The sequence below is a fragment of the Drosophila teissieri genome, chromosome X (assembly GCF_016746235.2).
Source record: "Drosophila teissieri strain GT53w chromosome X, Prin_Dtei_1.1, whole genome shotgun sequence".
NCBI classification, from domain to species: Eukaryota; Metazoa; Arthropoda; class Insecta; order Diptera; family Drosophilidae; genus Drosophila; species Drosophila teissieri.
The window spans coordinates 5,424,229-5,568,407 of NC_053034.1; the positions used below are offsets into that span (position 1 = coordinate 5,424,229).

At 43.0% G+C, this 144,179-nt stretch overlaps 6 protein-coding genes across 7 annotated transcripts; 3 read left to right on the forward strand and 3 right to left on the reverse strand.

The window, feature by feature from the left end:
• Positions 1–3,580: 3,580 nt before the first annotated feature.
• Positions 3,581–4,793, reverse strand: LOC122624190 (thioredoxin domain-containing protein 17). Its single transcript, XM_043803662.1, has 2 exons — positions 4,163–4,793; positions 3,581–3,861 (listed from the first exon to the last, which is right to left on the reverse strand). The coding sequence occupies exons 1-2, from the start codon at positions 4,305–4,307 to the stop codon at positions 3,599–3,601; spliced, it is 408 nt and encodes a 135-aa protein (XP_043659597.1). The 5' UTR covers positions 4,308–4,793; the 3' UTR covers positions 3,581–3,598.
• A 714-nt stretch (positions 4,794–5,507) lies between these two features.
• Positions 5,508–6,546, forward strand: LOC122624188 (follicle cell protein 3C-1). Its single transcript, XM_043803660.1, has 3 exons — positions 5,508–5,577; positions 5,651–6,258; positions 6,324–6,546. The coding sequence occupies exons 1-3, from the start codon at positions 5,574–5,576 to the stop codon at positions 6,507–6,509; spliced, it is 798 nt and encodes a 265-aa protein (XP_043659595.1). The 5' UTR covers positions 5,508–5,573; the 3' UTR covers positions 6,510–6,546.
• Positions 6,547–6,720: 174 nt separating this feature from the next.
• On the forward strand, positions 6,721–7,478 carry LOC122625099 (UPF0729 protein GD16342). 2 transcript variants are annotated; one of them, XM_043804996.1, is made up of 2 exons: positions 6,721–6,858; positions 6,940–7,478. In XM_043804996.1, exon 2 carries the CDS (start codon positions 6,944–6,946, stop codon positions 7,259–7,261), a length of 318 nt encoding a protein of 105 aa, XP_043660931.1. In that variant the 5' UTR covers positions 6,721–6,858; positions 6,940–6,943; the 3' UTR covers positions 7,262–7,478. The 2 variants fall into 2 exon arrangements, with proteins under 2 accessions (XP_043660931.1, XP_043660933.1); XM_043804998.1 differs by having other exon boundaries at positions 6,739–6,838.
• A 210-nt stretch (positions 7,479–7,688) lies between these two features.
• LOC122625098 (neurogenic locus Notch protein) lies at positions 7,689–45,927 on the reverse strand. Its single transcript, XM_043804995.1, has 9 exons — positions 45,019–45,927; positions 32,328–32,409; positions 23,854–24,116; positions 23,568–23,772; positions 20,730–20,860; positions 10,330–16,496; positions 9,924–10,233; positions 9,409–9,837; positions 7,689–9,294 (listed from the first exon to the last, which is right to left on the reverse strand). Exons 1-9 carry the CDS (start codon positions 45,176–45,178, stop codon positions 8,948–8,950), a joined length of 8,094 nt encoding a protein of 2,697 aa, XP_043660930.1. The 5' UTR covers positions 45,179–45,927; the 3' UTR covers positions 7,689–8,947.
• A 2,474-nt stretch (positions 45,928–48,401) lies between these two features.
• LOC122624309 (irregular chiasm C-roughest protein) lies at positions 48,402–81,794 on the reverse strand. The gene is made up of 6 exons (XM_043803804.1): positions 81,707–81,794; positions 50,512–51,580; positions 50,344–50,446; positions 50,146–50,273; positions 48,983–50,084; positions 48,402–48,892 (listed from the first exon to the last, which is right to left on the reverse strand). Exons 2-6 carry the CDS (start codon positions 51,553–51,555, stop codon positions 48,402–48,404), a joined length of 2,868 nt encoding a protein of 955 aa, XP_043659739.1. The 5' UTR covers positions 51,556–51,580; positions 81,707–81,794.
• Positions 81,795–107,733: 25,939 nt separating this feature from the next.
• LOC122624848 (putative uncharacterized protein DDB_G0277255) lies at positions 107,734–108,528 on the forward strand. The gene has a single exon (XM_043804580.1). The coding sequence runs from the start codon at positions 107,734–107,736 to the stop codon at positions 108,526–108,528; it is 795 nt and encodes a 264-aa protein (XP_043660515.1).
• The last annotated feature ends 35,651 nt before the right edge of the window (positions 108,529–144,179 follow it).

A 144,179-nucleotide genomic window follows, 5' to 3' on the forward strand; every position in this document is an offset into this window, starting at 1 on the left:
CAAAGGAATTCATGAATTGTTTTAAAAATTTGTTAAAAATATCTGTATGTAATCTGAATTACCGAGTGCCTTTTTTATAGATATGAAATAAATAAATTATTCTTTATATCTTATCAATTTTCTAAACATATCATTCTAAGTACCAGCTATCAGACTGCTATTAGGTGGAATTAACCGAAATGCTATAAAGTGATGAGCAAATAAATTAAAGTTATTATTTTCGCACTTGTTTGTTTAGTTTCTACATAACTATTGGAAATACGTTGGATATGGGAGCACTAGAAATAAGTTTTAAATAAAATGCACTAAATGAATGCATGGAAAACCTTAAGACTGCTGTCTTATTTTTTGCCAAGTGCAGTCTGAGAAAATTTGCTGCACTTTTGTTGCCATTGACGTTGTTAACGATTTTCAAATAGCGCGCGGCAGTTGACACCCCTTGCCCCTTTGGCCCCTCCCCCCTTCTCGAACGCCCTTTTTTTCAGTGTCGTCATTAGCAACGTTGCCGGCAAAAAATTGTTATTTCTGTTGTTTGTTTGACTTTCGCCTCGTTCGGTCTCGTTTTAGGTTTTGTTTGCCCGAACGCTCTATCAGTTGGAACTTCTGCACATTCTGATAAGAATACCAGACCGCCCACCTCCCCCCGCTACACACTCCCCCCGCTCAGGTAGTACACGTTAATTTATCGCAATCATTTGGGGAAATCGGTCAGTAAATGCTTGGGGGCTGACCACCACATGGCTCATTACCAAATTGGGGCAAGTGCTGCCGAAAAGCCAAGGCAGCGGGGGAACTACAGGGTTAAATGCGGTGGGATAGGGTTTTCCTTTTCTAGGTCACACGATCGGAATTCAGAAACTCAGAAGGGTCAGTGGAAAAATCTATATATTAATTATATATATTAATATAAATGGAATATCTTTCTTCAAAGTTGTTCATACTATTACATTGAATTATCCACTTTTCGGATTACTTGGTTCCTACCTCTATTTGTTCGGTATATATAATAGATATATTTTTTGTTTCGCAATCGTTTCACCCTTTTCCCCCACCTTTCAAAAAAACACTCTATCCACTTCAGATTCAACCGAGTGCGACATTTGATTGGATTTTTGCGTATTTATATCATTTTTTTCCTGTTATTTTTGATTTCGATTCGCCTATAAAAATTCAATATGTATATACATATAGGCAGATAAATATATGTATGCACATATGTATATATTGTATATATATGTAAATATGTATGTATATGCAGAGCTCTGCGCAGCAAATATAAAATATGTGCACACTGCCACATGTATCAGCTATATCATCATTATAGATATAATTTTCACATATCGTTCCTATATGCACTACACGTTTGTTTTTGCTGTTCCTATGGACTAAATGCGTCAATTAAATATAAAGAGCAATAATAAATGAAGTATACAAAGCGGCGTGAGCGATGCAGATCCTAAGATTCTCGTCTCGTATATAGAGATTATAAATAAAATATGATTTTCAATGACACTATAAATCGAAACACCTGCAGGTGCATACGGATGGCAAAGCAAAATAAATACAAGTACCCGTTGCGTTAAAAGATTTAGAGCCCAAGGAAAACTCAATGCCCAGAAAAGAATTTGTAGATTTCCAATCCGCCGATTCGCATAGACGTTATGTACTATATAATATCGATATATGCCATTCGGTTTCGCATTCTGCGTATGCTTAATTTATTTGCAATTTGGATTTCGGATTTTTACGAGCTTCTTTAATGACATTTCGCTGAATTTGGATCGTCAGGGGTACGGTCTTTATAGAGGGGGTGCGAACGATCAGCTGTCTAGCTTGTTACGTGCCTCATTAAGAATTTTTCTGGTTTTAATTGACAGAACAACAAAGTCCGCACAGAAATAAGACATAGAAATCAGAATTTGATTTCGTTTATTATAAATTTCCAATGTTTTTCTGACCGCTCATTAAATTTAATTTTTCGCCACAATAAATATGCCAAGGTCAAGTCATGGCGAAATGTATTTTTCTCAATTTTTCTATGGAGGAAATTTCGGCCAAGACTTTGGGACTTTTAGATCGGAAAACATAATTTTCATTTGCTATAATATCTAAACCAACTAAACTAGTAACTCGCTTTATGTAAATGGAAAAAAATAACCGCATATTTTTGGGCTGAACCAATAAAAACCATAAAATATCCATGTGAATTAAAAAGAGAACAAATGTACATACATACATATAATATGTCATATTTTTTAAAGTGCCGATAAATAATAAAAAACGAATGGTGTGTGGCAAAGCAAATTTGTAGCGCCTGAGAAACGATAAAATAATATATTTGCAACCTTCAGCATTTTCCTCGCTGCCTCCCTGTTCGATCGCTGCCAATTTAATTTAATTTATTTGTTTTTTACTTTCTCATTTACCCATTCGCCGCGACTCGTTCGAACAATTTTGTTGTCATCTTCGCGTTTTTAATAATTTAGCACCATGCCGCCAAGTGGATCACGGTGCATGTTGCTGTCACTGGCTGCCTCTGGCTTCTGATTTATTTATTCATTGATTTGTCAATGATTTAACGTAAAAGTTAGCTAACAAAGCGCCCTAGAAGCAACAGTCTTGCCGCACAATTAATATGCAACGCTGCTTCGGGCGAAGCAACAGGGTTTTTGCCTAAGAAGTTATGGTAATTGGGTTTCCCTGGTTTTACATTTGCTACATATTGAACTTAATGGTTTACCTGACTTTGTTGCATACTTTTCAAAGATTTATTCACTTAATTTTTAGTTTCGTTTTAAATCGAACACCTAAGGAGTTGGTTTTATTAGGTATCATTATCTGTACTTTTTATATTCAATTATATTTCATATATACTTTCGTTACGAACAGTTAGGGGAAAACGCAACATGGTATACCGTTACAAGTCCATTCTGACATCCACTTTTAGGCAGGATCTATCATGTCTTGCTTTATTGCTTATGTGCTTATGCTTAGTAAGTTTACAGTTATTCACCTTTGCAAAACTGTGCGGTCGTGTGCTTCAAATTCGACGTTAATTTGTGTAATCTGTTGTTTGGCTATCTTTCTTTAAGTTTACCTATTTTTTAAGAACTGTTTCGGGTTTGTGTTTTGTTGGTTATTTGTTGTTGGAACACTTGCAAAAAATAAAACAAAACTTCAAAACTTAAATCGCGGCATTAGCGCGTGCGAGCGAGATGGCGCGTTTGCACGCGTGTTTACCGTTGGACGCGTGTGCCGCTATTACCGTTACAGCCCCGTTTCCGATTCCTTTTTTTCAGCCGCGCTCTGCCAAACGATTCGTCCTGGTCGACGACATGCGTGCAAATAAACGAGCAAATGCCGAGCAATGCGCTACCATCCGCCAGAAATGCTCGACTCATTCGGTTCTCCCCGTTTCTCCATTCCCCCCATTTTCTCGCCCTCGCCCCCGCCCTCCTACGGCAATTCCACTCGTTCTTTCCTACGAGTGGAGCGCACAGGAAAGAGAGCCGGAGAGCTCACGGCGTGAGAGCGCGCGCGAGAGAGAGCGCGTGAGAGAGAGAGTGAAAGTGAGAGCGAGTTTAAGCCAAATCGCATTTTATTGAGCGACAAAAGTGGACTTCCTCGGATCGGTCTCCTCGAAAAAGAGCTCCAGCAGACTCATCTTGAGCAGCTGATCCCCGTCCAGGCGCTCCACGCCCTTCCAGCGTATGAGTGTCGGTATGCCCTCCACCGAGTATGGCGGCTTTCGGAACGCGTTGTCCTTGGCCATCCAGAACTCCCGGTTGCCCACGTCGACCACCAGGATCATGCACTCCGCCGGCGCGTGGGTGCGGAAGGCACTCATGATAGTGTCCTCGGCTGCAAAATATCAGCGATAATGGGGTTTACTTAAGGGGGGTGCTACAATCAACGAAGCTGTTGACGCCACAACTATGCGATGAAATGCATGGAAATTATAAATGTGAACCTAAAACTCAAAACAAAATCAACTGAAGCTATGGAGCTACTTAATAGATTAATGCCTAAATAGAAACTAACCTAAAACTACAAATGAATGAATGAGAAGCGTGATAAGCAAGAAAGTACCGTGCCCAACTGGTGGACTAGTAACAAAATGCGGTCGCGTGCCACGGTGGGCGATGGGGAATTCGTCACCTACCCGCCACGCAGTCCGGACACCAGCTGCGTCCGGCCTTGTCCTTCTCGCCGTAGAAGTAGATGTAGATGGGGTTGCGCTGGTTCTCGTACAGCTTGATCAGGTTCTCCATCTCCTTGAAGCCCCGTGCCGGTACGTAGTCGGGCATGTTGCCGTTGTAGAGGAGTGTGTGCGTCGGTGGTGTGGTGTGTGTATGGATTTCTTGACTTGTGGCGTCTTGAACGGCGCTGCGGCTGGAGTACAAAAGAATTCCGTTTGCGGCGGTTTCGATGCGGATTCCAAAAAGCCCAAATTCAATTCCAATCTTATCTGGATCTTATCGCTGGGTGTTACGGGTCACTTAGTCGCTGCTTATCGGCCATCGGTAAGGTTTATCGGGTAAATTAATGGCGTTTAATTTCGTAGTTTGCAGTGTTTTTCAATCTGTTTTGTTTTCTATTTTGCGGCAAGCTCCAGCAACTGGGATATCCACCACACTGCCGCTCCAGCGAACCCACCACAGCCGGCGGTGCGTGCTGTTAGGCGCGCTGTGGTGAGTACGGCACTGTTAAGCGTTTATCGAAAGTCGGCTCGGGAGCTTTTACTTAAAACCTTTGGAACAACGAAAATTTTGACATTTTTATGGCATTAATCTATTGGATTGTTGCGTTTACATTTTACAACTTTGCTCATGTTACATATCGATGAGCTGTGAATATTTTCAAATATTGGGCTTCTGTTGTTTTCTGTTCTGTTGGTATTTCTGTTAAGTTCCGCAAACAGCACAAAATACCAACTAACAGAAAACAAATCAAATAAGAAAAGTATTTAAAATAAAAATTGAGGTAAAATAAAAAATATTGCATTGTTGATTTTAAAACATTACTAATGCTGTAGTTACTTGTATCACTTGTACATGTTGTATAATAATTATTACTGTTTGTTTGGTCGTATTTATATTAGCCAATTCTTAACCAATGTTAACCAATTATTCTGTAATTTGGCGGGATTTTAAAAACGATTTTGGAAGGAAGTTTCAAATCAGTAAGCAGTTTCAGCACATTAAATCCTGGATAGTTTTTAAATTTGATACAAAAAAGAAATCTCTGATCAATTGGAAATATTTACGAAGCAAAAACACAAATTTTAGGTAACCATCTGCAAAAAATATGAATATGCCGCATAAATTTCGGAAGTTATGTTCTTATATTATATTTTCTGCTCACTTTCCTCCAAGTGAATGAAGTGCATAAATTCTGCTTAATCAGGCATAACCCTGACACAATTTGTCGGTTCTCACAACTTGAACTTCGTTGGGGGTCACTTAAATGGAAGACTGAAAATCTCTGAAAAAAAAACTGCAAGCCCAGTAAGAAATGGCTTATAAAATGGTTGGCGCAACGGCAGAAGTATTCAGTGTCTCACAGTTACCACGATGGGTAAGCATTTAAGAGGCGAATTGTCCCAAAGATCATCATCAACTCATCATCAACTCATCAACTCACATTTCAGCTGCGTTCAAGAGTTCCCTGCTGCTGCTGACGCTTCTGCTGGCCATCCACCTGGAGGCCTCCAAGATCGTCTACAAGAAGCCGCTCTACGGGATGGGCAATCTCATCAAGGACAAGCGCGTGAAGACGAAACCTGTCAAGCTGGAAACCAGCAGCACCAGCAGCACCACCACGAGGAGCACCACCGCCGCAGAGGATTGGCCAACGGCCGTTGAGTTTGTGATCATGACGACGCCCGCCAGCGAGCTGGAAGCCAGCTCGGAATCCGTTGGTGCCACCAATGGCACCACAGAATCGCCTGTTGGTGAGGCGCCCCACCTAGGATCGTCGGAGGGATCCACCAGAACCATCCAGGCGGAACCATCCACCAGCTCACCGCTGAGCACAACGCCATCGAGCAGCAGTCCGGTGAGCAGCATTCCCTCGCCACCGACACCGGGAGTGCTCGTCCAGGATAATCAGCCAGTTCCCTGCACCTGCGGCGTCTTCCTCTCCTCGCAAATACCCAATGGCTTGCCCACGAAGCCACTTATACACCAGGAATTGGATCACATGTTCCCCTGCAATGCCATCGGTCGCAAGCAGTGTCAAACCAAATGCCTGGAAACGGTGAGTACTGTACAGTGGACACTGGGAGGAGCGTTCGATTAACTCACCGCTGTCTTTGTTTGTAGATCGTACAGCACCTGCCGAATTCCGCAAATATAGTGTGCTCGGCGCTGGGTCACGATTGCCACAAGGAACGGGCGTATTTGTTCATCAAGAACTGCCACAACCAATGGGTTAATACGAATCTGCAGGCGGGCAGGGAGTACTGTTGTCGCTCTGGCGTTCCCTACCGCTGCCCTTTGATGGGTTAACACGCTGCAAATGAAATAAATGCCTGATATGAAACAATGTTTAACTGTATTATAAACGGTGTTATGGGGTTAAAAGAGCCAGTGTGTATATTAAGGGTTAATACTTTAAACCAGCTAACAGTGGTTCGAGTCCGTGCTGTATTAGTCCCAGCGGTTGCGGTCTCTGCTAGCGTGTGCGTATTTTCTCAAGATAACAGTATATTCGTGGTGTATTTAGGCCTTAACGCAAAAACAAAACAACTGGTTACACTGCAATTTTTGGCAATAAATAAAGAGTAAGTAAGTTAAGCAAAACAAAGCGCCCTCTGGCAATAACTTCCCCCAAACCAGTAAGTTAGTCTCCAACTAGGTAAGTGTTCCACAACCGTTTTAATCACTGATTTTTAAACACCAATAACTCATCACTTTTGCACCCGTTTTCATGCTCCAGAACAATGGTGTGCGTGCCCTGTTTCATCATTCCACTGCTGCTGTACATTTGGCACAAGTTCGTCCAGCCGATCCTGCTGCGCTACTGGAATCCCTGGGCGAAGAAGGACGCCGAGGGCAATGTGATCAATAAGGCGCCCGACTTCCCCTTCGAGTGCAAGGGCGGCGTTTGCCCCTTCGTGCCGGGGGCCAAGAAAACCCCGACGAGCGCCAGTGATGGGGATGCCACGGATGCTAAGGAACCCAAAGAGTCCACCGCATCCGAAAATCCTCACGTGACGGAGGCGGCGGCGGTGGCGGCGGAAGCCAAGAAGGATATCTAGTCGAAATGTTCCAAATACTATAACTATAACTTTTTTTTTGACCTTGTTCATAAGCCTAGAAAAATGACGCACACTACACACAAAGAAAAACAACACCAATGCAACATGCGATGTGTGGTGGACGGCGGTCGGTTGTGGGCGTGGCCGCTGGGGAGCACCAAGAATGCCCATCGAGTAATTAACTTTAATTAAATGTACACCTTGACCACGCGAAAAAGCTACTCTTTTCCTGCGGGTTCCTCCGGGGTTAAAGGTTAACTTCGCACAGTTCCATTAGCCACAATATAAGTTTATGTAAATGTTACACTTTATTCCAGGTGCATACTGTTGAAAACTGCTAAAGAATTCGCGTTTCTAACAGTTCGTCATTGAATGAAATGAATAAAATGAAATGAAATAAACACACGGCTTTTAAAATAATTATTTAATATTTATTATTTATGTCAAAAAGGTTGCAGTTTTGTTTTGCTGTCTGGCTGTTTAAGTTAGGAAAACAAGTAATTTTACAATTTACACATTAAAAACTTACACAAATTATAGACGAAAGAAATTCGAGCATATCGAACGAGAAAATCGTGTCTGCGTTTCTCTAAGTGTGTGCTTTTCTGTTGCATATTTTTTGAAAATATCTATTCATCAACTTAGATCATAAAGGCGCCTTATATATATAGTAAACTTGGCTGGTTACTGTCTTTTTCATAGTTTTTTTCGTTTCGTTTTCTTTTTGTTTTGTTTTAATTAGACTTATACGTTTCCGTTGGTGATTTGTGATTTTGTGTAATTTTTGCAAATCCTTTTGTATTTGTATTTGTATGTGTCAACTTAAATCAAACAGTTATGAGAATCTTTTTACAGTTTAGCTTAGTCAATATGTAATAATACATAATAGTCATAATAATAATAATAAAAAAAAACTTGGTGTAAAAAAAAAGGTTTGATGCGGTGTACGTCTAACAATTTTGTTTATATAAGCACTTCAGTTTCAAAACCTACAGAACTATGAAATTTATTTATATATATATCTATATATATATATGTATATATTTATATAGCCTGTGGGCCATAGTTAAATGTAGAATTCGATAAAAACTTAGCGTAGTCTTATGGCCTAGTGATATAATGGTCACTTACAACTACAAATGCCCCACAAACGTTTAATCGATCAATCAGAATTTGCGCTAAGTGTAGTTTCTCCTCTTTCTCTGCCTGCTAATGTTGCTTTTCTGTTTGTTGGTTTTTCTTTTTACTGGAAGCTACGATGACGTTACGTTAAGATAAAATGCGCCACAAAACGAGCTCTTAACTGGAATATCTATGAGTAGATATATATATCTATATAAATATATATATATATATATATATATGCGATCGGCGCGCACTGTACAACAAGCATAAAAATAATTTAAGTTACTACAATTTATGACGCTTCTTCCGCTAGAATTGCGTATTTTCAACTAACATCTAAAACTTATGGACACCAAAAAAAAAAAAAGAGTCGCGTGAAAAAATACATAATCGTTAGAGATTAGAGAATTACAATATATAGCATTTTTAGATAGAACGTAGCCGCGGACTCTTTAAGAGTCCCTCTGCTGTTATCCTTGGCAAACCATCCTCCAATTATCCTCATTCGATCTCATTCAGATTACCCAGATCATCCAGATCATGTAGAACACCGGCTTATGGTCAAATGTAGATGGCCTCGGAACCCTTGTTGGCCTGATGGCCACCGGAAATGTAGAGATTATTGGCCGCCGGCGACTGGACGCCCTCGCTCCAATCGGAATTCGATCGCGGCGATGAGGAGGACCAGTGGCCAGGTGACTCCGGCGAGGGCGTTGGGTAGCTGTCCAGCGTTTGCACCAAATGCTGCGGCGTATGGCCGCCGGAATGCTGGCTCGGTGGCGTTAGGTACTGGTAGAAGGCCTGCTGGTTGTGCTGCGACGACGGCGACAGCATGTTGGTCGACGGCGACGAGCCGGACATCGAACTTTGTATCGAGGGCGGATTCATTTGACCCGAGTGAAATGAGTCTGCAAGTGGGGATGGTAAGGCTATTAGTCAGCTTGCATAGAAAGACACACGTGGCACGTAGCAAGATGGCAAGACCCTGCAGACCAATGCATCCAAAATGATTGGTAACCTACCCGGAGATCCACAAAATCCATTCAGGTCCAAGCCCGCTGAACCGAACTCCAGGCCTCCGAGCTGCTGCTGCTGTTGCTGCTGCTGATGTTGCTGCTGTTGCTGCTGCTGTTGCTGCTGCTGCTGCTGTTGCTGGGGGGATATCGTTTGCATTATTGCACTGCTCTTGGAGGATTGCGGCGGGGCGAGCATAATGCCCATATCGCTGCCCGTCGGCGAGATGATACCCAAGCTCACGGGCGAATTCTGCGGCCCCTGGCCACCAGCGCCACCACCTCCGCCGCCGACCACACCACCGCCATTGGCGCCGCCCAGCAGGCTGTTCAGATTGCTGCCACCGAACTGCTTCTGCTGGGTGGCATGCCGCATCGCCTGGATGTGGGTGGGCGAGGTGGGCAGACTGGGTCGAGACTTGGCCGGCGATGGTGAACCTATAGCGTGTAAATTGAAATGATTAGTACACACACATGAACTAACTAACAGATAGCAGATAGCTAACTTGCAACTTGTAACTCACCCAAGTAGGCGTGGGGCGAAAGCGCCAGGCTGCTCTGCACCGAATGCGGTGGCGACTGGTTCGAGTACGGCGGACTGAGTCCCTGCTCGTGGCTATTGCCGTTTCCGGCACCAGTCAGACCGCCCATGCCGCAGAGGCCGCCGGGCAGAATGCCGGCGCCGACACCGTTCCGCTGGCCATTCCCATTCATGCCGAGTCCTTGGCCGTTGAGCAGCTCCTGCTGAAATGGCGAGCCCATCGAGTAGCCGTAGTTGTCCAGCTTGATCATGTCCAGCCCGTTGCCCTGCAGCGACTGCATCGACTGTGCATTCTGCAATTGTAATGTGAAGATGAGTGCGTTAGTAAACCAACCGCTTCTATCACTGATCCGCTGATCCTTCAGCACAACTCCACCACCACCACTTACCTTGATGCAATCCTCATAGCTCGGTGGCTGTTTGGCGCCCGTGTTCAGATTCCCGTTTGCCAGCGGTGCGGCCATCGCGTTCGAGTACATGGAGCTGGTGTCGTACGGACTGGGCAGATTCCCGCCCATGCCCACGCCCACCGGCGATCCCTCCAGTTCGTGTGACATGGCCGCCACGGCTGCCGCTGCCGCTGCTGCTGCAGCTGCTTGTGCCGCCGAATTCGAGGGCGGTACACCCGGCACGCCCGGCACTCCCGACACTCCGCCCCCCGTCAGCTGGCCCGGATTCAGGCCATTCAAGTTGGCGGCCTTTTTTGAGGCCGCACTTGTCTTTTTTGAACTGGCCTTGCGTCGCAAACTGCCCGTGGCATCCAGTCCATTGTCGGGACTGCCCTCGATCAGCTTGGCCTTCTTGGCCGCCTTCTGTTTGGCCGTCTGGCTGCTCTGCTTGCCGCTGGCGTTGCCGTTGCCATTGTTGCCGCCATTGCCGGCGGATATGACCGTCGGCTGGGTGATCAGCTGCGGCTGCTGCTGGCCAGGCGGCGGTGAACCGATCATCGCCTGCGGTGTCATGCTCAGCATTTGCGGAGATCGCGGCACATGCTCGTCCAGCAGCCGGACGATATCGTGATGCAGTCGCTCGCTGGCCACGTCGCGTGGCAGTCGGTCCATGTGATCGGTAATCTCGCGATTGGCAAAGTTATCCAGCAGCGCCTTGCACGCCTCATAGCTGCCCTCGCGTGCGGCCAGGAACAGCGGTGTCTCGTCCTTATCATCCTGGGCGTCCCGATTGGCGTGATGCATTAGCAGAATGTTCACCGCTTCGGTGTTGTTCACCGCCGCCGCCCAGTGGAGAGCGGTCTTGCCGGAGTTATCCGCCGCATTGATGTCCGCATCGGCGGTGATCAGATCCTCCACCATACCCTCGATAGCCAGGCGAGCGGCCAGTATCAGTGGCGTTGTGCCGTCGTGCATCCGGGCGTTTAGATTGGTGGCCCGGTTCCGCAGCAGTATCTGGAATACACCCATGGCATCGGCGGCGACAGCAGCGTGCAGTGGTGTCCGGCCCGTGTTATCCTGGCAATTGGCATCCGCACCGGCGTCCAGTAATCTCTTGGCGGCATCGGCACGCGCAAAGCGAGCCGCCAAATGCAGTGATGTCTCGCCGGTTTTGTCCATGGTGGCATTCAGTTCGGCTCCCTGGGCCAGTAGATCGGATATCACCTGGGCGGTGCTGTCCTCGTTGTTCTCGATGTCCTCGCCGGTGTCGAGACCGCCGCCGCGAACGGCTGCAATCATCAGGGGAGTCAGTCCGCAAGGGCCGCGTGCATCCACATCATGCTTGCCGCCATCCTGGTGCGCCGGCGGTGTCATTATGGCCCGCACATCGACCACATCCAGGTGGGCCTGCGACCAGACCCTCTGGTCCGCCTCCTCGTACTCGCTGACCATTGTGTGATCACTGGCATAGCCACCGTTGTTGCCCAGACCCACGCCGGAAACGGGATCACTGCGCTGCCTCTTGGGCAGCGGCATATCCGACTCATCGTCGGACCAATGGGCGCCCGGCTGGCCGACTCCCTGCGACTGCAGGGCCACCTGTTTGTTGAGGTTACGCATCTCCTGGCCGTGGGGATCTCGGCGACGCCGCGACATAACCGCTGCCGGTGCGCGGAATCCCTCCGGGAACCAGGTGACGCCATGCGCCCGCTTGCGTTGCGTGCTCAGGACCATGCCAAAGAAGGCCAGTGCCAGGATGACCAGTATGATGCCCGTGATCACGTACTTTACGTTCGCCGGCGGCTCGCCATTGTCCTCGTCGCCGGGATTCTTGATGCCGCGCACGCTGTGTATCTGGAAGTCGTTCCGCAGCTGATGTTTGGCCGCCGTGGCAGCCAGGAATTCGGCCGCCTCCACGGCGTGGGTGAAGCATTCGGTGCACTTGCGATTGTCAATCTCCAGATAGATTTGTATGCCCGTCTGGTGGACCTGTTGCGTGTAGAGTATCTTGTTTTTCCTCGCAAATTCTGTGTCCTCGATCTCCGGCACGCGCACATTGTCCTTCCAGTTGATGATGATGTCGTGGCCCAGGGCGTCCTTCTTCAGCCGCACCGTTGTCCGCAGCATGTGGCTCATATTCCTGAGGAACTGCGCCTGGATCTGGCGGAATGCCTCCACATTCATCAGCATCACCACGGACATGGCACCCTCGGCCAGAACCGGCGACTGTGTCTTGTTCTCGCAGTCGAGACCGTCCCAGCTGCACTCCGCATTGTTGCATCCGTAGTCGCAGAAGCCATCGCCGTAGTGCTTCTGGCAGTAGGCATCGAACAGGCTGTCGCAGCTCTTCAGCTTCTGCTCGCAGTCGTGGCCATCGTAGTGGCAGGCGGCATTGTTGCACTCCTCGTTGCATTTGCCATTCTTGAACTTGTTCCAGCACTCGTTGGCCGTGCAATTGGCCCACGGATTGATGCCCAGCGAGCAATCGTTGCCATCAAAGTTGCAGGCGTACGTATTGCAATTCTTATCGCAGATGCCGTCGCCCTGCTTCTCGGTGCAGCCCGCCTTGTCGCACATGGCCCGCTGCTGCTCGAGATCCGCTGCATAGCGGACACTTCCCGATCCGGAGCCGCCATTCCAGCCCGGGTAGTTGGCATCATAGATGTCGCAGCGTTTGCCCTTCCATTTGCTCGGGCAGAGGCACTCGTAGTCGCCCAGGAGATCCTCGCAGGCGGCGCCCTGGTCGCAGGGATTGGGCGAGCATTCGTCCAGGGTGTCGATCTCGCAGTGCTCACCCAGTGTGCCCCTCGGACACTCGCAGCGATAGCCGAATCCCTCGTCGGCGACCACACAGTTGCCCACCCGGCAGGGATTCGAATCACAGTCCTGGCCACTCTGCTCACAGTTCTTGCCGTAGTAACCATTATTGCAGATGCAGTGGTGGCCACTCTGTCGGATATTGCAGTTGCCGCCATTCAGGCACGGGCTCTGCGCACAAAAGTCCACCTTGTGCTCGCAGTGTCGACCCATGTGTCCGGGTCGGCAGTTGCAGTGGTAGTTATTCACCAGCTGAACGCAGTCCAGGGTGCCGGCATTCGAGCAGGGATTGCTCAGGCACTCGTTGATGTCACCCTCGCAGCGGGCACCCACGAAACCAGGCTGGCAGACGCACTCGAAGCCGCCGACGCGATCGATGCAGCTGCCATTGTTGTGGCACGCACCCGGTTTGCAGTCATCCTTGTTGATCTCGCATATGATGCCCATCGTGCCCGGCGGACAGCTGCAGCTAAAGTTCATCACGCGGTCGTGGCAGGTGCCGCCATTCTGGCAGGGATTCGGCGCACAGTCGTCGATGTTCAGTTCGCAGTTCTGGCCCTGGAAACCCTGGCGACACTGGCACTCGTAGGCGCCAATGAGATCGCGACAGGTGCCACCATTCTGGCACGGTTGCGACTGGCACTCGTCGATCTCCTTTTGGCAGTAGCTACCCGCGTATCCCTGGGAGCAGTAGCAGACATGACTGTTTCCGTAATCCTTGCACGTGCCATTGTTGCACAACTGGCGCAGGCTCAGTCCCTTCCGGTCGGCCGCATCCTGGCAGGATATGGTCTGGACATCGCACAGCTTACCCGTCCAACCCGCCGAGCACTTGCAGCTGAACTGATGCTTCATCTGGCTACAGGTCGCCCCATTCTCGCACGGCGACTGACCACACCAGTCCACATACTCGGAGCACTGTTTGCCCGTAAAGCCGCTGGGACAATGGCATGTGTACTCGTTGTTTTGCTCATGACAGGTGGCTCCATTGAGGCAGGGATTCGAATCGCACTTGTTCAGCTTGTACTGGCAATTGGCACCGGAGAACCCGGCCAGACAGCTGCAGTTGTAGCCATTGATGCCGTCGATGCAGCTGCCACCGTTCAAGCACGAGCTCTCCGTGCAGTCCTCGTCATTCGTCTGGCAATTGATGCCGGAGAAGCCAAGTGGACAGGTGCACGTGTAGCTGTTCACGTACTGGCTACAGGTGGCGCCATTCTGGCACGGCTGACTCAGGCACTCGTTGATGTCCGTCTCGCAGTGCTTGCCATCGAAGCCATCCACGCACAGGCAGCTGTAGTCACCGATCCCGTCCAGACACGTGCCACCGTTCTGGCACGGAAACGAGGCGCAATCGTCCGTATTGATGGCGCATTCCCTGCCCTCATAGCCCTTGGTGCACAGGCACCTGAACGAGCCGGGCACATTCACGCAGCTAGCCCCATTCCGGCAGGGTGAGCTCAGCGAGCACTCGTCGATGTCCTCGTCGCAGTAGCGACCCGTATAGCCCAGTTTGCAGGTGCAGGAGAAGTCGAGGAAGTTGGAGCTGGGCGTGCACTTGGCCTCGTTCTTGCAGCGATTGCTGGCGCAGGGATCCATCTTGCTCTCGCAGTCCCTGCCCGTGAATGGCACCTTGCAGACGCACTTGTATCCGTTGACCTTGTCGATGCAGGTGCCACCGTTGCCGCACGGATTCGTCACACAATCGTCGATATTCGTTTCGCACTTCTGGCCCGTATAGCCCGGCATGCACTGGCAGCTGAAGGCGTTGAGCTTGTCGTAGCAGGTGCCGCCATGCTGGCAGGGATTGCTGCTGCACTCGTCGATGTCCAGCTCACACCGCTTGCCCGTGTATCCCGGCGGGCAGTGGCAGATGAACTCGTTGATCCCGTCCTCGCAGCGACCCTCGTTCACGCACGGATTCGAGGCGCACTCGTCCACATCGCTGAGGCAGTGGGCGTCGTAGAATCCACGCGGACACTCGCACTTGTAGCCATTCACCTGGTCAATGCAGACGCCATTGTTAGCACACGGACTGCTGATGCACTCGTCCACATTCTTCTCGCAGTGCTGACCGGTGAAACCAGGCACACACTGGCACTTGTAGGAGTTGATGCCATCGATGCAGGTGGCACCGTTGTTGCACGGATTGCTGTGGCACTCATTCACGTTGACCTCGCAGTTCTTGCCACTGGTACCAGCCTGGCACTGGCAGTAGTAGCTGCCCACACGATCCTGGCAATGGCCATCAAACTGGCAGGGATTCGATTCGCACTCGTTGATCTGCTTCTGGCAGATGTAGCCCGTGTAGCCGGGATCGCAGAGGCACTTGAAGCTGTTCACGTCGTCGATGCACTTGCCCCGATGGCAGGGATTCGAGTCGCAATCGTTGATGTTGATCTCGCAACTGGTGCCCGTGTAGCCCGGCGGACACTCGCAGCTGTAGCCCGCTATCGAGTCGTGGCAGATGCCACGATTCCTGCACGGCTGCGACTGACAGTCGTCTATGTTGATCTGACATCGTGCGCCCATGAAGCCCAGCGCACAACTGCACTTAAAGCCATTGATCTTGTCGTGGCAGGTGCCGTCGTTCAGGCAGGGATTCGATTGGCATTCGTCGATGTCGATCTCGCACTGGGTGCCAGTGAATCCTGGCATGCAGACGCAGCGGAAGGTGCCCGGATCATCCAGGCAAGAGCCCTCGTTCTGGCACGGATGCGATTCGCACTCATTGATGTTCGTCTCGCAGCGCGGACCGGTGAATCCCTGCGAGCAATTGCATCTGTAGCTGCCCGGTGTGTTCACGCAAATGCCGTTGTGTTCGCACGGTGATCCCTGGTCGCATTCGTCAATGTCCTCGGAGCAATCGACGCCCTTGTAGCCGGTGGCACAGGAGCAGGCGTAGGAGCCGTTTATCGGGCTTGTGTCGCAAATGGCGTCCGCGTGGCAGGGATTCGAGGTGCAGGCGTCGTCCAGGTGGCAGAGCAGACCCGTCTTACCCTTGGTGCACTGGCAGTAGAAGCTGCCAACGCCATCGATGCACGTGGCGCCATAGAAGCAGGCCGCCTGCTTGCAGTCGTCCGTGTTGTTGCTGCAATCCAGTCCCGCCCACCCATTCACACAGATGCAGCTGTACGAGCCGTGGGTGTTGGTGCAGGTGGCACCGTTCTGGCACACCGGATGATCCCGCTGGGCGCACTCGTCCACGTCGTCCTGGCAGAACTTGCCCGTGAAGTTTGGCGGACAGCGGCAGGTGTAGTCCGAGATGCCGTCGATGCAGGTGCCTCCGTTCTGGCACAGATGTCCCAGGCAGTCGTCGTAGTTCAGTTCGCAGTTCTTGCCCTCGAAACCTTGGGTACAAATTACAATGTCACCATTAGTACGGAAGATCTTTCGTTTTAATACTATACTATCCACTCTCAGTAGTTAGGACTACCACTTTCAAATTTTTAACGGACGGCCGAACGTTCAAGAAAATCCATATACAAGTTTCCATTTCAATTGTCTAATGATCTCAAACGGCATGCGATTTGTGATCAATATTTTCATATTTAAGATGGGTTTTTTTCAATAAAATTAATCATTTTGGATATCAAATTACATTTTGTTTCGAAAATAATTGTCTTCTAGGCAGAACGGTCACACTGAAGTGCATCTGTTCTATTTCCACCCCCCGCACCCCTCGCCGACTAACCCCATCTCGCTCGCACCAGCGCAGTGCAATGAAGTGCATAAACAGATTTATGGCAACATCATAAAAATACTTCAATAATAAACGTTTAAAGCAACAACAAGCAACAAAAAGTGGTTGAGAGACCAGCAATAATAACAACAATACAAACAAGGGGAAGAGCGGGCAAGCGAAGGAATCAAACAAAAGGAACGGGCCGCTTAAAGCTGTAGTTGCTCTGCAGCTGTGCTGCACATGTTGGTTTCTCAGAGCGCTCTCTCTCTCTCTCTCTCTCTTTTCCGTTGCGCCTGCGCTTCGCATTTAAGCGGCTGCCCATCAGCGTTGCCCCTTTGGCTTTTTTCCCGCCAACGCTAACCACAATGTTGAGCCCTATATTTAGCTACGTTTTTCTTTGCCTCGCATTGGCTACTTTTCAAACCTTTCGCTGGCAGCACTGCTGCGCATGCGGAGCGAATGGGCAAATAAAGTGTAACGTGAAAACAGACAAGGCAAGGCAAAAAGCGCGCAGACGCACACACACACATACACAGTCATCAGCATTCGAGCAAACAAACACACACGCACACCTGAGGGCAGCGCAAAAGAAAGTTTGCAGTTCTATTAAGTTTTAGAAATGAAAATGGTGTTATGAAGAACTTAAGGGACATATTTTGCATATATATATATATATAAGATAATAGATATTCATTGTAAATATTGCAGAGATTTGCTTGTGAGAGCACTACTTTTGTGCCCGCTGCTGTGGCAGCATATATGCGGCCACTCACAAATACACAGCAACGTCATGTCTTTCGTTGTTCTTTCCCACGGTCTCATATCTTGCCCCAAGCCTCTGCCTCTGCCGCAGTCGACGCTGGCATCGCTGTCGCGGTCAAACTATCTCGAATGCGCGCCAAGCCATCTGCCCTCTCGCTCGCACAACAATGGAAAAATGCCGTTTATGCTTCAGTTTTTCTTCGCTCTCTTCTCGCTCTCTCGATCGAGTTTTTGGACTTCGTTCATTGCGCTTTATTTTTCTTGGTGTATCTGTGTGTTGGAGGAATTAAATCGCATTTTATGTGCCTGCAATGGTATTTTTTGTTGTTGTTGTCGTATTTTTTAGAAAGATCGCTCTCTCGCTCTCGCCCACGAGATTTGTTTCTTTTAATGGATTTTCTTGCTTGGTCGGTTTTTTTTGTGTCCATGCCACAAAAGAAGGGCCACAAATAGATGAGCACCCACACACACACAGGCATATGCATGCGTGTGCGGCATTTATTATTATTATTTTTATTATTTGCAATTGCAACTTGTTGCTGGATCTTAGGGGGAAAGGAAAACAGGAAAAAACCAAAACCAAAAAAAAAACCAAGTGACGAAAGTGACATTTTAAGTGTACCCCACGACATTAACCATTTTTTCCTACATTTAAAAATATACCCAGCAGAGAGGGATGGAGCACAACATGACACCATAACAACAACATCTGTTTCATATTCGCTGCGATTTTTTTCCAAGTCACCCAGTCACTTAGTGACCGCACTTTGAACTCTAATCCTTAGAAAAAACTGTATCCCAAACGAATTAACCATACTTCCGCTTTCGTAAAATGTTCGATTACTTAAATATCTTGGGAAGTTATAAGCATCCCTTGAAGGTTTCGGTTTTCACCCCGACTTTGACTTTTATAATCTTGGATTTTAAACTTAAAACCGTTGACCTTTTTTAATTTATATCTTAGATCCTCGAGGCCCCATGTCCATGATGTATCCCTACTTTTTCTACATCAGCTCAGCTCTTTAACCTTCTGTCGCCAATTGTCGCCCATTCAGTGTTTTTCTTATTGTAATTTCGTATTCATCATGTAAATTGCTCGCATTGCATTTAAGCACACATGTGCATGTGTGAGTGTGTGTTTGTATGCTTGTGTGTGTGCCAGTGTGTTTTGTGTGCAATTTTCAATTAATTCATTTCAATTGATGCGAATTGCACACGACAATTTACAAGCTGCACAAACTGCAGCGAGGGGAGCTAAAACAATTTGATAAGCTTCGCTCTGTATCTTCGTCTGGCCTTTTAATTGCGTCCAATCAAAAATTCTAATGAGCCAGAAAGCGCGAATGAAAAGTGCAAAATAGTTCGGATCAGCCGGGGATCGTGTGACAAAATAGGAATCTAAACAGGAATTGGCAATATTTATTGCGGAAAATGCAATCGTATTCATTTCGGTTTCTGTGGGAATGTTTCGCACTACAAAAAAAAAACAATTTGTATATATAATCCCTATAAGCCTAGAAATAAACCTTTTGAACTCTGAACAATTACATATAGTAACTGCATAGAAGCTTGCTTTTCATTTGAGGCATGATTGTAACGATCGTGTGAAAGTGTGACCAAAGTTGGAATTTGCAATATTTATTGCTCTGGGAAATGTTATAACGCCTTTTTCGCATTCAGCTTTTTTGTTTTTTAAACTTGGGTTGTTGGCTAATGTTGGGCAATTCCAACCGAATTACAACAGCCAGCGAACAACCAAACAACGAAACCGACACGACACGAATCGCCCTGTGGACATCACGTTGCAATAAGAGTGCAAAAAACCTAATGGGAGGGGGAGGGGCAGGTCGGAGTTGCACTCATTATGCAAAATAAAGAAAAATTCAAAGCACAGCAGCGGGCGGCAACTCACAAAAAAAAAAAATTGCTGGCTGGGAAAACAAGTTGAGGGCAACAAAAAAGTAACAAGGAAAACCTTAAATATAATCTAGCACAAACAAGAGGAAAACTATTGAAGCGGCGCTTAAAGGCAAAAAATAAATCAAAATATGAATATAAACAATTAGTGTAACTTAAAGGAAACGTGTGACTAAGCTGAACCAAATGAGCCGTCTCAAAACGATCCCATTCCGTGGGTAACCTATCGTAACTTCGATTGTATAGAGGGTTCCGCTGCTATTTTTGGTACGCAGCATGCTTCGTCCATTCAGTTTTGAATAGTCAGATAGTCATGTCCAGGCGGTTAAACATCAGAAAAGCCATTCAAGTGAGCAAATCTCGGCGAAAATTGCGCCAATTCCAGAGGCTATCATTTCCCCGTCTTCTTGGGCCATCCACTCGCATCACCGACCAATACTTTTACCCATGATCTGCGGGGCGGATTGGATGCTTAAGCACAGTTACGCCCTAAGGAGGTCATGCAACACTAGCGACCAAGCCAAGGAAGCTGAAGAAGCTGAAGAAACCCAAACCGTCAGAAGAGAGGAAGCTGCAGAAGCTGCAGAAGAAACAGAAGAAAGACGCGGTGTGATGGGGCCACGATCTTTAAATTTGTAATGCGCCCGGAACGGTGGAATGGAATGAAATGCACTGGGAATGGGCTGCAATGTAAAAGTTGCAGTCAACAAAAAAAACTGATGAATGATGCTGGGCCGGTCGAAAAAAAAAAAAAAACAGGAGTAGGCAAAGGGGTTTTCAGCTGACAAACGAGTTTGCCCCTTGTGGCAGCTACTTCAGATACTTCGGCGTGGGCGACTATTTCTTTACTGCCGTCCCCTCCCCACTTGGCTCGTGGCCAGTCATGAGTCATGACTCACCATCATCGATAACTGGTTATCGATAGGCGCTGAGAACGTTCTCCTGATTGCTGAGAACTCAAAGCCTCAGGTGAAAAACCCATCGTAACTTTGCTGTGAGTCGGATTAGGAATATGAAATCTGGTATCTGGGTAGTCAGCAAAACGAAGTTATACTATATTACAATTTGGTGTCCAATAATTTTGATTTAAGGTGGATTGAGGGGAAGGAAACTAACGTAACTTGGATTGTATTGATGGTTCGTGCATTGCTTTTGGTAACGTTGTAGACGAATTTATTTTACATATTCTCAATAACCTGGCTTAATAACTAGCACTCACCTTTGGGGCACTTGCACTCGTAGGACAGACCGTTCGATCGGCAGACTCCGCCATTCTGGCACGGCGATGGCGAGCAGGGCTTGTACTTGGTGTCGCAGTCCTTGCCCGTGTAGCCCGTGGGACACACGCACCTAGAACAGCACAGAAGCGAGAAGAGCAATTAAACGCGGGTTAACACCAATTAAACTCGACCAGGCTACCAGATTGCCAGGCTACTGCCAGGCCAGGGAAACCATAAAATCTGTCCCTGGCCTCAACTTCCGTTTTGCAGTTCGAATTCAGATTCGGGATCTGGATTTGTATCTCAATCCGAGAGGGGGCTTAATTCGAGCGGGAGTGTGTGTGTGTGTGTGTGTGTGCTTGTATTGCTTAGAGGAGTTTCGACCGGTTTTTCGGTTACCACAAAACCAAAAGAAAAAAAACCAATGATATATTATAAAAAACTTCAGTGGAGTATCTCGCCCTCTCTCTCACTGAGACTCTCTTTTATGGCCGGGTTTTTGTTCACTTTGATTTCGTACTGCCGCTTCTTCTTTCATTCTTATACTGTTCGTATATTTTTTTTTCTGTTTTTTGTTTTTTTTTTAATGTGATTTAAACTTAATTTGCTTGTGAGCCTTGTAAGCCGTACCGAAACTCCAACTGCACTGGGATTCTTGAGAAATGATGTTTTTCAGCCATTAAAACGAGTTTGGTTTGGTTTTGTGTTTTGTGCTTTGGCCGCCTATGGGAGCACCTTAAAAGGCCAATGGACAAGACCACGCCCCTCCCAGCGCTAATTAAGACCATTAAAGAGCATTTAATTAAATTAAACAATTAAAAGGCACCAACGAGCAGCTCTTGAAATAGCCAGCAGCATGGCCAAAACAGAACTCTTTGGGGATCTCAATTCTTCGAAGAAACAGCGCGCGATTTCCACCCATTCTCTTGCTATGTTTCCCATCTCCCCAAAGAGGTTTTTGAGTAAATTACATTGGATTGAAAATTGCCGGTGCCTGCCTAAACAAAGAAGACAAAACAGAAACACATTCCGAAAAAAATTGATTTTTGATTGACATGTGAAATTCAGCAGGCCAATAGCCCAAGGGCCACTCTTTATTTTTCGTATCTTTCGAATAAAGTTCGGATTTCGGGATCTTTTTGTTTCGTTGTTGTTGTTGTTGTTGTGGTTGGGTGTGGGGCTCTTAATGAGCCAGTGAAATCTGCGCAGATTTCAATTATTTATGTTACACGTTATGAATCACGATTCCCTTTTTTCTATTAACTAAAAAGCTGCTTGAGTTGGAGATATTTAAGAAGCAAAGAAATGATTAGCATGCAGTGCGCTTGAAAAAAATTCAGTTCACCTTTGAAAATTATTCATGCATTAAACCGCTCAATATTCAATGGAAATGGGTCCATTCCAATTGCCATGAATAACGAATCACGAATACCTATTACCTATACCTATTCACTTAATTATTTGCTTGTGTTCGACAGTTTGTTTCCATTAATAAATTCCCACCAACTGACAGTTGACAAATAAAATCGCTGTCTTTGCCAAAATAAAACGAAACACAAAACCTAAAACCTCATAAACTAAAGCATGACTAAGCTTTGGCCGCCGCGTTTAGCATAGAAACATCATAAAGTCCCCAAATCAAATATGAAATTTATGCAAATTGCCCTGCCAGCCATTCAACAGTGGCAGAAGATCATTTAGGCCCCCCATTCACTTGCCAATCGCAACGATTTATCTTGGATTTGTTTCATTTTAAAGCCACACACCAAAGCCAAAGGACCAAAATGCGGCGTATCTCAATGTAATCCTAATCCTAATCCTAATCGCAATCCCACCCAATGTTTCAAAATTGCGTTTGGAGCTAATTATTTCAAGTGTATGCTAATTGCTTTGAAAACATCCGCAGTCAAACTAAACTAAAACAAACAGCAAACACATGTTCACATCGCACTTTTCAGCCCAAATGGTTTTTAGTAAAGATATATTTAAATGCCCCCCTCCCTACACACCCCTCCCCCTTCCGCGCACCCTTTTGGATAATTTGTGTGTTTCAAATTAAGAATGCAAATGATTTCAAGCTGACACAAAACCCAAAATAAAAAGCCAAAAATGAAACGTAAACGAAGTAATTTAATTTACGTGCCTGAACCAGTTCCCAAAAAAAAACAAAAAAGAGTAAAACGCTGTGTGTTTAGTCTCTAGACAAAAGATCGCCGGAAATTTGAGATCTTTTGTTCGACGACTCATTTTCTATAGGTCGCGATCGCGTTTTGTGTGTTTTAATTAGAGTGGAAATGTTGTTGGGGCCAATTGGGCAATTTGTTGTTGGCCTAAACGAAATTCAATAAGCTATGCAAATCGCCACAAAATCGAAATAAAATGAGATTTTTCTAAATTATTACTCTTAAATTGCCATTAATTAAAGGAAGTCAGCCAAAGCGGCCAAGCTTTAGATAAATATGCTAATCATTTCGCAAACGATGATTTGTTATCGATTTCGGGGATTTGTGGTTTTTTTTTCGGCGGGGGCACAAAGAATCAGACGTGTTCGATCTTTTGTCGAACAGAGAAAACAATTTGCACTTGTCAGCGGCAAGTTGAGTTATCACATCCGCTGACAATTCGATTTATTGACAATCGGCGATTCGATTTGATAAACCACACACAACAACACAAGGCGGCATTTCGATGTCGACCGATTTGTTTCGTTTGAAGGGAACGATGTTTTCAATGTGTAATCGATGGGTTAAACAGCAATATCTAGATTTTGTGTGTGTCCATAAATATTTCAAAGATGTTCAATGGTAATTGGATGTAGAGGGGCTGGCTGTACTCACTGGTAAGATCCGTGGGTGTTGAGGCATGTGCCGCCGTACTTGCAGGGATTCGACTGGCACTCCTCGATGTCGTAGGAACAGGTGTCGCCCGTGAAGCCCGGCGGACAGGAGCATGTGAAGCTGCTGCTTCCGGCCAAGGCGGTGCAGGTGGCTCCATTCCGGCAGGGAGAACTGGCGCACAGATTCTTCGTCTCGCAACGTTCGCCTGTTGAATATAGAGAGTGGTGAATGGTAAGATTTCATTTTGGAGAGGGAACATTTTCCCGGTTGACACCGGTTGACTCACCTGTGTAGCCATTGGCGCACGCACACGTGTACTGCTCCAGGGTCTTCAGCTGACAGGTGCCGCCGTTGAGGCAGGTCACATGGTCGCAGGCGTTCGGCACCGCAATCTCGCACAGGGACTCGTCGAAGCCCAAAGGACACTTGCAGGAGATGCCCGGGCGGCCGTTGCGAAAGGTCACCTGACAGGTGCCGCCATTCTGGCAATGCATCGAGTTGCACGGATTGCGGTGTTCACAGTAGTCGCCGACATAGTGTGAATCGCATCTGGAATAGATAGAGATAGATACAGATGGATGCGGATTAGCGGGTTTGCCATTCAAATGGGTTGCAGGTGGCGATTTGAATGGGAGCAATGTGACGGCAGCCGACACATATTATTTGCACTCAAAGAAAAAAGCAGAGTGGCGGCCGTGCAGGAAGTACACAGTGCATCAGCAACATTCCCACTGGTTTATGATTTTTCCCGCAGTGATTTCACCACATATCGTTCGCCAGTTGCCAGTTGCCAGTTTATCGACTTGTCGGCTTAGTTGGCCAAAGTCAGGAGCCAGATCTGCGCCGCCTGATAAATCCCACAGTTCGACTCCCAAACGATGGACTCCAAAGTGTTAAAGCTGACAAAGTAGCCTCATTTCCGCCCGAGCTCTTGCAGCTCCTTTGGACCACTTTCACATGGCTGGACGTGGACAAGTTGGAGCGACAGATGGGCCATCGCAACGAAGGTGATCTCTTAAACTTATCGCGCTGAACGCATTTGTATTTAATCCCTGTTCTGTGTATATACATACATAGTCTCCTGACTGACTGATGAAAACATTGTAGGCAACGCGGTCATAGACAAATCGCTCCAATGAGTTTCCCATAAGCAATATTTTCTGGTGTAAGCATCGAAAAAAAATAATACAAATTGGTTGAGTAATGACAATGATGGAACAATATCTGCTCTTCCCATTGGAAACTCTCTTTTCGCCGATTCTCCACTCCCTGCAACGACGTGGTTGTTGTTGCTGCTGCTCGACGACAACATTATGCCTGCTTGTTGTTACTTTTCCCTTGAGAAAACAATTTTTATGTACGGTAATTTGTGCGCGATCTTGATTGCATATTAAATTTTTTTGCCGTCGCTGCTGCTGCTGCTTCTTCATCGGCTGCAATGAGAAAATTACACGCATTGCTGCTGCTGCTGCTGCTAAAGTTGCTGCTGCAGTTGCAGTGGCAGTGGCAGTGGCAACAGCAACATCAGGCAGCACGGCAGCAACATACCGAACAACCAGCAACAAGCAATGAATAATCATTAAGGCGGCTGCTGACCAAGCTGAAAGCCGATGGAGATGATGCTGCCGATGGTCCAGCCGGCAGGCGTCGTTGCTACCGATGCTGCTGCTGCTGCTGCTGCTGCTGCTACTTCCCGTTACAAGTGTGTGAAAATGCTTTAGATTTAGCATTAATTTGTGGCGATCCCCTTTGCAGGCCCTGCCCAACCTCAAAGTCTGTCGATCGCAATCGAAGAAGACAGCTTGCAAATTTTCAAGCCAGAATTTAGAGAATGGCCAACGAAAAGCGGTGAAAAGCGTTGGCACACTGGAAGAAATTACTTAAAAGGGCTTTAAAAATAACTTATTTTCATTATTGAACAATCTCAATACAACTATTAATCGAATGCATTGAGATGAACTGAGTTTGAGTTTTCAGTCTTTTGCAGTGACTTTTTCGCCTGCGCAAAGTGGTCGTATAGGTATTTAGTCGATATTGGCCCACTGATAAAAACCTGGCCAAAAATGAGAAACAAAATCGACGATGGTTAGGAAAAGGCGAAGAAGTGGCCGAGGGGTGAAGGGGAAGGCCCATTCAAATGTGGTGTCAGCCTTTTTTGCTGCTGCCCAAGGAGAGGGAAAAATGTTGGATGGAAAAATTAATGTAATATAAATTATACACAGGCCAAGCCGAGTTTTCAGTTCGAGCTCCAAGTGCTCGCTTGCTAACTTGTTTTGAGGGGGAGCAAGAGACGGCTGGCAGAAAACGTGACTCGCATTGGCAAATAAACCAAGGCAGCCACTGGGTGTGTTGTGTGTAAGTGTGTGTTGTTGTGTGTGTGTGTGTGTGTGTGTGGTGTGTTGTGTTGCTGGCTTTATCTCCTGTTCCCCAGCTCAACGCCCCTCTATGCCCCCTTGATCTGTTTTAAGCCTCCTTTATGCAGTTGGCCGAAAAGGGAATGAGTCACCCACTGTCACGTGAAGGAAGCGAACTGGAATCAAATCGAATTTTAAATGGGCAAGAAATGGATGGCGAAAATGCTTTATTCGATTCTAAAATTCTATTCTATTTTATGAGCAAACAATTGCTGGTGAGAAGAGAGCATTAGCTGTGTAAATCTACTATCTACGATTGGATCAGATCATTGTATCTGCATCTTTGCATCTCTGCATCCGTATCTCCGCTTCCAACTCAATTTGCGGTCGGCGATCGGGACAGAAATTGTTCACAATCATAACTACTGCATGGAGTGAATATGAAATATGCATAGATATGCATCTATATACATAGATATTTATATTCGCTTCTCACGATCGCTCGACTGAATGGGTAACCACAGCAGCTCGTATCGAATGGATTATGGATTATGGATTTCTGGGCTACATGAGGGGCGGCGGTATGGGCCATAGACTCATGGCTTGTAGGCAAATGATTTAATGTCATCGCCCGATGATCATTCATCGGTTTTCGACCACTCTATGGCTATATATGGCTTCCACAGAGATCGAAAGACAACTCCTCTCGACTCTGCGTTTATCTCTCGAGTGTTTAATTTCCCTAGTGCAATTTACACGCCTTGTGCACTGCTATAAAAACCCTTTCAGCACTCAAAATATTACCTATAAAAAACTGATTCGAAAATTCACTAGCATTACACAATTAATGCAAACTAACGTTTATATCTAGGTCGGTGAATAAACGGTAGTTTCCAAACTTGATTCATCGATTTCAAATGTTGTTTGTATGTACAGTGCGCAGGCGCAAACAAAGCCACATTCACGAATAATAATGTATTCATACATGCACTTTCAGCTGCTTGTGCTTTCTGCTGATCTTAGCACATTATTACAGGATCGGCGGTGGAGTAAGTGGAGTGCGGGGATTGCCTGACAACAAATAAACTGCTTATCACCGCACAAACACTACCGAGACCCACTCTACAAAGATTCCAAAGTCGTCTCATTTGTTTAATTAGCTGATAAGACTGCACCAATTAGTTCGACTTGATCAATTTGTCTGAATGGGATTTGGTTTTTTGCTATTGATGCAAATTACATGAAAGGCTTACTTTGTAACTGTTCTTATCAAAAAACTGAACTTTTCCCTACTTAGCTTTGATCTCATTAAATCGATTTGGTTTTGGGCTGGGATTCCCATGATGGATTCCCAACTCTACAATATTCGTTCCTAGGGTCTTTAAAAGGCGACTTGTGCTTTCCAATCTGATTTCAATTTCATGGTAGCTTTTGTTTACTGCACCTGCAAACGAAAACTCGGCGAAAAGTATGATGTGAATGAAACCATAAGGAGGATCAGTAGCGAGAACAGGGGAACGTATTAGAGCAGCACACTTCTCACATTACATGGACTCGGGTTTTTGGTTCTTGGTTTTTCGGCTTTTGCTGAGCCGTGGTTTTCACGTGAAAATGTGCTCGCTTTTCCCTGCGCAGGTGCAACACGTCCATGTATTTCCATTTCAATTCTCGATTCCCGATTCTCCCTATCCCGGCACCTTTATCTATTGCTTCCTTTCACCCAGGCATTTGTGGTGGTATTTGCTTAGCTGTTCGAGAACAATGGGAAAAGGGAGGACAGAGTGGAAAACGAACTGAAGTGAAATGCGTGACCCCGGCGGCCACACCAACAAATTTTACACCCAAACAAATTTCCTTTCCGTTCTGTTTCCATCCATGTACGATACGATACCATTCCATACATCTAACTACATAACCATCCATCCATTTCCAGCTGTTGTTTGGTTTTGTGGAGAGAAGATTCGAGGTATGCTTCGGATCGGTTTTTGTTTGATTTCCCATTGTCCGCCAGCCGAGCAGGTAAAAAAAATGCATTTTCTGACACTAGTCCGTCAAACGCTTTCCACACAGGTTCCAGTTTCCAGGTAACGAAATATACCTATATACCTGACCAAATTCCATTGCACAACGTGGTGATATCTCTTTAAGGAAATTCGAAAATCTCGTATACAGAACGGTGATTTTATTGAGCTTTTATTGGTTTAATAAAGCGGAGAACATCTTATCGATATGAAGCATAAAAACGGTTTTATGATGGCGTGTCTCGCTTTGTCAACTTGTTTGTTTTATGCAAATAGAGGTCTATCTAAACTATCGACAATAAAAACGATTTTCATGCACTCAATTTAGTATTTTTGAATTTAACTATTTGATGATAGCATAAAAACACCCAAAAAGTCCATCCAGACTCACTGAAGCTCGCGTTTTGTCTTTTAGCATTGAATATAAACGTTGTTTCTTAGAAAGGGTTCCCGACAGAAAACCAATCTTTTTCCCATCAAAAACCATCATATAGCTGATAGAGCCATGTTATATTTGTGATGTGACTTCTCTGAATCAAAAGTTGATATACAAGTATAGAAATCAACATGCGATGTGCTGTAGAAAAGTTACCTAAAACCAAATTTTGATATGTGATTGGTCGACTTGCGGATGAGGTGTGTTGAAACGATTTGTCGCTGGCAGTAGAAGAAAAGCCAAAGGTATTTTTCCATATGTGCATAATTAAGAGATGCAAGCCTGGGAAAATCTTTCATTTGAGTTATGAGAAGACAAAGCTCAGATTTATGTAATGCATCATTCCACATTCGAATAATTAACATTATGCCTTCTTCTACGCTTCTTCTCTTCACCATCAAGCAACCAACCAAACAACCAACCAACCCAACAATCCATCCATCCATCCATCCAACCATCATCATCAACTTGGTCTACCATCTTCAGCGTTTCGTGAGAATGCGCAACTTAATTGAGTTTCAATAAAACGTTTTAATTTGACCAAAGAGAGAGGCAACGAGACCTGGCTAAAGGAATTTTGTACGCCAACGCCTTGGCTGCAAAAAAACAAAAATTAAATAAAAAAAATACGAGAAAAACAGAGCACATATACATCTACATATAGATATGTGCACATATACAAAGAAAAAAAAAGGGAGCAAAGGGTCTCCTCGTGAAGAATGTAAAATGCAAGCGGAATGCACAATAAATATTCGCTACGCTTTTCGGGCAGTCAAGATCTCATGGGATGGGCCCAAAAGCTCCTCGGCCTCCGCATCTCGAGACCCTTGTTTCTTTCGAGCTTGTGTAACACAGAAAAGCAATCAGAGCAGGTTGCAAACAAGTTTTTAGCCGAACATCCGAAGGATGTACACATATACATCATATATACATATACATATATATATTTATATATATACAAAGAGATATATAATAAAAATGGCTGCCCTGCTGCCGCAAGTTAAATGTGTCATCCCAGCACAGATGAAATGTTGGCTTTTCCATTGTCATTTCCAGCACACATTTCCAGCGCATAGAGCATAGAGCATCGAGCATCGAGCATTGAGCATCGAGCCCCATGGCCAATGTGCTTAATGATCAGTTAATTAAAGTAATTGCAGCCTGGAAATGCTTTTTCCCCTTTTTTCACTTTTCGAGAAGAAAAGAAAAGAAATGAAAAGACAAGACATCAAAAAGCAAAGAAAGAGAACATGAACAAGAACAAGAACGAGAAAGAGCAAAAGGTAGAAAGCAAAGAACATTTTCAAGTGCAAAGCGTGTGAGCCAAGAGTTCAAATAAAAACGTAAATTATTCCCCTGCGGCGAACGTTCGTGTGTGTGTGTGGGCATTTAGAAACACGCACACATGCCACGTCTGGAAAACAAAAGACTTAGGCAACGAACTTTTCTCACTCGACGGTTAATTCACTTTCTGAAGATTAAATACGTCTGAGCATGAATGTTTTATTGCGATTCAATTCAAGTTGCCAGAAATTGTTACGTGATTTGATTAGATACCCTATTAAATTGGGTTTGGTTTTCCATTTCTGCGAAATGTTCACATTTTGAGTGTTAATTTAGGCGCTCTTGACTTCCTCATTAAATTTACTTCCACAATCGATTGAAGCTGATCTTGTTTGAGTTCTAAAACAGCACAGCCGCAGTTTCAATGGCCGATCAGTTTGCCTTTTTCGATCGGCAAGATCTTGGCGTTCGTTGTAAACAGAGTTTTTCTAGCTTTTCCCCGACGGCCAGGCCAACTCACTTCTCTGCCCACAGAGACTACACATGTCAACCGATCCTGGCTTGCTCTTTCTTTCTTTAACTATCTTTGGGCAATTACATAAAAGCGCTTGGCTCTTAGCCTAAAACTGCGAGATGCCAGTTTAGTTTTTTTCTTTCCTTGTTTCGTTTATATATACATACATATATTGTTGTGCAGCAGACTCTTGGATCTCGCGGGATTCGTGGGTTATTTTACTTTGCTTAGCTCTTTCTTTTAGTTGCCTTGCCTTGCCTTGGTTTTGGTTTTGGTTTTGCGATGATCATCAAAGGCACGATCAAGCCAATGGCCATGTGTATGTGTATGTGCTGGCCTCTCTTTCTTGAAGCCATTTTTTGGTTTGTTTTTTGATTTGGCGATAAGATCGCTTTGAACTTTTGTCTTGAGCTTGAGCTATTAGAGCTGATTTTTTCGGTCTTGTGGCCACAACAACTGATCCTCGGATCGTTTACGACTGATCCGTTGCTGATCCATTTACCACATTTTCTTGATTTGGAATTGCTCTGGTTGGCAGAGCGCAAAAGTCTGTGTCCACAAAACCTTAGCTTTTATACGGCTCTTGCGATCGCTTTTCCGCCTGCCAGCTTGTTTGTTTAATTGACTTGATTGCCAACACAGTTTGGTTTTCGTTTTGAGTGGACCGACCCGACCGACCGACCACGACACAACTATTTTTGCCTTTTGCTCATGTCAAATGTCATGTAGTCGGGGGTCTCAATTTTGTCTCTGCCATCTCAGAACAATGAGTTTGATTTATATGGCTAAGGAGCCACAAAGGCGAAGAAAAAATCGTTTTCTCGCTTGCGGTTTATAACATGTTAATGAGCAGCATCTCTTTTGGCCGGGCCACGCCCCCTCAGCGCCCCCCTTTACGGCGGGAATTTCTTTTGATGTATGAAACTGTTTTTTCATGTTTTTTATATTTTTTTCGTTTTGTGATGAGTCAGTTGAGCCGAACATTAAATAAAAGACAAAAAATAATGGCAAATAAAAATTAGTGTACGCGCGAAACACAAGAGCCAGTTTAGAAATCCATCGATCCGAACAAAAAAGCTGTACAAAAAAAATGTATTTTTAAAACCACAAAAGCCAACTTTCGGATATTATCATTTGCCATAGCTTCCGTTTTATCCCTTTGCTGACTTAACAGATGTGGGATAAAAAGAAATAAAGCTCAAATAAAACTGAGTCGCTGGAAATAGTCGAAGCATGAGTCTTCGCCGCGAACTGGTTGGAATGCAATTCGATCTAAGCCTTTTTTGTGTGTTCTTGCAATGGGTTTTTTTAATTATGCCATGTAGGTTTCGGCCCGCTTCACAGACTCGTAAAAATCGTTGACGACAGTCTGTCAAAATATATGGATATTGCGATCGTTCCAACGGCTCGACTCGACTCTCCGCCGAACGGACTCAAACTCTCTATTTATAATAACTCAAACGGAGTTATGCGTTGCGTACGTGCCGTTTGTTTTGGCCGCATTTGATTTATTGCAGAGACAACAGAAACAACAGAGAGAAATAGACAAAAAACAGAAAGAGAAAAAAAATAATAATAAAAATAAGACAAAATGCTGAAATAAATAACAGACAACACACGGAGGAAACAAAATACGAAAATCGAAATACGAAATACGAGGCGAGTGAAAATCATGCGAACCGGGCTAAAGGCACGAACCAGAGACTCCCAGACTCTCGTTTAGGTTCAAACCGATTTGCCAGGAATGTCGCTCGACAACGAGCCCGATTTGATTCGATTCGCAGCTGAGAAGACTGCAGACCGAAGACTGCAGACTGCAGACTGGAGGCTGGAGACCGCAGACTTCGCAGGCTGGAAGACAGAAGATTGTGCGGGCGCTTTTGTCTGGCCGAACAACAACTTCCCACCTATTGTCTAGACGAATTTCGAGTTAAATTAAAAGGAGTACGCACACCAAAATCCCTTGTCCTTGAAAAACTCTTGATTGACATATGCAAATGCCACTGAGAATTGCGCAACGAACATACTCCACTCGTCTGGTTTTGCCACATAGATCGTTGTGATCTATATCATCACTATAAGTTGCAGCACTAACTATTTAAACTGCTTGTCCATGAACAGATTATCCTAATAACATGTAACTTTACTTACGCGCAGTAGGTTTTGCCATTCAGTTGTGTGACGCAGGTGCCGTCATTCTGGCAGCCAACAGTTGTGCAGGAAGCCGCGATATCTGCAAGGATAAATGGTAAAAGTTTATTGTCAATTCTAGTTGATATAAGTTACACACTGGGTGTTGCAGGTACTAACATTCCCAATTGAGCTTATTTCTGAGTTCTTAGTTAATGTTCTATAAATTAACGTAGGCATTGTCCCAACTGACCCGCCCCACCCCCAAAAGCTAACCGCCATATCTGTAAGATCATGCTAACTTGTCGCCCATTTGTGTCTACTTAACATGCCACATCGTTGCAAAAGAAGTCAAGAAGAACGAACAACGAAGAACGAAAGAAGAAGAGACATGCCACAGGGAAAAGGGGGGAGAATCAAAAACATTCTTGTTCTGTTTGCAGAAGAGAAGATCGAGAGATCGTATATGTATCGTATATGTAGTGTCTGCCTTTTAAGGGCAAACGGGCGGCATGTCAAAGTCACCGTCTCTTCATCATTATTATCATCATTGTGGCCAATCACAGACAAAAAGTTCACTGCACTTGAACTGGCCAGCGCTGCAGAAAAATAGTTGGATAAGAAAACTGAAACGTTTGCAATCAAATCAAATTATTATTATGCATACACACACACACACACTGGCAGACACACACAGAAGAAAAAAGCAAAGGAGCACACAAAAATTATGCTTATTCCATTGAAAAAAATATGTGGCACACAAAATTAAACAAACGAAGCCGCAAACAAGCAGCAAGCCCCCCAATTTCACTTCACCTCCTCAGGTTCAGTCGTACGAAAAAGTACGAGTGTATATCAGTTGTGAACAGATTGGCTCAGAATAGTAGGCCATTTTAAATTGTTACATATTGCTGAAATAATATTATTTGCATTTCTTCTACGCAATTTACCATAGCTTGTATAAATGAAATTGTTTGCGAGATCTTTTGCATTTTTAATGGGTTTAAGCGGCACTTATAACGCTTTTCACACCTTCGCTGCTATTCTCTTGCGCCCAACTGTGCTATATATGTGTTTGCTAATTGGGCGTGTGGCGATTTCCTGCGCTGGAAAAAGCTCAGAAAAAATACAAATTATAAAATCGGGAAGGGGGAGGGGGGGTTCCTAACTCAGCAGAACACAGAGTTCTGACATGCGGTTTGGTTTATTTCGGTTCGAATCGCGGCGACGACAATAAGTTTTGATTGCCCCCGACAGGCGGAGATAAATAAATCGCTTTGTCTGCCCAAAGGGGCTGTGGGCGGCGGGGCGTGGCAAGAGGTGACAGTGGGGCGATGGTAGATGTGTGCCTAAACACACACAATGAGTGGCCACTGTACCGCCTTGCATACACGAGCAGCAGATCAAATCAAATGCAAAAAGGCTTAAGCCAAAGCGAAAGCTAAAGCACCAATTGAGTGCACAAATTGAACATTTCCAAGAATTAATGGAACTTATATTGACAGTTTTGTAAAGTGGCCAAATATTTGTTAATCGGCACGACCAAAAAAATATGATTTTGTAAGCATTTTATACACACATTTTCGCTCACTGTCTGCGTCTCCTTTAAACATTGATGATCGATGGCTTGTGGACAAGACGTGGCATAAATCCCAAAGATATACATATATATACAATATGCCTGATTAACTGGCTAATGACAATGCATAAATAAAGCGGCGAGGAAGCAAAAAAGAAAGAGATAACTTTAAATTGAGTCACAAGCAGTGTGTGTGTGCACAATGTTGCAGAAATTTATGCAAAAGGAAAAATATTGCAGCATGCTCAGTTGCTCAGATACTCAGATGTTGCTCTGCATTTGATTGTCTTCGTTGGCCGCGTTTGTTTGTAAACTAATTGACCTCAATTAGTGTAAAAAAACAACAACAAAATACAGATGCAAAAACAGACAAGTGCCACAAATCCAGCAGCAAAACAGATATGAAAATAGTGCAGAGTCAGTGTGTTGTGGGTGCAGCATGCATATCTCATTAGATTTACCAAAGCTGGAACATTTGATGTGATCCCATTGATTTGTCAGTTGGCAAGCAACTTTTGATAGGTCTGCCGATCTTATTAAAACTGAAATATATTAGCGCTAACTAACTAACTATCTGATGAGCGACAAATGTGCGACAAAAGTGCCCAAGTGGAATGGGCAAATAGGTCCGAAATTGAATTATACACATTCCAGGTAAAGATCACTCGATGGGCACCGAGCTTAAATGGGGTTTTTTTTTTTTTTGTATTTTTCGTGAGGTGTGGCTTGGGCTTATGGCTCTGTTTAATTAATTTGCCGGCAGGGAAGGCGAGAAAGACAGGGACAGAGAAACCACATATGGGCACTCAACGCTTCATCGACAGAGCGTGAAAAGATTTTCAGTTTTTCAGCTAGCTTTTTTGGTATACACTACGAGTATCGGAGCGTTTTTATTGCGTGTGATTTACCACACATGTAAAATCAACGTGGAATCGCTTTTGGCCGGCATTTATGCGCCGTTTAGGCAGATGCTTTTCCGCTTTTTCGCTTTTCCGCTTTTCCACCTCCGACAAATGAGCTGTTAATTGCTTGAGTTGGCTCTCAAACCGCGTTTAAGACCTAATTAAACTTGCTCAACGATATGTGTAATAGAGATTGTCGGCGTTTAGTTTGCTTAGCTCTGGCGTATAGTTAAAGTAAGCCAAATCCAGGGGGGGATCTCTCAAAGTCACGACATTTCACAATCACCGATGAAAGCAGGCGTGACTGTGACTTGCAAATATCTGTGATATTGATCGATGAAAATGACACGGAGACGACAGAAAATGTTGCACGTTACAAGAGCGAGATATATCATTTTTTTTAATAATTAATCAAGTTGTGGATTTGGCTCTCGCATACACATACATAAAAGGTTAAAAAGTGTCCCTTACCATCTGAAAAAAAGGAATAAACCAACTATCGGCACCATGAAGGGATCAATGAACCACTTGTAATTAGCCCAAAAAATAAAATGAAACCATTTACATACATCAAACAATTATAAACGAGCAAAAAGGAAGCCAAGACAATAATGAAATATCTCCGCTGGTTTTTTCTTTACAAAATGGTGCTTATCGAATTTAAATTTTTCGCATTACCACACATACGAATAGAAAAAACAACAATGAAAAAGTAGCAAACGCTATCAGCATAATAAGCAACAACAGCTGCGACAACTAAAACAAAAAGCAACCACACCAAACTAAAAAAAAAACAAGAAAAACACCAACAAACACAAAAAAGCCAAACCACGGCCAAAAATTTCTCACGCTTTTCTCTAAGCGCAAAAAAAAACAGAAAAAATAATAAAAAACAAAAACATATCAACAAGAATGTCAGCAAGTGGAGATATATAATAAAACGGAAAACCAGCGAAAAGTAAATTAAGCTTAAATAAATCCTAGATTTTCCTACATTTCGGAATGAAAAGCTAACCATGCCACTTGACCATGCCGCATGTAGCAAGAAGGATTAGCAATGTATCTGTGCACTTGCAAATGAAGTCGGAAACTATAAGACCAAAAGCTTTTTCGGCCTTATCGCCCCCATAATACACTATGCCATGTCGCTGGGCCCACTTCCTTATCTAAATTCAGTTTGTTCTCAGGCTGCCTTCATGTTTATTCATGATTTTTATTCGGCGACAATTTCGCCACGATTTGTAATTGGATATGGGATATGAAAAAGTCCGGATGTGCAACAAGTCATCAGTCGCATAGATTTATGTGTAGGTGATTAAAACAAATAGAAATTTTATTGGTCAAAACTTAGATTCCTAACCGATCTTAGTGGTGTTTTGTACAAACAATAGATGTGTGCAATTAACTCGAACTTCGTTGGAAATACATAATTACATTCTGCGGATCGCAAGATACTGTTCTAACCGTTTCTTGAAAGGCACCTTTTGTTATCTGCCGAAAATAAATGTACTTTAATTGCTTATTGATCGTTTAACCCCCACAACTTCTATTTGGCTTCCAATTTGGCATGCTCAAGTATTTCCATTTGCCATTGATCGCCAAGCTTACGCTGTCCATTTATGCACATTTATTATATTTGAAGTGTATATGGCGAGATGATAAAAGAAATTTTCATACACAATTTGCGTCGCAAAAACTGCAACTCTGATAAGCTTGCCAAAGAAAACGAAGCGATCATCGAGCGATCATTATTTTTATGGGAACTGTCCGGCGCGCGAATGATCACAAATTGCTGCGGGGGCCCAGCAATAAATAAATACTTTGCCTACCCAAATGTGTAATGGCGATTAGAAAATTGGTCACAAAGAACTATGCTACAGTGGCGGGAAAAGTACAAACTACTGGTATATAGTAACTTAAAAAAGTTCGATCGAAATAATTGAAAAATGTAAGCAACTGCTCTTTAGTTGCAAGTTTTAAGTGTAGTATAAACCAACGAGTTCATCGACCCATAATCCACAATATTTGTTAATAGAAAAGCACACATATTATCTTGGACTTGGCTGTAAGCGTAGAGAGATCGGAAAATGAGCGGCCTGCAGAGGCGTTGTAACAACAGCAGCAGGCAACAAAATGCGGAAAGATTGTAAAGTGTTAATGAAAAAGTAGCCGCGATCGGTGGAGAATCGAAGTGGCAAAACGGGGGAAAAGGGGGAGTGGCAGTGGGGCGTGGAGCGGGAGGGGGAGGAGGCAAGTCGTAAAACGAATAAACGAGTGTGGGAACCGCGACGTCAACCAAACACAACGTCTCGCTCTTTCTTTCTTTGCGTCTTTTTGGGTTATGTGGCATGGAATTTTGCCTTGGCTCGCTCGCTCCACCTCTCTCTTTCTAACCCACTCTAACCCCGTCTCCGTCGCTCCATTTGCCACCATCTCTTTCGGCCCTCTATCTCTATCTCTGCTAACCCCTTTTGTTTGGTCCGAAGCGTCTGAAGCTTCTGATAGATTAATAGGCCACTGTCGTCGGCGATAGCAAAATGAAAAAAAAAAATAGAAAAAAACGAGGAAAAATCGTACAAAAATATAGAAAATACAACTCCCCTGCTCCTCCCTCCCTCTAGCCCGCAAGTGTTTAACCCATTCATACGTATAATTTTGGAGCAACATGGGGGAGGAAGTTTGTGGTTTTTGCGGTCTACGATATTGTTATTGCCACATATGTTGAAATAGATTTCGGATTAGACGATCTTTTGAAAAGGGGAAGTGCCTGTGAATGTGGTTTATGGGTACCCTGATTGATGTCTTCATGAGAGTGGGCTGAGCCACTCTTGTATGTAATATATAATAAATATTATGTGAATGGAAAGAAACAGGAAACTTATTACTGCAGTAGCTGTTAAATTTAAATCGAATTTTGTTAGCAGCATTGCAAGTAGAACGCTGCGTTTCGAAGTGCAAGTACTATGAACTTCATAGCTAATAGGGAAATTGTCTTTGAAAATGAAACTAAGTATGGTAAGTAAGTAAGCAACCCATTTGCAAGACGCAAAACTTTTCACAGTTGAGCGCTGTTCATTCCACTTGATGATCATCGCTCGTTTTTCCCCCCCGTTTTCCACGCCACTTTTTCCACTCGCACTTTATTTTCCCACAGCGAGAAGCTCGGATGATTAGCATAATGCTTAGCCAAATGAAAGATAATATTATGGGAATAATTGACCTACCCGACGATGTAATTGAGTGCACGATAAGAGGGGGTGGAAAACGTTTTTTTTTTGTTTTTTTGGGCGGGAGGATGAGTGATAAACAGCCCTCCGGAAAGGACACACAGCTGCAGTTGTAAGTAATCTATATGCATGTACATAACTATGTATATAAAGGTTTTTTTTTTTGGTAATTGAAGTGCACTTGAAAACATATGCGACACTTTGACAAAATCCGCCCTCGCCGGGGAAAAGCATATAAAATGCATGCAGAGAGGGAGAGAGCGAGAGGGCAAGAGCTGGGGTTCAAGAGGTCGAGGCTGAAGGAAATGCGCGCCAAACTGAAAAAAGGCCGCGCAGGCGCACAAACAAAAAGGGTTGTTGCTCGGAAATCCATAAAAATAATGGCATATGAGTGATATTGTATGGAGTCTCGACTCGTCTCCCCGTCTCTCCCTCTCTATCTCTCTTACTCCTCTTTGTGTGTATGTACTTTAAATAAACTGAAGCATTTAACACTTCCGGCAGACAACAAACCAGCGTGTGAATGTTTAGTTAAAGTTCGGAAAACGACAAAAATGAAATGGATGAAAGAAAAAAAAAAGGCAGACTCTTCAATTCATATTTACTTTGCAGCTCTGCTAATTTGTCACCGAAGAAACGCCAGTTCTTCTGGCGCCCAACGAAATGGACCTTATGCAAATGTCGCGCAGGTTGCCAGTATTAAAAAAAAAACTCAAAGAGAAAGAGTCTGCAGATTCAGAAGATGCATCTGCAAGATATGGCTCCTAATCAATGCTAAGTGATCGTTCAGATGAAGTGGAACCCAGTTGCTAATGATCTATGCATCTTTGCACAAAAGATGCAGCCCTAAAAAATGACTTTAAATTCCAGATATGTATACTAAAATAATGTTGTTTGATAAAGCATCTACTCGTTTGTTTGCGAACGCCAAGCCAAAACAGAGTACGTCCTTCTTACATGTTTCCTGCAGATTCTCAACTGAAGTACTTTAGAGCCAGCGAGTGTCAGACGCTTGAAATTTGAGATACATTTTCAAGTGGCAGCTTGAAGCATGTGTTTATCGCAGTGTTTGTGTATCCTGCCGTTTCAAAGGTGTCTTTTATTTCTTTTAAGGATCTATCACGGTTTCTAGTTACTTTACAATGTATCCACTTCTAGATGTAAGTGAGCAATAGCTTTCTCAATATCAGTTTTTCATAACCATATAGTATCCAAGTTTGCAGTTAAGCATGCGTTTTCTTGTATCTTTTGGTGAATTTAACGATGCACAATTCCTTGCTAATGTTTTGTGTGAGGGTATCTGCGATGGTTCTGAGGCACCCTAGACCACCATGAAATGTATCATTCGGCCATATCATCCCGTATCGTTCGGCATGGCTTCTTCCTTCGACCACCGATCATTATTATTATTATCATGATTATTATTATGCAAGCCAAAGTATCTATGCATCTCTTGAAGTCAACCACTCACTTGAGCTTGGACCGATCTCTATTCTCCCTCTGCGGATGATTCTCAAACACGCATGTGAAGAGAGAGATGGAGATGGAGACGGATGAGAACAAGGAGAAGAAGGAAGAGAAGACAAAGTCGGAGCAATTTCAGTTTCAACTTGAGAAGACGACGAGCACACGATCGGCGACTGTCGTCGATCCGCTCAAGTGTATATAATGATGATTGTCATTTTTCATTGCCTCCTCCAAAACAGGATAGAAGACGGGAAAGAGACGGCTATACAACGAGCCAAAGAGCGAGAAAGGGAGAAGCCAGAGTCTTGGCCCGGCCAAGAACAAGAAGTTTCTATGCCAACTGATTGCGTTGCGTTTGCCAAGGAAATCGTAAATTTCCCTAATGACAAGACCCGAGCATCGTAAAGACATTTCTCTCGACTTAGCATTAAACAGCAATTTTCTAATTATTTTTGGATTTCTTATAACATTTATGCACTGACATATTTTCGTGTTTTATATTCAAAGAAAAATTGAATAATAGTCGTCGTATAAATGAGTAAGTTATTTCCTTAGAATATTTTTTGATTGCTGCGTTGTAGAAACTATAAGTTACTACCGTTAAGATCGAGATTTTCTACCACTTTTCCACTTTTCGAAGACCCCAAATGAGAGATCTGTCTGTATAAGAGTATCGGAGTAAATCGCACGGCAACATAGGGGGATTTCTAGGGGGCGTGGCAGGGGCGCAGCCTAAAAGCCCAAAAGCCTGGAAGACAAGACGACAAGAAGAGACCGGGCCAAAAGCGAAGGAAAGAAAACAGAACCGTACCAAACCAAACCAAACCAAACAAGACACTTTGGGTAATATCTATAAAAATTGCTGTTGGTGTGTGTTTCCTAGAGGCGGGGAGGCGAGGGGCGGGGCTGGGTCGAAAGGAGGGGTTCTTCTGAGGTTGTCAGCCTTTTTTTTTTGTTTTGTTGTACCTCGCAGATACTTCAAGAACAAGCCACACAAAGGAGAGAAGACCAAAGAGACCAGCCAAGAAAACCCAAGAAAACAGAAAGAAACAACAGAAAAAAAACTAAAAACTTGTTCGGTCAGTGCGTTCGTTGTCTCTGTTTGTGTGTGTATCTTGTATCTTGGCTCGAATAGTATCTGTGTGTGTGTGTGTGAGTACCTGTACCTGTATCTACAGACTCGAAATGTACATGTGTTGGCCATAAAGAAAACTCATTAAACTGGCCATGGCAGAAAGAGTAAGTCAGGGCGCACTAATTCGCCTGGCCATCATTAAAAGTCAATAAAAGCCGAGAAGAGAAGCGTAGAGTAGAGTATAGACTTGAGAGCCAAGTCCAGTAAAGTGAAGTCAAGTCAAGTCGAGCTGAGATTTAGAATCCATACAATCCATGGATTTTTCTAAGCGGATTTAATTGCAGCCGACACATGTGAGGACTGTTTTCATAATTAGTTTGGCCAGCAAAGAAGTACATATCTGTATATATATGTATATGTAGAGAGAAGAAAACCTCAATTCATTCGTTGGCCATTTGAGGCATTTTCCCAAGACAAAACTTGGAAAGTAGTTGTCAACATATACACTGCAGAGAGAGATGGGCTAGGAAAATGATTTTCATGTTTATGCAATGACTCTATGGGAACAAATAACAAATATCGGCAAAGACAGCGCAGTGCGCAAAAACATTGTGGATTTCCGTTGAGCCGTTGAGATACTGAGAAGATGAGATGACTGCACATTGGCAAACGAAATTCTACCTGAAGAGCCTTGCCAATTCTGGTTTCAAAGGTGTGGTGTGTCCCGAAAAACAGGATCGAGATCGAGATCGAGCATCGAGCATTGGAGCATCTGAGCATCGGGATCGTCTGGAACGGAACTGCTCTGCCGTATATCCAATGCCATATCAAGTGACCAGGCAACAAGATTCCTCAACTCCTCTGCTTTATTTTGTTTTCCTTTTTTGTTTTTTTGTTTCTTTTTTCTTTTTTACTGAAGTTTACTTTATCACTTACAGGTTTTTTGATTTTGGCCAGGCCTGGCGAAAGGCAAGGAGTAACAGCAGATTTAACACTTGAGAAATTAGCCGATTTCATATACCGCTTTTTTAATTAAGTCTTCTTAAGTTACTGATGGGAAAGTTATATTTTCAAGTGATACTCCTGTTTTTTTTGTTTTTTTTTTGCCAACGTCGGCGGCGTCGATTAATTAATAAATGCGACAGTAAATGGTCGATAAGTGGTTGTCTCAAATTAATTGAGACGCCCAAAATAAGAGAGACTTTCACAATAATCTGCGTTTTTAAGTGCCGCGTCCTTGCAAAAGGGTTTGCATTCGTGGGAATTGGCCTGGTTTTAACCTCAGGTGTTATAAATGCATCTCAGACATGTTTTAAATTTATATACATATATTGATTAAATTGAGGCATTGAAACCTTGCATTCAAGTATTATTTGAGCTGATTTGATTGACTGCATTGCTTACTCACGTACGGATGTATCGACATTCTTACTCATAGCTTCTTTGTTGTTGTGATCGGTTAATGTATTATTTATTCAAATTTACTAATGATGGCTAGTTATACAGTTTCATCTACTCCACATTTTTAGCAAGATAGTCTGTGTGAGCGTATAGCAGCTATAAATCTAGGTAGTACTACCCTCATCTCTGCTTGATCCTTCAATTTAAGTGCCCTTCTGCCCCTCTTAATTTGACTTCCATTAAATTTGGTTGCAACTTTATGTGGATGATGCATTCCGACCATAAAGTGCACACTTTACGACCCATAACCATAGGCATGTTGGTTATGCATCGCCATACATGCCGACCTCATGCGCCAGGCGTACAGGGTACACATACAAATATAGTACTTTATATAGTATATGGTATGTGGTATGTTGCATATTGACTGAAGTCTAGGCGAGGGCTAATTAGGGAACCGCCGTGTGCGTGACTTACGAAAGTCAAGAAATGTGTTTTGGGTTTTTCCTTCTTCAGTTTTTGGGGTGCACACAGGATATACAGGAAATAGCCGGGAGCGGAGCGTGGAGATACAAAAGTATCTGAAGCGATACTCTACTATATGCCCGCTTCTCTCCCTCTCCCTCTCTCTCGCTCACGCACACCATGCCATGCTATGCCATACCATATCGTAATTTGATCTTTGAGCAAACAGCAAAAAGGACGCGCATGTGCAATATGCCAGGACACAGGGGTTGCTCCTGCTTCTCCTGCTACTCCTGCTGCTTCACTTTTGGCTCCAGGAGCCCAGCTGTCGTTTATTCCTATACTACACTCAACATTCTATTTGCGGTGCGATGCGGTATATGGTATATATGCCTGGATGTTTTTGTATGATGAAATCGAATGCGGTGGTTGGTTCTCGAAACCGTTACGTGCCACATTAAACCTGCAAAAAAATAATACCCCAAATTGGTGGCTAAATGCAGGCGTTCGATCGCACAAAGTTGAACAAACTTGGATTGGAGCTAATGGGGCGTAAATTTGTGAGAACTTAATCGCTACAAAAAGGGTATAGAATGAAGCTCTAAGCGTTTTTTTGTTTTTGTTTCTGGCCTTTTCCATCTGCAAACACTTTTTTCTTAGAGAACTAGAAGTGAAATTGAATCGAATGTAAAAGGAGGATATTTAGGAATATTTCTGGCTTCAATTTACACATTTAATATTACTACTTTAAGCATTTCTTCTCCCCGGTACACAGTTCGCTATGTGAACAATTATTTGATGTCTTTTTTATATATCCCGTTTATTTATTTACCTTTACTACAACTTCCTCTGGCTAATTTCTTGCAGCTGAAAAATGCAAATGTGTCGCTCGCAAAGATCACACGTTCGCCCATGGCTAATAAACCCAGAAAAATAAAAAAAAGAGTTTAGGAGGCGGAAACCCGAGCTCAGGAAATGCCCAGGTAAAAGTTATAAAAATAATAGTTCAACGATCTTCGCTTGCAGCTGTTAAAAAATCGTAGAGTTCATATAGAGTGTGTTATAATGAAATTGCCCGATGCTCGGGGATCAAAGTTCTAGTAATGATCATTTAACATGATTGATGGATTTCAATACTTTTGAGTAATGAAACATGAAACATCAGACATTTTCAATAAAAAGAAGGAAACATTTAAACATTCTCAGACATTTTCAGTGGAGAACTATGAAATTTGTGGGAAAAAACTGTAATATATCTTTTTTGAGCTGCATTTCTCATACTTTCTCAAGAATTTCGCCCAGGAGATTTCGAGTTCCGTGGAAAGCTGCGCTTTTACTGAGGCAATCCACTCCAAGTACCCTAAATACACCTACAACCGATCCAAAGCGATCCGATACGATACGATTCGGTATTTACTCAGTGATTAGACAACGGCCGCTCCATATGCAAATACGCAAATACCCAGTACCCAGTACACAGTACCCGATACCCAGTAAAACCCCATGTGCATGCGCATGCGGCACACATCGTGTGGAGGAGTTCGCTTCCAAAGCTGGAAAGTTGGAAGGAAGTTGGCCACTCCAGAGCAAATAGCGCAGTAAAAACATAAAAAAAAAGTTAAGTAAAAACACAAAGGAAAGAGTCGCCTTTTGCCGACGGTAAAAACGGTCTTTCTTGTTTCGAAAAGGTGAGTTTTCAAATCTGAGAGAGCATGCGCAGTCCGCGGAGAGCGAGACAGCCAGCGAGCGAGTGAGAGGCGACAGTGGAGCGAGAAAACAAGGAGAGAAAGATAGACGGAGAGAGAGAAACGACCACCTGTCCGAAAAGCGACAACAAAGCGAAGCGAAGGAAGACGGCGCAAAGGAAGCGCGGTGAACACAAGCCACGCAAAGCAAGGCGAAGAAGTAGGAGCTGCCCAAAAGGGAGACGGACGGAAGAGGGTCGAAAAGGGAGTGGACGAAATACACACAGAGAGAGAACGCATTTGGAGCTGTTTTCATTGGGATTGCGACGATTCTTTAAGCTAGGACTTTCTACTATCTGTGGGTTTACCTATCTAAAAATCTAAGAACGGCTACTATCCAGCTACCAGATTAAGTAGCGCACTATTCGTACCTCTTCTTTTTGTATAAAAGCTGCATGGGCTGCTTAGTCACTTATCCGTTGCAAATGCATCCGATTTAATGGACCAACATTTTCTAGGTGTGCAATATAGTTGGATATATCCAACTGGTTTAAGCGGAACTAGTCCAGTTCACGAGTATATTTTGTAAGCGCAGTCTAGCTTGATTCGAACTTTTGGAAAAGTTACGCCAAAAGCCAACGTTAAATGGAATATTAGTATGCTCTGAATAAGAAAACTGCATCTAAGTATACAGTTAGTAAGATTAGTTAGGAACCACAGCTTTCAGCGCTACAAGACCATCTAATTTCACAGTTTAGTTTGGGTTCTATAAGAGCCCTAAAACATCTAATTTCATAGTTTAGTTTTTAAGCGAGACCATGGATCGGTTTTCGAGCCCTGGAATTCCTGTTTCTCTGCACCCACCCTATATTTTGTACCCTCGTTCTGATCGGCGTCTCCGCTTTACTCACCAGTTCCGCGTACGGTGTTTGGCAAATTCGCAAACGCCAGCGTCAGCAGCAGCAGAGGCAGCGACGCCGGCAGCGACGCAACGACGTGCATTTTGTTAATCCAAAAACAAATCCAAGTGTTTGGTGCGCGACTGCGACGTCGGCTGCGCTGCGATTGCATTGTAATCCAGTTTTCCAGTTAAACACTTTTCCAGTTTTTCACCTCTTCTTCTCTTCTTCGGTTTCTTTAGCGCTCCTCTTTGGTCTCTCTCTTTGAGGATATTTCTTACTGCGCGTATTTTGTATGGTTAAGTCTTTATTTAAGCAATTTGTTTTGTTTTAGCGCGTTTTTATTTCGTTGCTTTTTGTTGTTGTTGTATAGTTTTGTTAAAACTGCAGACTTTAAAGCTTTATTTGATAAACTAAGAGGAGGCACTCTCCCGACGACGGCGACATTTTCCGTTTGCAAACATAAAAAAAAAATGGCAAAAAAAAGAAGGCTTTTTTGCTTTTCTTGCTTTTTTGCTTTTTTCCGCGAGGATCGAGCACAAATTCAAATTCAAACCGACGCCGCACGCTTGCGTATTGCTCTCTTGCTCTGGCTCTTCCTCTTCTGGCACTCGGCTTCCGTCTCACTCACGCACACGCGACTCGAGGTAGATACACTTTGTCGAAAATCCTTGTTTCTCTCTCTCTCTTTCCTATCCCTTCGACAGGCACTCCTTGCTGAACGGCTTTCTCGCTCTGGCCATCCTTTTCATTTCATTTCATATTCGAGTTGATTCAATTCAATGCAATTGAATTCGATGCGATTTGTTTGTATATCCTGTATGCTACGCGGGTTTCACTTCCAAAAAAAAAATTCAAGTTGAGAACTGTGCTCTGCGCTTTCCAGGTTCGTCTGCCTTACGCTCGTCCGCTTTCACAACCGTTTCGTCCACTGCAAAAAAGCGATCTGTTTCCAAGGCGGCAGTGTGACCGCCTCGCTGAGAGGGAAACATACCGTTTGCGTGCAGCCATCTTGCGTTTCGAGAATCGGTGGGTGAACAAGATCGAGATCGGTGGGTGAACAAATAAGTCTAGCCGAGTTCCGAACCACTGTTAAGCGCAGTTTCGCACTTCGCCCGAATGGCGCTTTGGTGCAGTCATAGCGAGATGTAGACATAGCTACATGTAAAATGCATGTAATTCGACAAAGTAGGATGGGAAGGCACTGTAAAAAAAAATTAATACCAATTGAAAGACGTGCTTGTAGCATTTTGAAGTATTTTTATTTTCCTTTTTTTCTCGTATCTTTATTTCAACTAATTTGAGTTGTTCTCGACTTAAGTTAGGTTTTCGTACTTTTCCCTTTTCCCTTTTCCACGCAACACGTTCTTAGTTTTCATCTTGCGAACCATTTGCTCATTTTCGCTGCATTCACTGCACTCGCAAACTCGCTGCCTGCATTTATCATACTTTTACTTGGCTTAATAGGATTTCATTTGAAATTACTTTCGTTTCGTGTAACGTCTATATAATTGAACTCTTAATTGAATCGTTTGACAATTATCCAAAAAATGCAACACCATTCTTAACCCCGATTTTCGGTACGTTATCCCAGTGAAAAAGCTCTGCGCGATTAGCCCACGGAAAGAATAGAATTAGATTCGAGTGAATAAATCAGTGTAAACGAAGAACATTTAAAGCATTTTCTCAATTACTCTAGATACAATATGTATATTTGTGTATATAATGTTCCCAAAAAAAAAACAAAAACAATTATCGAAACAATGAGTTAAATAATTACAGTACTGGCTAGTGAATTAAGAACCCAACGAGGAATCATAAGGCAGCATTTCGTGTTAAAAATTTTACGCTTTACACTTACTTGCGTTTTTTCGTTTTTTTTTTTTGGTAGATCGCTCAAATGTTTTACAAATTGTTTCTAAGCTTTTTAAGTTTTTTTACCATTAAAATTGTTTACATATACTTTGCTTTTACGTCTATAAATAGGCTTAAAACACTAGGCAGACAAAAAAAAATATTACAAACATTCTCTCTAATTCTTAGCTAGTCATTTAATTTAAGCGTTGACATACACATTTATGCTCTATATATATATATATATACGATATACAATAATTCATTTGCTTCTTTACATAATTGATTTAAGTTCAAATATCATTTACTCGCTTACGGCTAGACAAAAAAATATTCAAGTTTTCACATGGATGTCGTCCTGTTCCTGAAAACCCGATCAAGTTGAAAAGTGGGAACTGAGTTGGTGGTTCTAGTTTTATTTTATCCACTGCGATCACCAATATTTGGACATATTTTTCAGCTAGTTGCGGCTTGGGGATTTTGTTTTCAGAATTGTCATAATACTGTAGCATGCCCTTAAAAATATAGATTTAATTTACGGTTCAATGTGAGTGTTGGTGCAAAGTAATGGAGGATTTTTGTTTTTTTGATATTTAGCTTTTGGCTCTTCTTGACCGGGTCACAGGTCAAACGCAGCACTCTTACTCTAAACGTTTCTCTCACTGCATTCATTTTGTTTCGTTTTGTTTTGTGTATACGTAAACGTAATTAAGTCTAAAAATTTGATAAATTTTGGCTTAGAAAATTGTTTTTTGCTTGCTGCTTTTGCATTTACTTTTCTCTTTTCTCATTTCTCATTTTTATGTTAGCTTTTCATCTTTTACTTCAAACTAACTACAGGCTTTTTCTTTTTTATAATGTATATAATTGAATTGATTTTCGGTTTTCTTTAAAATTGTATGCAACTCGCTGTTTTTTAAAATGAACTTTTGAAGTTTTGTAGTTGGTTTATGTTTATGTATATGTATATTCATATGCTTCTGTTTTTGTTTTTTGTCTCATTTCTGTTCGATACGTTTCGTGTTTAATTGATATACGATTTTTTTACTCGATAAGTAGCTTAAGATTTGCACTAGTTGATATAATTTGCCATTTGCCGAAACTCATCGAGTCTCAGCCATAAAATAATTAACGCTATAAATCACAATACGGTTTTTGTTTTCTTCTTGTTTTCTGTTTTTTTTCTGTTTTTTTTTTTTACACATATTTGCATGGTTAAGTTTTTTACTCAAGGGTGTTGAACTCTTTCTTCTTTTTGGGGTCTGTACGATACAAAAGTTTACAAACGAATGAAGTTACATTTCAGCCAAGACATTAATATATATATCCAAGTTAGTTGATGCCTCACAAGACCTTTGCGAAAAGTGCTCCACACCACTCGAACCGGAACCGGAATTACGCTAATATCGATGGACAAAAAAAAGTTTACACACTAGAAGTTCTGCTGTTCAATACATTTACGAGTTATGCTAGTGCCTTCCACATATATATATCTCTATATATATGTATCTGTATATATATATCCTTCTCCCTGTGCGAGCTTAGACGTGAGTGGCCAGAGGTCCTTTCTGCGTGTGTCCTTTGCCATTGTTGGACAGTATGAACTGGCCGGACGGACTCTGGGCGCACTGGCCGCCGTTGCCGCCGCCCGCGAGGGGCGTGGCCGCCAGTGTGTTGCTGCTGGCGGTCAAGTTCGAACTGCTGCCGCTGACGCTGCCCCCGCCCGCTGCCACGCCCCCAACGCCGCTGGGCGTCGAGCCACCGCCCAGGCCGCCGCCGCCATTGCCGTTCACATTGGCAACGGGACTCGTGGTGATCACGGCGCCGCCCACAAAATGCTTGAGTCCGCCATTGGCGTGGTGGGCGTGGCCGTGGCGGGCGGCATGATAGGGGGGCGGGGCGGGCGTGGCCGCCGGATTGGCGGGGCTCGGCGGCGGCAGCGGGGGGAGCAGCGAGGAGTTCGTCCTTAGGTAGGGATTACCGTAGATGGCGCTGAAGCGGCTGTCGATGCCGTTCTGCAGCAGCGGTTGTCCTGCAAAAGTTATCGAGATATCACATTAGTTGCAGGGCAAATGAGGCGATTGCAATTAGGAGTATGCAATAAATGGTTAAAAGAACTCACCGAGAAATCCGTTTGCCTGCTGCGACTGTTGAATGTCGTGTCGCTGGTTGCGCGGCAGACTGGCCCCGCCCCCATTGCCAGCACCGCCCCCATTCACGGTGGCCGCCGAGTGCGGCAGCGTGGCCGAGTTCATGCCACCGTTCTTGACCTTGCCACCGCCGCTCACAACCACGCCAGCGCCCTCGCCCGGCGGACTGTAGTCCAGGGCGTACTCGAAGTAGTGGGCATAGCCATTGGCATTGGTCTGTGGACTGCCCTTGTAGGCGGTTGGCTCCTGCTGGTTCTTCAGATTCTTGATGTGGCACTGGCGATTGTAGCGATCGCCGCCAAAGTCGCCCGCAAAGCGCTCATCGAATTTCACCGGGCCCGCGAGTGGGACTCCCAGTGTGGCGCCCTTCATTTGGACATCGGGCATCGGGGACTGGGTGAGATTGATGGCCAGGCCATCGCCGCCCGCCTCCGAGTACTCCACGTCGTAGGCCTTCGCGCGCAGCTCGCTCTTCAGCTCGTTCAGCTTATCACCGCCGCGCGACGCCTCCGGTATGACGTCCGCTGGCATTGGCTTCTTGCGGCTGCGCCGCTTGCGGTACACGATGATGATCATCACGATCATCAGGATGATGGCCACGCAGAACATGGAGCCCATGACGACCAGGAGCACGGGTATGTTGCCCGGCTCGCGCAGCAGTGTTATGACCAGCGAATCGCCGCCATACGAATTCATCACCGTGCAGTTGTACTTCCCAAAGTGCGTGGCCTTGCTATCGCGTATGATCAGCGCGGCTCGCACGCCCTCCGGCAAATGGTGCTCCTCGAAGATGTAGATATCCGGATCGGCGCTGCTCATGTTGATGATCTTGCCCTCGAACGACCACAGTATGTGCTCCGCCTTCGGTATGCTGAAGGCCAGACAGTCGATCTTCACGCGACCGCCAACGCCGCCAAACTGCACCTTGTGCGAGGTGATGATCGGTGCCCGCTTCACGTACAGCGTTGCCTCGGCGCCGATTTCCGGAAAGCCATTGACCACCGCCTTGCAGAAGTAGCGCCCCGCCGTCTCGCTGCTCACCTTCAGCTTCAGTTCCGCCGCCACGCCAACCACCTGCAATAGATGATAGTCTTAGATACCACAATAAAGTCAGCTCATCAAGAGTGTAACGCACCTGGTCGGAGTTCTCGCTGATCCACTCGATCTCGGGCTCCGGATTGCCGGCCACATCGCAGCGCATGCTCACAGTGGCGCCCAGGTCGGCCTCCACGCTCACGGGACGCTGGCGGAAAACTGGGCCAACTGGGCGGGCGGAAAAGCGTTTGATTAGTGTGCACTAATGGTTGGGAAATGGGAAGTAGGAAGTACTTACAGCTTATGTCCAGTTTCTTGCTCTGCTCGCTCTTGCCCACCGCGTTGACCACCTCGCACTTGACACTGGCGTCGTGGTACTGCCGCGACACATTGTGAATGATCTGGGGAAGAGGCAACACGATACTTAGAGCCTTCACTTGGCGAGCATGGAGGTTGGTGTGCTTACCATCTTGGTGGTAAAGTCGCCGGTCATGAGCTCGTCGTTGATGAACCACCGATAGCTGAGTTCATGCGGATTGGCGTCCGCCTGGCAGCTGAGGATCACCTCGGCGCCCTCGGGAATCTTGCCACCCGCCAGTGCACCGCCCACCACCGAAACGGTGACCTTGGGCGCGTACTTGACCTCGAGCAGCAGTTTCGCCGATCTGTAGGTGCGATCGGCGGTGTTTTGCGCCTGGCACGTGAACGTTGTGTTGTGATGCTCCTTCTTGGGCGCCAGTTTCAGTATGGATCTGGCCGTGATGCGACGCGAATCGGCGAGTGGTTCCTTCACGTACTCGATGCCCTTGGTGAGCACATTGCCCAGGCCGTCGATCCAGGTGATCTCGGCGGCGGGCTTGCCACCCTGCGACACGCACTCCAGCTCGATCTCGCGATCCTCGGTGGTCACCAGGTAGTCGCCTTGCGTGATTTTCGGCGCCTCCGGCGGCACGAGCACTGTTAGCTTGGCGAATCGCGAACGTATGCCCTGCTCGCCCTGCGGACCGGGACCCACTTGGCACTGATACTTGGCGTCGTCGTCCAGCATCAGGGGATAGATGTCCAGCGAGAAGTCGCCCTCCTCGTCGCTGCCCACCATCGAGTAGCGCTCGAAGCCACTCAGATTGCGATGCTGGCCCAGTCCGAAGTCGTCCTTCGTCCACTGCAGCGCACCCACCTTCTCCATCACCCTGCAGGGCAGCGTCACGCGGGAGCCGACGACGGCCGTCTGGTCCTGCGGCTCCATGGCAAAGTGCTGACCCCCACTGTCGCCGCCCTTCGATTTGCTCTCATCCGCCGCCGCCGATGCGGAGGCACTCGACGAGGAGGAGGATGAGGATGATGAGGAGGAGGAGGAGGATGAGGAGGAGGAGTCACCGTGGTGCGAGCTCTGGCTGGACTTGTTCTTCTTCGACTTGGCGTGGACGGCAATCGGTTGGAGGAGCAGCGTCAGGATCAGCACCAGGATCAGTGGCAGCACCAGGAGGCGACTGCTGCGCATTCTCTTCATTTTCAGCGCCAAATTGTTAACTCAGCTGCAAGAACATAAAAACCGAAAGAAAAGTTAGTTATAGTTATAATCGTAGAATGAGCAAAAAGCTCTTAAATTTATGTAAAATTCTACCCCCGCTTATCAAGTTTTTGGTCGCTATTTATGGTTTTTCCCCTTAATTGAATTACAGCTTTCATTTTCGCACTGAATGCAATCGCATTGCAAGCTGATGCCATAAAAAATAATTACAAGCCAGGCTGTCAAGCTTGCAAAGGAGATGCGACTGTTTAAAATCCCCACTCCCTCTTTTTTTCGTCGCCACCTTTGCACCTTTCACTTCTCGCATGGCAAACGAATGCAATAAAATTCGTTTTGTGGGTCAAGTTTAAACCAAATGAAAGGGCAGAGTGTTGTGCATGATGGCAAAAAAAAGAAAGAAAGAACTCTGGTATTACGCTGCGGAATATTTGTGGGCCTTGTCAGTTGTCTGGATTTGTGCCATCAACTGCAGCAGACTGCGAGTGCAACGGCAACTGCAACTGCAGCTGCAACTGCTGCTAAGCTGCAAATGCAACTGCATTTGTGCACCGAGAGAAACAAACAAATGAGCCTAGAAAACACAAATATGACACTACAAAAGTAGACCTTTTAAGTTTGCTACATTTCTTGCTATAAATTTATAGGAGATTCCACTGTTCCTTGAGCTGAAATCCGAAATTCGTTGCGAACTTTGCACGCATTTTCGCCTTGTGGCGTTTTTTCCCAGCGATTTTGTAACGCGTTTTTTCACACATTTTCGTCGTCGATTTCGTATTTTTTCGTACTTTCCGCTGGGTTTGTGTACATTTCCTCGACTCTGAATGCGGCCCCCATAAACAAACATGAGGCCGCCAAACATATGTATGACATATGGAATAGGACCTCCCCCTAGTTTTCCCTTTCATTCCCTTGTCAGTGGCTGTTTGGCCTTGGCATTTGCGGCTTTTGTTTGCTGTTCGTATTTTTCTTCGATTCATTTTCCTTTTCGTGGCGTAAAAAAAAATCGGTACTAGCCACAGAATATTTAAAGTAGAAGTACACATTTGGTTGAGTTGAATTAAAAGTTTCTCACTGATGAAAATAAATAAGTTAAATTGGTTTGTGTATATGCGAAATGCGTTTCTCGCTGGCAAAACATTTTTAACTCCTTATCGAGTGCGAGCTTGTTTTGGTTTTGCCTTATCCTTGAAGTCGTGGAAAAGCGCCCAGTTTTTCCCCGCATTTTCTCCTCGTCGACATCTAAAACCGTGGGTAATGCTAACGATTTCATCAAATTGGCACCACCTTCGCAGGGCCAAAAAAACAAAAAACAAGCACGTGAAAAGTGAAACAATGAAACGGAAAACGAAAAACGAAAAAGCGCGAAAAAAAGAGAAAAACGGAGAAAAACGGAGCTCAAAACGCGTTTGAAACGCTAACGAAACGCGCCGAAAGACAGCATACATCCGCACATATATGTACATACATATATCCGAACAATCCGTATCACTATCGCTTTAGCTGCGGCTATAGCTATACGGCTATCCTTTTGCTGTTTTCTGCGCTTTTCTTTCTGTTGCTACCCTCTGAATGGCTGGGTATTTTAGGCTATAGTAGTATATAGTTTATCTACCATTTATATATCAAACTTTAAGCATTTTTTGATTATAGTTAAAGGGTTAACTAGCGAAAAGTGCCTAAAAGTTGGACTAGTGCACTGAATCAGAGTTTTCCAGGGTATGCGCAGGTGCCATTACACCTTCTCGACCGTTTTCGCCATGTTTTCTGTGTGGTGTTCAGCTGCCTCTGTTGCTTGTTTACCAGCGCCATGATTTACGGCATTTGCACTTTGACTGCGACTACTGTGCTCCACTGTCCGTAGCCGTGTCCGTCCGTATTTTGTCCGCTCCCCAGAAGAGTCGGGAGAGAGAGTTGGGGCATATATAGAGCCGGAAATGCCCGGCGTGCGTATGTGCCAGGTGATAAAAGGCAAGGAGGGTGAGGGAAGGGGGGCTTGGACAAAAGGCAAAGGAAAACTGTGGAAAAACTTTGGATAGCTACTGGTTCGCTTCGCTGGCAGCAATATGCTTGCCTAAATTATTAAAAATTATAATAAAATTTTTATGACCATAAAAGGCCAGCGAACGAAAGCCGCTTGGCTTGAGTGGAGTGGTGGAGTGGCGGAGTGGCGGGGGGAGGGGTTGTAGGCCCCCCAAAATTCCCCTGCACCACTGTGTGGCAGGACCCCATGGGTCCTTTGGCCAAAGTTGTACAGGAAATGACTGGACATGATTTTTCGTGCACACATAACTTTTGTTTTTAGTTGCGGTAGATTCTCGTTGGATAGTAAAAACCACTTCCCCGATAGTCTCTAGCCCCCAAGACCCGCTCCCCCCACCAAACCCCTCACCATTTTCCCCCATTTTCTTTTGCGTGCTTGGGACCCGGCGTATTGGAACTTTCTTCTTCCTGTGCCCCGCGACTGGCCGACTCCGGCTTTTATGTACTTCCAGGCGAGACATTAAAATTACTTTCGGTCTGCCATCGCTGTGTCACTTGCTTTTTATTGTCCCCAAGATCATGAATTACTATAATCACTGCGATTGTCCACAGCTACATGTGAAGTGGATCGGAGCGGAGCAAATATCAAGGTTTATTAACCTCTAGCTGGAATCAAAATGGTTTTAGTTTGAGTAGAATGTGTTCCCATTTTATTTGCATTGCATAATTTCGCCTTTTTTAGTTGTGCCGCTCAGTGTTGATAACTCGTTTGACTAACCAATAAGTTCAGTGTTGGAGAATGGCATTTAATGCGCATAGTTCGCGGCAATTACCTGCTGACTGTACTTTTTCGAAATATAACAACCATAATCAGGGCAGTGTACCTTTTTCGTGGCCCCACCTTGTTGTTTCCCATTTCCTTTCCTTTCTGTTTCTGTGTCTTTTTCTCACACCCCCCTCCCACCTTCTTCCCTTCTCCGCACACCTCTCCGCTTTTCTCCATTTTCCAGAATTCGCTGCGTTTTGTTTTGTTTATTGTAATTGCTGACTGTCGGCGTGCTTGTTCTTGTTGTTGCCTTTGTTGTCATTGTAGTTACTTGAGTTTGGTTTAGTTTAGGTACTAATCTTGTTGTTGCTATTGTCGCGAACGCACGTGCTGAAAATGTGAAAATGCCAGCAGAAAAGGAAAAGCGACAGAGGCAGATATACGCGCACAGAAAGGGGCAGGTTCAGGAAAAACTAGCAAAGTAGTTTTGGAATTCTGCGAAAAATTAAACCGCTTTCCCTAACAATGACACGAAACATTCAATAACTGATGGAGAAAAAAAATGAAACCATTTAAAATTAGTCTCACATGTGTATTGCAACTAATATGATTGATGTGTATCGTGGATATCATAAATATTGTTTGTATTTAGCGCACAGTTTTTCGTTTAGTGTAATACGGCAACTTAAACCGGCGACAGGAAAAGCGGAAAAACACATGCCACGAAAACGCTAATGACACACACAAGTAAATACACAGGCACACCTACACCCACACGAATGCAGTGTCATAGAGACGGTTGGAAAAAAGACAAAAAAAAAAAAACACAGGAGCGGGGGAGGGGAAGGATGAGAGGGAGGGGTTGGTGTTCCCAACATTATGTTAATTAGATCCCTCACGAAGGAATTTTCGCTGGAAATATCTTTCATTCCCAGCATTAGCATTGGGTAAACAAAAGTTTTTCCTCCTCTTTGGAAAACTACGCCACACACACACACACACCAGCACATTGAAGCAAATTAACACACACACACACGCACACACACGCGCTCTTGCTGGATTGTCATGTGTTTATTATCCTTTTTTATTTGAGTTGGCGGAAGTTTACTTCTCGCAAAGCGACTAACTTAAAGATGTATTGTAAAAATATTTCAACAAAATGCACTGCAAACATATTCCCAGCTATTTATAGTTTAAAACTGGTCCCAATTTTGCGCCAAGCAGGAACTGTGAACAGTTAAGGACACGTGACTGTTCCCACTGCCTGGGGAACAGAGCAACAAGAAAACTAACGAGAAAATAAGGAAAAATCGTAATCAAATTTATGTTGTTCAGCTGGTGCCACTTGCTCTTCTGCTTCTTCTTCTCCATCTTCTGCTGGCCGCTCATCAGTAGCAGCTATAAATTAGTCGGCGGAGGAGTGGCGAGGAGGCGGCTGGAGGTGGGTGGGCGTGGCTTGGCCAATAAATTCATCAATTTTTTTTGGGAGGCAAAATGTTCTCCCCAACAGGAAAATAAAACGTGAGAGGAAAAAGCAGCGGGGAGCTAAGCAAAACTTTTCGCGCCGCCTTCGCACTTGCCAACGGCCACGCCCACGGAATCCAACGCCCCCGCCCCCGCCCACTGCCCCGTTTTAGACCAGCACTCCGGCTGAAACTGAAGCTGAAGCCTTTTAATTGAATATTAATAACAAAATCCTGCATATTAAGCGGAGGACGGCAACAAAGCAACTTTGCCATCAGAAACACAGAAACACAGGCGGTTGCCGAAAGGACGAAAGGACCTTTTGTTAATGTATGCACACATCTGTGTGTCGCCGCGCACTGAAAACAAATGTGCGCGCCCTCGAGAGTGGCTGCATGACTCTTAAATGCGACGGCACCACATGTCGCCACCCATTTCGCGCAGTGTCGCAGCGTATGTTGGGCCCCCTTTGTAGTTCGGCACGTCTGCAGCATTGTGACCGAAAGTCCTGTGCTCCTGACGATGTCAAATGTTAATGCAATCACATTGGAACCTCATTCAGTTGCCAATGCGAATGAGACCAAGCGGTACACTAAATTCAATTATGCATGTAGTGTGGCAAGTGCCAGGGGCGGGGTGTTAAGGGGGCGGGGCATCTCTGGAGCGGATTAAACTCCCCCGCTGAAACAAGTCCTTCTTTAATGCGCCTGGGCAGCTAGATTTGCAGCATTTCGGGACTTAAAGTGGTTGTAAACCGAGTGACTGCTGTTTCATCAGTATATCTTTACAATCTATATATAATATATATTTATTTAAATTATATTTTTTATTTATTAATGGCCCTTATTAATTGAATGACTGGCTTTCAAATTGGCGCAATCATTCATTTGCGTCTTTGGAATCTTTGCGTGTCGCGTTCGCTTGCCTTTCCATCCGCCGTGGCCACATTATCCACCTGGCAGTTGTTGTTGTTGTTTTGGATACCTCATGCATATATGCTTAACCCCTGGTGGCCATCTTAACCCCCCTCCACCGGCCGACGCGTCGGCGAGCGGGCGCAATTAAATCGATATTACGCGAGCCTGAGCCTGAAACCTGCCTAATTGCGGATGACACGAAATTGTTTGCGCTATAACAATAAAGCAAAGCGCACCGCCCCCGCCACCCACCGTCGCCCCCGCTCTACCCTCCCTTTTGGCACCTCTAATATGCCATAGATCAGTGGCGCACATGCGATATTGAGGGGGGCTGCGGTGCACAGGTGGTTTTCGAAGGGGGTTCAGCCTTGAACATTCCCAATATTTTTGCCAGTGTACCAACTGAAAGTAATCCCCTTTAAGGCGGGTTCTACGCCCCTTTGTCCGTTCGACGCGAGCAAAGTTCAAATGTTGTGCCCTCTTGACCCGCGGCGCAAGTGCTTCGCCATATTTACACTAGATGGCGCTGTGCTGGCAAAGTGATTGAGCAGCACTGTGAAATTCTAATTGCAAATTGATTCAATTGGAATGCAGCAAATTCCGAAATGGCGAATGAACGCGTTAACTGTGGTAATTAACTGCAGGCGAAATATTTCACTGCTGGCCATCAGCTGTTTGTTGGCTTAAATGTTTACGCGAAGTGCGTTAATTAATACGACCTTTTGCAACAATCCTTTTTTTACAATTATGAAACATTTGTTAAACATTTTATTGCTTAAAAATATAAGTAATACAGGTAAATGAGTGACTTGGGCTGCATAAACATATCCTTTTCGCCGCTGCTCCTTCAGTGTATTCCCTTAATGGGAATTCGGGAAAAGGACGAGGTCCTGGGCGATTTACGAAAGGCTCACAAAATGAGTTTAAATTCCCCAAATGCGCTTAGCTACAAATTTTCTTTGCCCCAAAACAACAACGCCCCAAAAAAAAGGGAAAAACGGAAAATGGAAAACAATTTAAAGCGTTTAAGCAAAGTACTGAAAAATAAGCAAAAAAAGAGAATAAGAATGAGAGGGCAAGGGGAGCGGTGGTAATTGCACGTGTGTGCGTGTCTATTCATGTGCAACAAGGCGCCTGTTGTCCTGGGACTTCCAAGGGGCAAGGGGGGAGGGGTGGGAGGGTGCTAAGACAAGGCGCCCAAGCGGACATGTGTTTCTCGTTGTTGCTGCGCTCCTTTTGTAGTTTTTGTGTTATTATTGTTGCAAGGAGGCGACTGCGCCGCTGCCTTCCGCCGTCTGCTGTATAATAAACAATCTCTTTTTTAAACACACACACACACTCACACACACACGCGGCACACAGATGCACCGCACACTCACACGGACACGGACACAAGTTTTACATGGGAATAGCTGCAACTGCAGCGACTATCGAATGAATCATTCACGCAGTAATGAATACGAGCACACTGCAACAAATTTGGCTAACGCATGAATCTGAAATTTCAGCATGAAGCATAAAGAAGCGCAAAGCTTAAATCATAAAGCATGAAGCATAAAGGAATAAACCAAATAAATGTGCCAGAATTGCAAAAGGTACGAAAATGTGTAGCACTGCTATTTCAATTTGTTGCGATGCTTTGGCGTTTTTTGCCTTTTTTTGCACAGTGTCAACGTGTGGAAGGGGCACAGCTAAAAGGTGCACGATCCAAGGAAAATAAAAACATATTAAAGAAATTGCGAAGCTTATGCTGAGTGCACACTGTGCATTGAAAAGTGCAAAAAGTCGCTGCATTTTCAGGGCGAGCTTAAGTGAATGAAAACGATTGCCGAATTAATGTAATATTTTCACTAGACACATACCAAATATACATACATATATGCAAAGCATTAATGCATTAATTTTGCCTTACTATTTTTTATTTTTTAAGTACACAACACCATAGGCGTCCTTAAAGAGAAAGGCCAACCAGCTCGCCCTTTGAGGCATTTGATGTTTTCCTATCTCTCGCACAGTCTATTTGCTCGTATTATTATTATGAATATTAAGTTGTTGCTCCTGCGGTTGTTTGCTCCTTCGGCTTCATCCCTTTTTGTGCGGGGTGGCAGCACAAAATGGCATTAAATTAAATAAAGACCCGTATTAGGCATTCCCATGGGTGGAGGGGACCAGGAGGGGGCGACCAGGGGGGCTGGGGGGCTGGGGGTCGAGAGTTGAGCGAGGTTACGCCCCTCAGTTAAGGTGGAAGGAATAGTCTCTCCTACATGCAGTGGATCAATAATGGGCACAAAGTTCCCCAACCAGCAGGACGAAATAAAAAAGGGTTAGACCAAGGAGCGATTTTCTAATGCCTTCGTGCACACGAAAAAAAAATGTATCCCCCCCGCTCTCTGTATGACTAAAAATATCATCATCAAGTTTGCAGTGTGACCTTGCTGGATGGTCAACGCCAGCAATGTGACCATGCACAACTAATAAGCATTCAATGGCCTTAAAGGTCCATTGAATTTGCTGCCTGCTCTTTTTTTGTTCCAGTGTAGGCCAGGGCTGGCTGAGGGGTCGGGGGGTGGCTATTATTGCTGTTGCAGTACAGTTAAGTCAATTTTACAGCGGCAATAACAACAATAAATGGCAACAATGTGCACTAAATTGTGCAAAACTTCGTTGCGTTTTCTGTTCTCTATTTTCTATTTTCTGCTTTTTTTTCTTTCTCCTTCGGTTTCGGTTTTAGCCTTTGTTTTGCTTAGTTTCGATTTAGCCCATTCTCCCCCCTTTGTTGTTATTGGCTCCACTACTTCGCCCATTTCTTTGCTTTTCCCCATGTTTGCCCTGTCATCAATTAGGACATGCATTTGGTTTCCCTAGTTTTTTTTTGTGTGCCCTGCTTGCCATTTTTTCCGAAATAATTTGGTGCAGTTGAATAACAGAAAGTGTAGCATACATTCCTGCGCCCTGCGGTTGCCACCGAAAACGAGAGAGCGGCGAAAAATTATGGACACAATGTGAAATATGCTAAATGTGGCAGAAAATTTCATATTCCGCACTAACATCGCATAGTTAAGTGTATCTTTCGGTGTTTTTGCTTCATTTTATATGGTTTATATGCATATTTCATGTGGAATTTAACAGAATAGTGCTAAATTGTTGGCGGATCTTCATTTTGGCATAGCATTACAATAATGTATTGATTAGTTATCTAGCCGAAGCGCGCCTTCAATCAATTGGGAAAGCATTTTGTCCTTGCGCATGAGTGGACCTCCAGCTGCGGGGCCAGGGAGTTGCGGGGGGTACAGATGGGTGGTAGTGGGTGGTGTGGGTGTTGGTGCAAGTGCATCGACGACGATATTGGAAATGCAGTAAATAATAAAGTGCAATGGGTGCTGGATGTGTTATATAAGCCATATAAGCAACGTGCACGCTGCAAAAAGCTAGCCATAAATCATTGAATATGGCCATAATATATATGTTTATCTATATATATTTATATGCATATTTCATTCACAAGACAGATCACTTGAAAGACTTCCATTCCTCTTGAAAAATGAAATCCACCACTGCTACAAGTCGCAACTCCGCCGCGTTTTGCGATCAAACGAGCGACTTTTCATTTTCCAGTGCACACTCCACATGGATCAGCGGGGCGGGGCGCGGGGGGCAGGGGGCGTGGCTCTATGCGGGCTTATGCAAATGTCGCGCAACGATATCCAGCAACAAAAACAAAAAACGCGAAGAAAACAAAAGGAATCGAGAACAGAGAGGAGACGTGTGTGTATGTGTGTGTGTGTGTGGCAAAAGAAATGAAAGAGAATTGTGCACTTGAAAAGCGGCCAAATCGATGTCACCAGCAGAAATGCAAATCAAAGCAGAGAGAGGGGGAGAGAAAAAAGAGGGGAAAGAGGAAAAGATGAACGGAAAATCTGCTGGATAAAGGCGTAAAATAAAGGGCGGAAAATCGCGCTCCTTGGCAGTTTGTGAATGGCTGGCAGCAACTAAAATGGGAGCAGCTCAGCTCGGGGATATGGCGAGCAGCAGGGATTGATGAAGTGGCCGGACGCACAAGGATCTTTGTCCTTCCTGGACATCCTGCGCTGGAAATACAGCGGGAAATACGGCGGCCAAATCCGGGCAAACGAAAGTTATACGAGGTCAGCGAAAGGATCCCAGGATCTCTAAGACTTCGAAAGGCAGTGGCCACTGCTTTGCTGCTGCTCCCTTCAATTTAAAGCACTACATATTGCATTTGGGCAACAGAAAAAGAAATGCATAAAGTATTTCCGGTTTGGTTCTGGCAATGGAACAGAATTCAGAATGGGCGGTGGTGCGGTGGTGCGGTGGTGCGTTGTTGCCAAACGTTAATTGCGGCAATTAAGGACTCGCCCCCCTTGAATGTCCTTGCCAGCGTATTGTTCCCTCCCCGCGTCCCTGGTCCTTCCATTTCATTCCGTTTGTTCTATAAATGTTTTAAACATTTTAATTAGTTTTAATAAACGGCCTCGGGAGGTCGTGGGGTCGTGGGGAATCGTGGGGAATCGTGGGGGAAAAACTGTTTGAAGTGGCCCGACTTCGTCAACAGTTTCGTGTCAGGTGCAGGTCCACTCATTCTGCCTCTCATTCGCACCCGCGCATTTCCCCGCCCTGTCCCCGCATTTTCCCTCATTTTCCTCGGCACACACGGCTTGACAATGAATTTTCGTGAAAAGGTCGTCGCCCACTTTTTTCTTTATTTCCTTCCGCTTTGTTTGCTTCTTTTGTGAGAGCTTTTCCAGCTGCCGCCGCTGGTCCGCCGAATGGTCAGACTTCCATACACTCGCGTCCAAGACATCACTACTCATTCTAGCTGTCTACGAAAAAAAACTTAATATGCCTGTGTCCATGTGCTGTAATAAATGTACTCATGAGGTATATTTTTATTCAGTGGCGCGGCTAAAGACCCATTAAATAATTTCTATATCTTTACATTTATTATGCATTTAAATGCTTATGAAAACTAGTATTTCCACAGTTCTTTTTAAATGCTATTATGCGTGCCACGGCTGTGGGTCAAGTGTGTGTTGGCGCGCAGACAACGAGGCGTATGCGTAATGTTTAGTTGGCAGCCGCTCTTAACCCCCTAACGCCCCCTAACAGCCGCCGTTAACCCCACGCCGGCTTCTCGATGTTGGTGTTGGTTTTGCTTTTGGGTTTTCGGTTCTGTTTTCTGGTCGCTGCGGTCGCTGCGAAATTTCCGCCTCTGAACTTTAGTTCACTTTTTGGATTGCGTGTTGCCAGTGCATTGTTTTCCCCTGCCATATAACCTATGTATATCTCTCTCTCTCTCTCTCGCTCGCACATATATCACATGTATGTATGTATGTCTCGTACCGCTGTAGCTAATATGCCCCAACTTGTTGGTGTGTTTGTGATTGGGTCTTGCGGCCGAGCACTAAATAAGTTGACAAGACTGCGGTGCCCGGACATTTTGGCGGGTTTAAAGGGTTAAGGGGTTATTTGCGGGGGTTATTTGCGGGGTTGAAAGGTCGCAAAACCTCAGAACGCTTGAATTTCGCAAATTTACCAATTTGGAAAAGGTCGCCCCGCTTTCCTTTTGGGTTCAATCGCGTCCTCTGCCAGTGGGCGTTGCGGCTTAAATCAAAGTCGAGTACTTTTTGGGGGGCATCCGAATATTTCCCATTACTCTCAAGGTGAATGGCTTTATTTAAATCAGTTTTATCCCCAACTCGACTCCCCATCTCCCGCATTCTACGGGGGCCACTAAAGTTGCTTCTAAATACTAGGAGTAAACTGCCCAAAACTGTTGCTTAAAGTGCGACTTTAGTGGCAGCTTTCGAGTGGCAATGGAAAGCCGAAAAACTTGCAGATAAGAATGTTTCGCGATGAAACTTGGTGCAGGCATAAATATAACGAAAATGTACAAGCAATGCTAAATAAATAAATAAATAATGAAAAATAACGATAAAAAATATGCCAACAAACACAAACACAAAAAAAATAAAAAAAGGAAAAAGGCGCTGAAAAAAGCGGAATAAAAAAGGAAAAACCATTTGCTGTCAACGCGGCGGTCGCGACAGGAAGACGATTTGCAGCCATTTGTCATGTTGAGGGCCATCGAGAGGGGGCGTGGGGGGAGGTGGGAGGTAGGGGGTGTTGGCTGACTGCCACGGAAGTGCTGCCGAAAAATAAAATATATATTGAAGCCCGCTCCAATACCGCCGTTTGCTGCTGTAATTCTCGGTTTCATTTCTCGCATTGGGCGTGGGACTTCGATGGGCGGAAGGAGGGGGTAGGAAAGAAGGGGGGGAGTTCAGGGTCGAGAGGGAGGGAAGCGATATGCAGGGGAAGCTGTGCCAGTTTTTTGTGAGGGACTCTTTTTGGGCACGGGGAGTGTTAAAATATATAAGCAGTAAATAAGCTTAAAAGCCGCGTGGGCGGCTACAGCTTCTGCTTTATGGGCCCACAGTGAACGCCCGCTAAAGGCAAAGTTTCACTTGCTCAGCGCCACGGAACGTATACATGTTATCCCCCCCATATATAAATCAATCTGATTGTAATTCATTTTCATTGATTTTTCGCTTGCTTGTCGATCAGATGCAAGTCACACTGTACTTATTGTTTGGCCGCTTGATTCTGCACACATGCAAAAACATCACTTTACATTTCAAACTGTTGGCAATTGCAGTGCCCACGCAAATGGGGAAAAATCAAAGGGAAAAAAGGGAGAAGCTGTAAACTTCATTTTAAAGTCGCAGCGCGAAAAGTTCGGTGAAAAGTCGGGGTGAAGAAAATCACTGCCCCCATTTGGAAAACCCGCTGCCCCGCAGGATTTTCCCCCCCATCTCATCCTCGATTTGTATCCTTCTGTTTGAGTTTTGTTCGAGTGTAGGCTTTTTTATTTACATTTGTGGCACGCGTGTGTGTGTGGGAGTTCTTTTGTTCCACCGGCACTCTAAGTGCACCCACTAAACACCGGGTGTCTCAGCACCCGGCTGTTTGTTGACACTCTATTTGCGGCATTATTAAACAATATTTATACTTAACACTATTCTATATCTATTGTTCTAGCTGGCATTCAAAGTGAAATTATAAAATTATAAGTAAGATAGCTGAAAGTATTACGTTACATTAAAAGGAAATAATGAAAAATACCAAATACTAAATAATACTAAGTACAAAATACTAAATTATACTAAGTAGTAAATACTAAATAATACTAAATACCAAATAATACTAAATACTAAATAATACTAAATACTTAATACTAAATAATACCAAAATATAGGTGCCCTCCTCTGCGCTTCTCAAAAGTCCTACGTAAGCAAACAACTTTTTCGATGTTTTTTTTTAAATACTCATTGTGAGTGAGTGGTGCAGTGATATGTGATATGTGGCAGCAGGGGATATCAATAGTGTAATTTCGACATACTGGAGGAAGTGCCTGGCTAGCTATTTTCGAGGAGCTACAAACTGCTGTCAGCTCCGACGTGGAAAGAGCTTGAGGAAAGGGGTGAGTACCTGGTGGGGGAAATGGAGAGGGAGTGTCTACCAGACACCCGGGTGTTTACGAGACATAAATGAGTGTTTTTGCCACTCTTGCAGTTCTCTGGTGCACACATGCTTGAGTTTTGTTTCAACAATTTATTCAAATTGAGTTGCGCAGACTGCTGGCCATAACTCAAAGCCAAGTTTCTCAGCCAGCGAAATAAATATTTCTCGCTTTGGTCCTTTCACTTTCGCTACCCCAGAGTTTCCGAATTTCCCTCTGAGTTTCCCACCGAGTTTTCCCCTCTAAGCAGGTGTTGATGGCTCCATTTTGATGGAGCAGCAGCTAAGCGGAAGCCGCAAAAGTGCGTGAGTCATAAAAATAAATTCTACGGCCAAGTTCGCAAAAGCCGAAAAAATCAAGGCAAAAAAGCCGAAAAAAAAAAAGAAAAGCGAGTCGAGGAAAATAAACAAGAGGGCATAAAAGCAGAGAAATGGCAGGAACAAAAGGGAAAGTTTGTCAGGAACTTTGAATTATTCGCTTTTGGCAGTCAATCAGTGATGGGAAATTTTCCTATTGGTAGAGGGGGTGGTTTTTTGGCTTAAAGTCGCTTAAACAGAATTTATTCTGGCTATATTGGTTAAAAATACTGCTGCAAGTAGATGTACAAATTACATTCAACTTAATTCCTGTGTCTATTTAAGTTGAAAGGCACTTGAGTGTATGAAAATATGAAAACCTAAGTTGTGAATGGACGAACGTGAATTGCTTGCTCTCTGATCAAATATTGATGCCACAATGTTGTAATGCATTTCCATGGCATTCTACTGCTTTTATTTATTTTACTACTTTTACTCCTTTTACTGCTTTTATTGCATTTACCCCCCTGCACCCCCGCTTCTGCTGCACTGCAAACTGCAAACTGCTTTTTATCTACAACATTTCTCTCTTTCCGCACTCTTGAATCCTGGCTGCTGGCTCATTTGTCACATGAACTCACATGCAACCAGAGTTCCGGATATAACCATAACCCCTGGCCAACTTCCGCCCCCCTCCCCGCCACCCAAAGTTCAGACTTATCATTAGGACTGCACTGCAAGAAACAGCGTTCGATGAAATTACTTCCTTATTTTAAATCAAATATTTTTAGCTAGAGCAAACGAGCTTCTTTTGTTAGCATCATTATTTGTATTAACTTAAACCAGTGACATGCAGCTTCATGTTTTCCATTAGCTTGTTGTCTTCTTTTTTTCTCAGTGTCACTGGGCAGACTGAGATGTGCATTGGAGTTGCAGTTGGGAGTTGGAAGTTGGGTTAGGAGGAAGGACACGTTCTGGGCTCAGCTGGGATAGCGATTCTTTCACATCACGTGCAGGTTAAGCAGACCAGGGCGGTGCTCTCGTGGGTTAAGAGGGGGCGTGGCCATAAAACGTGGCCAAGTCTGCCGGCGAACAAAAGCAGAAGCTCCTCTGAAACACCGTTTTTAGATGCTTCCTTTTTTTCTACCCGTATCAATGCGATTTATGCAGGAATTCCAAGCCCTCCAAACACTTTTCCCCTCCCCCCTGGAAAAAACTCTCGCAGAAGCAGCAAAATGTCGCGATAAAAACGGAAAGAAACCGGGCCAGAGAAAAGAAATGCCAAAGAACCACACAACGAATAGAAAATAAGAGAACTCCAATGCTCTATGTTGAGTTTGTAATCCATTGGTAGAGTTTTGTTTAATGAAAGTAAAAAACAAACAGAGATTTAATTAGCCAAAATATTACGTTCTATGTTCTATGTTCTAACAATTTTCAGAAAAGGGTATACAAATAGCTGGTGGAAAAGCGATGGCCAATATCTCCCGGGAAAATGCAAAATAAATTGGTAGCTACCTTTGGCATGCCCAGGCATCTGCCCAACCCCGGGTTTTCCCCACTTTTCCCCACCTTTCCCACTTTCCGCATTTTTCCTGCTTTTCCGCCGCTTTGCTGTTGCATCTTTGGATGCCTCAGGGCAGGGAAAATGGGAAACATCCAGAAGAAGGAGAAAAATCTGCGACAATTTTGTCTCATTGTCGCTTGTCTCTGGCTGGGCCACAAAAATTCTTGGCAACATTTTTGTTGGCCCTATTTCTGTTTTCCATTTTCCCGGCTCCTTCTTTCTGCTTTCTTCGCCTCGAACTACAAACAAAAAATTCCTGTCAATTGCCGGCGAGCCATTAATCAAAGAGGCGTGATTAAAGGCAAGTACGTTGCTGGAATCGCCGCTCGGAAAAGCGATGAAAAAAGTGAGCCTAACTGTATTCAAATGGGGCAGAAAACGATTTTGAATAATTATGACAATTCGAAAAGTTTTCGATTTCTGTTGACTTAGCGGCCAGAGTAAAGTTGCCCCGCAATTAATTTGTTAATTAATCGAATAAACGCAAACAGAAGTGTTGGCCAAACTAATTCAGCCCAAGGGTGAAGTGGCAATAAAAACCGACGATAAACAACTAGATGAAATTAATAAATTGTTAAATGTTAATGTTCCATCGCAATAAACAAAGCATAGAACAAACTTTCTTTTGGGTCATGAAGGTGCTGTGTAAAATGCGGAAAAAGAAACTGAACTGATTAAAGGATTAACTGATTAACTGATTATAATTCCTGACTAGTGCTACCTGCGGCTGATTGACATAATAAATTACGAGATTCCGTTTTATTTGCGTAATTTGGATTTCTATTTGCCAGTTAATGGAATTATTTGGAGCCTTGGGGCCTGCGATTATTTGCCATTTGACTGTTAGCAAATTAATGAGAGAGAGAGCGAGAGCAAAATTGCAATAAATTATTTATGGCCAGAGGAAGAGCTGCTGTGCAAAATGGCCGACAAGGTCACGCGTACTCTGACCTACACCCTTTATGTATTTATTTATCTGCTTGTGTTATTCGGCCCTCAATTTGGCAATCAATTTGGATTTGGATTTGGATTTCCATTTCGATATTCGTTGCGTTTGTCGTTCGCTTTCGGTAGCCGTCGATTATAATCAATTGCCACGCCCGCTTAATTAAATGGCCCCACGCCTCGCAGGCACTCGCCAATTGGAATGGGTTAAGCGTCTGCCTGAGGGGCCGTTAGCGGGTTAAGGTGTGTGTGTCAGTCTGTGTGTCAGTGGGTGCTGACCTGGCCTGATTGAGAACTCGATTGCAATGCACTTGCCAGCAGATAAGCTGCTTAGCCTACAGCCAAGGTCAGTGCATCAGTGCCACTTGGCTGCCCAGAGAAGAGTGATGAAAAAATGATTTCTTTTCAATTATGGAGAAAAATAGTAGGGAGAATTAAATACACACTTCTAATATGGAAAAAAGTAGCAAAGAAAATGGTATACACATTTCTGTAAATTGTGATATATAGTTAGATACTAAAATGTATATATATACACATATTTTATATATCTTTATATATTATATATTATATAGTTTATATATTATAAGAAAGACCTTTTCCCGTAGTTCCTTTCATAATATCCCTGGTTTTATCTTTTCTGATGGGCTTTCCTTTCTTTCTCCGTTCTTTAGTTGCTGTCGGATTTTTTAGTCAATAGCTCGACAGTCCGCCGCTTTTTCACCCGTTTTCCACCCATTTTCCACTCCTCTCGTTGCGGCCTTTGTTCGCAGCAGCCGCTTTTCCTACTCCTTCTTGTTATTATTTGCGGTTTGCTGGGCAAAAACTTTTTGCCGTCTCTTTCACCTGTAATTTTTGCAACTTTCAATTAGGAAGGCATTAAGCCAGAAAGTGCTTCATTGGGATGCTGGGAAATGGAAGTGGAAATGGAAATGGAAAGGGGTTTTCCACGGCCAAATGAAAAGCTGTCGCAGGAAAAAGTATATAAAAATATAGAAGAAAGCTGGGCGCAAAAAAATGCACACAACTAAAATTTTTCTACACGAAGTGAATTTGACTGAAGATGGCAAAAAACAAGAAAAAACCAAAATGAAACAAGGGGCCTGTGGTTTTCGCTATACATATATATATAAACTATATATTTGTGTATAAACTATATAGTGGTGTATATTCTATCCCTAGTTGTGATGCCTCGCAATATTTTTTTGCGTGCTTTACTTTTTTGCGGTGGGCGTGGCTTGTTTTTAATTAAAAATGAATTCACCTCTTGCCGCATCTGTCTTTCTGTCTTCGCAACAAACTGCAAAAAATTATTTGAGCGGGTTGAAATGAAATTGGAAAATAGATGGAAACCTGCGGCAAAACTGAATAAATTTATTGGCGAAGAATGGAGTTTTTTCTGGTTCGTCTTAGATTTAAGCATCCTTTCAGTGAGTTACTCCCTTTCAAAATAAACGAGGGTTGGGTGCTTGGGTTCTTATTTGTTTAACCTTCCCAGTAAAAAATAAAAATAACTTAATTACCAAAGTACACTCACTTATCAAGTTTACACAGCCCATCGAAAGCACTCGAAATCTCTGTTTGCCAAACTCACCTGAAAATAGCGAAAATAGAGAAGATGGAAATTAATATAAAAACCAGGTAAACGTAAACAGGTTGAAAATCAATGTGCATAACGATTTTGTCAGCAATATTTTTCTTTAGTTTATGTCAACTTTCGTATATTTCTGTTGCCATTGTGTGGCATACATTTTATTTGCTTAACTGAAAACAGCCGGAAAATAGAATAACGAATCGTGAGGCAACAACAACAACAGCAAGATCAACAGCAACAACTGCAACAACTTCAAAGCAATTGACAAGCTCCAATTACAAAAACAAAATTGATTTAATTTGAATTTCTCGCCAAATTGCAGGCACACTCACCGAACAAAAGAACATTTATCGGCTAAACTAAACTATAAAACGTTCCAAAAAAAATGTAAGAAAAACAAATAAACACAAAGGGGGGAAATATCTGAAAAATGCGGCATGAGAATGAATGCTAAATAGAGTAAATAAAGTGGACAAAAGTGTATTGCAAGGGGATTGGTGGCTGATTTTTCGCATAGCCCAATTATCCAATTCCAATGCTCTCTGTGGCTCTATGAGTGGATTTTCCAGGGGCGTCGCAAAGGCGGAGGCTACAGTGGGAGGCAGTGGGCGGCAGTGGGCGTGTCGTGCCTGATTTGACCTCGTTGTGTGCGGCGAAGTTAGCGGCAATAAGCGAAAAACTGATTACACTGCCAGCGGCGGTAAACGCAATTGAAATTGATAGAGGCCCCAGTCATGGGCGTAGTTAAAGGGGGAGGGGAGGTGGGTGCGGCTGCATATCTTTGCTGGGTGGGGGTGGGTGGTGGACAAGGCCACAAAATGCTGGCAAGCTGTTCAATTTTGGAAGCACATCCTTTTTTTCCATTTTGCCACAACAAATCGTTCACATAAAAATCTCGTTAGGCATATTTAAAGCGTATTCGTTCTAAGTGCGAAATAATTTCATTTCATTGTTTTATGGTTATACGGTGGCGTATACGTAATTTGAACATACTAACTTTGTTTTGATAATTAAATAATGTAAATGTTCTAAAATGTTGTAAATGTTGTTAAATGTAAATGCAAGTTTGCAACACGATACACTGCCGAAGGTTTAGATGTTTCTCGTGTTGTTAAAGGATATTTCGCTTTTGTGCTTTAATTGCCACATGATACATACGCACACACTAACCCTCACTAATGCCCAACACATTAACAACTCACCCACACACACACACACATGTGCAAGGCATATGGATGAGCTGTGAATTATTACACGACACCGGGCGCATCTAATTAATAACAAAATTTTAATCGCCCAACGATAGCCGGGCATTAGCTGCCACTCCCCCTGCGCTACCGCCCACAACCCCCTTCACCTCACCCCCCGCTCCGAAATAAAATACTCTGTAATGTCGCTGATTATTATTGTTATTGTTATTAGCGCTGGGGAATTTATGTGCGCAAATTTATTTGCTGCGTCGCCACTCAAATTGAGCATAATTTTTCATTTAAGTGGAAATTAATATTTTTACGCCCTAATGCCATGGGCCACGCCCCAACGCTCCAACGCCCCCACGCATACGCCCCCTTCTCTTGCTAATTATGTCACGTCGTTTCCAAAGGACGATGGAAAAAACAATATTCGGCGGAGGAAGGAGCGCGAAAGGAAGCGATTTTGATAAATATATTAATGTGCCAGGCAAATCGCCCTCTTCTTCTTCTTCTCTCTCCTCCTTCTTGGCTGTGCAATATTAATTTTGATAGATATATATATATTTATACCTATATACTTGGATATTTTGATGGGGCAAAGGAGCGGCCGGAATTTGTAGCACATTTTTCGGGCTGATTAGAGGATATTGAACAGGAAATTGAATGGGAATTTAACGGCACTCGTCGTTGTTGGTCAGGTAAATGAATTTAAATAAGATTTTGCAAAGTTTCTAATGGGATTTTTTGTAGATTTAAGATGGCTAGCAACCAAAAAGTTGAGTACCTCAGCTGTTAACGCAGGTTGACTACAGCTAAACCCACAGCATTTTTGGCCACGACTTCGGAGTTCTGGACACCAAAATTCTACTGCAACCAATCGTCCATTGTGTCTCTCGATTTGCCACCTCCTTGGCCCGCATTTCCATGGCGATTTTCCCCGAAACACATTGCTCATTGCCAGGGAGGGGCATAAATTTCCCTAAAAGTGTGGCTGCTACCCCTCCGATGCCCCCTGCCCTGCCCTGCCCTTCCACCAGCCATGTTGCTCTATTTGTCAGCTCGTGAAACAATCATAACACCCCTCCACCTTGGATGCACCCCCTTTTGTGGCGGCTCTGCTCTTGGGTTGCAATGTTTTTTGGCTTGGCATGTAACAAGCGATCTCCCTTTTCGTCCTTCTGGAGCCTCGCTCCTGCCGAGTTGCATACATTTGTCATGCTATTTGGCCAGGACATCGTCACACTGAGAACAAATATCACAGCTTCCGCCACTCATTTGCAGTTTCTCCTGCATTAATGGATGGATTTTTGTTTCGAATTTCATGCTTCATTTTCACTCTGTAACTAACTACCATTTATTATCTATCTATATAAGTATGAAGAAAGGCAAGTGCTTTCTTTCAGTGTATCTCCCCCTTTTCGGCAACACCCCCGTTGTGCTGTGCGTCTGTGTGAAAAATTCATTGAATCATATGACAAGACAGAAAACGCATTGCCTTTCTTGTGGGCCAAAATATGGGCAATGCGGGGGAGGGAGGGGACGTGGGTAATGATAACCAGGCCTAAAACAGATAGCAGCGCAAACATTTCAGCTCACCACCCACCGCCCACCGCCCGCCTCCCCCGCCCGTCGCTGCTGCATTACGTCGCAGGGGGCAGCACTGAAATATTGCGTATACGCACTGGGGTACGCCGGGTAGTGGTAGTGGTGTGTAGCATGCGGCTGGGCGACAAGCGGTGGCAGGGGTACGGTGAACTAACGACGCCCCAGCCACGACTTTAAACATCCTTATCAGCTGCAGCTGCAGGGAAACTAGCTGGGAAAATCGAGGAAATATGGAAAGGGGTCGGACGGAGATAGTTTTGAATTTCATAGGTCCTTCGGGAGGAGGCGGCCATGCACTAATGGCTCCAGTCTGCTCTACTTTTTGGCCCAACTGCAATTATTAATGAGCACTCAGATACGTGGGGGCATCGCAATGTTCTTACGTTTTACACGAGAAATTTGGAAAACAAGCCAAGCCGAATAATGCAATTTTCAAAGACTTACGCCCCAGTGGTAATAATTGCAATGCAACAAAATCAAGGAATGCGTTTGACGCCCACGTCAACTTATGAGTGTCAACTTAGTAAATAGGTGTTAAATCATAGATGAGTATCACGCTCGTTAGATAAACGAGGAAAATCAGGGAAACAGTTTAGCTCCGCAGCAGTTACAAAATGCTTTGATTTGAATAATCGAAAAATGCCACAATAGCCTGCTATCCCACGCATGTCAAAATCAAAAGTTGAACTTTTCCAGCTTGGCAGCTTTTGAAGTGAATTCAGACGCAGACAAAGACGCCCACGCAGAAAACACACAAATAATCTTTCGATTAGCCAAGTTAAGATGAGGGCCACCGCATCAAAAACCGTCGATGGAAACAACAGATAGACAGGAAAAACAGCAAGCCACAATTCCTCTAAGTGTAACGAATTTCGTTGATTAACAAAATGAAATATAAAAGCGATATGATTATTACTACTATGCCCATCATGTTGGGCTTTCATTTCTCTTTAATTTTATTCTTCATTAATTGCAACTTGAACTTGCACAAGAATACTGCGCATGCATTTAAATTCTGTGATACCCTGTAACTTGTACAGCGGCAACAGCAACGCACACAGAAGCAACAAAGAAGCGTCAATAATACGCACTTTGCCACCCACTTTTTGTTGCCTACTTTTAGAAGGCCGAGCCAAATAAAAAGAAAGCCGGCAATAAACACACTGCGCGAAATAAGTGCCAGCAAGGGGGAACTTGGTAAAATAATGTAATCGAAGTAATAGTTAAAGGCAAACAAGTTTTGCAGCCACAGCCCATAATACACCATATGTTTTATAAACTGTGCTAAGCTAAGCATATTTTCTCTGTGTGTAGTGAACAAAAAAATCAACATTTCGCGACATGGTACGCTGATAAAAACGACAATTGATGGGCGTACGTGGGCTCATTGTTGCATGGGCAATTGCTGAGTTATGTTTTATGACAAATGGGCTGCCGGGGCGTGGTCCACCGCCCAATACGCCCACTAATTGCCGCAGTTTCGGCGATTCTGCGACGGCAGCAGCCAGATGATGGCGGAAAAGTAGCTTTAACTTTAACTAAGGTGGCTGGACACGAGGCAAGTCGCAGTAAATGAATTGAAGAGCAATGGTAATTGATTGAACTGCCGCCTGTGAGGAATACAAAGTTGAAAGGCAGGATTATGCCAGCCAGTTGAAACCTGCTCATTGCAGGATTTGCTAATAGCTTGTGTATGCTGCTGCCTAAACTCGCAGAATCTCGGTCAAAAGGGAAATGCGCCCAATCAGCGTTTTCCGCCTCGTGGAAACACTTCGCCTGCCGCACCATTTTCTTGGCAGCTTTTTTTTTGCAGCCCTAAAATTTTTTGATTTGCTTACGTTTTTATTTGCCCATTTTTCTGTTGTCTTTTTTCGCGCACTTTGTATGCCGCTTGTCATTCATATTCGAGTGCTTCTCTTTTACGCCGCTTGTTGTTGTCACTTTTGCTGTGGTAAGCGTTACGTGTCCTGCTTAACTAATCAGCTGTGCATATGTATGCGTGTTTGTTTATATACATCTATATTTATATATACATTCGCACGCACGAAGCTCGAAAAAGGAAGAGCCCCGTGAAATGGAATGAAATGAGTGTGCAAGGATAAACTGGCACTGAATTCAGCCAGCCAATTGCTAATTTTTCCCAATACTTTCCAGACCAAATATTCCCAAGGAATGCTAGTTATTTGAAGTCACTTCAGAGGCGTCACAAAGTATGCAACACATGCACTGCCTAAAGACGCCTTTTGTTGAAGATTTATTGTTATTTACTTGTAGAAGATGAATCACCGAGAATAACATGCCATTTGAGGTAGCTTTTCTGCGAGTGCATCTGCGCTCAATTGTGCGGATTGTCAATCGTATGCAATTTAAATAAATTGAGTGTTTTATTGGGTTTTCAATTTGATGCCCACCGCTTTCCGCGCAGAGTTTCGCCGCTCCTCCCCTTTGTTCGCATTAATCATCGCAAATTGTGCGTGGCGGTGGTTTGTCCAACGATCGAAGTCGAAATCGCAATCGCAATCGAAATCTCAATCGCCAAATCGCCGAATTTCCCAATTTCCAAATTGCCAAATCGCAATAAACCCAAGTTAGAATATTTTTCGCTGCGCAAATATAATCAGCACGTCGATGTGCACATTATGGCTGGCTTGCAATTAATATACGCCCATTAAAGTGAAAGTTTTTTTTTTGTTAATTAATTGTTGTTTCGGCATTCGCAACAAATTGCAGGGAATGCAATTTGGGGGAAAAAGGTGTTGAGGGATTGCTAATCGATTCAATTGTGGTCAATTCCAGTCGGCATGCAAATCAATTGATTTTCGCTGGTAATAAAAGTGATGTTACTATGTTGGCCTTTTACTCGCTTTCAATGCATTGAATGCACGAAATTTGTGTATTTGGCGCCTTTGTAGTGCTTAAAGTAGAATAAACAAATAATTTGTTGCAGAGCGCGTTTTTTATTACGCAAAATAATGGTAATTTTCTTAAAACGCAACCTGTTTGTGCAACTAACTCGTTTCTCTGCCACGCCCACACTCATTATCATTTGCCGTTTTTCTGGCTGCTGTCTTTTTGTTACCATTTTTTGTAGCATTTTGCGTTCCATTTTTGCTCCCTTTTTTTGCCATTATTTTGTGGCAGTGAAATGTGTTTAACATATAAATATACAAATTCATTAAAACGAAACAGCGCAGCGAATTAAAGGAAAAAGACAGCGAGTGTGTTGACACAGTGCGACTGTAAAAGTTGCATTTGTATTTAATTTGGCGCAAAAAAATAGTGCTCGCGTTTTTGTTGCACATAATACGGAGTGAATAAATGTTTTCACAAATTTGTTAGTGCGCGCTGCCTTAATATTTTACACGAGTGCCCAGACGGCCATAAAAAGTTCGCAGTATCATTATAAATTTTTAACAATTGTGACAATTGTTGTTGCCAGGACAACGCACACACTCGCACACCCACACACACACACACACACCATTGTGTCCTGCATCCTGTTTCGCGTCCCAACACAGCTGCAATTTTCACACGCTTGTTTGGGTTTAACAAAAGTAGCGGTGCCAGGAAAAATAATAATAATCATCATCCTCACTGCCGTGCTGCCGCAGCGGAAAAATCATCATTTTAAATCTGTTAAACACCAGAATTAAAGTTGCCATTTGCTGTGCGCTGTTGCCAAGGATCACATCATCTACCTCAAGATAGTTTCTAACCTTCTTCCCACTTTTTTTCAGGGTTAAAGGAATTAAAGATTGGATTTATACACCCGCCTTTGGCTGCATAATTTTCCAGTTGTGGGATCTTTGAATCTCTGAATCTCTAGTCAACGACCCATTGAACTTTTAGTTTTGCTTGCCAATGCGATGGAATTCTGCAAGTGTAGACACAATTGGGCAAAAATAAATAAAATTCGAGTTATAAACAAGGGCACAAATAAAAGGGAACAGTATGCGAATGTAGGAATACGAATGCGAATGCAAAGAATTGATGCAGAATTCGAATAATTTTATGGCATATTTAAGTGTCTGCATAATTTGCTACCCATCTCTTTCTTCCGCTGGCCAGCCATCTCTTTCTAGAGATGAGCACGTGATAAGCTTACGAAGTGCGAAATCGAGCGACTTTCCCGCTGAATATCCTAGTCCACCAGTTGCATAACAATCAGCAATCTTGTAGCATACCCCTCAATCGGGAGTTTCAGCTTCTCAGCTTCTGTGGGTATTATCTTTATCGAATAAATACTGTACAAATGCTTTTATTATTAGCTAGCAAGAAATTCCTCTCCTAAGCGTTATTCTTCTTCAAGCCATCTCTAGTTTTGCGGTCGACTTTGCTGTGCAGTTTGGTAGACCCCGTTCACTTTTCCATCTACACCTCCCCCAACCCCAACCCCATTTCCCTTTTCATTTTTACGTTTCTATGCCTGTGGGTTTTCCTGTTTGCGGGTGTGCGGGTGTGTGTGTGTGTGTCGGTGTGCACATGACATGAAGCACAAAAGGTTCAACTGACTGTAAAACGCTTAAATTGATTTAAATGCAAAGTCGACCCGAGAGTCCGAGTTTGAGTTTGAGTTTGAGTCCGAAATGAATGAACGAGCGGATGAATGAATGAGTGGAGTAAGTGATTGGATAGTCAACGGGTGCTGGGCCACCACCATTTTCCATTTTCCTGACCATTTTCCAGCTTTTGACTACTGGCCCTCGAGGCTATTTTCCTTTTCGACCCTTAACCTTACATGCTTTTAAATCATGAGCACGAAAGAAGCGTCAAATTTCCCGCACCGCTTATTTTCGCCAAGTGTATTTACTGGATATGGTGATCGCTGATTGCTGATTAGTTGCAATTACTTCATTCAGCGGCAGTGTTGTAAGCAGTTTGCAGTTTTCTTTTCAACCATTTTCAACACTGAGCAGCTGCATCTTCTTTTGAATCTGAGTTCATTCTAGATAAGATGCAATGAAATACTTATACCTTACATTTTTACCTAATACAAAGAACACCTTTTCGGACTCTTCCAGTTGCCTGCCACGGATTCTGTATTTTCGCGGCAAACTATCAATGAAACTTTGGCCACTAAACATGGCTAAAGTAGCGCCAGGCGAAATATGAGGGGAAAAGTTTGCTGGTTTGCTGGCTCTGCGTGAAGCTCAATGAGCTCAAAAATCTCTTTTTAATACTTGGGCATAACTAAATTAACAAAGCATAAGTACACACTGAGCTGGGTGGTGTGTGTGTGCGTGTGTGTGTGCCTGTCTGCGCCTGAAGTTTGGCTTCATTTAACAATTTTAGGCAAATTAAATTTTGGCCAGCCTGCAAGCCAAAGCAATTTCCCAGCTACAAATGAGCAAGAATTTTCCGGGAGTGGAAGGCAGGAGGGGGGCGTTTTCCACCACCCCAAGTTTGTCTGGCACACAAACATGTACATACTACATAAGTCAGCCTAAAAAATATGAGTGGAGAGCTCTGCGGAATTTGCCAGCAAAATAAAAGAAACATTTCGGAATACGTTGAAATATTCATATATAACGAGTTTCTAACACATTTAGGCAATGTTGCGTATTTATTCAAAAGTCGTTGGTTATTTTACTTACTTCAAATGCCTGGTCATTTCTCAATCAGGATGTTTTGTTTGGATACGAGTATCTGATATTAGATATTCCGCAGTAGGCTTACGATCGAGGAGTTTGGTTTTTGAAAAGGATTTCAGGCTGCACATGTTTTCCAACTTTTTGGCCACTCTTTCGCCGTATTGGTTGGCGTGTCCTTGCGCTGCCAGCTTGCCATAAGATGGACAGGAACATGGACGGGGATGTTGGGATGTCGGCAAATAAACGCTTGTAGGTTGTATAAAAATTGTATATGCAAATGAAGGCAAACAGCAACAGAAACAGAAACAGCAACAGACAGCGACGAGCGGCAGCAAAATAAAATAAAAATAAAATCATTTTTGTTTCCCCCCCTCCAATTTTGTTTGCCTCTAATGTGGAGGTGAAATGGACAAGGGCAGGACACCCGGCTTCCTGGACGGTGTCACTCCGTTTAAGGATGCCAGGACCCTTCAGGGATAACGAAGGATGAGTGGCCAACTTCTTTCAGTGCCGGCCTTTTACTTTTGTTTCCTCGTCTTTTTTCTGTTTTCTTTTTTTCTGTTTTATGCACGAGAGATATGTACATATGTACATACATATATATGTATGTATGTATATAAGTATGTATACGAGTATGCTGGCTCTTTCGCCTTGTTTTGTATGCCGTGACTCCTTCTCGTGACTGGGCCTATGAATTGAATTATTAAGCATGCTCTCTCGCTGCCAGGTCATTCAAATGCAGAAAGCGCCGGCAGCAAGCGACGCGATTTTCTGCTCAAATGGAGGCACAAACTTCAGGCCAAAAAACACAAGCAGAGAAGAACATAAAAACATAAAAAACATACCAAAAATCAGGAAAGTAAAGCCTGGCGGAGAGGAAAACACAAAAAACAGTGGAACATTTGCACAACGGCAAAGTGAAATGAAAATTTCGCCCCTGCAAATAAACGAAAATTAACCAAATAACCAAAGTGAGACGGGCTCAACTCAATCGCAGCTCAATTGCAGTCCTTTATTGCCAGGATATGCGGCTTTAATAATAATCAAGTTGGCTAAGTAAGGATATTCCTTGTGGGTGGTAGAAAAATTGGACATTCCTTGGATTCCATTCCATTCAGTTTAAAAATGTTATTAATAACATTAAATACCTTCTAGTGTGTTGTACTATTTGAACAAACTTAAATTGTGGCAAAAATCAAGTGAATTAAATTTAAATTCAATGGCAATCGATCGATCTCGGAAAATATTCCGAAAGCGGGGAAAAAGGCGAAGAAAATGAAATACTGCAGTTTTGTCCACTTTAAAAACTCGAGAGCCGACCGAAAACTTTGCCCTTTTCACAGCTCGGCCTGCATAGGCGTAGAAAAACAGGAAAAGAGCAACCTAAATGTATACATAAAATAAAAATAAATAAATACATAAAATAAAAATAAAAATGAAAATAAAAATTACAAACAAGGACGCAAACTTTTCTAATCTAAAAAAGCACAAAGGCAAACACCAGGCGTTCCAGGCCGGTGGGCGATGGGTGGTGGGGGGTGGGTGGTGTTTGGTGGGCGTGGAGTGTAGGCCAAGTGCAAAATAAAATTATGGTATTAAATTTTCATGTCAATTACAAACGGCGACAGCCAGCAACAGCAAAAAAGTGTGAGAAAGAGGGAGAGTAAGAAAGAGAGAGAGAGAGAAATGGGCGTGTGGAGTGGGTTTCGGAAAAGCCAAGAAGCTGGCCATAATAAATGACCTCCCCCTCCCCCCCTGCTGGCATTTCCACACCCCTGGAAAGCCACCCAATGAAAAGCAGGTGTCAAAAGCAAGTGGCGCACTTGCAATTACAACAAAAAGTATTCAGGAGCCGCAAAAAGGCACGCAAATTTAAATGAAATTTCAAGAAAATGCTGAAATTATGGCGCACTTTTTTGGGCTGCCAGTTTAAAACCAGTTGTTTGCTCATTCTTGGCTGTGGCATTTTACCACTTTTACGGAAGAGAAAACCCTTTAATTCTACTTATATTTCCAATTAGTTGTGTTACTTAGTTGTCCCACTTAAGTGTACCTTTTTAATGGACAGATCCTTGGCTTTTTGCATAAATACTCATCGATACTAGAGATCTGAATTTTTAAAGTGTGATTTCGAGCAATCGCGCTTTTGGACTAGTTTCCTGCTTATGTATGTGTATTATGTATTTATATACATAAGTACCGATGCTCGTGAGTATTTTTCACTTTTTTGTTGGCCAAGCTTCTTGCCGCTTTTCAAAGTAGGTAAAAAACTTTTCCGTTTCCTTCTCCATTTTGGCCACCTACTTTTGGCCAAAAAAAAAACAAGGGCTTCCAGCATTTTTTCGCATTGCCGTTTATTTCCCTTTTATTTTGTTGGCCAATTTCCGGTAATTCAGTTTTATGCAGTAAACTTTTCTATTTTTTCCCGCTTCGCTTTTCGCAGCGTATTTATAAATAAATATGTTTTTTTCTTCTTTTTCTTTTTTTCTTTTTTTGACGGTGGGTGGGTGCTGTTCTGTTTGGGGCGCTTTTCGTGGTACCCAGTACCCAAGGTCATTGAGATGTGTAAACTTTTGCCCATTTGCAGTTGGGCGAAGCAACAAATGATGATGAACATTTTTATGGGGCAGCACAGTGCGTTTCACGTCGTTAAATCACTGGCAAGGGATCAGAGTTGAGAAGTCTGTGAAGTTGTGTGCACTTTTAAGGATTCCATTTGCCATCGCGCTGGATTTATTGTTCTACATTCCACTTGCGTATATTCTTTTATTGTCGATTATTAAAGTTAAATTGTATGTTTTGGCGACTCTAATCTAAGCATATATATGTAGTTATTATACTTTGTATAAACTTTGTAACTTATTATAAAATAAATGCTTTCATAACTAGACTAGAAGTTGATGAGCTGCACTGTACCCTAAATATCTCGCTCGACTTTAAATTGACTTGGATAATTTTCACTTTCACAGCATCACACTGCCACGCCCACGCCGACCACGCCCGCCTCCCACATTTGCCTTACTCTTAATTTGATTAGAAAAGTTTCGACTTGAAAAAATCTGAAATTTTATGACTCAAAGAACGCAGAAAAAATGTGAAACACCAAAAAAAAAAACAAAAAAACAGACAGGAGAAGAGAGAAATATTTTTGGTCTGGTTTGTTGAGGTTTTCCACCCACAATTTTCCGAATACTCCCCGCCTCCCCCTCCCCCTTTTTTTTTGTTGTTGTCGCTATTACCCGTTCTTCCTCGCCAGTTGCTTTGTTGTGGTCTTCACTTGAAAAATTTGATTGGCAAACAAGGTTTTTTCTGCGTTGCTGTTGTCTTTTGTCATTTTTGGCAATTGGCTAAAAGTTAATGGAGTGGGAAACTCGGAGGGGGGTTTTCCACCGACTTTCAAGCGAATCGCTCGCAAACTACAATTAAATTGCACGAGCATCTAAACCAAATCAAATGCCATCTGTCAGAGTTGAAGCCACAAAGAGTTTATCTCCGCAAATGCGAGGAGCTCGGTGGTGTACCTTTTTTTACTATCCAGCTGGCAACTTTTTAGTTCCTTAAAAATAACTATGGAAAATAGTAAATAGTCGTAAATATTTCAAGGAGTTATAATTTTAAGAATAACTTCATTAACTCAATTTAAAGTGTAAGTAAAAGCAGCAGTGCTTCTAAAATATGTACATTGTTTTAAAAGTAAGAGAGCTTAGCAGATAAATTATCCAGAGAAATTATTTAAGAGATGTCAAACTATTTAATTAGTTTGCGCAGAGCCAGCGTTAAATGCAAAAAAGGGCCACAAAATAATTATGCATACTAAATCAACATGAATAGCCGTTGTAAGCCAGCGCACCCAAGTGAATTTGCTCAGTGGTGGAAGCCTGGCAGTTGTGGTCATTCCATTAGCGCCGTCCGGAAGCGGAATTCGACCTCTGACCCCCTGGGAAAAGCGTCCGACCACCTCACCTAACCAACCCACCCACCTCCACCTCCTCCTCCACCTCTACCTCCACCCACCTTTCATTTCTTTTTAACACACTTATGACGTGGGCGGGCGCCTTTCCTAATTGACTTGAAACATTTTCGCCATGTACCACGGCCACATGACATAAAAAAACAAAAGTTCCCAGTCATTTTGCATTGATTGATTGATTGATGGATGGATGGATGGATGGTTGGATGGCTGGATGGATCGACTGACGATTGGCCGGTCTTGGATTTCACTTGCACTCAAGCAACAGCGCCCCTTAAATGCAAGATAAACAAAAGGAAAAGCTCGCAGGGAAAATGGGGGGAAAATAAAGCATAGCATACTTAGCTGCATCAAATATGAAGGAGAAACATTTTTCGGTTAGCTTGAGTAAAAGTCCTCGAGCCGGGCTCAGACCTCTTAACCCTTGCCAGACCCTCTGGGCTTTTTTAAGTTTACCCACTCGCACAGAAAGCAAACATTGTGTGCTCCTTAAAGGAATTGGAGAATACGTTGAAACTAAAAATGTTTGAAGTAAGTCACGGGTTCTCACACATACCACGTGTGTGTGCTTTAAAATTAAAGTTTAAATAATATAATCATTTCGTTCAAGAAAAGCGTTCTACTTGGCTTCTTTAGCATGTTTCGTATGCCATAATAGCTGAAGACTTGGCATATCACTTAAGTGCCTTAAACGCGACTTACCATAAAGGAAAATGCCCAGGAAAAATGTGGAAAGTTGCTCGCTGCTGTGTTTTTTTCTCAGCCTTTTTTTGTTTTTCGCGGTCCTGCGATGTGTTTTTTGTAGTTTTTTTGTGTTGTGACCAAGTGGATATCGTGTTTGGCCTTGGAGGCGCTGCTGTTTCCCCCACTCAAGAAACGGGTTTATGTCGCCAACTTCTACGTCTAGAAAACGAGAAGCGTTTTTTACTTTTTTTTTACTTTTTACTTTTTTTTAGTTGTGTTGCGTATTTTTGTTGTTGTATTTTTTTGTTGCAGGTGCAACTTGCGTCGGATGCTGAATGAATGGGCTGGATATTTCTCTTTCGCAGACCGGTTGCACAGGAAGTTGGCCAACACGCACACCATATAACAACACAGGCACACACAATAACAAAAAAAAGTAATTAATTTTTTTTGTTACTTTCAGATTTATTGCGGATTTTTAGTGATTTTTTTCGAAATTATTTTCGATATTTTAAGGATTTTATTTTGCGATTTTTCGGCATGGTTTCTCCGGACTTAAATTATAGACTTCATGAATTCTAGGAACAAACACAGATTGCACTTTGAAAAAAATTTGGTTGCTGGCATTAGATGTTAGTTGTTTATTTCGTATTGTGTTGGATGCAGTATTTGGTTTGTGGCTGTTTTATTATTTAAAATTTAGCTTGTTGTGTTTGCTGCTGCTTCTGCTGCTGTTGTTGCTGTTGTTGTTGTTGTATTGATGGCTTGTTGTTGCTGCGAGCGTCACGCAACCGAATTACTCGACATCGGAACACGTACTAAAAACTTGTTATAGGAAAATCGCTCTTTGGCCGTCGCTGCTGTTGGCGTCTCTGCCGGCGTCGACGTCGCCGTTAACAGAGGCACACGCGCATGCAAAAACAATGTGAAATGCTCCAAGGGGGAAAAACTGTTCCCGTTTGGGACCCCCCTCCCTCACCACTCCCCCCCCCCCCCCTGCCGCAGAACACACAGCATGGGAAAAGTGTTCCCAAAAAGTGGAGTTCGCGTGCCGTAGTGTGCCTGCTAAAAATAAAACACCCGAGCGTTGCTCCCTCTCTTTCGCTCCGCTGCATGCTCCCCCCTCTCTCCCTCTCTCTCTCGCTCTATCTCCCTCTCTCTCGCTCTCGCTGCGTTGCCCGGCTAGCATGTTGTACTAAATTTAAACGAACTGAAACGAAGGCAGCCTCGTGCTTAAAAACCAGGTCGTCGGCTGTCGGCTGCCATGTTAAGGATATAACAGTTCTGTTTTCGGTAACAGCTCAGCGTTTGCTTTCTTTTCTTTTTTTCCTTTTCTCCTTTTTCGGGGGGCCTTCCATATGCGAAGATATCGGGAGTGGGGGTGGGGGAGGGGGTCGGCTTAAGTGATATTATAGCCCGGCATAAATTAGCCATCGGGCCCGACGCATTAAAATCTTGATTGGTGGCCGGCAGATGCAGCAGCTCCAAACCGAAACAGAGAGAGAAAAAAAAACATAAGCGGAAGTGCCACACAAAAGTGACAGCGCCAACAGCATGCCCCACATCGAAATGTGTGTAAAACTATAAATACGAATTTACAGAAAGGTGAAAACCTATAACTCCCACCAGTGACGGATTTTCAGTGCAATTTGGGTATCCAGGTAACACATACATTTCATAGATTATTTGAGCTCGCCTTTATGGAACATATTTATTTGCACACTAGTTTCAGTTCTATGCTAATAGCTTGAACGCGACTGTGCGCACATAGGTGGAGTAATATATTGGAGGAGACATCGCCCGCGGGGGAAAAGTGTTATATGGGAAGGCGAACTCTTGACATTGATAAGACAAACTGGCATAAAGAGTCCCACTGCCACTTCCACTTCCACCGGCGGCGAATGGGTCACCCAAATGCTGGGGAAACACAGTGGCAACTATGCAATTATACACCCTAATTGTTCATATTTAAAGCTATATTTAAAGTATGTAAATAATTGTTTGTTTGAATTTTGAAAATTAAATGTATAGTTAAATGTTTATATACATTGATTTTCATATGAAACATTTCATTTTTCTTAAAAATTATGCATGGCTCAATTTGATGTTTTCGTCAACAATTATTTGAAATTTTTTAAAAATATTTATATTCATAATTTGTAGAAGTTCTGCTCACAGCATCCGCGTTTCCACTGTGATCTCGTGACAAAGCAGCTGAAAAGCGTTTTTCCCCCCTTCGCCAGTTTTTCCAGTTCGAAGAACTATTGACAATTCACGCCGCTCTCTCATTTTCCCCGGCGATTGGGAATGGGGTTAAAAATTTAAATAAAATGCGCATGCAAAAAAGAAGCATGTGAGTGAAAAGGCGGCAATGTGAAGAAGGCACAACAGATGTTTACAACAAAGGCCAGGCCCATAATTAAAAGCTGGCCCAGAATGCAACTGAGAACTTTCCATACTCCGCCCACCTACCGCCCACTACCCGCCCACCTACCGCCCACTTCTTCGCACAAACTCTTTACTTATAAATCGGTTCTGGGTCAGCGCTACTTTTATCTCCTCGTCTCAACATTTTAAAATATTAAACAATTTAAGAAGAGTTAAAATGCTTAAATTTAGTTTAAGTTTTACATGCACTTAAGAAAAAAAATGTTTGAAAAATGCTGCTAACTAGCCACATTTTTGTGCAGTGTCCAGTGCGTTTTTATCTACGTTAATGCGAAATGTTTTTATACAGAAATTTACGAGTAACGCCTCCCAAAAAACAAAAAAAAGCACTAAGAAAAAATGCCTGCACCAGAACCGAAAAACAACAAAAAAAAAAAGGGGGGCGTCTTTGGGAAATTTTTGGGCCAGGGATCTCGTTTCGCTTTTCATTCTTGTTGTTTTTTTTGGTTCGATTTGGTTCGATTTTGATTTCTCGGTTGTGACAGACGAATGTCAATAGAGGGAGACAGGCGATGTGCCGCTCCAACGCCCCATCGCCCATCGCCCCGTCGCACTCGCACAGCTCAGCAGCCGTCGCATGCCCATCAACAACAAATCAATGACGACGACACATGTTGGACATCCCAACTTGAAACCGAAAACTGGAAGTCGGAAGAGATAGTGCTGAGTGGGGACGACACCAAGGAATCAGGGTGCACTGCGAGAAATGCGCCTGCTGCTTGCACTCGAAGATTTATGAAAGAAATCTTATTTGGTTTTAAATATGTTATATATGTGAGTGTTGGTTCCTTCGTTGAACTTTGGAAATGTAAAGCGTTCAGTTGCAGAGATTTCAGCACGATTTTCGCTCAGTGTCTCAGGGGACAACAACAATGCGAGCGTTTAAGCATTTGGAAGCAATTACCGCAGCAATGAAGCGTTGAATGAATGGGAATGAATGGCCAAGAACGGCAGATGAGGTAGTTGAGCGGTATGCCGAGGTGCGGAGCGAAAGGGACAGGAGCAGGGGCACAGAGAGGGACGGGGACAGGGCGCTGCGATGCCGAGCGGGACACACGTGTCCATGTGGATCAGTTTGGCCCCCTCCCCCTGCTCCCCTGGCAAACGAATTTATGTACATTTTTGTGCATATTTCCTGGGATTTTGGATGCTCGTTTGGCGCTCGCTCGCCTCTTCCTCTTATTTATCGGGATTACTTACTTAGTGGAAACGACAAACGACTTTAGACGGAGAAGGAGACAGGGACAGGGAAAGAGAAAGAGAGGGGGCTAAATGCGGAGAGAGAGATGGGCAACGGAAACACGAGACGCTTCAAATGCCAATGAGCCGCAGATGAATGGTACAGTGAACTAGGAATAGACTCACGTATGTATACAAAAGTGTGTAGCATTGCCGAGGGATCATAAAGAATATTATTAAGAAATTTGCCTGTTGAAAACTTATATGGAATATTATGAAGAAAGTTGCCTGATGATGAAAACCTATATTAAATATTATAGAAAAATTTGCCTTATGCTGAAAATCTATGTCAGGGAACTTGGAAATTCAAATGTAAATAAAGTTCTAGCTACATACATATTATATGTAGAAACAAATTCCATTCAGGCAATCTGCACTGTAGTTGAGCCTTCCGAGTTGTTTCCGCATAATCGAGGGCGGAACAGCGGAAGCTGTCTGCCGAAAGAGAGGGCTATGCACGGGCCGAAAGAGACGGCGCTATGCGATCCCCACCAGGCAAGGTTTTCGTGGGTGAAGGGGAGCGGGAGAGGTAGCTTTAATCTAATTGCTGCACTCCGGAAAATCAAGAATCCAGAAGCCAGAATACGAGCAGTTTTGACTTTGAATTTTTTTATCTTTCTTCTCTAGGTTCTCCGCCCCCCAATTTCATTCTTTGTCGCTTTCTTCTGGCAGTTTCTTTCTCATTTCGGTTGCCCTTTTACGACGTTGTTGCCGCTTTTGTTTGTGTTCTGCCTCTTTAGTGTTGTTATGATTGCAGTTGTTCGAGTCGCTCTTGTTTTTGTTATTTTGTGGCCGATGACAGCTGATGAAAATGAAAATTGGAAGGAAGCGCCGCCTCAAGTACAGTGGGCTAAACGAGCTGAAAACCCAGAGGAGGTATTTCACTCTGATGACATCAAATGAATTGAAAACTAGCTTGACACATGAAAGGGAATAGTTTAGGTCAGCAAATCGGCTTTATACAAAAATTCTATATCTACTTGGGGTAATTTTATCATAACTTGGCTAAAATGAGTCACAAGGCCGTAAAAATGACTGTTTTGTGCAGCTTATGATCCAATTAAACAAACCTAATCACAGTTTTGTTGATTTCCAAAAATATATTTTTGACCTTTTTTTTGCATTTTTTTTTAAGGGGTAACATCATGATTTTTTGCAAAAAATTGACTCAAATTAAAATGGTTTTTTTTGAACGCCAATCGATTGGCAATGATATTACGAGCTTAACGAGGTATGAAACTTCATATTTGGTGGGTTATTTTCCATGCTGTGGCCAAAATACCGATAATTTTGGTACAAAAATTAGGATAACGACTTTTGAAAAGATTTTCCCCTTCAGAAAAATAATTTAACAAATAAAATTTGTATTTTTTTTTTGTTATTTACTCCACTGTATCAGAGCCTCGAATCGCGGCCTACAAAATCTGTATTGCTTGGCACTTCCGTTGGTTTATGCATTTTTGGTGCATTTTTGTGATTTGTTTTTTTGTTGCCTCCTGCTCCCTTTTTTTTGTATTTTGTATTTCGTATTTTGTATTTTGTATTTGACTGTTTGCTCGGGCATTTCAATAGAAAATTTTAAATATTAAAGTTTTGTGTGTGCTTAGCGCCTGATGCCTGATGTTATTGTATTTGCGTTTGATATATTTGTGTACAGCCACCACACCGCTCGTTGCTGTTGTTGTTGTTTGGAAATTGAGTTTCGGCGTTGATACTTCTATTTAGTCAGGCCGAAAAATGTTCTTTTAACGCTCGCGCACTCAAGTGGGTGCGAACGAGAGGGCCCGATGTGGAAGGGGGATGCGTGATGAGCGCTTCCGTTTCCGCCGCTAGTAGGGCAATTATAATGCTACTCAAGCCGTTCGAGCGCAAATAATACCAACTGAAGAAGCGAGGGAGGAGTTGGGTCGCGGAGTCGAGAGTAGCAGACGTTGTGCTACCCATTAGTAGTTAGTATCGATATCAATAGCTTGCAAATCAATAGCTTTGCTAGTCTTACACTAAGTCGTTCATTTCGTATAACCCAGCACATTTACCATAAAGCCGGGCATAGTCAAGTGCTTAAGAAGTATAGGGTATGCGAACTGCTTAAGTATCAATGCAGTTGGACTGAAAAATAAGCACCGTGACTGTTGTAAGTCGCTCATTGTTGGCGTTTCAATTTTTTCTTATTTTCCAGGGGGCACACGTCAATAATTGCGCTCGAAAAGAAGTTAAGGAAAACACAATCAAGCGAGGGTCCTGCCAAGATCTTAACCCCTGTTCCCCCCTGCCCCTTGCCCCTTGCCCCTTGCCCGCTCTTAATGTGAAAATCATGCAATGAACCAAATTCGAACGGAAATGATTCACACTCCAACTGAAATGCGATTCGAGTGGCTCGTTCGGGGGCAGTGGATGCGGCGGGGGGAGTGGGGGGACCAGAACGAAAATACAAAAATACAAAAGGTGAGGGGGGATGCCCCGAAGAAGAAGAAGGGGAAGAAGAAGAAGGGCGCATCGAATCGAAATTGCGTTTTCAACAATTGCTGCAACACCAGTGACGCCACTTGGAACAACAATGGCAAATGTTTTTCCTTACCCCCTACATTCATACATGTGTTTGTGAGATGAGCCACTGTCAACGCTGCAAACCATAGAAGGGTGCTCACTACACTGGCCAAAACTATAAGGGTGCCCCTTAACGTACGTACGTAAGTATGAAGTCAAGTTGACTCAGGATCCTCGGGCTTTTCGCTCAGTGCACGGCGAACACACAAACAATGTCAAAGCAATGCCAAGGCAAATATTTCACTTCCTGTTCTGTCGCTGGCTTGGGGTTTTCCTGAGCCGCGCTACCCCGACAAAAGGTTCAAAGGTCAAGGATTTTCACGTTTAATTAGACGTGAGACGTTGTTGCCACAGCAGCAGCAGCAGCAGCAGCGACAGCAGCAGCAGCGGTACGTGGGCGGCAATGGGCGTGCCAGCATCTGTGGGCGCTGGAGCGGCATTTAAATTTCCAATTAGCCACCCACTGGCGGCAAAAGCTGCAGGTTAAATACCAGAGTGACACAAAGGAGTGTTTTTGAAGCTTAAGACGTCGGCTCGGGCCGAGGAAAAGTGGGCGGGAAAAGTGGGCGGGAAAAGTGGGCAGGAAAAGCAGCGCGATGATGGCAGGTGAGAGGTAGAACCTTCAGTGACGATGAGACATCATTGTGCTCGCAATTGTTGCTCTTTAATTATGCGCCAATTTATAATTAAATGATCTTGGCCATATTTCAATACTTCACTTTGCACTTTGCCGTCCAGTGGAATAATTTTCAATTTGTCCATTTGATTGATGTCTTTTGTGCGATATTAATAAGCTCGCCCAGCATAATAGATTGAGTGCGGGAAACTACTGGGAAGTATTATATTAGGATCCAAAATGTCTGTGCGCCTTTGCTGCTTATAAATTATAAACAACAAGAGAGAACGCTATAGTCGAGTTCCCCGACTATCTGATACCCGTTACTCAGCTAGTGGAAGTGCGAAGGAGAATCTTCAACACTGACAGTTTTTGTCGGTTTGAGGGCGTTAGAGTGGGCGTGGCAAAAAGTTTTTTGGCAAATCGATAGAATATTACAAAACTAATACAAAAATGAAAAAATATCAAAACATTTTTCAAAAGTGTGGGCGTGGCAGCTTTGGGCGGTTTGTGGGCGTTACAGAGGGCGTGGCAAAAAGTTTTTTGGCAAATCGTTAGAAATTTACAAGACTAATACAAAAATGAAAAAATATCAAAACAATTTTCAAAAGTGTGGACGTGGCAGTTTTGGGCGGTTTGTGGGCGTTAGAGTGGGCGTGGCAACATGAATCGACAAACTTGCGCTGCGTCTATGTCCCTGGAGTCCGTATGTTTAATCTCAACTTTCTAGCTTTCGTAGTTCCTGAGATCTCGACGTTCATACGGACAGACGGACAGACGGACAGACGGACAGACGGACAGACGGACGGACAGACGGACAGACGGACGGACAGACGGACATGGCCAGATCGACTCGGCTACTGATCCTGATCAAGAATATATATACTTTACATGGTCGGAAACGCTTCCTTCTGCCTGTTACATACTTTTCAACGAATCTAGTATACCCTTTTACTCTACGAGTAACGGGTATAATTAATCAATGAGAATCCAAATGCCGTTCGCTGTTGAATGGCTGTATGGGAATCGGTTCTAGAACTGCAATTACTTTGGCCAAAATAATTGTTAATCTATTACAGGAACAGCGAACATTTGATTTAAATGTGAATAGTTGCAAGTCTTGAGCTATAAACTTATAAATCAACAAAAAGTAAGTGGAAATCGATTTGTTGATGCAATTTCCTCGTTTTCATCCTTTTGCGTAAAAACACAATTTTGCGAAACTGAAACACGTTTGCACATTTGTGTCCTACTGAGCCGAGTTATCGCTCGAAAGGAAACGCACATGAAATATTATATCAGACATAATATATACTAGTATTTAATAACATAATTTCATTTAGAGTATAGCATTTCGGAATTATTTGGCTCAGTTTGCATGTATGCTCGGGATGTTTGCGACATCTTTGAATCGAATGCTGAATACTGGATGCTGAATGCTTGTTGCATTTCCCTCACATTTTCCAACCACCAGAGTTTCAAGCCGTTTTCTCGACAAGCGACGCATGCCATTTGCCATATTTCAATTGCATTTTAATTCATTTGAGTGTGTGCCTTTTCAGTTTCTTTGCCATTTAACCCCACAGAGGCTGACACTTTTCCCGCTTTTGCCCGCTTTCCTCGACTTTTCCTCGTTTTCTTCCTGCTTTTCCCCACTTTTCCCCGCCTTTCCTGGGGAAAACCCAACACGCTGCGTCAGCGTTGGAGCCTCGAGGAGTCTGGCACTACTTTAGCATTTAATTATTCTGAAAGAGATATGTGCTGGCACATATTTACGTTCACACTCCATGGGGTTAATGTAAATTTTTGGTGGCAATTTCATGGGAAACTTTGGGTTTTGGCTCAAGGGATTTGCCAACTGGATTTGGATACATGTGGGCGTGGCGCAGTATGCTAGTCAAATATTTGTCTCTATTTAATCGAATGCATATACCGTTTTATCGGAGAGCGCTAAGTTCAAACTAATACATATTTATAATGATTTAACAAATTTTACTTACATAAATATATGTCTACAATTTATATGTAATTAAATCTTGAATGCTGAGAAGTGAAAATCTGCAAAGTACAGACAGCAAATTCGGCATCCAGTTTCCCAGTTGGCGTCTTTGTCTTTGGCCATTTAATATTGTCACTCGTCAGTTTTCGGTTGTTGTTTTTCCGGCTTAAGGCGCGCTTTTTTATGGGTTTTTAATTTTACTTTGATTTGATTCCCATTCCCATTCCCCATTTCCGTTCTTCGCTTTTCCCCGCACCATCGCCATCGCCATGCTCGAATATGTTTTTCTCGGCTTTTCCTTCGCCTTGAGAGGTCCTTGCAGTTTCTTATTTATTTATTCGGTTCCGTTTCTGCTGTTGTTCGCTTTAATAGCTTCATAAAAATTTCTCCATTTGATTTCATGTCAATTTGGCTTACTGGCCCCCCCTCCCTTTCTTTCCCACCAACGTCCATGCCGTTGGCTGATCAAAATAAAATAATAAAATTCAAGTAAATGAAAATGAAAGGCAAATAAAATTTTATTAACTTAAAGTTGGGGCCATTTTTGCGGTTTGCGGGGGGTGGCTGCTTTTAGGGCGCGTTAAATGTTAACACGAAATATGGCCTAAATGAAAGATGGTCGTAAAAGCTTCTCTTGGCCACCCCACCCATTAATTGGTAATTAAAAGCTGCCCATTTTTTGCCACGCTTTTTTATGTTAAATTGATTTTAAACCATGTTTAAACATTTTAAATTTAAATCTATAATTTCCTAGAAGCTGCTTTGCTTACTATCTAACTTCAGCACATTTTCTAAATAATGATGAAATGAGGGGATTGTGTTTTAAGCCGCAACTATTTATTACCAACTGGAAATTCGCTTTCCCAGTAGAGCCCATTAAAAACGCAAATTCCGCGTTCGTTGCGATCTGAAGCGTATTTCCAGATTCCGCAATTCTTTTTTATAGCCGCCACTTAAGGCGAACGCTCGCAGTTCCTTTAAAAATAGATTCTAAGTTTAGGGAGTGAATGACGAACCCCTTTTCCCCCTTCCCCCCTTTTCCCCTCTTTTTCGCAACATTTCTCTGCCTCTGCCCCATCGCAGGACCTCGATGTATTTCCGGACTGAGGAATCCCCCTGTTTTTTTACTGGGTGCCATGGTCCGTTTAGTTGTACAAAATATTTCCGCTTTTTCTTCGTTTTTTTTTTCTTTTTTCAGCAGCTTGGTGTGCGCTTGATAAAATTAAATTTATTCATAATTTTTCCAAACGAAGGGAATTTATTTTGCCTGCGTTTTCTTACGTTCGTTTTTTTTGCGTTTTTTTTTTTTGCCTTGCCAAGAGTGGAGTGCAGCTCACTCAATTTCCTGGAACGATTTGCAAGCACATTAAGAGTGGCCGCGGACTGGGGCTTTAGGGGGTTAAGGCGGAGCTGGCACCTTGACCAAACGGCTTGACAAATATTGACGAATTGTTTGGCCACCATTCAAATAGAAACGCTAAACAAGCAGCGCACATAAATGGGAAAATAAAACTGAAAATTGGAAGGTACAGTGAAGAGTCAATTGATTTGCCCAGTTGTAACAATATTAAAAAAAAAACATTTATGTGCCTCAAATGGTTCTAAGAATGTTTAAAAAGATACAAAATTGTTAATTAAAAATTAAAAGAACCCTTGAAATGTAGATTTTCACAAAACAGTTACAAATAATATAGTTGTCATAAGTATCCGAAATAAAACTAAGCATTTTTTGAAATGTGTCTTGGTGGTTTGCTAAGATCAGTTTGCACCACTACGATTGCCTACTGTGAATGCGGGAAAAGCAAATAACAGTTAGCAGGAAAAGCGGAAAAAGCGGGAAAAGCAAATGAAAAGCAGGGAGCAGCGGACAGAGGGGAAAGCGAGCAGCGTAGTGCGGGAGACCGCACAATAATGGGGAAAAAGGAAAGCAAAGTAGGAAATTATGATATCATCTTTATGACGCCATTATGGTCGCTGTCGCTGTCTTGCTTTCCACCCACAGACTCGACCCCTTTCGCCCGTGTGTGTGTGTGTGTGTGTTAACCACCCACCACCCACTCTGTAAACATGCTATGACTAACTGTCATGACCTCCCCCATCCACCACCCTGTCCACCACCCACCGCCTCCTGCCAGGAAAAACTGTTGTGAATGTCAAAGAGCGGAAAGGCAAGCTGGGGAAAATGCAACAGTTTGGCCCTCGGCTGCCTGTGGGTTAAGCCAGAAAAGGGTTAAGAGCGCCCGCAGCCAACTAACAAGCAGCAGATTCTTGTTACCTACTTTTAATTATTTGTTATATGCTTAAATCTCATCGTCTCCCTGGTAGAAATAGAAATAACCCACTATATGGAATTGTCCTTTTCTCAAATATTTCATGCTCTAAAAAAATGTGTTGGCCAAAATCACAGCAGTACACAGAAAACTTTTCTTGTTGATTTCATCTATGCGCCTTTTCTTTGGTCGGTGGCAAAAGTTTCGGCTGCGCTGAGTTCGGGAAAACCAGTGAAAATGTTTAGTTTTGGCCTAAGCACCAGCTGGGATAATTATGCCAAAGTTGAGGTCCCATATCGGGATATACAGATATGCAGTACACTTCTGTACAGTATATACCCCCTTGAACATACCCACACACCCAACACACACACACAGCCCCAAAAGCGGCTTTGTTTCGAGCTGTTTTACGTGTTTTGCCCGGCCGAAGTCTCTCATAAATTTAATGATGTTTTTGCCTCGGCTTTCCTTCTTGCCTTCACAATTTCCTTCTTCGTTTTTTTTGCTGCCCGGTTTTTCGGTTTGTGCGTATTTTTCAGGCTTCAGTTTTTGCTTTTCCATGAGGGCGGTGGAGAGGGGAGGGGAGGGGGCGGCGCCTAATGAACGCGCTGATGAGGCGGGCGCATAAAACTCGACTTGCAACTCAGCTTCCAGCGAGCGCGGTGTCTAACGTTCTAGAAATAACATTTGTAGGTAATAAATTCAAAAGATAATACACCCACAAGGCCTGCTGTTCTGGGGTTTTGGGGGAGTTCTATTCTGGTCTGGTTTGGTCTGGCTTGGTTTTCTTTCCAGCCTGTTTTCTAGGCTGCACATAACTCGCCAGCGCCTCCTTGCGATTGCTACACTGCGAGAAAAGCGCAGCACACAGCTTGCCATGGCCATTGTGATTGATAAGCAAGATCCCACAAACACACACGCACACGAACAATATCTATCGAAATGTTATGCAAATATTGAAGCAAGCTAAGCAAAGCTCGGCTCGCAGTGTATTTATTGCAGCATAAAGCCAAGCCGGCGTATAAATTTAGCCAACTGCTGGGGCGTTAGGGGGTTAAAGCACCACGCACATTGAAATATTACACCTGCAATTGGCGATGGTGGGACGCGTTTTTGTTTTCCCCACTTTTCCCTGTGGGCGTGGGTGTGGGTGTGGGTGGGTGTTAATGAGGTTGTGTCTGCCTGCCTGCAAACGAATCGGGTTGGGTTCCATGAATTCGGGGCTGAGGTCAGAGGTTACGGCGTGTAACGATGCGTTGGCCAATGTCAGTCGGCGTCTTCATTAAGCCACACTGCGTTGGCTACTAATTTGTATTTCACTTTTTAAATCCCACCCCCTCTCCGCGCATGTAAGCTGCTTGGAGTGATTAAATCATGTGACTCTTTGCGCTGTTTTAATTCCCTTAATGCTGCACTATTTGCGCCACCTTAAATAGTATTTAATACTTTGGCCACGCCCCCGAAACTCGCAGTAATGTGAAATTTTAAATAAAATCCTGCGGCATCCTTCGCATGAAAGCGCAGAAAAATCCAGCAATGATATACTCATACCTTGTCCTTCCGCCTGCTTTTCCCATCTCCATGTTTGTTGTACAACATTTTCCACTTAAGCCACAAGAAAAACCCAAAAAAAAACAGATTCTCTTCTTTCGAAGGTGAAAGGTGGGGCTATACTCGTATATATGTTACATAGCTATCTGGCGGAGATTTCGAGTGGGCGGCGTGTCATTAGGTTACATGCTTGTAATTACAATTCAGCGGGAAATGGGGAAATGGGGGAAAGTCGGGGAAAACCGAGAGTCCAAGGCAACCGCCGCTATGCCGAATCCCCGATTCCCGTCCTGCGGACTCCTGCCAGGTCATCGAAGTTACGCCGGAGTTTCGGGGCTCCGGTATCCGTAAATCCCCCCGTTTTTCCTACCCACATATGCAGATTGTCTGGTGGCCCACCTTTTTTGGGTGCCCCTTTCTTCTTATTTCCTTTTCTTTGTGTTTTCTGCTGGTGAACAACACAAAAATTATGTCATAAAAATGTTGCTGCTAATGTCGAGCACATACACTCAGCAAAATGTTGTTCAATTAGTTTTTAATCAATCATGGGTATCATTATGTTGAAGAACTACTTAGCTGCTTCTTGTGACTTTTCCACATTTGGTGACACAAATTAAAGGATGAGCAATACTTTTTCGCTGAGTGCACGTGTAAAAAACACACCCACTTGCAGCGGAAGCCGCAGCCACAAAATGCCGCATTAAAATCACAAAATATAAATACAATATGCAGGGCTTTGTGGCAACACCCCTCCCCCTTTTCGCCACCCATCTGTTTGGCGGAAGGAAGCAGGGAACTTTTATGTTTACGGCCAAGAACGTGAAAGGTTGCCGAGGTCCAGGAGCAAAATGAGTAGAGAGGGGAGTCGCAGGTAAGTGACTAACTTTCCAAACTTTGCCAGCGATAAAAGGCGCTGCAACAATTCCTTTTCGATATGGAATACTTCCCGTTATAACATTACAGATCCATAAAAAGCAGGACATGAAAAATGTCGATGGAAAAGCGCTGTGGAAAATGCGAGTTATGTGTTACTAAACTGAACCATTGTTCATTTGGATTACATACAATACCCTCCTAAGTTTGAATTACTATCTAGTAAAACGATGATTTCATATTTTCCTTGACTGGGCCATAAAAATGCGTGGAAATTCGTACGCAGCCATTTGGTCCCCTCATTTGCAGCGCATTTTCCTTGAAAATGCAATTACAATAAAATGCAGTTACTCTTAAGCCGCGCCAATTAAAATTCAATCTCTGGCCCCCGTAATTCCACGAACTATGAACTTTGCGTATGGCGAGTACAGCAGTTTATGATCTTTTAAGCCTGCAACCAATCCTCAATCCCCAATCCCCCAACCCTCCAACCCCCCAATCCCCAAATCCCCATTAAAGTGCCAGATGTGTGTGGGTCGTAAAATATGAGTGATTCCGTGTACTTTCATATTTCCAGCCTCTACCGCATATATCTTCCTGTATCCATCCCTGTGTCCCAGTATCTGAGTATCTCTGTACCTCTGTATCTTTGTATCTTTGCATCTCGCGATTCATTATTCTTTCGCATTGTCATCTATTCTCCCCCTGCCAATCCCCCTCCCCCTCCCCCTGCACACTTTTTGCTTGGCTGGTCTTTAATGTGTCACCGTAGACATCTATTAAAACTTCATTCATATTGCGGTTTGCAGGATACACGCGATGAGCAGGATCCATCCACGAGCAGCGCATTCGAATCTGATTTCGGAAATGGAATATGCGGTAGCACGGGGGGTTTGGGCCTGGTGACTGGGCGGAGGGGGGAGGGGCTTGGTGCTGGGGGGAACCCCCGTCAGCGAGAACAAATACCGAAAATTAGATGAGCTCGGCTTCAGCTAGCAAGTCCATCTGTCAAACATTGTGCCTGGTGACAGTTTCTGCGGCTTTTTATTGTTGCTGCGGATGTTTCATAAAGGTGGGCAGCCAGCACTCAAAACAATGCCTAACTTGTTTCAAAAGTCAATATTAATATGGCACTCTGGAACTATGAAAATAGATTTCATTGAAAGTATCTAAGAGAAAGCACGACCTTAACTACAAAAGCCAAAAAAACACAGTAAATGTAGTACGTGAAGGTGTAGCGTTTTTTTTCGAGTGTTTTGAGGATGCTGCTTATGATGATGTTGTTGCCTTTTTGATGGCTCGCTTTACTTTTTCCTGCGCTGCTTTTTGGGGGTTGGGAATGCTAAAATATGAGCACATTTCACTCGCTTAGAGTGTGTGTGCGAGTGTGTGTGTGTGCTCTTGTGTGTAGATGGCACATGTGGCCAGCTCCCCTCCAGGACCCGCTTTTTATCCTTATCCTATCCCCCCCCCCTCCTGGCTGTCGTACCCCCAGCTACCTGGCAACCATATGTGGCCTTTTATTACGATTATGATTACGTGTAAGTGCAGGAGTTGGGGTCCTGCGACTCTGGCTTCTGTCCCCGGGCTCCATTAAAGAAATCAGAAGCCGGCAACAGCTGACAAAATCAATGTATATACGAGCATATGTACTCGTACGTATGTATGTATGCGACAACATCATTATGCTAATCACAATGATTAGACCTGGTGGTGAAACCCTGCGACCGAACGTAGCACAAAAAACCAATCTGAAACCTGGCTCCCAGCAATTTGTCACGCCGCCTGCGAAGCCAATCGCTTTTATCAAACGCACCAGATCTCGAACCCGAGATCCCAGATCTTTGAAATCATCGGAGAACGAGCTACAAAACCCCAAAAACGTAACTAAGGCGAAAATTAAAACGGGCGATGTCGACAGCGGGATTTTAGTGAATTTCCAATACCCTGAAATCAAGAAAGTGACGAAATTCGACATTTTAAGTTACCACAAGAGCCACTTAAAAGCTAGAAATTGTATTGGTCTTTTTCCTGTCTATGAAACTATTACTCTTTTAAATAAATTACTTGAACATTTACCAATTTCATATCTATAAGAAGAAATTCAAGCGGCTGCCATTGGACTCCTTCTCGTGGCAAACGATTAATTTGTGGAATAAGTTCAGCGGTCAGTTGAGCAACTCCAAGTCCAAAGCCAAGTCGAAAGACAAAGCCAAAGACAAAGCAAAAGCCAAAGCCCAGTTAAGAGCCCGGGAAAGAGCCCTGGCTCCAGTTTCAGTTTCAGTGCCAGTTCCAGTTTTAAGACAAAGACAAGTTCTTGTGTTATTTAATGTGGCACGGCGACGGCGTTGGCGATGTGCTCATTGATAATCATAATCAAGCTAATGACGCGGCAGCCGATAAGCTGCACTGCGAGAAAAGGTGACCTCGAACGTGAACGTCTTGAACTTTGAATTAAAGAACTGAGTTGTTGGTAAAATTAGGCTTTAAAGCGCACAAGTTGCGAGTAAAAAAGTTGCTACAGAATTCGCGTGGATACACATGCACAGTCCGCACTGGGATCTGAATTATATTTTTTCCAGTGCACTGCGGCGTGTTCACAGTCCCGTTTTCAAGAGCAGGGAGCGGCTTTAATGATGATATAGCTGCCGCATCCCAGGCTGATCGCTCCGCCGGCTAGTGACGATATCTCCAATTGGCCCGAAAACATTCCTCAATCCTGGTCGTGGCAGTGGCGATGGCGATGGCAATGGCAATGGCCATTGGCCACTTGCTACTTATCCGGGCCAATTATCTCTGGGAGAAAAACCGATTGGCCGGCTCATCGAAGACTGGAGTGCCGGACTGCCGGACTGCCTCACTGCTGGACTGCTGGACTGTCGGACTAATGAGTGCAATTTGCTTCTTGTCTTGGCCACTAAATGCTCGCATTAGTTTAGATAAATAGCTTAATTAATACGTTTAGTCTGGCTGGCAGCTAGAGAGAGCCTCCATGCCCGACAATTACAACAATAACGAGCGGCAATTATTAGCCTAATGGCATTGTTTGATTTCCGCACTGCACTTTTGGGCGCCCTATAGTTCGAGTTCCGCTAAGTGGCCAGTATCTCGTGGAGTGTAGTGGTGATGGTGCTGGTGTTGGTGGAGTGGGGTGATGGTGAAGTGCGGGGGTGTTGTATATAGTATAGTGTATAGTGTGTGTAGACGGGGCTATTTGGTCTGGCCAAATAGACAGATGGCCGCATTCAGTGGCCCGATTAGAGCATTCCTGCACGCCGCTCCATTATACCAATTCGCACAAATGGGTGCGAGTAATTCTCGCCCTTTCATCGGGGAGCACTTTCACTGCTGGCACTGCGCCTGTCGATGCGAGTGGAGCCTTGACAAAATGGAGTTCCCAAATCCTTGGCAATTGTGTAGAAGTCTTTTTGTATATTGTAATTTCTTTGTTATTGCACTAATGGTCTCCATGACGGCGCGCCACCACTTAAAAGCTCATATATCCGAAAAAGGCAAGCAACCTGCATGTGATTGTAGGCCACACCTAAGAGATGGGCTTCCGGCGATTCACTCGGCGTCGGCAGCCAGCATATCGAAATCAATTTCTCACGTTTTCAGTTTCATCTAGCTGGTCGATTTTAGAGCGGTTTCCCTGTGTCTAATGACTGCTCTCCAGATCGAAGGCGGCAAAGACAAAAGGTAACGCCGATCCGCGACCTATAAAGCCTATAAAGTCTACTATATAAACCATAACCAACAACTGAATACCGAAAACCGAAAACCGAAAACCAAGAAACGCCCCCGTTTCGGCTGAAAACAATGAGCGTGACTAATGCAAAATATCCGAGATACCTGGCCGCGGTCATAAACACCTCATCAGCGGTCATTACGATGCCTTCTCTGAACGAAATTAGAAATAAATAAGCCGCAAAACCGTGCGCAATATGTCTCAATATATAATTCGGGGTCATAAATCGCGGCGTAGATCGCCGCTCGTTAAGAAATTAAATTAATAAAACTTAATTTGCACACAGGGCGAATCAAGACGAACGAAACGGACGCCAAATGACCAAAATCAGGGCTCCAAATTAGCTGCCCACTACTTTCCACAGATCGTTCTCTCTTTTTGTGATTTTTGAATAAACTTTTGTGGCCTATACCCTAACAGAGGGTATATCAGTCGAGATATAAAGTCACATAAACAGGTTAGAGATTGTGAGCTACACTAAACCAAAAAATGTAGTTATTACTTTTAAATCAATCTATTTTAAGGATGTTCATATCAAAGGGTATTTTGCAATTGTAAGCTTTTCCGTTTTAGTCGGCTACAGATACAAATACATACACATGTACATACATACATATATTGTTTTTACTTAACTTTTGTGGGGCGTTTGCGTCGACGGCATTTTTGCTGATAATGATCGATTTGGCGCTCGAGAAATGTGTCAAAAGCAACACCAAAGTCACTCGAATGAGTCGGCGAATTTGATTGGCCGGATGATTGATGAAACGGTTTGGATTCGCAGCTTATACATACGAGGGAAGCGGGAGGGGGGCAATAGTAGAGTGGAGGGTCCGCCGGAAGGACCCTTATAATGGATTGTTCACCATCGAGCAATAATTGGATTATAATTTGTTGGGGCACTTTTATGTCGAATACGATTCCAAATCGAAGCTTAGATTTGCTGCGAAGCCCAGCAGAAGTATCACTAGGTATCACCGTTCATAGCTGCCAATTTGGGCACTGTCTTGTTTTCAAATTGATTGTTTTCCCATTAAAGGTAGCATATACATACATATATAAATAAGTTGTATTCTATTTGTTTCTGCTTTCCACTCTAAAATTTCACCTCTTATTTTACCAGTTAAATATACATTTTTGCTATGGTCACCAGCCGATTTTCGGATTTTCGCCGATTTGCCTACCAAATTTTCCCGCCCCCAAAACACCGAAACTTACCGCTCAACCGCTGCAAATCCAATTTGTTTGCTTAGGATGCATGAACCACAAATCAATTACGCGCCCTCTTCAAAAACAACAACCACAAAAACTGCAGCAGCAACAACAACAACAACAGTACCACCAATTACAACAACTAAAACAACAGCATCAATACCAAAAAAAAAAAAAAAAAAAAACAGCGGGAAGGAAAAACTACACGGCTCAAATTAATGAAAATCCAATGAAAAGCGCCACATGCAGAGAGAGTTCACTCCACACATTTTGGGCAGCCACAGTCGTGTTCAGCATAATAGCACCACTTGTCAAAAGTGCTGCGAGATGCAAAGAAATGGGTGGAATAATGCCAAAGGAACAAAGAAATCAATATATAAAATATTGTTGTCTTAAGAATTTTTAGATAAATTAACCCTTTTCAATGAGCTGATATATAAACAAAATTTAATATTAATGCAGTTCTATAGAACTTCTATAGAATTAAGCACCAGTGTGTATGACAATACACGGCAGTTTCTCGGTTAAAACAAATTCATTACGCAACTGGAATGAAAATGAAAACAGGATGAAATAACCCGGCGAGCATGACAAATTGAGGGCTCTTTTCCGGGGGCTCAGCGGGCATACGCATATATGTATGTATGTATGTACATACTATGGTTTTTTTTTTAAGGCCAATAAAGAGCCGATCGCTTAGCGTGAAAAATGCGTGTGAGCAAAGCCACACAAGTCGACGGACGGACGGACGGACGGACGGATGGATGCTCCGCGTTTGATTGAGTTGCATTTCCTGATTTTCCAAAACGAAATGAAACGAATACGAAACTTGCTACGAAACCCAAGACGACTTCTAAAAAATAGAGATTCAGAAATGTTGACAAAACAAATAAACAAAAGTTTGCGGCGCAAATTCAAAGGAAATACGCTAACAAGAATGCCCAAGGAGATGGAGGCGATGGCGATGGCGATGGCGATTGGAGAAGGAGAAGTTGCGTCTCGCATTACAAAGGCTGTCATTATCCTGGCTCGAATGTCCAAGAGCCTTTAATTATATTTTTTGTAAGAGTTTTTGGAGTGCAACTGCAGGCTGTCACCCGACTGATTTATCCCTGGAGGCCCAAGTCCTTGCAGGACCCGCCCACAGGCGCCTGCAGCCCCGGGCAATTCGATACTTTCGAGTGGTCAACCCCATACATACACACACAGAGTGCCGAGCTGGCCCATCGAAATTTGATTTCCATGTTTTGGATGTTTGGGTTACGCCCGCGCCGCGTCTCCATAATTTACGATGTCCAGGTCATCTGGAAGCACTTGTGCCCGCTCCTAATTGCAGTCAGGCACGCCTGCAGCTGTCAGTCCCGATCTCCATATCCTCGAGCAAGTCCCCTCAAGTGGGTGTGGGTGTGGACCCTTCGGTCTCTTGAGTTGAGTTGCCATTCCGAACTTAGTTGGAGTGTTCCGACCAGGCACCAGGACCCCATTAAGATTGGATTGAATTGGTCGCTAATGACCGGCGACGAAAGTTGTCCGCTGGCCGATGATGGCTGCGATTTCAACAGGATCCTTGAGTTATCTCGCCGCCATGGCGCTCAAAGGGTTGCGCTTATCACACATTTGCAAAAGACAAGATTGTATGTGGAGAAACCCGGAGGAAGCCACCAACAATCTCGGTTTCCAACCACCTCGTGGAATCGCAAGGGAGGTACTCATAACATGGGTGGGCAAAGGGGGATGGTGGTAAGTGAAATAAATACAATTTATCTTAAGTCTATTCATGTAAGAAACTAAAGGAACACGTGACAAACTACATATTACATATTTACATCTGCATTTTACATACATACATGTATATCTACATACCACGTGGTTCTGGGTGCAGGGTGCGTGGTGTGCGTTGCGGTGGTAACAGCTTTTAACTAAAAGTGGAAAGAAAAACCATTAATAAGTATGATATTGTTTATGTATTTAATAATAAAAATAATTTAAGGTTAAACAAACTAACAGTCTCAAAAGAGAGTCCAAAGAGAGGAGCACAGTTAAGAAATGCAGGGATAGCAACTACCGTTAGAATCGCTCTTTTTTTCGCCCCCCCTTTCGGCGTACCTTTTCTTTTTTCGCGAGCATCGCGGGCGAACGCATAGCTGCTGCGTAAAAGTATTAATTTAATTTATTTACTCAGGTAATCGGGCTTAAAAACGCGGTAAACGCGTTTAAAGTGTTCGCTACAAGTGATCGCAGCTCGGTGAAGTAATTTCCCCTCGTTATTTAGCGTTTAAATTAATTTTTACAACTGACGCATCAAAAATGGCTTTTGTGTGTTAGTGTATGTGTGTGTAAGAAAGTGTGTAAGTGTGCGTGCAATTTGAATAGAAATTGCATCCTCCTCTTTCGGTTATCCGTTCTTTTTTTGCGCGCGGGCGTATTTCTACTGCGCAAAAGAATGACTTTAATCAATTTACTTTGTTAATCGGGCTTAAAAATGTAAAACGCGTTAGAAATGTTCGCAACAAGCGATCGCGCAACCCGGTAAAATTATTTCCACTCGATATTTGGCAATTATTTGAATCAAACGGCGGTTTTTAGAAATGGCGTTTCAATTATTGCGTTTTTGCTACACCTACATGCATACATACATATGTACATATACATATATGTATGTACGCACGGGTGTAAGGTTATGTGCGCGTGAACATAAAAGTGCTTGCAATTTGAAAAGAAAATGTGTTTTTTTTCTTTTTTTTTTGTTGTTGTTGTAGTGATCATTTTATAAGTATTTAAAGTGTGCGTTGAAGTGTTTCAAGTAATGAAAAGATCAAAGAAAGGAGCAAAGGAGAAAATGAAGGAATGCGAAAGCGGCCACCACCTACCGTTAGAATCGCTCTTTTCTCTCTCCTCTTTCGGTTTTTCGCTATTTTTTTTTGCGCGCACCGAGCTTATTTCAACTGCGCAATATTATAATTTGTACTAATTTATTATGTTAATCGGACTTTTAAATTGTGGAAAACTCGTGTAGTGTTCGTAACAAGTGATCGCGTAATACAATTCAAACGGCGGTTTTGCAAATGGCAAATTGCGTTTTGGCTACCCAATCGCATGTGTGTGGTAGTGTATATGTGTGCACATAAGTGCAAGTGTGCGTGCACTTTCATATGAAATTGCGCATTTGGTTTTCTTTTTGTTTTTGTGATCAATTCTAAAATGTTTAAAATGTGTATTGAAGTGTGTTAGGTAATAATATAAAAGTGTGAGTGAAAAGTCAATATTCGTACTTCCCACATCTTTAAAATTAGTTTGCAACAAGTGAGTGAGGTAAGTGATAAGTATTGCAATTGATTATATTTAAATGTTTTCTACATAAAATTTCCCATATTTGAATATTATTATCAAAAAAATGTTTAATGGGTATTAAGGAGCTAATGTTGATTCATAGTGTACGGTTAATATATTCAACATTTTACTCTAAAACGAAATTGCTCCCCAAGTTTCTCGTTTTTCTCCGAAAGGTAGTGCTTAAAAGTCCCCTAACCTGCACGCTGATGTCACTCCCCAAATACATCCATGGACCCCCCCTCTCAACTTCCTCTAACTCTTCTCGATCTTCAAAGAAGCACCGGGGCCCACCCTGAATAGCGGTTCCCCCACTGAAGGATCTGGAAATCAGATTGTCAACATGGCCTCGCACGTGATATCAATGCATTAACGGAAGTGTTTCAATTGTGTATTCCCCGGGTGCCCCAAAATAGCCACGGAAGCAAACGCTGCAGCCAACTTCTGGCTAAAGATCAATAATCGTCGCGCCCCTCCGCAAAGGTAAAGCCCAAAATCTACCCCCCCTTTCCCCACCCACAGAAAACATTGAAAAATGTTGCCTCGCGCTGGGCGATAAAAAAAGTGTCCAACTTCCCCATTTCGCTTTGTTTGGTCGCAACCCTCTGAAAATCCGAGTACCAAATACCGAAAATGACAAACAGACGCGGCAAATAAATAACGAGAAATGCCATCCGTGTATCGTGTAGGGGGCGTAATTTGTGGACGGGGGCATTACGGATCCGGGGTTTTCCTACCCACTTATAGTGGAAAAGCCGGGACAAATTAACACGCCAGGCGAAAGTCCGGAAAATGCGAGAGATCCGGGATATGGGAGCTTCGGGGGATAGATCTGTAGATGTGTTGCCGTAGCCTCTATTTTAAGACTCCGGGCAGACAACTCGGTCGCCTGATCCAGTCATTCCATTCCATTTACATCCCCAGTCGCATCCATGTAGCACCTTTATTAATTGCAGCCGACGAGACGAGCGTTTGACATGTTTAATGCGAAAATCTCGAGGGGAGCAGGGTGCCTCCCTGCATGGGATGCTGCACAGCGAGAAAATGTGTGTATCTTAATTACTTTGGCAGAAAGCTGCATACACTAAGTTTTCAAATAGTTGAAACTACCAACGAACGATATCAACAATTATCATCTAAGAATTTATAGTTGATAACTGATTTATTCTTGGTTGATTGGTTTGAAAAAAATATTAATTTTACATTTAACTGAGCGCAATTGTCGCTATTTTCTCCCACTGCACACCGCCTTAAAGTCCCGTTTTCAGATTGGGGAACATTTGTCGGTCTATTTTGGTAAACAGAATGCCAGAACGTCTCTCCCCATCGCGAGCAACGTTGACATAGGCTGGAAATTCTTTTGACTCCATCTATTTCGGTGGCCTCCCAGACGAGCCAGCATATAATATCTCGCACATATAGCGATAGCGCATTGCAATCTGCAGACAGCGGATTGCAGACTGCAGACTGCAGACTGGGGGCTGAAGACTGGGGGCTGAAGACTGAAGGCTGAAAACTGAAGGCTGAAAACTAAAGACTGAAGACTGAGGCAAAGACAGCTGACGCCAGGCGCGAGGGCAAAGTCGAATTTCGTAATGCCATGTGGGGATCTGTGCATCTTTATTCCCCCGATCGAAGGGACTCTGTTCGCATGTCTGGCTCGAACTTCTTTCCATTTTATCCCTTTGTGTGAAGTTTTCTTTGAAAGGGGGGAAAATGGAATGGCGTCACCGAGAAATTTCATTAAAACGCGTTCTGAATGAATGCATTTTTTAAATTTCCATTCAAAACTTGGGCTTGATGTGCTGGAAAATATCATGTATATGGCTTATCCAGGAAACCTAATTCAACTAGAGTTTTGGGCCGCTTTTTGAAGGTTCAGAAAAAGCGACTCTGAAATATAAGCAAATCAGTGCTATACATTTGCGTTTGCTGTGGCTATTTACTCCTTTTTTCTCACTGCTTTGCTCTTGCTAAGTGCCAAGATATCCCTAAGTTTGGCATCAATTATGCAACTGTGTATTTCTCCCCTCCCCCACACTCTGTGCAGTTTTCCAAGCCACTAAGTACACCTTCGTCCCCACTTCTTCATTCATTTGCAATTTCCATTAAAATGTCATTGAAATTTCACTTACAAAAATTTCCCTTCAAAAACCAAACCGAACTGGAGCAAAAATAAAAATTGAGTAGACGAAAGAACGGAACTGAGTTTTGTATTGTGGTGGAGAAGTGTGGGGTAAAAGCGGGAATTCAAGTTGGCTTGGGGAAAACTTTAGCTGGCAATTCTATTGCCAAACGCATTTTGCACTTCAATTGCACGTGAAAATGGAAATGGAAGGGGTGGTGTAGTGTGGTGTGGTGTGTTGCTGCAAAAGTCTGCGAAAAACTGAAAAATTCAAGCCTGTTAATATGCGTAAGTGTGTGGGGCAGGTGGGTGTTGGATGTCGGATGTTGTGATGTGAATGGTGGTTGGTGGTTCGGCAAATGGGTGGAATCTCCTGCAAGGAGTCCTGGCGTGAAGTTGTCTCTTTATTTTTCTTCTCGGGCTTCTGGTGCTGTCATTGATATGGCATTTTCCCCAACCACCCAAAGTACCTCTGAATTTTCCCAACCTCCTCCACCCCATTTTAGCCTCACCTTCTTTCGTTGTCGTTTTGTCGCCTGTTGTTAATTGTCATTGCGTCGCTTTAAGCCGCTCAGTGGCAGGAAAATGGGAAATGGAAGCCTCACCTTGTGAGTGGGTGAACGAAATCAGGCGGGGGGCTGGATAAAGTGAATCAAGAGGGAGGCCAAGGAGCAGCCAAGTCTATCGGACATACTCTTGCCGAATGTCACTTGAAATCTGAACGACAGTCTTTAAATTAACAAACAAATTATTCATTATGCGATTTTTTATTTATCTATTTACTTTATCATACCAGCTGTCTAGTATTAGATGTGATATTCGAGTGCATAACACTTTTAGCTGTACATACATATCACATATCAAAACATGCTTAGCCCACACATTATAATTCATAAGGACAGTCCGGTTTGGAAGAGATGATTTTAAGAGCATATGTATGCTTTCCTTCGGTGTGGATAGTTTCTGCACCAGCCGTTGTTGTTATTGCCGCTGCTGCTGTTGCTGTTTTCACGCGCGGTTAGCGCCTGTAATTGCATTGCCAAGTAAAGGACGAACCGCGAACAGTGAGCGACATTCGTATGTGTCTCGCCGTTCGTGTGGCTCTCCATGTGTGCGCTGCACTCGCAAAAACTATTGGTGGACTCTTAAACTGTATTTTGTTGCATCATAGTTCTTTCCTTTCCTTTTTGGGCAGTGTAGTTTTAGTGCGTATGTGTGAGCGTTGGCGTAAGTGAAATTTATTTCAACAGCCCCCGCCAGGCATTCAGCCCCAAAACTGTCGGTTGGCCAACTTAGGCGAAAAATTGAGAAGCAAGGCACCATCACCAGCTCACCAGCAAGGCAGCATCAACGGCAATAGAATGAAATGAGGCTGCCAGGGGGAGGGGGAGGGAGAGGGAGAGAGAGCGGGTTCCGGGGGTTATATGCGCCCCCATAGGGGGCGCCATCTGCGGCACACTGGCGCCAAAGTGATGGAAACCATTCCGAATGCACAATCTCACAGCGGTTGATCCCGAAAAAAAAACCAAAAAATGAATGAAAATATGCAATTTTCAGAGAGAGAGAGAGAGAGAGAGAAAGCGTTAAGAGGGTGCATAAAAGGGCCCCAGCGGTTTATGGGTTAAACTTTGTATCGTGTAGAGTACTGCTTTCTCGGTTGCAGCAGTATTGCGATGCTAATAGAACCTTAAAAGGTATGTATTAACAAATACGATTTGCAATTGAACTGCCTATCTATATATACACCCACTGTGCCCAAAAAAAAGGAAAAGGAAAAAATCCCCCAACTGAAGCTGCAAACAGACGTGTTTCTGTTGCTGATTTTAAATTTTAATTAAAGTGTGGCTCCTCAGTTTTTGGTTTTGGTTTTCGGTTTCGGCTGCGACCACTTGAGGTTCACGATCCGCAGCAAAGCAAACAATGGCCTACAAGTAGGGGCACTTCTTGACACGCTCTTGCCACTCGAAAAGCCCAACTATTTTGGCCCCGGGGCCAGCAAAAATGGTGCGAAAGAAGAAAGGCTTTCTAAAATACCCATAACCCATATATATTGGCACGCAGAATGCCAGGCATCATGGCATCCATGACCGATGAAAGTCGATTTCCGTCAACTCATGGTGGGCTATAAAAGTGCCAAAAATCTGCTTAATGGCACACACAGCTTGATAGTCCATCGTCCAGAAATGATCTACGCAATTCTAGTGCTCTGTCTGCTGGGCAGTTGTTGGCCAGCAATGGCCCAACAAGGCCAGAAGGTGGAAAAGGATCCGTTGGCCAAGGATCAAAATACCCGCTTGGCCGGCATCTATGTGAAGGATGGCAACGAAAATGGCCAGCTAAGATTCCTGGCATCGGGACTGACCAGTAGCAGCAGCTCCAGCTCTTCCAACTCTGGACTCAACTCGGCCCTGAATCAGTACATAACCAATAAGCAGGACATGCTGGAGCAACTGCGACCCACCACATCGGGCACCACAGCAACGGGAACGGGAAGTGTTACGGGGACAACGGGCACCACGGGCACAACGACCGGAAGTGATTTGGTCACCACAACTACGAATGGCGCTATCTACGTGCATCTGGGCAACTCGGGATCATCATCATCTTCGTCTTCCTCGTCCTCGTCGTCCACCAATGCGGCGATCAACCAGGTGATCTATGGATCCTCGCCAGTTGCCGGTCTCTTGCCCCAGATCGTTGGCCAGGCGGTGTCCAGTCGAGTGCGTCCCGGAGGCCAGAACAACAGGAGGCGTGTCCCCGCCCGTAGGCGCCGGGTCAACAAGAGGCGTGGAAGCATCAACAACAACCAGCGACGTCGCCGGCGTGGCAACAAGCGGGGCAAAAACAAGGCCCAGGTGATGGTGGTGCGACCAAATCGCGGTTGAGAATTGATTCAAGAGGATCCACCTGTTAGTTAAGCGAAGAAGTACTTTTTTTTTCTCCAGCTCAGGCATTTTTTTTTTTTTTTAATGATTACTATAAGTATGCGAGAAGGCAACCTTATTTATTTATTTAAACGATTGAAAGCAATTACACTCTGCAACCAAAGTGGTTTTATTCGAGGTCATTATGGTAACGGGTTAATTGATAATTAAATTCTAGCTTTAAAAGAACATAAACAAACATACATACAAACATTTCATGCGAATAGTTGCTCACCTCTTGTATGTTTTCCAATCAACCAAACTGCGATTGCAAAGCCTCAAATTTGTGTAGGCCAGTGGTTTTGGCGTAGTTGCACTAATTTATGGGCCAACTGGTGTTCATGTTCAAAAGGGCCGCCGTCGGTGTGTCTGCGAGGTGCGCTGGCAACGAGGTGCCGGGAAGAACCCCCTTGGTGAGCCCCTGGTCAAGTGCAAGACAAACGGTCTCCGGTCGGCTCTGCATGCGGCGGTCAATGTCTTGATAAATGTCTGCAGGATGGCGTCCGGGGAGTTGCCTTGGCCAAGGAGCCCCTCGTCCTGGCCAGCAGGACGACCCCTTGTGCGGCGCCCCTGTTCCATTTCGCGAACCCCTAAATCACCGTCACGTGTCCTGGCTGTGTATTATGTGCTCATGACTGTAATGAGCCTGTAAGTGGACCTAATCAGTGTCATAATAATAGAAATTAATCACTGCAAGGCCATAATGGCATGGGTGGCGAAAAAGGGGGCTCCGAATGGAGGCCAAGTGGAATGGAGGCGTGGGCGCCCACCTGCAGCTGCTGGCAAAAGTCAAAGTTGAACTGGCTGGCATTTTGCTCTTGTGCGGTTTTGTGCAGCGCTTTGGCGCACATACTTTGTAAATGTTTTGCAATGATTTGATTTGAAATTCATTTGAATTATTGCTTGCTTCCGGTTTCCGGTGCCTTCGAAATACTTTCCTGTTTCCCTTCCACAGTCCTCCGGCCCCTGTCTCACCCATACCCTCTACCCCATGGCGAGGATATGGAAGGACCCTATGATGTACGACCAACTTGGTTGGCCTTCTCCTTTGCTTCTCTTCCTGGGGAGTTTACTAAGTACTGCCAAGAATACACTGAAACGCGCACTTTTGAAAAAAAAACACTTTATTTTGTAAACACAGAAAAAAACAGAAAATCAATTTTCGACCATCTGGGGGTTATTTTATCTGGGGGTTAGTTTATCTGGAGGTTAGTTTATCTGCCGGTTAGTTTATCTGGGGGGAGATATGACATTCCATATTTGGACCAATATTTGAATGTTTTGATAAAAATACTGATATTTACAGAAAACAGAAAATCAATTTTCGGTCTTCTGGAGGTTAGTTTATCTGGGGGTTAGTTTATCTGGAGGTTAGTTTATCTGGGGGTTAGTTATTTAATTATTAATTAATTATTAATGCATAAACATTCGCTCATGCCATTTCCATTTCGCGCAGTGCATTTGCATAGACCAAATAGCAACTGGTGTGTGAGTGTGCGGAACTTTGTTAATATGCAAGTGAATGGACATTTCCGGTACGGACAAAACGTGCCATGTGCCAGGCCAAAAACCGAGAGCCAAGGTCCTGGGCAAGCCCGCGAAACCTTTTGGGGGAAAATCTGTAGCGGACGGGGAGCCAGGGACACCGGGAGTGGGACTTACGGTTACAGCGGGGCTTGGGACACAGGTTCACAGCCCAAGGACATGTGCTGTGCTAAAAGTCCAAATCACCATCCACTGCCCTTGTAAGCACTCGCCGTTTCGCTTTGGTCTAACATATTTCGCTGCCCTACAAAGACAAACTTCTCAGCCAGAAATTAGCTTCGCAATATAGTTTGGGCTATGAACTTATAACTTGTATCTAGTTTTCTATAATATACAATACCATATTATTGTAAAGAATATTTACAGAATATTTAGGTATACAATAATGTCGCGCACACTGGATTTTATCCATAGAAGCAGAGAAGTTAGAGGGCATTGCAAAAGTCGCCTACTTGTTATTAAAAGTTTACTTTTGCCTCGGCTCCGCTCATGTGTAATTTTCAATTAAAATGATTTGAGTAGACAACTTTGAACGCTTCTGGCAGTGACTCTGCCACTGACTTGGCTTCTGATTTGGACTCGGATACGGATACGGGACGGGATGCGGGATGGGATACGGATTTGGGACCTCAAGGAAAGGGCCACAAATGCGGGGGAAAATGGAATGCCACAAATACTTTTCCAGGCAGAAATCATAAATCATGCAGCAGGCAAAGACACGAACCGCATTGGAAATCGACGTCGGAGACCCAAACTGCGGCGTTGACACACGGTACGGGATACATCGGCAGGGATATCCGAAAATATATACATAAATATATCCGTGTGTGTATAGAGACATGGACAGACGGTCGACTAAGTGGGCCACAAGTTTCGCTTCACTTTTGAAATAGTTGCAAAGTGGAAAAGTTTGGCATGCAGAGTGTCCACGTCTGTGGTCAGGAAAGGGCATAATTGTGGGGCATCCTCCGTCGGGTCGAGAAAACCAAGGATCCAGGGATCCAGCGATCCAGGGAATGTGGGAGTCAAGGAATGGGCGCGTGAGTCACGTGCCAGGAAGCTTCGGGATTGCCTGCGATAATCATGACACTTTGTGTGGCAAATTTCTGGTAAATAGCATCGGAAGGTCTGACATATATATATTAGTTTTGGATTTATGTTCGATCTTAAGACCTTATACACTCACTCATTCAGTACTATATATGCGTGTGTATGCATGTATAATGTATGTATATATAATGGGTCACGCTGCCATCACTTGTAGCTGTTTGGCTTTAACATTTCAGTTTTTGTCCAAGTGGCAATGCAGCAAGATGTAGAAACCGATGAAATTCTGCGGCTCCTCTCCTTTTTATCCATTCCTCACCGTTGTCTGCCGATATTTCTCGAATTCTTCGTGGCTTTTTGTTATTTTTTTTATTCCTCAAAGCAATGGTCAATTGACATGGCACCAACAACAATTGTGGCTTAGTTGGCCCCCTCCCCCAGCACTTGAAATCGATTTTTGTTGTTCTGTAAATTTCTTGTATTCCGTTGGCTTTTAATTGCCGTGACGTGTTTGTTCTACCGGTTTTTTTTACCAACTTTTTTCGGCCTTATTGTTTTTTGTCTGTTTGGTTTTTGGGTGCTTTGGCCACTTGACGTTTGATTTACTTAGTACTTTTGTGGTTGCTCTACAAGACCAATTGTAAGCCAATTTTCGATGGGTTGAGTTGGGGGGGAGTGAGGCGGGTGAGCAGGGTGGTAAGGCCTTCACAAGTGGACAACGACCTTGTCGCTTTTTTGCCTTTTTGGCACACTTGTCAAGTGCGCTTGTTCACTGCTTTTTTTTGGTATGGAATGGTATGGTATGGTATTGTAAAGTCTATTTTTCGTTGGTTTTGCCTGAAACATTACCGCTGATTGATTGATAAATGACTTGGCGAATTAATTGCGCAAAAACAAAAAAACACACACTTATAAGAGCCAGGCACATGTCTTTCAAGCGTTTGATAAATGTCGCTCCACAAAATATTTAGTGGAGATAAAAAATGTCCAGCAAATATAGCATAGAGGAATTTGGATTAATCGCAGTTGAAATCATGAGAACTCATTTCACGGCTTGCAGCTTAAAGTGGCCCACATTTATAAGTTCAAATGTGATAATCATGAGCGTAATTTAATTATGCAAAATATCTTAAGTGGCTTTCAAAGTGCATCAAAAGGTTTTACATTTTCCGAAATCAAAGTCCTAATTCGGTTGCCAATTAAGACTCATAAATTGCACGAACTGATGATTATTTAAAGCCGAATTTTCGCCTATCTTGTGTAAACGGAGCCCATCCCCCGCATTTCGCAACTTAAATCCATATGTGCTGATAAGAAAATTAATTGATTAATTCCGAGTGTCTTCATAATTACATCCATTGTAATAGATACAAGCAAAAAGAAACCAGTTGCAAACTAACCAATCAGATGCCGCCCATTTTGACTAGCTCATGCACTGATTAGACCACCCAGTTTTCCACCCAGTTTCTCACCCATTTTCTCACCCATTTTCCCACGCCCTTCAAGTCCTGATTTGGCTTTGATGGATGATTGAAATTTTGCAGAGCGCGTACAAAACTTCAAGCACAGTTAATTAGGCTCAATCAATATACAAGGACAACAAGAAGGTGATTGGAATGGGGCCAATAATTAAATCTAATTAATTTGCAGCTGTCAAGCGAAGAAGAAGAAAGCAAGAAAAAAGTATTGGGGAAAATCAGTGGGGAAAAAGGGGTCTTGGTTACACCTTATCGATTTGTAGCCCCGTCATCCTTTAACACCCCATTTCATTGCACTTTTGTACAAAAGTCAGTTTCCCAGCTACCCACAGAAAAAGACGGAATTTTTCGTCCTAATGATGCCTTGCCCCAAAAATCCCCAAAATACCATCCTCTTTCAATTATGGGGCTCACGAAGGGGACTTGGTGAAGGGGGTGTTGGTTGTTGCCTGTCTTACATGTGACGTAAATCAGAGTTTTAAGTGTTTTTTTTTTTCTTTTTAGCTGATTTCGGTACGACCTGTCAACCGAAACTTGACTGCCTCCCTAAAAAAGGAGAAAAAATCAGTTACAACTGAGTAAATTCCCCAAACCATAGTTCATATTCAAAATAAAATATTACTTTGCTTAAGAAGAAATTTCAAATATATTTGAATAATTTTCAGTTGGTAAATAGGTTTTATGAATTTACTATTTATATAATTTGTTGTATTGTTATTTGTTCTGTTTGACAATATGCTGTATAATAAACCTTGCTCCATCTGAATTTGGATATCATAATACTAACTCTACTCAACTTTACTTCACATTTACAAAAAAAAGTTAGCCAAGAGTATCCAAGTCGAAAAACTTCAGTTCTGTGTGAAAAGTCGACTAAAAAGGAAAAACAGAGAAAACTTGAGGCAAAACACTTGAACATCTAAATCAAATTAATCCCAAGAAAAGACTTGCTCCCTTATGCGCTCGGTGCACTGCAAAAAGTTATGCAATTTCATTTTATATTCGTCCAAGAAAAGGAGTATTAAATAAATAATTTAATCATTAAAATGCTATTTCCTGTTTTAGGTATTTTCTAAAGTATAAATTACCAATTCGTAAAAACCATTTACCATTTGTATTTGGTATAAAGGACCAATTGGTTCTCTATATGTAGTTCTGACCCATTCTTCGTCTAGTTAGCCCACTTCCTTTTCCTCTATTTTTTTGCCTTCTGGCAGGCGTAGTTTTTGTGCTTCACTTTGCTTTCGGCTCAAGTGCGAACTTGTTAAATTTACGCAAGGATCTAGAAGCCTCAGCACACGCATACGCAATTAGGAAAAAAGGGGGTTTTGGCAGGTTTTCCCAGATTTCGCCAGATTTTCCCGGGATTAGAGAGGTCCGAGGGGAAGCTCCCTAAGAAGCTGGAAATGCATGGCGAAACAACAACAATAACAAGCTGCAGTGAGTGGAAAGGGGCCGAGGAATTAGAGTGGGAAGTGGGGAGGGAGGTTCTGATTCAGATATTTTTGGATGGCACGGGGTGTTTAGAGGGGAGCACTTCCGTTCCCCCACACTGCACTCTAATGAGCATTTAAGTCTGGGCCAAAGCTTTTTGCATAAGCTTGCAATCGGTGAAGAGTCTTTAAAGAAACCGATTGGTAGGAAGATTACCGATAGCCCCGTACCACCAAAAGATATGCTGTGCACGATACAAACTTTATAAAAATATGAAGCAATAAAAATAAAATAGAAACTATTCAAATAAACTGTAAGTAAACTGGATTTTGAGTTACATTTAATGAACTCGGTCTACTTTGCAGACCTATAAACCTAGCCCCATTAAATGATGTAACGTAATTTATTAATCGCGATAACTTCGATGAATTCTCACGCTGTCATCGCCGTTATCGACTGACCCTTCCATCACTTTCCGCCCTGACTTTTGCTTGCTTGCAAACATTTTTCGGTCAAGCAACAAGAACAAATTTTCGGCTTTCCTTTATGCTACTCTCTTAGTTTGTTTTTTTTTTCTTTTTTTTTTTTCACTTTTGTGGGTCAAGTGCTGCTTTTGATGCTGACGTAGCCATCGCTTTTATGCTGCTGCTTCTTCTCCTTTTTGGAGTAGGAATTAAATATCAAGTGTGCGAGTGTGTGAGTGAGTGGCCGGCACATGTGTGCTGGCCTCTCCCCCACCTCCACCCCCAATATATCCATCTCACTTGCACCCAGGGCATGGCCTTTTTTGCATATCATCATACACGTAAAGTTTGCTTTTGCTTTTTGCCTGCTTGCCGTTGTTGTTGCTGTTTGTTTGTTTGCACGCCCCGTGTTCCTTATGCTACCCATTAACTGGCCTAGGGTATATTCTATACGCAAACATCGCCGAATATGGTACTAAATCTCTTATTTGTATACCGCATTTTAAAATTGCAGAGATTTAATGTTTTTATTGTAGTATATTTTGTGGCAGACGTGTATAGGCTCCCCAACATAAATGGGTTGCATGGTAACGAGGCCTATCAAAAATAATGAAGATCAAATATAAATATTTACCAGGCTGTAGTCCGATTGATCAAGTGCAGGATAGTGCCGTGTTTGGCAGTATGAAATCGATCTGCCTTTTTTCTCGTTTCTGCTGGTGTTCAAAAGCCCACACATCACTTTTGCCCTCACACTCTCTCTTTCTTTCTTCTGCCCGCAGAAGAGTGCTTTGAGGCCCCGGACCCGACCAACATCCTCTGAGGAACCCCCTCCTCTGCCCTGCTCAACTTGAAGTTCTTGTGTTTGGGTTAAGTGAAAAGTGATTGAGCAGATTTTTGTTGCGAATCTTTGGGCATCCTCCTTCCTTGTTGATGTTGTTGTTGTTGCTGCTGCTGATGCTGCCCGCATTTTGTTCACTATTTCAGATGCTTTTGTTTTTCGACAGCTTTTAATTGTTGCCTTCACCAGCCGGCTTCCTCAGCGTTTTCTGCTCTGATAAAACAAACACCAAAAAACTGTGTGCAATAATAAGCAGCGAAAAAATAGAATATATAGAGAAATTGCTTTGGTTTTTGTCTAATTTTGATTGACAGCTGATCAAGATGCGGTGACCCATGATTGATGAGTGCGGTGAATCAATCAATCAGTTGATTTGAGTGCACCCGTGGTTAATCAAGAGTTCAATCGAAAGCTATGTGCATAACTATTACGGGTAAGAAAAGTGCATCAATCGATTTTTACTTTCCAAGATAGATTATCTTCGTTCATATGTAAATACATACATATTGTACATATATGTTTTAAAACCAACAATAATTGATCAATAAAGGATGGATATGCAAATGGATTGCCGTTGCAAAAGAAAATGCCATATGCACTTAAACATACTATAAATACGCACTGTCCCCTTTGCCTTCAATCGTTCCATCGCCATCAATCTCAATCATCGTAATTTGACTTCGTTTCCGTTTTGGATACACTTTTAGGGTTGCCGCTTTCGAGAACATAACTGTAATTTCGCAATTATTGTTTGCACAATCGCGCATCATCAATCAAACGAACCGAGGGAAACCCCCAGCACAATCAGCACCTGGTACAGTTCCCCATGTTCCTCACTTACCCCACACAAAAAGAAAATGTTTAGACTAAATCCACAGAATACATAAATAATATTAGTTACTAGTTTGAAATCGGGATATTGGTATTGTGCATAGTTGTTACCTGCTGTGGTTACATTAAATTAAATGTTATATTTCTCGAAATTGTAAGTATACTTTCCAATCAGCGTTATGTCTAATATGGAGTGTTTAAAGGTACTGTCTTAACTTTAGTTGAAGCATCATATTTCTGAAATCAAGTTTATTCACAGTCTAGCGCATTATCATTGTCGCACTTTGGCGATTTTCTGCGAAGCATAAATCAAAAGCGGAAATGAACATGGCATGTGCATTCATGAGATTGACTTCATTAGCAGCTGCTGGAGCAAGCTCTGATTGTTTTTTGGTTTCAATCAAATCAGCAGCAGTTGGCAACTGAAATAGGAATACGAACTCGAATGGGAATGTGCGGAAAGAAAAACGGTTCCAGCCGGAGGACAATTAGTGCGAATGCTAATGAAATCGAGGCACCAGGAGGAGAACTTCCAACTTAACAACCGAGAGTACTTCATTAGGTTCCGCATCGGAATCGGACTCGGACTCGGAATCAAAAGCCCCCCGTTCCATCGTTTCATCGTTCTCCAATCCCCCAATTCCTGCAGAGAGTCCCCACAGAGCAATGGGTAGCCACTCATAAATGCTGGCCCTGGGTCCAATCAGAATCGGAATGAACTCATAATGCAAACGGCACAGTGGGCAACAAACTGAGGAGATGGTGTCAAAACTTGTATGTTGAAGAAGAATGTCATAATTAACTTAATTTATTATACATTCCAATATACATAATTAACTTAATTTCATTTCATAATTAACTTAATTTATTATACATTCCAATATACAACTGGTCGTAGAAACGCGTTCAGGAGCGAAGTAACCTATTACATATACGAGGTTGTAATTAAAATATATAACCAAACAATCTGCACTGCAAAGTTAAAACAATAGATTAATGTTTGGTATGCGTACATAATAAGTTTCTTTAAAAGCCACTGCAGTGCTTAAAGCTATTAAAAAACTCAGCAACGTTAATTTTTTCGGCCCACTGTTCCTTGGTTGGCTAATTAAGTTTCATTTAAATTTTGAAGAGGGAGCTGGGGCGCCTCTATATGTCTTCCATCTCGGGATATATTGTTATATCTTAATGCCGCGACTCTGTATTTATCATTGGCTCATTTGGTGTTTTGTGTATCAGTGTCGTTTGTCGCTCTCGTGATAATCAAGATTTATGCCTGGGTGCATCAAGAAATTTCAGGAGTCCGATTATCGAAAGAGTTTGTTATTATTTTTAGTTTCGAAAGAGATGAATGGATTTTTAATTGGGGCTGCCCTTCGTTCGTTCGATTCTCAGCCCTGTAATTTACCGAGTTAACTTTAAGTGCCCTACGATTTCTGTGTAAATCCTGCACGAAACCTTAAGATTAGGGCCTGCATTTTTGATACAATTTGCAGGAAAAGGAAAGTGTAATCTAATCGGAACTTGGCCAGCAACAGCTGTAAATTATGACACACTCACCGAGCAAAAAGAAGAAAATAACCGTCACACTAGACTAGGCCCATAAAATATTACCCAAAGCACTTGCAATAATTCACTGGCCTCTCGCATAGTGGGTTAGTTTAGTTTTCTGCCTTCACCCCGACTTTTCTTTTTCTTTTCCTACTTGCCTTGCACCAAAATGTTTCCAATTCCATGAAAAAAGCGAGGAGGAGGAAAAGGGAATGAAAAATAGTCGACAAATGATAATTTTGAAATATGCCCATTGATGAGGATCGCTTTTCTGTGAGTCGGCTTTGGTTTTAATTGGGAGACACGAAATTGGAGACCAGAGTTGGTTATTTTCTTTTAAATGTGTTCTATATTATTTAATAATATGTATATCTGAACATCTATTGCGGTTTTAATAAATTAAACAAATAAAAATCAAGTACAACGAAAACGGTTCTTCCTATACTTTTAGAAGTAGGAAAGTAGGAAAACAAAAATGATGAGATATTTTATCGATCTATTTTGCATTTATCTTCATTAGCAAACCGTGGTCAAATGTTGTTAAATCTCAGGGAGTACATGCCAAATGGGAATAAAATGTTTCAATTGTCATTTGTTGCTGTTTCTAATTCGGTTTCTGTTCTCGTTTTCCGCTTCTGTTGTTGCAATTGTCTGCATTGCAGCAGGTCGTAAATTTATTGCAAATAAATTTATTGCATAGGCTGGGGGTCACCCACCCCCCTAAAAAGCTTCCCTAATTCCCCCAAAACACAGTCCAGTCTGTCAGCTGTGGAGAACATGCGACAGTGAATTTTCTCAAAAAATTAAAATCCCCAAAAAGTTTACGTATTCCTTGCTGTTGGGGCCTGTGAAAATGAAAGGAACCATCCCATTTTGACTATGTTGGCCTTTTGCACCACAATTATTCCAGCTTGTCACAAAAGTCAGGGGCGGACTTGAAGCACGTTTTCAAAGGGGCTTTGCAGCTGGCACCGACTGGCGAACTTTACAAATTGATATTAATTACTTTGTACTTGGATTGGAAAAAAAAAACCTGGTTGATAAGCCATCAATGGCAAAAATCAATTGTTAAACCATTCAATTATTATATATGTATAATTATATATGTACATACATATATTATTATTTTGTCGTAGATATGAGCAATAATGAAATGGATTCCACCTCAACAAATACTCATTAGCTGCTACAAATTATTAGCCATTTATCAGTAGTGCATTTTGACATATTTGAATTTCCGAATTTCCAATTATACTTCATATTTTGGGCTAACCTTTGTTTGTGGAATTCTTGTGTTTTAATAATTGCATTGCTTCGAGATCTGATAGGTTTCGTCAAATTTCAGCTTTCACTTAATATGTATGTCCTTATTGAAAAGGACTTAGCTTCCATTGACTCCAACTGATGGTTTTTACACCATTGAGAAATGTATATAAAAATGTTCGGAAAAAACAATTTTCGTAACCCAACATTTAATATGGCTATCATATGCTCTAATATAGGCAAACAAATTTGTTCCCGATGAAATGTTATTGTTAAACCCCAAGCAATATATAAGTTGGCTAGTATTTTATGTTATTCGCTTATTATTTATGCTTATTGATATTTTGAAATGAAACAGTTTACCATCGGCAAGCAATTTGTCGCAGTGTGTACTTCCCCCTCTGCAGATTTCAGTCTTAATCACCACATGACGTGGCATCATCGACATCGGCATCGAAATCTGTTGGATCGGGGACACCGAGAGCTATAGTGGGATATTGGGGAGAGTGCGTGTTGCTTATCAATGGAAACTGCTGATGACATGGAGGGAATACATGGAGGCGAAAGCAGGACGAAGAATCCGATTCCGAACCCGAATTCGAAGCCGGAGCCTGTTTATACGCGTATACGCTCGTAGTTCCCCGGCCGAGAGCAACTAAATTAAAATTATTTCAACTCGAGTGGATAGCGAGCGAAAAGAGTCTTCGGCAAATAACGAAGCCATTAAAACCAGTTGCAAGAGAGGGTTAAGCGATGGAAAAGGGGGCGGGCAGGTGCAGGTCTGAGGAGCATCCCTGATTTTGATTGCTGTTTTGCAGCCGCCTGACGACGATGTTGTTGTCGTATCAAATTATAAATATGTATGTACCCCGGACGGCCGATGCACTGAACGGACTCCAAAAAATGGGGAGAGCCCGATGCAAATAAACCTGCTATTTGAGCTTAAAGGATCGCAGTGTATATAGTACAGTACATATATACACTAGGACCACCGATAATTGAATCTGAACCTTTAAGCTAGGAAGAAAAGGTGTAAAACCTAACAAAAGCTTACTAAAAAGTTGCAAAAGCAAGGTGTGCGTAAAGATTACGCACGTCCAGCGTGTCAATATAAAGCTCAATAGTTTCCACTGACTTATACTTTCCTCCTGACGGTTAAGAGTTCTACAAAATCTCATAAACGCTTGACCAGTTTTAAGCGATTCTCTCAGATGCAAAGATATTTCAGGGAAAAAGGAAGTCAACAAGTGAAAAGTCAAACAATTAAAAACTCAATTAGCGCCATATTGAAAAGCTGCCAATCATTTGTCACCTCGACCCCCAACGCAAAAAAAACAATAAAAATAAAAAAAAAATATACTACCGACGAGCTGCAGATACATTTGCATCTGTGTATGTGCTGGACTATAGACTGTGTTTGTTTGCATTGTGCTCCGCAAATTGGTCAAAAGTACAAAAATATCAAAGATTCGACCCAAAACAAAGGCACAAAATCAACAGCAGGGGAAACCCCAAAACAAAAATAGAAAAAAAAAAAATCAAGAACAGAAGGAGCGAATGGCGAACGAAATCAAACAAAAAGCAAAGGCAAATAGCAAACCTCACAAATAGAGCGTGAAATTGACAAACAAAACACCGAAAAAAAAACATGCACACACAAACTGTAAAAGCTGCACAAAAACTGCATAAAGGAACTGAAATAAAAGACTGTCAAATCCGAAAAGCAAAAACCAAAAGAAATAAAACAATACTAACTGAACAAAAAGTGCCACAAATGCAAAATAGTTTGACCAAGCCAAAAGATGAGAGGAAGTTGTGGAAGAAATGCCAAAAGATACATTTGTATCTACGAATGAAACATATGACAAAAGCCCTTGTTCAGCAATTGAAAGCACCAAATAAATGGTGAAGCAGATGGTAAATTAAACTTCAAATTCCCAAACAAAATCCCTGAAAAAAACAAATAAACTGAAAAATACAAAATCAACAAATGATTAAATGGAATAAATGTTTTAATCATCTTAGTATTTGTATGCTTTTATGCCTTTATATGGATATTTGCTTTGAATGTACGGTTAATTAGAAAATGCAATAAGTATATCAAATATTGGATTATTCCGAACCCAGTTTCTTGAAACTCAAAGTGGCACATACATACTGTTGCTGATTATATATAGAAGTCATATTCCCTCCGCCCAATGAATTTATAATTTGCCGAATGACAATTTTGCATGTCTAGACTGCAAAACCCATGAAAGTATATATAGGATAAGGCGCGTAGTGAGGTGCATTCAAACATAATGTCTTTAATGTTCTTGCATTTTCTCAGTTACCCATTTCAGTTTTTTTTTTATTACTCAAACGGAAAGCGCCAAGACACAAGTGCAATTATGGAAATTCATTTGATTTGTGTTTACGATTTTTGCCAACGTCCGCTGAGTGTTAAGCATCAGCGCAGAGGAAGACAGAAAAAACCCATATGAAAAGATTTAATTCACAATTGCCAGAGTTGAGAGCTTTGGGCTACCCGTTAACACATGGCCGCAAAACGCAAATCATGCGCCTAAAGATCTGCGAGACACAGTAGTGCCCCCCCTCGTTACTCGCAGTTGTAGTCTCTTTTACCAACTCATTGCCTCGTAATTAGTGGAAATTACCTGAAAAAAATACACTTTGGGGAAATACGGGCAGAAAAAGATAGGAAAAAGAGTGAGAGAGGGACGGGATGATGCGTGGATATTCGCCGCTTGTAATTACAATGCTCTGGGGCAGGCAAAGAGATCGTTCCTTGATCACACCTCTCCTTTCTCTGATGCCACGGCAGAAAGGTGAAAAACGCAGACAGATAAAGAGGAGAAAAACAAAAACGGTTGACACGTAACTGAACCTGAAGATGGTATACCCTTAGATCGGAAAAGTGCTTTAAAGTTACGAAACGCGAATTCTTAAGCATTTCTAATGGCGCTGTTCCACACTCAATGAATTATTATTTTATGGCAGCCCCTTTATTTATATTTAATGGGTATGGTACCGAGCAAAATGAACTCGAAAGTCCGTATACCCCATCTGCGCCGATTGTTTCCGCACAATCTCACTGCACCTTCTTAAGGGCGTTCGCAAAAGTTAAAAAAAGAGATAACTCAACTCTGGACATGACACGGCAATTTGTGTCGCCGGCGACGGCTTGCAAAATTAATTTGTGTCCGCTGTTATTATAAACTTTCCCCCCCGCATGCGGCTGTTATTGTTGCAGTTGTTCGTTTGTTTGCTTGTTGTCTTTTTTCGTTTGTCTTTTTATTGAATTAAGCGTCGTTGGTTTTTTGTGGCTCACTTTCAATTTGTGTCGAAAATGGCGCCCAGCTCAAAAGCCAGCGGCAAGGTGATCTGACCACCAGGGATGCCTGCTCGTTAAAGAAATTTGTGAAAAAACTAGCTTTCTTCAAGATTGTTTCTATAAAATCAAATGTAGCACACATACTTATTTGTTACACGAACATCTTATAATAATACCGTGAATATTTTTGTAACATTCCTTATAACCTGTTGACTTTTGTAGCCCTAAACTTTGGTGTTTTTGAGTGGGCGTTCGGCTGTCTGATTTTATAGTTACCCGCTCCCCTTTTATTGCTCCGCCTAGCCATCAAGTCCGTCTTAATTCTCGGTGGCAATCGAAGTCGTCGCCGCCTCTGTGCACTTGACATTGACGTCCCGCTCTCGAGCGGCCCAAAAGCCAGTAGAAGCCCAGTTAAAGGCGAAAGCCCCCTTCCAAAAGCCATCCAAAATCCGGCATCTGCGGTGACTGCGTCTTCTTGGGCCAACACTTCATGCTTCATTTGAGGCCGCTGCCTGTCCAACGAGCCGGAAAGGTAAACACAACCAGGCGACTGGCCATGTCCAGAGCATCCTCCTCCTTCTCAGAAGGAAAATTAGGACGAGGACGAGGACAAGGAGCTGAGAACTGAGGGCAGAGAACTGAGAAATGGCTAAACCCTCTCCTTTATTACAGTCAAAGTTTTGGTGAAACTTTGAGTGTAAGGCAGCTACAAATGCAAGTGGAGATTAATTGAATAACTAAAAGGCAGCTTATCGCTTGCAACTTAATGATGGAGCTCAACAAATAGAAGCGATTATTTTGTACCCCTAAACCATTTTATTTCGATTCTTTAAACTACTGGTACAGCCTTATAATGTTAGTAACAAGGTAACTCCTTTTGTCTTTATGTTTAAAGGTTTGTGGCTCTCAGCTTATTCTATAGAACTTTTCTTTATTTGAATTATTTTAAATACAGTTTCCTAAATTGCTCTCACGGAATCTATATTCTCATTCTCACAATTTTCCTCTTGCGTGCGATGTTGCCATTTTGCAGTAGATTTTCCTAGCCACGGATCCGCCCCAATCAATTAGCCAAATTGTGCATAAATTTGTGGACGCTTATCAATGTCAATATTATCATTACAACAAATATTTGTGCTGTATATACATTTATGTGTGTGCCTGTGTATATGTAGAGATGGGCGTGACTGTTTTTTTTCCCACTTTTCCATTTATCTATGGGAAAAATTAACACATATTTCACTTTATAGCCAGCGAATATCATCGGAACTTTGGAAGGGGGGATATTGGTGATATTTGCTTCAGGTCTTCCATTCCCCCCTTTGGCCATGTTTTTTCTCCAGCTTTCCCTGCTTTTCCTTTTGTTTCTTTTGCCCCCTTTTCAACCTCCCCTTGCCTTTCGGTCGTTTGCGGGCTAATACAATAAATTGCAATATCGATAAAATACACGAACGTCACGCTTCGCTCACGGCTCACGCCCCCCGCTTTTACTGCCCCTTTTTTCCAGCCATACCCCTGACCCCCTGCACCAGCCCCCGTCCCACTCATTCACTCATTAGATGTCCTCGTTTTATGGGCTCTGCTTCTTTCGTGTTTAGCCCTAGACTTCTAGGACTTAGCGGGGAAAGGGATGATCCTGGGCTACACAGCAAGGAATTGATTGACTAATGCGAACTTTTAATCTGAAACATTTAATGTCATTATCTGATATTTGTAGTTCTTATTACATTTTTATGCATATGTAAATATATTTATTCATTTAGCTTTTTCCCGTACAAAGTTTAACAAACTTAATGTATTTTTTTTTCGATAAAATGCAGTTTGAATTTGGGGTCTGTCGCGCCCCTTTGAGCACCACAAAAAAAAAGAGAAGGAAATCGGCTCACTCCTCAGATATCTGCGTTGTTGTTGACTGTCTGCGCAAATGGCGCAGCAAATTGAATTTCATTTATTGATTATCCTGGCGTTTTATTTTATTTTTTTCCTGCGTCTTTTGGAAGCCGCCCAAGGACCTCGAGCGGAGAGGAAAGCCAAAACAAAAACACCACGATAGGCAGCAAGAACACATCGCTGAATGTAACTTGGTTTCACTGATTTGGTTTGTATTGCCCGTGGGTGGTGCGGGGGTGGTGGGCGGAAGGTGGGAAAATCGGGGAAAAGCGGGCGGGGCCGGTCGGCAATTTATGGCCCATCGGAAGGTGAATTCAATTTCTGTTGCAGGCCTAACGAAAGTTTTGATTCAGAGAGCGAAATCTAGTTGCCAGATGATTGGTTTGGGGGATTATCTGATTTATATTATATTTATTCCGCACAAAATGCCCGTGCTTACACGATTTCCTGAACATAATTGAATAACTAAATAATTCAGAGAGTAAATGTGTAGAAGATACAATATGCTTGTTGCAGTCAAAAGTGTAGGAAAAGCCAAGGTGATATTTTATGTTAAGAGTAAAAGCAAAATATACTCAAACACCTATGAAAGTAAAACGTCATCTCAAAACCAATTAAAGTAAATATAGCAATCTACTTGTATCTATATTTCTGTCTTTGTTAAATCACGTATAAGTAAAGTCAAATCCGGTTGAATCGGTTCTTTGAGGGCCACTTGGGGTATCCCATTCATTCAAAAGAAATACAGATACAAGATACACCTGCTTAATTTATGCTCGACCAGCTACTGCAGCATAAATTATCTTTATCATATCCATAATATTATAATCTCTCGGGTCTTGTCTGTTGCCCTTTTTTCTTCTTTACGGCTCTCATTCAGCCAGTTTTTGATGTATGACCCACTAGCTACATAGATACTCGTCGCTGAGAGTGTGTGCGTTAAGTTGTCATTATGATTGACAACAAAGTCGACGTGCCTTGGTTTTCTAATAGGCCACATCGGTTAATTCAATTGTGCGGAGATGGTTAATGCAGTGCCACTTTTTAGAGGTTTGCCCAGAACTTCTTCTACACAAAACAAACAACTTTTAGGGCACTGAAAAATACGTTTTTATAATAAATGTTATCAAAATGGGGTTTTGAGGCATTAAGCACATTACTGATAAATTAGATTATATGGCAAACAATTGAAGTCATAATTTGAACAGCTCTACCTTTATATTTTAGTCCAGCTGTCGGATGTAAGCAGTTGTACAACATGCGTAGTTATATCTAGCATTAAAGCTACCATTTTTGTGAGCCGTGTGGTTGAAAGTTCATATGCTAATTTGAAACCCTTAAGCCCCCGAACATAAAAAAAACCAAAAAAAACGGGCAGCCCACACGCATTGGATTCATCATACCTAAACTTATATATTTCGTTTCGGTTTTCGGTTCGCTTTCGGCTTACAACTTCATTTAAATGCAGAAGTCGCTGCACGAAAAAATAAAAAATAAAAGAAATGAAAAAAGCGAACGCTCTCGAATATGAAATTTTAGTTATTTGATCCGAAAGCATTTTGACAGCCAAAAAGTTCTTTTTCATTTCGAGTCTTTGCATTTAGATGGTAATGCCAGAGGCGTAGGGCATACAGGGGCGTGCCACACGCCAGCTGCATAATTGATAAGAGGTCGGGGAAAATCGGTGGGTGGGGGGTGAATGCAAATCGCAACGAATGCAGATAACCTTGTTAAGATGCCAATTACGAAAATTAACTTGGCCCTCTTGCACCGACGAACTTATTGATTTTGCATTGAGTTGCATTGGGTTCGAAGCCAAAAGCGATGGGTTCCTTCCCCTCTTACCGTGAATATTTTCCAACTCTTTTGCGTTGATGATGATGTTTTTGATTTGATTGGTTTTTAATTTTCATAGTGATAATGATAATAATTAGCATAATATTATGTATATTCAAATCGAAGATATCTTGCCAGCAAAAGGAATAGTATCTATTTTTTAAACCATATATTTCTGATGACGACAACACCATCTCTAATGCCCCAGCCATTTTCCACACTTAAATGTTTTTTACAACTCTGACCCAGTCTTCTTGGCAACCTCATTGCTCAATTGGCAAATGTGTGTGCCTCCCCTCGGAAAATGCACCGCGCCATTTTCCCCCGAGGAAAACTTTATGCCAAAAGGAAATGACAAGAGGTGAGAGCGAGCGGAGCGGGAAAAATGTGAGGAAATTCACTCGACGGAAGCAGAGACAGTTTGAAATAATTACATTGCACAAATCGAAGAGTAGGGGGTATTCAATGAGGGGGGAAGGTGGCTGCTGGGCAATATACATATATACATATATATATACACACCCATCGAACAATTGGGGCCGGGGAAAAGCATTTTCCATTTTCCGAACCACAGAAGTTGCTGCCAGACGGCAGCCATGGGCTCAAATGCAGCAAAAGTACAAATAATTTCATTATAATGCAGGGAGAATGTGGTTTAGGGCCGGGGTGTGGCTTATAAAGGGGGCTTTTGAGGGGATTTTAAAGGGGGGGCTCCAACAGGTTAAGCAGGCACTGGAATGAAGGGAATAACGACAGAACGCAGAATGCTAAATGCCAAGAAAAGCAGAGTGGGACGAAAGACAACAGCAACAGAAGTGCAACTGCAGCAACATCGAGAACCACCAGCAATTATTGCCAGTGAAACACAAGCAACTGCAATATCAATATCTGAGCTAAGTGCAATACTAACTGCGGCAAGAGCACAAAATCTGCAGTCAGAACAACAAACTGGAATACCACTGCTTTTCCTATCTTTTGGGGGCAGCTTGGCTTAGTTTCGAAAGCGATTCGTTGTGTAAACATAAATATAAAAATATTTAATACCATATCGTAGAGTAAAATGCTGCCATATCAGCATTATCTGAAGGATATCAGAAGATATTGGAAATTGGACAGCAGCAAAATATAGGAGAATACCACAAACCGAGAAAATTAAATCAGAAACATAAATAATAGAACGAATTCCAGGAGCAGCATAAGCAACATATTATGCCAAACAACTACTACTCGCCAGGTGCAACAGCAAGGCAAAAAATAACAGTCACATTAGCAGCAATATTAAGAGTTAAGGCAGCAACTTCAGGCCAACTGCAATACCTGGATACAGCAGCAACATTATGAATCAAACCGCAGCAGCAACATCTGCACGGTAAAAAATACAATGCAACTGCGCTTCTGACCTAAAATATTAGTTTGTTCAAACATCCAAATACCTGTGCAGCATTCATGCCTGTAGAAGTCATACTGAAATGTGTTACTCAGATTTAAGTAGTTTTAAAAACTATGCAAGTCACATGCACATTTTTCTCAGTGCACTGGCTACAGTGGCAACAGCAACTGTAATAATTGCAGCAGCAACATAATCAACTGTAGCAGCGGCAACAGCAGCAACTTGCAATATTTGCAGCCACAGCAGCAACATGAAGAACCTGAGCAACGACAGCAACATCGGGGGGCATTATGCAGAGCGAAGAACGGCAGCAACATCAGCAACGTGGGGCATACCAGTTTGCAACTGTTTGCTGCTTTTCTGTTTTCTGTTTTCTGTGTTTTCTGTGGGGACAGAGCGTGGGGACAAAGTCGTCTATAAATAGCAAATACTGTTGACAGAGGCGTCGTGTGTGTTGGGGGGCGAAAGGGGAGTGTAACTCCTGTAGAGGAGGGCATATGTTGCGGCTACAGGGGACAGGGCTAAACAGTCTCAGTTGCAGCGACAACGACGACAGCAAATGCGTATTAATTGCGACAGCAGTTCGTCAACATTCCGCAGTTAGTTAAGGCAAAGGGTGTGTCGGGGGATACGAAGGTGATATAGGGAAGATATAGCCGAGATGTACCAGCACCAGCACCAGCACCACCAACAGAACCACCATCAGCAGTAGCGGCAGCAACAACAACATAATTAAAACTGCCAACATGGCGCGTGATCGGCAGACATCGATAAGCGTAACTCGAGACAAGTCGATAAAAGTGGCAAGAAGTCCATCCTTTTGCCAAGCAAAACCATACACACACAAGGAACGAGTAGCTGGTTGACAGTAGGTGTGACAAACAGAAGCCTTGCGGTTGGATATTAGAATACATTAGAAAAGATGGCGAGAAACCAAGAGGCCCATAGAACTGGCATATCTGAGGCTAACCACGGGAAGCCATAAAGGAAGACCAAGTCATAAGATGGTAGTACCAATCTATATACACGTACTCTGCTAACTAAGGAAACAACAACCTTAGTTTATACTATCCTAACTATGGCATAGATTTACTTGTTGACCCTTAAATTGGACTATAAACGAATTGGTCATAACTAAGAAATAATAATAAGTATCTAACTAGATACCGAACTACTTTTACAAGTCCCGGACATTCGGATTGAGAATAAATTGTCCATTTGGGATTATTTGGAGGAATGGAATCCCATGACGAATGCGATGGCGATGTGCAAATGTTGCGTGCGGTATGCGGAAATCGCCGCCTGGAGCCAAAATCGCATAATTGCACCTGTCGCCTCCTACAAGAGGCAGCTGCAACAGTTGCAGCTAACCAGCAACTATTGCAACTCTTGCAACATCAACTGGCAGCAACCACTGGCGCTTCATATGATTCCATATTTGGAGGCAGCGGCTTTTTTCCCCATTCTCCTCTAGCTGGGACACAAACCTAATGGCAGCGCCTGATTATGAGGCGGGTTATTTATGCGCCCAGCTCGCTGATTTCTTGGTCGGATCCAGCAGCATCAATAATAACAAGCAGACATCGAAATCGCCGATCGCTCCTCGGTGGTCCCCACTCCTCCACCTGCTCCTCCACCTCTTCAGGCTTCCCCATTTCCCCACTCTCTCCCATTTTTTTCCAGATCTTCGGCCCGCGGCGCGTCGCTGGATGAACACAGCCCATCTGCAGCCCATTCTGCGGCTATTCTACAACATTGAAAAAAATAAAAAACTAAAAGTTACATTTTCTTTAGTCTGCAAAAGCATTCAATCGTTAAAATGATCCCTAAAGTATTTCGCACGCGCTATGTAAACTTTAAAAATAACTTGAATATCAATATTTGCATATGATGAGGGGTGGAGGAAACCTTTGCAAATACTACAAGTTATTGCATTTCGTGTGTTTTATTTCAATTTCAATTTTTGTGAGTGTATATTCCAACCGAAAGGCCCCTCCACACGCCGATCACAACCAGTTGTAACAAGCTGTGGAAGCTGCGGAGTGCGCGTGGCCGCCGTGGCGTTTTATGACTCTGTTTGGCCGGCCTCGACTTGGCCAGATTCCCCCCTTGCGCTCGAGTGTTGGCCATCTACCCATCATCTTGGCCGGGCTTAGAAACGGAGAACAGAAAACAGGTGCACTTCACATCAAAGCGACGCAGGCAGCATCCAGCGAAGTGAACCCCGGCCGAAACACTCGAAACACTTAATCAATGGCAGCCGACGCCGACGCCAATGGCTACAGTGGTCTAAAATGCGGTTAAAAAGTGATGATTAAAAGGAAAAGAATAGATTAAAATACTTGAAGTATTGTTTAATTATAAAATAAAGTTAATATATTTAAATAAGTACTAAACTCTATGTACATTTCTTTCATATATATCGTATCGGTAGAAGCAAAATGTTTTGGAATAATTGTTGTATATTTCCTGCTAAGAAGAAAGGGCAGTTGACACTCGTTTATTGTTAGATATGTATATGATATATACATATGCAAATCCATTAAAGCAGTAAGTCGTGTGCAGTATGAAATCTTCCTTTTGATTGAGACAATCATTTCAAGTGATTTTTGTCATTCGCTTGCGTACTGTGCACATCTAGTTCATCGTCTTGGCCGCCTTGGCATGCACGTCTAATTACCGGGAAGTCAAATGTAGTCAACATATTGCGCTTTGATTTGCGCTGCCAGCAGCAAAAGCACACCAGCAACTATCAACTGGCAACTAGCAACATCGAGAGCAACTAGCAACAGGTCTCTAGTCCCCCATCCCCATCCCCATCCTCATCCTCGTCCTCCTCCTTGAGCTGGGATATACATCCTCAGGTTGTATCAGGTTGGGAGGGTCCGCCTCGATGGTCATAGTTATGGTTTACTTGCCGGCTGCCGATGGGAAAATGTGCGTTTGGGCCTGGTCTTTGGTCTTTGGTCTTTGCCCAAGTGGTAGCCAATGGCCAATGTGTGGAAACGCGGGCACTTCCAACCTGCTCCAGGACCCGGTTCAGGTGCTACACTGCCACGAAAGTATTTCTTAATTTAATAATTAGCTTTACCACCGGAAAAAGAGAAATTGTTTTCCTATTAAGAGAAAATTAACTAAAAAGTAGTTAATGCTCAAAATGCGTCAACGAATGTATATAATTTAACAGAACTATATTTTCTTAAAAAACTAAAAGGACATTTAAAGTTATTTCCCAGTGTAAGCCTAGACTAAACCGGGACCAGAGCTGGGGCTATAAATCAGGCTCATTTTAATGACGCAAGCGAAATGCGAGGTTTTGAAACGTGTTTCGCTTGCCCAGTTGGCTGCCGTTTTGCAATTTGATTCTCCAGTACTCTATATACTAGATCCCTGCCGTTTCCCTCCAATTTTCTCGAGGCGCACATAGCCAGCAATTAGGTGTATCAATCATGGAGGCATTAAAACAATTGAAAAATTGTCTTTCGGAAATTGAATAGCAATTAGAATATATGCAAAGCCCAGCTTCCAATTAACTGTTGAAACGTTTTCGTTTCTGTTTTTTCTTTTTTATTAGCCGCGATGGTATTTTTATTATCAATCATCGTTTCGAACGTAATAAGTAGTTACGTTTTAACTATGAAGATAAAGTCATATTTTCGAATTTCAGTTTACTTTCTATAAGATTTATTGGTCAAACCAACTATTAAAATAATACCAGTGTAGGAAAAAACTATTGCCGTCCTAAGCAGCTCATTACGCATTCTTTTCGGATGCGACTCACGTTGATCTCAAATATCGTAAAAATTCTCGTCTCCGTTTAACCAACATAGTTTGGAGGTCAAGAAAGACAGCAGTGATCATTGTTCCGTCACTTCGTTATGGTCACCATAAAAGCAATCGATAGAAAAACAGTTAAGAATCTAAAAATCGATCTAAATATCCGTGAGAGGTCATTGACTGAAGCGAATGTGATTTTCCCAAAGCAATTTCTAGGCAAATGGTGAACAAATATAGCAGATTTAGCTACCAAACGCACAAGTTGGCAAGGAGTTATGAATAGATTCCGCTATCTATGGATGGAATCTCTATAAAGGCCAGGCGATTAAGAGATATGAAAGGCTAACGATTGAGATGACGGCAGTCCGCCATATATTATGATAACTAATTGATTTAAAGACACATTTCAACGGACCGAAATGAGATTACATTAGGCTTATAAGGTGTTTACTATGCCCCAAGTTCGTCGATCAAATGGAAATTTTATGCCAGGCAAACGGGTAAACTTTTAATGATTCAGAACTCGACTCGGGCGTCTTTTATTTCGTTAATTTGTATGCCTCTGCTGCGCTGTAAAACGTAAATCGAAATGCAATAAAACCAAACCGAATTTAAATAGAAATGACCAAAAACAAACGATGAACAAAATCAAATCAAATTCAAAATATCACAACACTGTCGCAGTCGTTTGTTTTGTATTATTTTTATTTGATTTTCATTCTTCTCGTTCTCCTCGTTCTTTGTTGATTTTTTAATGGTAATTTGGTTGCTGTGTATTTTAAGCTCGCCTCTCGGATTTTTAAGATAATTTTTTAGACTGCGTCTGCTACTCAAAGTATTCGCCCACATAGTGATATATTTTCAATTTTGATTATTATATTATATTCCTATTATTATCCTCTTCTAATTATTTCTAATAACTTTCAATCTGGGCAAAAATAAGCAAATGCTGCAAAACTTAATGCCAAATGTATAGAATTTCAGCTGACCTGTATTTTAAGTATGCAAAAATAGTTAAATAATACCCTTTTCAAGCACTCTTTTCCTCAAGAGTATTTCCACTTCGTTGACCGGCTACATTGTCGGCATTCTCCCCCAGTTTTCCCATTTTCCTGGCTCCAGCGTGTTGTTTCGTTTAATTTGCATGCAAATAGAGCAGCGACGGGTTCGGCCTGTCACAGATATATATGTATTCTATGTACATATATACATATATATACTTTATATATAGGTATATGCATTTAGATATAGACGGGGTCAGGCCTCCAAGACGTTTGACGAGGCTAAGGTGTTTGTTTTATTTGGACATCTTTCGGCTGGCCGGTTGTTGGCTTTCGTCGTTAATTAAGGTTTATGGACAAATTATGCCCACAAATTGGCAATTAAAATTAGAACGCGCACATAAATTCAAGAGCATCAAGCCCGACCCCAAAACCGAAACCAAACCGAACCGAACCGAAAATAATAATAATAAAGAGCATCGTCGGCGACAAAACGTTGTCACTCGACTGGTTTTTATACATTTTTTCTCCCCCCGTCCAATTTGTTGCACAACCGACAGTCCCGATGTCCAACTGGTTTTTCCGAGCGTTCGGTGTTGAAACATTGATAAACGCGGCTAATGTGGGCGTACTTGCACAAGATCGGACCACTACTATCGTTGTCTCACGCAACTTTATTCTGCCTTCCACTACTATGATACACATGTGATAAAAATGTTCTAAAATCTGTACTATACGATAATCGTAAAAAAATATATGGCAACTAGTTTTGGTTAGGCCCCTTTAGCCAATTTTGATCTAGCTAATCCCACCCGATTCTATGGCGCTTTTCTCAACCCACCAAAACCAAGGCTAGCCAATCTGGTAACTAGAGCGTGTTATCCGGGCATCTATTAGCCACTCCACTTATCCGATCGGGATACCAATCCGAGTGTGGTATCGGGACTCTACTTCCACCTGCCCGAAAGTGAAGAAGTCTTGTCAATTACATTGAAAATTTCACATTTTAGCCTGGTCCGCCGCTTTGCCACAATCATTTACACTAAATCACTTAAGTGTACAAGTGTCCGAGGACCGCCCAAAAAAAAAGGAAAAAATTAAATGCGAAGGAAATCGCCGCCCATAGACACCCCACATATAAAACCCGGTCCCTCGTATCGTAAAAGTTTACGCATATTAAAAATAAACCCGAGCGGTTCGCATTTCAAATCAGCGGCTACTTTTGCAGAGGGGTCCGCACTAATTTAGCCAGCTCATCTGCGATTGGTCGAGAGCGCCAGGTGGTCACCTTACCACCGGTCTAATGCGCCTGAAAGGCCCGCTTAATCTCCGCTCCCCAGACGATGCATCCAGTTTTCGTTGGCCCCCATCCATCGAAACCCCCGACCAGATCTCCAGAATCCCCCGATCTGCGTGAGGAACATCCTGCGACCTATGCAGTCAGTGGTGATCGCTGGAAAATAGCTATTGATTTTATTTGTTTATTTATGGTTTAGCTATGATAATAACTCATGAGATTCGGTAACTGTGACTCTCAATTTGAGTTGATATTATCTGGATTGTTCATATCTGGGAATATATTTTTTAGTATCAATCAAAAAAAGGCTTATTTTTCCTAGAAAATATTACTTCAAATTGGTATATGTATATATATATATGTTTAGCATTGTAAACTGTTACTTGCTCGATCACTTGAAGAACTCCGGCTATATTCTGTCCCTTTTTCGGCCAAGTTATGGCTGCACTGGACCGGCGACTTGGGCAACCTGGTACACTTGGTCGACTTGGGCAGCTTTAGCGGCGTTTCAAAGCCTGCTTGACTGCTCTACTTTGGCGGTGTTTGGCTTTGCCCTGTCCCCATCGCAGCCGGCCATCCATCCATCCATCTGGAAACTGGTTCAATGCCTGACTGAATGGGGTCCACATGCACATCCACATCTACGTCCTCATCCTTGCCTCACCGAAGCAAACCAAACCGAACCAAACATAACGAGCTTTGCTTTTCGGTTTGATTTTGTGTTTCTGCTCGTATTTTTTCGCGCACAGGTGGCTGCGGCTACACTGGACAATAATAAGCCGCGAAAACATTGCTCAGCCATTCCTCGATGCGGACACTGCGCGAAAAAATGGGTTACACAATTTAGAGTTTATATTAAATCCATCAAAAATGTTATTTTCATTAAAGATTATATTTCTCAGTTGCATTACAGAAAATGCAAAAAAAAAATATTTTTGGATCCTCATAACAATATTTATATATGTTTGAGGAATTTTTTCTACGTGTGACCCAAGACGGTGCAACCGGTTTTCTGGAGCGGCATCATGATTCCCCGACTCGACGAAGGAAGCTGATCATGCGGCGGCGATAAGCGAGCGAGGGCAGTCCGAGTGTCCCGCCCCCTGCTGCACCCTGCCCCTGGATAGGCAAATTATTGATGCCCAGTCCCCAGTCCCCGGTCCCCATTCCCCCGTTGCCCCAGAATCCTGTGGCACCCCGGATCCCAGAACTCCCGGGAGAAGATGGACAACGGCCGGCAGTCAACACTTTCGCAGCCCGGCGAAGATCTCGCATTTGGCCCATTAATCATGGACCGCCTGATGCTGATGCTGCTGTTGGATGTTGGGATGCTGGTGATGTGGATACTCGTGTACTGGGATACTGGCTGGGACGTGGACGCGTCTGCCTCATTATGCCCGTTTAATTGAAATGTCATAGAGAGGCCATTGGAAAATTAACAAGCGTTTAACCTCCGCCTTCATTACTTCATTTTCATCTCGCACTATTTATTGCTTAATTTTTTCCCATTGAGCGAGTTTTGTGATTAATCGAACTATTGAAAAATGGCTAGCCAATACTTTGATTTGAATTAATGTTAATGCTTTGTGACTGCACTTTAAACTGTTGTTAAATATTATATTATTATTCTCATTATTTAAAATAATTATAAATCACGTTTGGGGTTTTACCTGTTTTTTTTTTTTTTACAAACCTAAAAATGATTTTAATATTTTTAAATAGTTAGTCCTCGCCGCTAAATGTTTTCATACGATTTCCACGCTAACGAACTTGATTTGCAATCACTTAACATAGTAACTGAAATTGAATCAGGTGACCTGCCAAACGAAACACTGAAACTAAATTGCAAGTTTTATAAATAATTTAAGCGGAAATATGCTTTATTTGATTTCACTGTTTCTGTTCTGCTGTTTGTGTAAATATCGAAAGGGAGTCCAACTGACAGTTCCCTTCCTTTCCTTTCCTTCCCTTCCCGCCGACTTAAGCCCCTCTTGGCAGCTGTCCCTGTGTCCCGTTCACGGGGGTAACTCAGCCGACGTTCTGTAGCCCCTCATAGAGTTCTGGAATGCGCGTGGAATGCACTGGGAAAAAATCTGGATTATATGCGTTTTTTTTTTTTTAATTAAAGGAGTTAATATATGATGATCCTTTGATATTTGAATAATTAACGTCAAACTCCTTTGATGTTTTGGATGATAGCCATAAATTAAACAAGAAAAGACTCAAGTGTTATGCTTTTGCGCCCAATTTTCTCTCAGTGTCTGTGGGGCGAAGTAAAGGCCTCGCTGCGCTTCCGCAGAATCACTTAACGCTTGATTACACCGATTGACGTTTTGACGAGGCACTGATGCTGCACAAGTCGATGATGATGATGATGACGACACGAATGCCGCTGCTGTTGCTGCCGTGCTGCTGAAGTTGCTGCGGATGCTTCTGCTGTTGCTGCTGCTGCTTCTGCTGCTGCCGCTGCTGTCCCTGATGCTGCGGTTGTCCTGGCGGTTGTTCAGGTTGCAGGTTGCAACAACCGAAATATAAAGGGGAGCCTCGGACAAAAAATTGAAAAAAAAGGGAGGAAAAACAGAGTTGTGGAACCATTGAAAAACTGAAGCCGGCTTTTAGACAACTGTTGAGGGCGAGGCCGCCGATGATGTTGCTGCTGTTTGCGTTGCTGTTTGCTGCTGGCGAGCAACTTGATGTTGCTCTTGGCTGCTCATAGCCGCTGCTGTCGAGGGTGACTAGAACGTTATTACATATTATGGGACGGGATCGGGACTCGGGACTCTGGACTCGGGATTTGGTGGAGTGACTGGCGGTTGTCGATTAAAATGTCATTGCATTTTGCTGCCGTTGATCGTCGATGTGGTGGATGCTGATGTTCCCCAGCCGCGAAGTTGCTGCCTTTTGTATTTTGTTGCTGCGGGGATTCTAGGTGTTGCTGCTGCAAATTTAGCTATCCACACAAGCAGCAATTTTACGTGATGCTGCAGATAGTTTCAATGTAGCAGTTGCTCTTGTCACCTGAAATGTTTCACGTGGTTTTATGTTACTGTAGGCACTTTGATATCATTTGGTGGTTCAACAACTTTATTGCTTCTTAATTTTCAATTTGTAATAACTTTAAACGCTGACTAAACGGTCCTTGTGACCTTATCGACGCAAAAGTGGCAAAATGCAGATCTCAGTAGTGCAATGCCGGCTTTAAAAGAATAATTCGCTACTCAATTGTTGCTACAGATGTTGCTTATGTTAATGTTGCTGCTGGCAAAGTTTTCCGGATTGCAGTTGTCAAAAGGGATTTTTCCACTTGTCTTTGGCAGACTTTTTATGACGAACGCGGATTATGCCGAGCTGTCGCTCAAAGCGAGAAATGTTGCCTGTTTGCTGGGTTTCGCCCAGGGACTCCCTTCGCTTTTCAGAATTTTCCGAGATTTTCTCTTCAAGTGACTGCCGTTTGACCGACCTTGTGTGCATCACTTGACACTGCAATTGCGCATTGACAATAGATAAAGTAAAAGAAAATGTTGAAAAGTGTCTCGTTATGAAAATTTAAGATTTGTCATTCATACTCTACGTGAAAAATACGTGTATTTCTAATAATTATATATATATATGTATATGTATATTCTCCCTAATCACAATGCTTCTTTGCCTTTTTTTGTTGTCAATAACTAACCTGCAAGTTGGATTGAATCTGGTAATGACAGCTGTTTTAAATCGCCGCAGGACCAGACAATTTGCGACAATCAAACCAATAATAAGTTGGCCAGAAGTCGACAACGAAAAAGCGAAAATGCTAACAAATAACGAGCCGCTTTGAGTAACTACTTGAGTTGGCTAACTCGCCAAGTTGTCAGGGGGCAAAAGGCAAGAAGAGGAAACAAGTCATCAACTATGCAAATTGCTAGGAAATTTTTCACTTACTTTGCCAATAGTTTGTGTCGGAAAAATGCGGGGAAAAGTGACCTGCTAATTAGCTGGCGGTTGCAAATGACCAAAAACATCACTGTCATTATCAATATCAACAAAATATATTATATTTTGTAATTTTGTACTTTGGAACTTTACCAAGGAAAAGCGATGGAAAACAACCATTATGCCAATCGATACATCGATTTCCAAGTTACGGGGTGGCAAAATGTCACATGCACACCAAGGTTTATGCCCAAGATGATGGCATGTTGTGGAATTTATGAGGGATTGGGTTGTCCACGAAGCTCCGGTTACTCAAATGTTGTCTCGATCCCTCCATTGTCCTGACATATCTGTGCCAGACATGGCTTTCGACTGGGGCTTACATGGAAATTAGACATAGACATAGCTTAATTTATATACACACATGTATGCACATTCGTCGGCATTAGATTGGGATTTGAAAAGAAATACTGACAATTTAAAATAGTACAAGTAATTAATACAAAAGAAATGTACTTAACATCGAGGCCCGTACACGTTGCATTTCCATTGAATTGCTGATGCTGACTTCCCAAATATTGTTTGTCTATTCGATTTGCAAATGTTATACAATTTTATTTTACAGATGGCTCATTGCTTTTTGTCAAAGACAAATGTTAGGTGAATTTGTTATCGCCGCTTGGCCAAATCGAATTTCGATTCAATTTTTGTAGGGCGGGAAGAGTTTATTTTTATTAAGCATTTGATTGTCTGGCTAGATAAATTGTATGGCATATATGCCAGAAACCAATTGCAATCTTCCCTGCGTCCCATGCATAAATAATACAGCAAGCACATCGAATTTCGGTAGAGACAAAGGGTGGTGAATAAAACAAAATTACGCATACGCCATGTGGGCCATGTCAAAAGGGGAGTGTGTGAAACATTTTGGCATTGGCATTTGCCATGAACACTGAACACTCTCGCAGTTTTGCTTAATAATTTATTATGCCTTGGCAGTCACAAAAGTCACAGGGTAGCGGAGATGAGGAAGAAAGGGGGAGGTCGAGAGAGTTATATACATTGGAGACATTTTGTTACATATGTTTCATTTGCGCGTCTGTTTGTGTAATTTACAGTCACACAAAACCGCAAATAAAGTTGCCAACATTATGGTTGAAGCATTTGGGAAGGGAATTCGAAAAAAGGGGCGGGAGAAACGGAGAAAGTAAGGCGGGGTAGTGAGAAAGGGAGAGAGAGAAAGAGCGAGAAAGAGAAGGAGAGAGTGAGTTAGGGGGCTAGCGAGGCCACATCAAATGAATGCAAAGACAAAACGCTAAAAAGTCAACAAAAGGGAGCGAGTCTCAATAAAGGGTTGAAAATTCGAAGTGCACTTTGAAAACAGGAGTCTAATTTTAATGCATCCTTGTAAAAAGTATACTAAACCGTAAGCATACTACATTCGCAAATAGTTTAAAGGCGTGTATGTACTAAAAAAGTGATTTCCACAACTTTAGGCGTATAAACTGTGCATTACCCCATTTTTTTGAGTGTGCTAAACAGTGGGGTAGAAAGGGAGTCAGCATACATTATGACAATAACATGTTGTTGCCAGTGCTTCTGGGGTTGGGTCTATATTATTTTTTCTAGGTTAGCAGTTTGAAGCCCCTACTTCGATGTGGGATGGCTCTAGGACCGTTAACCGTTATGGCAAAGAGCTCCACCATTACGACCGCATGCCGCAAAAAGCGCAATTGCAAAATAATTGAAAGCACTCCACTGAACTCTGATCCCCTCACCTTCGTGCACCTGGGCGACAGAAAAAGGCAAGGAAACCCCTTGGCGCTGCTCATTTTATTGATTTTGTTTGACAGAGATAGTGGTTTTAGTCGAGAAAGGGGAATATAAGTATTTACTGCTGATAAATATCGATAGTCGCGACTTAAATGATTAGTTTTTGAATTACATTTAATATGGCTCTTGATTGATTGAAAATATGAATAAATAATTGAAGTAGATTCCGCTGCTATTGAATGCAAACAGAAAAAAATAGCCGCTAATGAGAGCAACATTATAATTAGGCCCTTTAAATTCCTAATTTGGGATATTTTTCTATAATATAATATCTATAGATTGTATTTCTACAACTCAACAGTCTAACTTGAAATTGAACAAGTCCCGGCGCCCACAAGAAAGGCTCTTCAAAAGTGAAATTTCCGCACTCAAAGCATATTGAAAACATGTCTGGATATATCTATATGTATATATATTTTTAGACACACTGTTAGTAACACATAAATAGACTTATCAGTGTATGTATGTATGTAAGGGAAGACCAACCGTAGCAACAAAGGACATCAACATTTTCAATAGATTTCCGCTAACAAGATAAATAGTTCGAGTTAAAGTTAGACAAGCAGGAGGAAAGTGGGTGGAAAGAGGGGAAAGTCAGGGGAAAAATTGAAGGAGAAGCAGGCTAAAAAGAGTCAGAGCTACAAAGCCAGTGGAAGTGTTCTTGAAGACACAACACAAATGGAAAGCCAAAAGAGCCAAGGAATGCGAGAAAACCAGCAACAGACGTCAGAAATCGCCAGTAAGTAAAAATGGATAGAGAGGGTGCTATGCTGTGGGGGAAAGAGATGGATAGATTGAGAAGGGGACGGAGACACTTTGCCATTATTGATATCAAATTGAAAGTGGCTTAAGTGGCTTGGTCCAAGCCAGCGAGAGAAAAAATTGACAAAATGAAATGCCGGAAAATATGTGTGTTTTCTTGCTGGACAGGATGAAAATCATATTTGGGGGAAAATGCCATCCCAGTTGCTCATATTTAATATCCTGGTTAAATATCCTCCCACAGCTTCCTATTGATTTTCCACCTTTCCACCCACCCATTTTCCAATGCGCCAGCCACATTTTCATTTCCTACTGCAATGATTTTCCTCGTCTTTTCTTTTTTTTCATGTCTTTCCTTTGCCGGCTATTTATTTTGGCCTTCTTTTGACACCAGCCCTGCAGAAGAGCAGAGGAAAAACACACTCCTGTCTGCCATCGTCATGAAGAAATTTGTAATAAAAATTCAACAGCAAATGAGAAAAGCTCACATATACACGGACGAAAGGGGGGGTGGTGGGTTTGTCAGGTTTTCCCCTTCACTGCTTTTCTTACCGTTCCACGTGCCAAACTATGCCAAAGCCTCCTTTTTCTCCGAGTTTTCATCTCGGTCTTTTCCCTGTCCTAGGTCGCATTTAATAAGATGGGTAAGGCGAAAGTTTGAGACAGCCCATGGGTTAACGGGCAATCGGGGTAGGGTTAATGGAATATAAGAACAAGTTTTTCCTATTTTGATTACCGACATTTTTAAATCAACTTGTAAATTGTCCAGGCAAAACGTAAGCTTCAAAAGTCTCGATCGCTTGGCAAACACTTGCACTTGATTTAACTACAGCATTCTTCTACCTGATTATAGTTAATAGTTGGTATTGTCTAAATGCAAATCGACTTCTTTATTTAACGATTTATGCGACCGCTTGCTTTCATATGGAAACCCTTTATGGTAACGACCCATTATCGTTTCCATTTTTACTTAAATAAATATTTATTGGACTTTTTTTGTACTAACCAATTTCTTGACTACCCTTATTATAGTTAATGGTGCCGAAAACTGCCACATAAAGACGAAATATTTGAACATTTAAGCAGAAGGCCGGAAAAAAGTTGAAGTTGGTGGTACGCCGTATAGGGGAAATTTAAACCGAGCATTCCACAAGCGCCGTAGAAGAAGTGGTAGCCATAAATGAAAATAAAGTTTAAATTGCACAAAAACATTGCATAGAAATTGCTATTTATTCAATGTTGGCCATCGCCAAACTGCAGCTGTGCCAAATTACAAGTTAAGCGAAAACTAGAAAACGAAAAGCGGACTGAAAAGCGTTAGAGGGGCTCACAACCGAAAGGAAACTAAATCGGAACCAGCTTAATGTCATTAAATTAGAGCCCGAACAAATCAGCCGGAAAAGCGAGGCGAGGGAAAGTCCCCACCATGACTTTCCCCCAGTTTTCATTTTGGCAGAGTCATAAAACATGTTTGTCGTATAGCTTAAATAAAAAATGAAATAGGAAAAACAAAATATGAGTCACAGAAGGCGCCGCAAATCAACACGTAGACCCAGAACAAAAACTAACCTTACCCAAGCAGTTGCGACCCTGACCCCACCGATCCGAACCCATCCCATTTTTCATTTGTTCGGGGCCATTTCAACCCTTTGCCAGTTGTTGAGTCAACTATTGAGAATTTCTGTTTTTGTTTCTTTAGCGGAAAATCACAGATTCGAGACTTGGTCGAACTTTGCATCACCCCTTAACTGGGGTCCTTTTTTACGGTATATATTTTCTGAGGACGAAAGTGATACATAAAAATATCAAAGTATATTTATTTGATGTGACCTGCGAAGGTAGCCAAGTCCAGCATACCTTTCGCACCCTCGACAACTATCCACATAAATCACACATGTCTGAGAAGTATCATAATAACAAGCAGGACCCAAGTTTACGCCGGGGAAAAACGCGTGGCAGCCTTCAAGAGAACTGCGGAAATGCGGTTTGGCTTGGAGGGGGTACCAGATCCGGGAACCCGTGAACCCGGAAACCGAATCTGAATCTAGATCTGGACTTTTATTGGACGGCTTTTCTGGGAGGACTGACAATTATGAAATGCTCCGAGTGGAAAAACAACACGAGGGCAACTGTCTAATGAGAAAACAAAGTCAGACGACAGCAGCGTTGACAGTTTTTGTTGAATTGCCGAGAAGGAGCAAAGAAGGAGTGTGCGGGAAAATTCGGGTAGGAAGGAATAAAAAATAAATAAAAAAAAAAGAAAATAAAATAAAAAACGGAAGTGGCATAAAAAAAACATGTGGCAGCTTTTTCTCCTTCACTGTCGTCTCATTTCTTGGCCACGCACGCAAAAATGTGTTGCCCGCTTTTCCGATTCAGTTTTCCCTTCACCTTGCCGGGACTTTTGCGAGTGTCCTGCTTTACTAATACTAATACCCCACCTCCCGCACCACCACTGCTACGTGCATTTTCCTAACCATTTTCCGCACAGCGAGACAAATATTAATAAAATATACAACTATTAGTCATTGGCCCGCTGTTTGTGTATGTTGGGGCTTGTATTTTTAATATGCGAGACAGAATAAATATTCATAAAACTGGCTAAGCACAAGGGGTGCTGTTTCGGGGGAGGGGGCGTGGCCGTGGGCGGAAAATAGAGGCGGAGCGCAAACACAGGAGCGGCAAAGTCAAGGCGAATAGAGTATAGGCCAATATAAATATTCTTTAGTGGTTTGTTTTCTAAGCTTTATGACGAACTGTAATTTTTATATATAATAAAAATTCCTTAACCGACATAATTAATTTATTTTCGTATATTTAACGTTAAGCTTTGGTTCTAATTTCACAACAATAATTAACTTGTAAATATATTTAACATTTTTAATAAAGCTCTTTGTGGAGCTCCAAAAATATATATAATTTCGATGAAGTGTGAGCGCCTTCCACTGATGGATAACCCATAAAAAACAGGCTAAGCCTTTGTAAGCAAGATTTCCACGAAATTCCCTGGCCCAGCCCCACTCACCACCCACCAGGAGCGAAAATAAACCTCCACCCATCACACGCAGGAGAACCACCCACCATCCTACGAGTCAACTAACAATAAGACTGACGAATGTTGGGCCATAAAAATAAATACCTGCTGACATTTTTCATTGTAAATATTTTGTAGCTGCTGACGCGCCAAGCCAACTGACTTGAATGTGGGCGTGTATATCTATATATATATGTATGTATATATTTATTTGTATGTATGGATATGTGTGTGGGCGGTGGGTGTGTCCGCCCCATGGTGAGAGGTGTGCGTGGAAAAAGGTTTTCCCTCACGCAGTCAGTCAGACAACGCACAAAAACATTTTGAAGACGTTGAAAACTAAGCAGGATATTGTACACACTGAAAAATTTCAGATCTGCTATTAATTTTGAGAATCTGTTATAATTTTAACATATCAATACTTTTCTTTTAATAATAAAATTAATACCAAAATAATAATTTTTATTGATAATCAATAAACTCTTTTTAAAATGTTAAACGAGAACGATAAGTTACGCCACACTTTTCACTCCCCCTTTTTTGGCATGCATAGCGAGGGGGTCATTTTCCGGGCAGTGGGCTGATTTTCCAGAGGGCGCGGAAGGGGGTGAGTTCTAGACAAATGGACGTACGTTCTCTGGGTGTGTGCGTTGATCAACGTCATTATCATGCTGTCCGTCGCTGTCTTCTCCTTTTCATTGTTGTCCAGGTCATTACGGCCAACACCGAAAGATAGAGGAAAATTGGCAAGAGCGGCGGGGAAAAACAAGGAGAAAATGTACGGGAAAGTGCCATGATATGTGGGTGTGTTTCATTCGCTTTTCCCAGTTTTTCTCCAGGGCCACGCATTCATCATCAAGTGCGGAGAACTGTGCATGGGTCAAGCAAATAGCCCAAGTGGAAAAATGCACAGGTTAAGCATACTTAACCCGAAGATATCAATTCCAATGAATGATATACAAACACTCTTGGCAGCAATGCCCTATACAAAAATCATACAAATCAATTTCAAATGTTTACTATTTTACAATAGTAAAACGAAATTTAGGGGAGTATACACTTTTATGATATGCATAAATAAAAAATGAGTCT

Bases quoted from the DNA above. Each gene is read 5' to 3' on its own strand.
- LOC122625099 (XM_043804996.1), top strand. From the start codon at position 6,944: ATGGTGTGCGTGCCCTGTTTCATCATTCCACTGCTGCTGTACATTTGG.
- LOC122624309 (XM_043803804.1), bottom strand. From the start codon at position 51,555: ATGAAGAGAATGCGCAGCAGTCGCCTCCTGGTGCTGCCACTGATCCTG. The intron at 50,274-50,343 runs GTAAGTACTTCC...CCGCCCGCCCAG, and splicing joins CAAGAAACTGGACATAAGCT to TTGGCCCAGTTTTCCGCCAG. The intron at 50,085-50,145 runs GTGCGTTACACT...CATCTATTGCAG, and splicing joins TCAGCGAGAACTCCGACCAG to GTGGTTGGCGTGGCGGCGGA.
- LOC122625098 (XM_043804995.1), bottom strand. From the start codon at position 45,178: ATGCAATCGCAGCGCAGCCGACGTCGCAGTCGCGCACCAAACACTTGG. The intron at 20,861-23,567 runs GTGAGTACAGCC...GTGCTGTTCTAG, and splicing joins AACACCCACGGATCTTACCA to GTGCGTGTGTCCCACGGGCT. The intron at 9,295-9,408 runs GTAGGTTACCAA...CCCCACTTGCAG, and splicing joins TGGATTTTGTGGATCTCCGG to ACTCATTTCACTCGGGTCAA.
- LOC122624190 (XM_043803662.1), bottom strand. From the start codon at position 4,307: ATGCCCGACTACGTACCGGCACGGGGCTTCAAGGAGATGGAGAACCTG. The intron at 3,862-4,162 runs GTAGGTGACGAA...GATATTTTGCAG, and splicing joins GTGTCCGGACTGCGTGGCGG to CCGAGGACACTATCATGAGT.
- LOC122624188 (XM_043803660.1), top strand. The intron at 6,259-6,323 runs GTGAGTACTGTA...CTTTGTTTGTAG, and splicing joins AAACCAAATGCCTGGAAACG to ATCGTACAGCACCTGCCGAA.
- LOC122624848 (XM_043804580.1), top strand. From the start codon at position 107,734: ATGAAAGTCGATTTCCGTCAACTCATGGTGGGCTATAAAAGTGCCAAA.